This window comes from Peromyscus californicus, unplaced genomic scaffold, assembly GCF_007827085.1.
Source record: "Peromyscus californicus insignis strain IS unplaced genomic scaffold, ASM782708v3 Scaffold_4__1_contigs__length_199733344, whole genome shotgun sequence".
NCBI lineage: Eukaryota > Metazoa > Chordata > Mammalia > Rodentia > Cricetidae > Peromyscus > Peromyscus californicus.
In genome coordinates this window covers 127,808,798-127,952,976 of record NW_026294562.1, presented here as the reverse complement: position 1 = coordinate 127,952,976, position 144,179 = coordinate 127,808,798, and the positions used below count along the sequence as shown (strand labels likewise).

Here is a 144,179-nt window from a genome sequence, read left to right as displayed (position 1 = left end):
TAAACCAACACTAGAGTCGGGGCAACCACAGAAAGATAGCTGGGTATTTAAGGTACCCACATCATCCGTGTGCAGGAAGCAGTAGCTATTCCTTCGTAACTGTGCATTTTTAGAGCCCTCAGAAGAGGACCACAGATGCTGTGTTGAGCAGGGAGGCCAGGCAAAGAGTGTGTTGTTCTTCGGCAGCTGCTTTCGGGTCCACCCCATGTTTTGAACCATGAGGAGAAGCAGAGGCATACTTAGATCTATAATGACTGTCCAGAGAGCAGCAAGTATCTCTACAAAAGGCTCAGACCCCCAGGCGGGGGTGAGGGTGGGGCGGCGGCTCTGCTTTCAACAACGTGGGCTGAAGCTGGGGCCAAAACAAGGGAGAAAGGGGCCACTGCCACCATGTGGCCATTCTCTCTTTGGTTGGGAAAATCGATCGATCGCTCCAAACTTTAAACAGCTTAAAGAAGTTGTCTCTCTTAATAGGAGACAAGACTGAGATGTTCTATCGATTAGCTCAAATGTCCGCTCTGAAATCCCCAAAGAGAAAAGCCTGGTGAATTACTCCCTCCTCCCAACGGAGGCAAAAGACTTTATGACCCTGGTGGAAACGCCAAGGCTCAGCACCAGCACCAGGGAGGAGAGATTAGTGGGTTTGGTTTAAATGTCTCTGAAGCGTCTTGTCTCCATCTGGTTTTGGTGGCAGGCTTCTGCCTGCCCTGGAGATTCCAAGTAGAATCCATTGGATTTCTGCAAGCCATCTTCAAACAGGAGACAGACAGGGTGAGCCTTAGTCCCTGATTCCTTCTGGAGTTTACTTGTGGCCAGGGGTCAACTTGGGGCAGGAGGATGTAGAGTCTCCTCTGCTGGTAAGAACAGAAGCTTCCTGTTAGAGTTCACTGTGACACGCTGGCTGGGCTGTAGAACGCAGAGTGGCTATTTCTGTCTCTTTTTCCAGCAGCTCGCTTGAGAGCATTTGCATTTGATGTCAGACCCTTCTGAAGAGTGAGCCTGACCTGGGTGCTCTGGATCAGACCTAAGTCTGGTGGGGCAGGAGAGCACAGAGGTGATTCTGACTTTCTGTGGGGAGCAGCAGGCATTGCTGGGAGGGATTTTATGAAGTATCTTTGACATTAGCCTTGGAGATTTGAGGTCTCCTGGGCTGTGGAGTGCCTTGGACCAGCCCCCTTATACTGTCCACTGGGAAGGTTTGCATGTGGAGCACATCTGAAGCTCCAGTCACTCCCAACATTTCGTTTTCATTGGGGAGCAACCAGTGACTAAACGCTGATGTGTCCATTGGATGAAACGTGGCATCTGCTAACGTTGGTTTGTTTCCTGTCTGGTAGTTGTCGGGGACAGCAGGTGGATGGGCCTCAGCTGTTAGCTCATTCTGGGCTGTGTGAAACTGGGTCAAATGTCAAAGTAGTGCATGTCCCAGGTGAGTCCAGCCCAAGGCTGAGTGTGTGGCTTAGTGTGTAGGGTACAGGCAGAACATTATCTGCAGATGCCCTTGGATAAGCAGTGTGCAAAGCAGTGTGGCCATATGTGGATGCCTCCTTTGTATGGCTTGTACTCATCTACAGCTTGCAGAAATGAGATCACTGCCCACCCCTATAACTATGAGCGACTCAGAAATGTCTCAGCAACACTTAGGACTAAAAACCATAAGATTCACTCCTGGAGATTCTATTTGTTCTTGATGTGGTTGGAAGCAATTACTGAGCCTTGGATCCTCAGTGTCCTCATCTGTCAAATGGGAAGAAGGGCGCCTGTTCTTTTCCTGGATGTAGTGTAGGTCAAACGTGGAGAATCTGTCAACCTGATTTTGAATGAGCTTCATCTACTAAAGTTCTAGGAACCAAAGAAGATGCTAAGAACCTGTTTGAGCAAAGTATGAAGGTCATGGTGTGGGGAGATGGCTAAGGTGTCACAGTGTGTGGGGAATGACTGCAGGAAGAGATGCCCAGGTCGGAGCAGTGCGGTGAGCCAGTGGCTGACCTGTGTGGGTCCTTCAGGGCTTCCTGGTAGCTCTATAGGCAGGAGGTGAGTGACTATTGAGACAGGCGGAGTCTGCAGTTATAATCACTTGGGTGCTGGGATGAACGGTTCCAAGTGATCTGGCATACGAGACGGCAGCCTTGGAGACCTGGCTCAGGAGCTCAGCTGGAGCAGTGCGGGTTCATTCAGGAGACAGGAAGTCACGGAATCACTGGACCAAGTAGGAATTGTCCTAAAGAATGATTGTGATGAACAGGCCACTGAGATGAAAGGGAACTCAACCTTGTCCCCAGGGCTGAGGAGAGTCAAACTGGAAACTGCTTAGGACCTTGCTGGATAAGCGGTGTTTTGCCTCTTGGACAGCAGTGGTAGTTTTGGTTTGGTTCAGACTGATCAGGAGTTTGTGGAACAACTGACTACCCTCTGAAGTACAAATGGGGAACATACATCAATGGCCGAAGGTGCAGAGGAAGTCTAGGTGCTGATGGGGCAGGAGAACTTCAGAGCAAGGGACCTGCACACGGGATTTCCTTAGTGTGGTAGTTTGAATGTGATTGGCCTCAATAAGCTCATAGGGAGTGGCACTATTAGGAGGTATGGCCTTGTTAGAGTAGGTGTGGCCTTGTTGGAGGGAGTGTGTCACTGTGGGGATGGGCTTTGAGGCCTCCTATGCTCAGGATACCACCCAGTGTGGACACAGACTCCTTCTGCTGTCTGTAGATCAAGATGTAGAACTCTCAGCTCCTTCTCCAGCATCGTGTCTGCCTGCATGCTGCCATGTTTCTCAATGATGATAACAGACTAAACTTCTGAACATGTAAGCCACCTCAAATAAATGTTTTCCTTTATATGAGTTGCTGTGGTCGTGGTGTCTCTTCACAGCAATAGAAACCCTAACGGAGACACTTGCCGTGAAGAGAGGGCTATAGAACAGCTGTTGGCGGGCCAAGTCTGCAAGGTCACAGATGGATTTCAGCAGGGTGAGAAGGCGGCCAGTGCCAGTAAGAACAGCAGACCCGCTTCCTCCTGCCATGTCTCTTCAGTGCCTTCTGCTGAGAAAGCTAACCTCATAGATCCTGTGAGAGTGGCATCCTGCATGGCCAAGGTCCCTGTTATTACTCTACTAGCTCCTGATGGGATTTTTTTGGGGTGGTGGTGGTGTTGGTAAATTACAAATGAAATAATTTTTTGAAAATGACAACCTATGTCTTTCAGGTGAAATTAATTTTATTACATTCTGTAAGTAATTTTAGAAAAATATCCCGATGTCACATATGTGCACGTAAACACAGGTGAATAAATTGGACAGCAAAAACATTTGCAAGATTAATGGAGAAAACCAGACCATGGAAAATTATGATTCTGATATCATTAAAATCTCAGCATGTATACACAACAAAAATACATAGGAAAATAGAGAGAAATGGTGGAAGAGATTTTTCTCTACTGGTATCATGAATAATTTTTTAAACGAACTTATCTGTGATTTGCAATTTCCTACTATAGGCTTGGATTACTTGTGTGAAGAAAGGAGGGAAGGAAGGAATGAATGAGGAGAGGAGAGGGAAGGAAGGAGGAAGTACAAAGGTCAGCATTGATAGCATCTAGATCAGTGTTTCTCAACCTGTGGGTCGCGACCCCCTTGGGGGTCACGGAAGACCATTGGAAAACAGATATTTACATTATGATTCATAACAGCAGCAAAATTACAGTTACGAAGGAGCAACAAAAATAACTTCATGGTTGGGGGTCACCAAAACATGAGGGACTATATTAAAGGGTCGCAGCATTAGCAAGGCCGAGAACCACCAATCGAGGATCAAGAGTCACCGGAGAAACAAGTCTCTTGGCATGCATGTAAGGCTTGTCTAGGTTGTGTTAACTGAGGCGCGAAAACCCACTCTGAATACAGGCCACGCGGGTGCGAGGACTGGGGTCCTGGGCTATGGAGTACATGGAAAGGAGAAAGAGCTGAGAAAGAAAGCATTCATCTTGCTCTGCTCATGACAATAGATGCTGTGTGACCACCTGTTTCAGGTTCCTGCCACCACACCTCCCTGCCATGATGAACTGCCCCCTCAAAGTGTGAGCCGAAACAAAGCTTTCCTGGCTGCTTAAGTTGCTTTTGTGGTGCATTTGGACCCAACAGTATGTAAAGTAACTAATACAGAAGAGGAGAAAAGAAGGGGGGGGTGAGGAAGGAAGGAGGGGAAAAAGAGGGGGAGGAGGGAGGGAGGAATGAGTTGGTTGGTAGTACAGAATTGCAGCTTGATAGGAGGGGTGAGTTCTGGAGTCGTTTGCACAATGGGGTGACAATGCAGTTAACAACAATGAAATGCATAAGTGCGTATTTTTAAAGAGTGAGAACAGAAGATGTTGAATAGTTACCACAAAGAAACGACAAATGTTTAAGGTGACAACTGTGCTAATTACCCTCTTAGATGATTGCACAGTGTACACATGAATCAACGTGTCACACCGATTCCCATACGTTTGTATGATGCACATGTCAATCACAAATAAAAGAAAACTTAAAGAAAGGGTGAAGGGGAGCGGGGGCACCCAGAGCTAATCCCAGGGGTGGTAAACCAAGTAAAGATGCTGGGACTGGTCAGCAAAGCAGAGTGTCTGGTGAGCCTTATTCCATTCTCATTGCTTTAAGGGGCGGAGTGGAAGCTGCTTTGCTCGCCCTGTGAGACCCTATCAGTGCACCCTCCGGAGCTCATGTTTGTTTCCAAGCTGCTTTTCAGTCATTCCTAAGGCTGCAGGCTACTCTGCCAAGCTTCCTGGCTCGGTGGTGGCGGGGTGGAGGGCGGTCGGAGCCTGACTTGTTTGGTGGAGCTAAGCAGGTTAGACCTTTATTAGAGAAAAGTCTCTACCTGAAGAAAGGGTTCTGCTTAGAGCCAAGAAACTAGGCCATGCCTAAGATCAGTGACCTACATTCCTTGTTCCCTGCTATAGGAACCGAAGATGAAATGGTAGTGGCTGTCTCAAATGCAGGCGTTCATCAAAGGCTGGAGAGGCAGAGAAAGGAAGGAAGAAAGGGAGGCAGGGAGTGATGATGGGCTGCCGCTCTACCATCAAGCCAGGGATAGTTGATAATGAGTATCCCGACTGTGCATTTATTTTCCTGGAAGACCAGTGTTGGCTCAGTGCTGGCTTCTATAGTAGGTTAAAAAAAAAATACACTCCTGTTCTGGGGCCTGTTAGAAAAACGACAGCTTTCTTTGTCATCTGCCAGCCACTCACAAAGACAGATCCCAGTGTCACACGCTGGACACCAGCATTCTGCTTTCCGCTAGAGACTTCTGAGAAAACGTTTGCTTAATCTCATTGATCTGGCTCTTTAGACCAGACCCTGCGGAGCGACTGAGGTTAATAGGCTCTTGGGGCCTGAATTCCCATGAATCTTGGTGTGGCCGGAAGGGGCTGTCCAGAAGAACAAAACAACGTTGATGTGTGCTGCTCACTTGCCACCCACAGCTCCTTCACCTCGAGGCTGGAGGGTCAGGCCAACATTTGGTGGATGACAATGACATAGACATCTCCCAGGCCTGAGTCACTTCATTCATCTTCGATTCACAGTAGAGTTCTTTGTCATTGTTCAAGTGCACAGGCCTAGAGGTCGGTGAACCCACAGCTAAATCGTTGTGCCTCGTGTTTCCTGATGTCTGGTTCGCTCCTAATTCAGCTTCGTTGAGCTTTGCCGTTTCCTATGTCAGCAGATCAAATGTTTACGCTGCAGAAGTCAGTCAACATGCACACGTGTTTAAGTGTTGATGCCGGGTCCTCACCTCTCGGCTTTGGCATCATGTAAGAGGACAGCATCAGAAGAGGAGTACAGTTGTCCTTTGGGGTTCCAGAATGAAGACCACATGGAACAGAAACTCCCTACCTCTGAGCAGAGTTGGTGACATATGACCCTTACTGTAGTGAGGGAGACCAGCTCCCACTTTTCCCCCCAGGGTACTCTTGAGGAGGGAGAAGTGAGAAAAATTTAGATAGAAATAAAGAGGAGAAAGACAGTTGGAAACACAGGATAGCCTTGGGAGGGCCTGGGTCAAAACCCACCAGCCCCTTCTGTCTCTACTAAAGGGCTTTTAAAGGAATGCCAAGGGGTGGAGCAAATGACCTCCCCCCAGCACAGCCAAGTGCAGACCATTCCAAACACCTGGTAACCACTCACGTGGTCAAGTCATCCCCTAATGCAGCCCTGCTGTGTAAAGCAAGCTCAGCTCTCACTAAGAAACCTCTGTGGGCCCCCACACTCTAGCCAATGAGATTTGGAGGAAACTCATAGGCTTATTTCTGACTTGTGCAGCATCATGTCCACTCCTTGGAGTAAGTTATAGTTTTTGTAAATTGACTAAAAAAAAAAAAAAGAAAAGAAAAGAAACATGTGAATACCTAACACAGGGTATTCTTGCTGTTAGAGTTATGTATAACTCGGATATAGCACTTGCTGCCACCCTGGTCACATGGTCTATCAGTGACTTTCCATGCCACCGTAATCAAAATGTGGACAGAAATCACTTAAGGGAGATAAGGCTTATTTTAGTGCATGGTTTCAGAGGGATTTCAGATCATCATGGTGGGGGAAGGTAGGACAGGTGTGTGATGGGAGCTCCTCCCTTGTGGCTGCAGTATAACTCTGTCCTCTGGATGTGACATGGTTGTCACTGTTTCGTAATCAGAGCAGCAGCGATTCCTCACACAAGGCCCTTGCAGATGATGGGAAGGAAAGGGCGTCCGCGCCTCACCTGAGGTTTCAGCTCCGCCTCTTCCTCCTGCCCCAGTGGTATTGGGGATAAGTATGCGAGAGTTCATGAGAGGCAGAAGGTTGAGTGGGGAGGAACTCTAGTGACACAGCTTTTGTGACTTGTCACCCATGTTGAGGTGGGTCTTTTGGGTGCTGGAGTTGCTGAGAGCCCCTGGTGCTCTCAGGAGAATCCCTCGCCAGATTCATTGATTCACTAAGCTGGACTCCAACAGAATTGTTTCTTTGGCTTGCGGATGTCTGAACAGGAGTCAATAGGCATCTCTGTGTTTTTCCCCAGGGAAAGTCATGCAGTGGTGGTAGACCAGGAAGCATCGAGAGTGGGGGTGGGGGTGGGGCTGAGGATAGAGCCATCCTTCAATGATCTTCCCCTAGGACCTTCTGCTAGCCGGGTCTAAACCCTATGAGCACCAAACCCTCAAAACACAAGCCTTGAGTGGGGGACTTTCCGGATTCAAACCACGGCACATAGCCTTCTCCTCTGTGTCCCAATATCCGCTGACCTTTCTCTTAACAGAACTTTGTCATTGAATATATGCCCACTTGGAAAACCCGGGATGACCTTGGGACTCCTAATTTAGCAACTAAAAAGCCCTTTCTCCAAAATATAGTAACATCCATAGACCCCCATCTAGGTAGGCATACCTTCCGGAGGCCACCATTGAACTCTGCTAAGTCTGTAGGAGGTATTATTATGCCCATTTAAATGACAACAAACTGAGTTTCCATGGGACTTGCTGTAGGTCAGACAATGGCAGACACTAGGAATTACGTCTAGGTCTTACTCCTAACCCTGGGATTTAATATAACCCTGTATGTGTGTGTGTGTGTGTGTGTGTGTGTGTGTGTGTGTGTGTGTATGTGTGATGGTGTTGGTTAATGCTGGTAGCAGACTTGACAGAGTCTTCAGTCACCTAGGACACGGCTCTCTGGGCCTACCTGTGAGAGATTATCTTGATTATGTTATTTGATGTGAGAGGATCCATCTTAAATGTGGGCAGGACTACTCCCTGGGCAGGGAATCCTGTACTGCCTATAGCAGAAAAAGCAAACAGAATACTAGCATGCATGCACTCATTGCATTCTGACTGTGAACCTACTGTGAGCAGTTGCTTCGATCTGCTGCTGCCTTGACCTCCCCACAGTGATGGATTGTATGCTGAGTTGTGAGCTAAAAATCAGCCTTAAATTGCTTTTTTTTAGTGTATTTCATCACAGCAACAGGAAAAGAACCTAAGACAATACGTGTATGCACGGCCCCACATCCATTCATATTCACATATATTCAAGTAAATGTTCATTTTCTTCATTGTTGCTTAAAAGGTTTCTGGAAACCCCTTGCTTCTAAACCGCTTCATAAGCCATGCTGGAAACGTCTGCCTGTTTGCATTATTATCACAATTTGAATACATGTGGTTTTAGGCACTTTTATTTTCATATGATGTAGCTCCAAGATTAAATTCTGCTTACAATAAACAGGCCGCAGCAGCGTCTGATGGATCGCAGCCGATGGCTCCCTCAAAGGACTAATTGCTCAAGATTAAATTAAACTGGTAAAACGGAGCCAAAGGCTTTGATATCTAATAGAGAGGTCTAGGTAGAGATGAGGAAATGGGAAATGCCCATTACAAGGCAGGTGGGCTCTGTGTTAGCTCCTCTGCTGTGTTCCAGGGTGTCAGCAAGGTGTGAAGGTATGGCTCATTCGCTACACATACAGGAGTAGAGACCATGTGTGCACATGTACAGAATAGATCTTTCTTTTTTTGCACCAGATTCATCGTGAGACACCATACAGTGTTGGACACATCTCCAACAGTGCCCCCTGCCCCCCTAGGGTGAGGTCCTGATGGAGAAATAATGGCTGACCCAAAGGTGCAGAACAGAACCGCTGTGCTTGGAGGTCCCCACCTCTGAAGTGACTGCGAGACAATCATGGCTTTGTCTGAATCCTGTGTTATTGACTGTGATAGCCTCCTGCCTGATGAATGTGGTACCTTCTGCTGTGTGTGCAAGGAGCTCTTCCTAGATGATTGTGTTCAGTTCTCACAACAATGCTGTGAGGAAGGTATTCTTATTGTTTCCATGTTATAGAGGAGGACTCCGAGGTACAGACGAGTTAGGTAGTGTTTCCAAGAGCACACGGTAGGTAAAATGGCATCATTCTACACAGAATCCTGTCCTTTGTTTGGAGTGCTACAGAGAGAAGGGAGTTCGAGTTCTGATCAGCTGGTTGTGTCTGCAGAGGGCTCGGGCAAGATCAGAGGTAGTGTGTGTACTCTGTTAACCCGTGCCGCTCTATTTAGGTTGAATGGCAGTGGAGTGTTCTAAGTTGGTTTTGCGGTTGTTGCCAGCCCACGGAGCGAAAACCAGGGTATGTGATACAAATGACGAGGAGGGGTGCCTGGGTTGGGTGGTTGACGGTATCTCTTGCCATCCCCACGTTCATTGCTGGAAAAGCCTGGCTGCTGTTCTGTTAAGGGTGAGCTTTAACTTGTCCCAAATTAAAGGCTGCAGAGTCATGACTAATTGGTTTCGATCTAATGGGATTTTGCCACTATCTATCGTCTCTCTCTATAAATGCTATTTCCTAATGAAGGCATTCTGCGACGTGAGGCTTGGGAGGAAAGGCAGGCGATCAATAGCTTAGCCCAGTTGTTGGATTTCCAGTTTCTCCCTAGCTCCTGGTTGCATTACTGTCCCCAATCTGTGGCGTCTTCCCCGAAACTGCCTTTGTTTTATTCTAAGTGTCCCAGGAAGCTGCGATTCTTCTGGTTGTCATGGTTCCCGAGGGAATTGTGTAGTAAGTGGAGGCTTGGGGAAGGCCCCAGGATAGGATAGGTTCAGTGGCCTGGAAGTGGGTTCCTTGATGGGCGTATGGCTAGGGTTGCTTTGAGGTTTGGTGGTTCCTGAAGCCACGCTCCTGGTAACTCAAAAGTGTCCCCACTGTGCCACCCTCAAGGTTCTGAGTACTTGTCAAAGCACACAGGGCCCTTCCCAAGGCTTGTCTAGGCCTCTGCGTCTTCATAAAGCACCATCCATCTTTCCTTTCTTCCTTGGTTCCCTTTCAAGCATCAAAGATCTGGATCTCGTTTGCTCTCCATGGAAACCATAAACTCTTCCTTGGGGAGTTTTCCATTTCTAAGCATCTCCTGTGAGTCGGGCTGGCTGGGGAAGTTCATATTCATGTTTATACTCATTTTAATTCTCTCAGTGGATCTCACGCTATTTTAAAGACGAAGGAAACCAAAGCCAGAAGATGAAGTAATAATGTTGGTATTTTCCTCAGTGTGAGAAAGTAGATTCAGCTGAGGCCTGTCTGAGGTCCTACCTGTGGGATGTCTGTGGAGGCCCAAAGTACTCAGGGTCAGAGAATCTGAGTTTGCTTTACCCAGGAGGGCTACACAAGAGGATGATTTGACCACGGGCGTGGTTACCAGGTGTTTGGAAGGGTCTGCACTTGGCTGTATCTAGCAGCAGGGAGGTCTTTTGCCTTGTCCCTTGGCATTCTTATAAAAAGCCCTTTTGAATAAAGTTCTGGGCCGTTGGGTATTGACCCAGGTCCTCCCGAAGCTATCCTGTGTTTCTGTCTTTCTTCTCGTCAACTAGGTCTATCTTTCTACCTGTTATTTTCTTATCCCTCTCTTCTCAAGAGTACCCTGGAAAAGGTGGGGGCATGTTCCCCACAGATGTCCTCATCTGACCCGTGATTCTCATTTTCTTCTCCTCCTTTCCCGCACAAAGGCTGCCTTTGGCAGGTTATATTATCTTCTACTCTTGCTGATTTTTCCATCAGTTCCGCTCCTCCCCGGCAGTGCCGCCTCTTTCAAATACAAGGCCAGTCAGACTCCTCTCTTGGTACAAACTGCTTGCGTGTGCCTGTTGCTCTCCGGGTGGACGCTGAGTGTCTCCTCTTGACCTGCTCCCCTCTGTTCCCTGTGGTCTCTAACGCATGCCCAGGTACGGGCATGCTTGTGTCTGCAGGCACCACTGACAGCCCCGGGACTCCTTTGATCCTCTTTTACCATCACATCTTCACCTTTAGAAGCTCTCCTTCCTAAAACAAACGTGTTTCTTCTCATCCTCAACTGTTTTGTCAGTCACTTCTCTGGGAAGCCATGGGTCATCTTTCATGGGACAACCCTACTGGCAGAACAGTGACCTATCTCTTCCCTGGGTCCAGCACTGCCCAGTCGCCTGCTTACCCATCACCTGCCTGTGGGGAATCCCTGCAAGCTCTGCTGTTAGCAGAGAAATGAACTGGGAGAGGCAAGGATCAGTACAGTTTAGCTGGGCTGGTTCAAACGTCTGGAGTCTGACCTGGGGCAATTTATTTATTTTTTTTTTACATATTTCAACACAGGACAAGTTTGGAAAAAAGTTTCCTCATGACAGTTATCACAAGAAAGCTTAAGGCATGGCTGCATCAAAACTCCTTTGCAAAGTTCATGTCTTTTGCAAAGTACCTGTGACCTCTTCTACAAGAATGGGCTCTCCTGACTGAGAAACAGTGCCCAGGATGGATGAAGACTGGCTCCACAGAATAGACAAGATCACCCTGCTATTAGACAACATTCACTCCCAGCCTTCTGCATGGAAAACAGGCGCACACATCCCTTCCATTGAAGACAAAAGCCTGCATGTTTAACAATTCAGGTTTCTGTTGTGTGATATTTTGCTTTTGTTCTGACAAATAAAGCTTGCCTGGAGATCAGAGGGTGGAGCTAGCTGTTAGTTAACCACAGAGCCAGGTGGGTGGTGGCAGTGCACGCCTTTAATCCCAGCACAGTCGGGAGGTGGAGACAGGGACATAAGGCAGGTGGAGACAGGATCTTGGCCCCCCCTTTTTGGTCTGAGGACTTGGAGAGGTAAGAAGTTACTGGTGGCTCCTCCTTCGCTTCCCTGATCTTTCAGGTTATTAGCCTGATATTTGACTCTGGGTTTTTATTGGTAAGACTAATTCGGATCATGCTTCAGGTTTCTCTATTGCTGTCTGTAAGCACTGGGGCCTCATGTCCTTTTACACCTGTCCACTTCAAATAGACACATCCTGGGTATCAGCACCCAGAATCATCTGCCCAGATGGTCCAGCTTCTTCCTAGACCTAAAAAAAAAATGGGCTGTGCTCTCTAAGGACAGAGGGACATCCAACTGGAGGCCACATTAAAGAGGACAGGTATTGTGTGTGAATGGGGCCTGAGCTTACAGATACAAGCATGCATAGGGCTTGTCTCGAAGTGTCTCATCAAGCCTGAGGGGAAATGAAGGCTTTCAACTGGGGCTCAAAGCACCCCTTCCCAGGCTACTGTGAATATACAGTGTCCACTCACCACCATACTTTCTTTTCTTTCCTAAGAAGAGGTTGCTGGAGCCCTTCATGCTCAGCTACACTGGGAGATTCTCCACGTTAGACCAGAGATGAGAGTCAAGGCCAAGGGCTTTGTTTTGTTAAAGGAGTTAAATCTGGAACGGTCCTAGTGGGTGGGGTGGTGGGATGGGGTGGGAGTGGGTGAGGCAGGGGGTGGTGGGGATGGGGGATAGGGGTGGGTGGGCCAGTTTGCAAGGCCAAAGGTGGTGCCTTTGACTTCTTGTCAACTTTGGAAAAAGACCTGTAAGTTGAGGTTCAAAAGGCTATGGCCAAATTCCAACCCTTGCCAGGCCCTGCTGGTGAGCGCCATACCCTGGAAAGACGTGTCTTTACTGGCTCAGCCTGCATCTCACGGCAGAAGCAAGGCTATCCCAGTCAGCACGGTTCAAGAGGAACAATGACAACTCGGGTCTTCAGGAGTAAGACAAATGGGGACCTGATCCATGAAAAGATGTTTTCTTAGAAGAGAGGACGCAAGGGGCAAGGTAATTATCCTGAAATCAGTGTTATATATAATTCAGCTTGTGAACACTCTGCAAACAACTGGTCACAGAGCCCGAGATGCCCTCGAGATTGAAAGAAGAAAGCCTCAGAAAACTGTGCCCTGTGGGATTTAGATTTTGCTTAAAAGTGATTAACAAAGATATGTGTGTTTATCTGCCTATGTCTGTCTGTCTGTTTGACTGTCATCCACCTGTCTATCCCTCGCATCCCTATCACTTATCATCTATATCTGTCATCTGTCTTTATACCTGTGTACTAGCTGTAATATTTTGGAGGAAGACAGTTTTTAACACTCAGCCTTTTAGTTTGTAAAAATGAATTTTGTTTAATCTCTAGATTCACACTCACCACCACCACCACCACCACCACCACTACCACCACCACCACCACCCCCTTTTTATGAAGAACACCTGAATCTTGCCACTCTGGGGCACTTAGTTCATTTCTGAGCTAAACTTTGATCTTTGGGGAATGGTCAGTGAACTGAAGGGTCCCCTTGGTGCTCTCTTATAAGGGGGCACCTGGCTGTGGGGGTTGTGTGTGGTGTACTGGTGGGAAGGGGTGAGCTGCTGTCTGGTTGGAGAGTTTCTCTGCAGCCTTAGTACTTCTCCTGGGCTGGGTGAGAGAGGCAGCTGCCTCCTGCTGCAGATGAAAGGGCAATCGTGTCCATCCCTAGGCAGAGCACACAGGTGTCCTTGGGCCATGTTGGCTCTTGCTGGTTGCTGGTTCCTGGGTGCAAATCCCTTTCAGAAGCACAGACTCAGCTCTATTTAGCCCCAGTGTTGAGTGTAGACATCGTAGGTCCTTTCTGCGCCATTGCTAATCACTAATGCTCTAAGTCTGATCAAATAATGCCAGGCCCCTTTCCATGGCCCATACACTCAGGGATGGGGATGAGTGGTGGTCAGATAGTCAGCCTTCTCATGCTTACTGGAGAAGGGTGCACTCATGTAAGACTCCTGCGGTCCGCGGCTGAGATTAGGCGGAGGCATGCCCACCCGTATTGAGTCATGTAGTCACAGAGGAGCAAGGGAAGATGTGTGATTCCCAGCCTTCTTTTCAATCAGTGGCCCCCACCATCATTGCATACGTATCATTGTACTGCATGGATTTTTCCTGGTACACTCAGGGCATCTAGGTTGTTTACTTTGCTTTCTTTATAGATGTTACAAACAATGCTCCTTGCATGTTCTTGTAAATGTCTCCCAGGGGCTCACGTGGAAGAATCTCTCTAGGGTTGTTGTATAGTAAAGAATTTATTTTCCCAGTTTCAGAAAAAAAAACCCTGGAAACTCCCTAGTGCTAGGAATATCTTTGTCATGCTAATTCGGTGACTCCTGTGGTCCCTGATTTCAGGTGGGGGCTCCCATCCAGCTGGGATGGGAGTTCAGCTGCCTGAACTCTTGGGGCAGGAGAGGGCTAAAGATGTCATTCATGCACATTGCCAGGACTTATTGATCATGTTTGTGCAATGGAACTCCACTAAAAACCTCTGGTCGATGAAGCTCCGTGGGGCTTCCTAGTTGGGACAATAAACTCTGGCTCAGAGAGAGGGCACTGAGGTTCTGAACCCAGGACCACCCAGCTCATTTTATGACCACCCCTCACTGTGAGTGTTAAGTCTGACATATACACTAGGCTCTGGAAGTCATTCTAACAAATTATCAAAGCGGGGGGCGGGGGGGGGGGGTTGAAGAATCCACACTTCTAGCCAGTTGGTCGGAAGTGCCAGTGGTTTCTGGATAGGGTCCTGGGATGGACTTTGCCCGTATCCCGTGGGCCTCTGCACTAACTTTGGCTGGGTAACGTTGGGGTTGTACTGCCATAGATCCAATTGCAGCACTCTGCTCTGAAATAGCGCAAGCGCGTATATCTAGGAGGGGAATTGCTGCCAGGAGGGTTCTTAGAACATCTACCCGATTCACAGGCCATCAGTGCAGTCTTGGGCCACTTCTGGCCTTTGACAAATGGTGGCTCTTCTGATTTATACTGGTTTGGTGGTTTTATTGATTTCCCACTGCGGTTTTTATTTCAATTTCCATATTTCCTAAAGAGGTTGAATAGTTTTTCATGTTTCTTGACTGTTCAGGTTTCTTCTATAAAGTGCTCGTTCACATGTTTTATGTTTCTTTATGAAGTTGTCTTTGTTACAAGTAGTTGATAGTATTTTCTGTGTTGGCTCTGCACTTTCATTTTGATGTCTTTGGAAGAATTTTAGTACACTAGCAATTAGTCATTTCTTTCTGATTTTAGTTCTTAAATTTTCCCTGTTTAAACGTTTAATCTCCCCGTGATTTATTGTTATGCATGACGTATGGGCCTAACTTCACCACCTTCCACATTAACAATTGCTCCAGTGCACTCTATTATTGATCAGTCCTTCTTTGCTATGGGAATGCTATAAATCAGTTTTCAGTTTTCGGAGGAGGAGAGTTTGTTTCTGGCTGTGGACTCTATCTCACTGTGGATCTATCTCAGCTTGGGTCTGTCTCAGTGTGGGTCTGTCTCACTGTGGACCTATCTCAGCTAGGGTCTGTCTCAGTGTGGGTCTGTCTCACTGTGGGTTTAATATCACTGTGGGTCTGTCTCACTGTGGGTCTGTCTCACTGTGGGTTTAATATCACTGTGGGTCTATCTCACTGTGGGTCTATCTCACTGTGGGTCTGTCTCACTGTGGGTTTAATATCACTGTGGGTCTATCTCACTGTGGGTCTGTCTCAGTGTGGGTCTGTCTCACTGTGGGTTTAATATCACTGTGGGTCTGTCTCACTGTGGGTCTGTCTCACTGTGGGTTTAATATCACTGTGGGTCTATCTCACTGTGGGTCTATCTCACTGTGGGTCTGTCTCAGTGTGGGTCTGTCTCACTGTGGGTCTGTCTCAGTGTGGGTCTGTCTCAGTGTGGGTCTGTCTCAGTGTGGGTCTGTCTCAGTGTGGGTCTGTCTCAGTGTGGGTCTGTCTCACTGTGGGTCTGTCTCACTGTGGGTTTAATATCACTGTGGGTCTATCTCACTCTGGGTCTGTATCACTGTGGGTCTGTCTCAGTGTGGGTCTGTCTCACTGTGGGTCTGTCTCACTGTGGGTCTGTCTCACTGTGGGTCTGTCTCACTGTGGGTCTGTCTCACTGTGGTCTGTCTCACTGTGGGTCTGTCTCACTGTGGGTCTGTCTCACTGTGGGTCTGTCTCACTGTGGGTCTGTATCACTGTGGGTCTATCTCACTGTGGGTCTGTATCACTGTGGGTCTATCTCACTGTGGGTCTGTCTCACTGTGGGTCTGTCTCAGTGTGGGTCTGTCTCAGTGTGGGTCTGTCTCACTGTGGGTCTGTCTCACTGTGGGTCTGTCTCAGTGTGGGTCTGTCTCACTGTGGGTCTGTCTCACTGTGGGTCTATCTCAGTGTGGGTCTGTCTCAGTGTGGGTCTGTCTCAGTGTGGGTCTGTCTCAGTGTGGGTCTGTCTCAGTGTGGGTCTGTCTCACTGTGGGTCTGTATCACTGTGGGTCTATCTCAGTGTGGGTCTGTCTCACTGTGGGTCTGTCTCACTGTGGGTCTGTCTCACTAGTCTATTTGTCATTTTGAGCCAATGATATAGAGAAATTGGAGTCTGCTCTTAGGATTTGGTCTCATTAGTTAAAAAAAAATTAAGAATGGACTCAATTGGAAGCTTGAGGACAATTTTATTAAAGTTTAAAATACACCCTGGGTGGTTGGGCAAGTGTGCCATAAATCTCGACAGCTGCCTGGTAGAGAGAAGGAAAACGCCGTGTTGTTTGAGTTATGGGCATGGAGGACCATGATATGGTGGAAGGCAGCCACATGGTGAATGGGGGCTTTAGAGAAAGAGTGAAGACGGAGAGGGAGAGGGAGAGAGAGAGAGAGAGAGAGGGAGAGAGAGGAGAAAGGGAGGGAGAGGGAGAGAGAGAGAGAGAGAGAGAGAGAGAGAGAGAGAGAGAGAGAGAGAGAGAGAGAGAGGAGAAGGGGAAAGCTGTATCTTTCTGAATTAGGACTCAGAAGGGTGGGCAGACCCAGCTGAACCTCATAATGGCTCAGCTTATGGACTGCACTTGGGGGCGGGGGTGGCGAGTCTAGAAAGGAAAAGTACAGGATTTCATCAGTGAAATAATTATTCTGTCTAACTCTTTAACATGGCTTAAGGTGAACCTGCCTTCCTAGCGAGGTGGTCTTGGCTTCCTGAAGGGAGGTTATTGACCTTGTCCATCTGGAATGTCAGGTGTCCACTCTGGTTGAGATTCTAGTCTTTCGACCAGAAGGGGTTTTCTCTTAATGGGCTGATGCTGCTGTTCCAACTTCTCCTTTCAGAAGAGGTAACCCTCAAATCATTCAGGAACTAGGTGAGGACTCAGGGGCCCCCAACACTTCTGCCATCTCAAGCCTCTGGCATGGATGAGGGTACCAAGAGGGCCAGGGACATTCTGGCTTTTAGCCAAGAAAGGAATGGATGCTAATTTGCCTGGCTGGTTTCTCCCTCCTGTTCTCATCACCGGAGCAGTGCTGCCTTTATCGCCCTGAGCTCAAGCTGCCAGAGAGAAGCAGCATCCGCACCAGACATCCTCCAAAGGCTCGGTAACTCGCTGGAGTTTCAGTGCTCATGGGGAGTGTCGTAGGTCCCTGGTGAGATCTCCTGGGCTATCTTAGACCCTGCCTAAGCTATTCATTTGCCAGTCCACCTCTGGTTTGACTTCTGGGTCATTAGATAACAGACCAGGCCCATGGTAGAGGTTCCCCTTCCTTTCTGTAACCACCTACCTGATGTGTCCACTGATGTATTAGAAATGTGTTTTGATTTATGATTTTCCTTGTTCTTTTACTATAGAGACTTCATGAAACTGTTACTATGCTAGAACATGGATTTAGGAGAATGTACATCTGTGTCCTGGACCATGGTTACTCATATTTGGCTCTAGAATAAATCATCTCTTATTCCTTTTAAAATGAGAGCTGTTTTTTTAAATATATCATCAGATCTATTTGGTGTTTGCTAAGACAAACTACATCAAATCATTTAAATCTCTTGATTAATCTTGGACCTTTATTCTTCTGAATGTGCATCATAGAATCAGTGGGGCAAGTTCTGTTGAAATCATTCGTGGAATTCTGGTTAGGATTTTATTAAATCTGAAAGGGAATTTTGGGATAGCCAATTATTATTTGATATTAATTGGTACTATCAATCCATGAATATGGTATGACTCTCCATCCACTTGGGTATTCCTTAATAACTTTCAAGGTGGATTTTGCAGCTTTCATTCAATTTACTCATACTTCACACTGGTCTTCATTATTGTAAATCATACATTGTTGTAAATTATATCATTTTGCCAACAATGGACATCCAGAATTCATCTTTGTCTCACAAATAAAACTATAATAAACATTTCTAAATATACTCAATTATAAGGCCTGCCTAAGAATGTATTTGGAGTGGCATTATGGCCTCATGGGACATGCATATTCTAATTCTGCTTCCCCATTGGCCCTTTATAGGGACTCTACTAGCAGCCTGAGGTTATTTTTAATTTGTTTCCCTTGGCTTCTTTTGAGCTCCTATTTTTGAACTTACTAGTTTCTGGATTTTTTTCCCTCTAATAAAGTACATGCTCATACCTTTTGTTCATTTTTTTTCTCTACTTTTTCTAGTTGATGCTCACAAACTGTTGTATGTTCTAGATATTCTTGTCTTGATTTTAGTTATTACATGTATATCCTCCTAAACTGTCTTCTTCCTTTAAGTTTGTCTTTGATATGCTAAATTTAACACTGTCTTTGCTCGGGTTTGTTTCTGTTGCTGCGATCAAACACTATGACCAAAGCAACTTGGGGAGAAAGGGTTTATTTGGCTCACAATCACTGTTCATATAAGGAAGTCATGACAGGAACTCAAGCAGGGCAGGAACCTGGAGGCAGGAGCTGATGCAGAGGCCATGGAGGGGTGCTGCTTACTCCCTTGATCTCCATGGCTTGTTCATCCTGCTTTCTTATAGAACCCAGGACCACCAGCCCAGGGATGGCCCCACCCACAATGGGGTAGTCCCTTCCATATATATATATATATTTTTTCAGAGCTGAGGACTGATCCCAGGGCCTTGTGTTTGCTAGGCAAGCGCTCTACCACTGAGCTAAATCCCCAACCCTGCCCTTCCCTATAAATCACTAACTAAGAAAATGCCTTACAGGCTTGCCTATAGCCCCATCTTATGAAGGCATTTTCTTAATTGAGGGTCCTTCCTCTCAAATGACTCTAGCTTATGTCAAGTTGACATAAAACTATCCAGCACAAACACAATCACTTTAAGGGTATCAGTTTTAGTCTTCATTTGCCTTTGCTTTATGTTTCTGAAAATTACCTTACAATATCCTTCTTCGCTTCATTAAGATCACAACCGTACTGACTTGCACTTAGGGGATTAGTTATATATTTATGTTATATTTCACATTTAGGTCTTTGATGCCTCAGAAGTTTTCTTCCTGCATACAGAGGTAGGTTTACTTGCCAGTTAGTTTGTGTTGTCATGTAAGAAGCTGCACAGAACTTGTGTCTAGTGTGTGGGTGTGTAACTGTGTGTGTTGCTTAGACCTACAGCTTTCACTCTGTGCCCTCCATTCTCTTCCAATTAGTTTGCTTCCAATACAGAAAATGCTTACCAATATGTTAATATGGCTTTGCAGGTTATCTTATTATCTGTTAGGAAAGACCCTTTCTTTACTTTTAAAAGGTGATTTGCCTGTCCACGAGTCTCTGTTCTTCCACATATATTTAAAATTTATTTATTACTTTTAAACATTAAGTTGATTGAGTTTCTATAGAAGTTCAAAAGAATTTTGATATCATTAGATTTATACACTAGTTTGGGTAGAACATATGTATGGATAATGTTAAGTAATGCTGCTCAGGAAAATGAAATGTCACATGTCTGCATTCATTTCAATATTTTAAAGTAGTCTTTATTGGATTAAAAGGTTTCTTCATAGATATTGTCTGTATCCTTGGTACAGCATTTCTTTAGGTTCTTTAATTTTTTAAAATCATTCATTATTATTATTGTATATTGTTAATTAGTGCGTATGTGTGTCATAGTGCTCCTATGGAGGTCAGTGGACAGCTTGTAGAAATCATTCTCTTCTTCTACCACGTGGGTCCTGGGGAATCAAATCAGGTCATCAGGCCTATTAGTGATAAGTGCCATTATCCAGTCAGCAGTCTTGGCCCTCTGGGTTCATTTTCATTTCATTGATTTGAGGGGTTGTGTCTTATTCCATATGTGTCTAGAAAAGTCATGCCACACACTGGTGAGTTTTGTAGATAAAACCTTTTTGCTGATCCCTTTACATGGGTATGTTTTATTTCTTTTAAACAAATACCTAGGATTATTTGATTGGTTTCTGCGTTATATAGAAAATGTGTTTAACTGAAACCACACTGCCAGTACATTTTCTGAAATGACTAAAACCACTTTGTACCAGCAACTCATGAGAGCTCAGGCTGTCCTATATCTTTGTCAGCACTTGGGATTGTCCATCTTTTTAAGTTTAGCCATTGAAATGGGGATGTAGCATTGCTGATACTTATTTTCAATTTCACTTACTGGGGTTTTCATTTGTAGAAGTTTTATTCCCACCTTTTCAAATCCACACAGTCATTTTAAGTCAAGTTTGCACCTTCTCCATCTCTCCTTTATCTTCTCTTCCTTTGGAGGCCCATTTGTTTCTAGTAGATCTCATTTTTAGAGCAGTTTTAGCGTCACAGTAGAAGTGAGTGAAGTTGCAGAGGTCTCCTATATGCCTGTCTCATTGCCTCCTCACTGCTGACACCCTGTACCAGAGAAGAGCATTTGTTACGGTCGCCTACAGTGATGCATCAGGGTCACCCACTGTCACAGCTCACAGTCTTGGTACTGTCCATTAGGTAGGCTCTGACAAATATATAACAGACCTGCCAACCATTATAGTGCAACACAGAGTACTGCCTATCCATCCCCTTCTCAAAATTGTAGGCCCACCATTCTATACTGCCTATAATTCTTCCTTTCCCAGAGTGCTTTGGAGTTGGAATCTTGCAGTATATAGCCTTTTCAGACTGTCTTCTTTCATTCAGCGGTATGTATATTAGCTTTCTCTCCTTTAAAAAAAACAAACACGAAGTGTGGCTGCCGAGATGGCTCCATTGGTAAATGCTTGCCACATAAACGTGAAGATCTGAGTTCAAACCCAAGCACCCACTTAAAAAGCTCAGCATAGTGGTATGTGTCTGTAACCCCAGTGCTGGGCTCAGCAGATACAGCAGGGCCCCTGGATCTTGTCGCGTGGCTGCCAACAGTGAGGGCTGCCGTGAGGAGACCTTGTCTCAAAAAGTAAAGTACGGAGTGGTAAGGGAAGACACCCCAAGTTGACCTCTGGCCTCCGAACAGTTTACCCCAAGCACATGAATGCATGCATCTATGTACATGCATACACAGGAATATGCACAGACACACACACGCACAAAAGACGGAAGAAAAGGAGAAACCACGAAATGGACTTCATATGTGGTGTGTGCTCACCCGCTAGCAAAGGTGTTTTCAACTCTCCTTTTCTATTTTCTCAGCTGCTCTGGTTCCCGATTCCTTGTTGACTGTGAGATTATTATTTGGACATTTATCTAAAGGAATGCTTTGAAGGTTGGCTTGAAGATGACTTCCTTCAGATAAAGAAGGTGTGATTTGCTGTCAGTGTCCTGAAGAATTACCACCCCAGGACTATTTGAACTGAATTCTCACCTTGAGGTTTTTAAAGTCAACCACACAGTCTGAATTCAGCCTGTGAACGTGAATGACTCTAACTGGAGACTACAAACTCCCGGGGGACTGTTTTCTCTCTTCTACTCATCACAAAGTAGTTAAGTCAAACAAAGTTTTCCTTGCAGTCCTTGGAGAAGTGGGTTTGCAGTCTTGCAGCGGATGTGGTGTTTAAGATCCTAGCTTTTGCTTGAGGTGGGGTGGGGGTGGGGGATCTCTTGCTATACTCTCAGCCCTGAAGGAGCCCCTGAGGTTTGCTGTCTCCTCTCTGGAATAGCAGAAGAATGTAAAATTGGACAAGGAATCACCATTCTGTACTGCAAACACTATCTTAAATAAAACTCCCATTAGTGTCACAAATGTAACTACATTGGAAAGTAAGAGAAAACAAGGGCTTTGGAGCTGAGGCCAATCCCTGCAGACTCCACCTGAAGACGAAGCTGAGTCAACCTTTAAGTCTCACAAATTTCTTTCTACATTAAGATTCACTGATCATTTCCTCATTCTAGAACAGTCGCTGTGTTTGGGTAGCTCATGGAGGTCAGCTAGCAACACATTTAATTTATATAGCTATAGATATTCCACCTGAAGATACAGCTCAGTAAAGTGCTCGCCCAGCACGCACAAGGGTCTGGGTTCACACTCCAGCAACACACACACACACACACACACACACACACACACACACACACAACCCCACCAACTCAGGCACAGATATTGCTAGCATGTGTAAGAAGCACAGCAGAAATGAATACACTGCAAATCAGATGTGAACAAGCACCGGGGAGTGTCAGTCATTCCCGGTGCTGACAGAGATGGAGTGTGCTCTCGGGGGAGCGATGCTCTGTGAGCATTCTTGCTTGCTTGCTTGCCGTCTGCTCTAGTCCATTTTGCATTGTGGTAACAATATACCCAAGGCTGTGCTTCATAAAGAAAACAAGTTTATTCGTCTCACAGTTCTGGAGGCAACGAAATGAAAGATCAGGTGCCTGCCACTGGTAAGGACTTTGTGCCTTATAACCTTGCGTGGATGGGAGTTATTACAAGATGTGAGTGTATATGATAGGAAGGAGAGAGAGAGAGAGAGAGAGAGAGAGAGAGAGAGAGAGAGAGAGAGAGAAGACTAATTAGTGTTATAACAACCTGCTCTTGTGGTAACCAATTCAGTCCTTTGAGACCTAACCCACCCTTATGAGATGGGCATTAATCTTTCCAAGGGTGATGCTTCCCCATGATTTAAACATCTCCTAATAGGCTCACCTATTAAAGGTCCCAACCCCTCTCAGTATCGTTATCTTGAGGACTAAGTCTCCAGCACATGAGCCTTTAGGGAATGAAATGTATCCACACCACAGCACTGTCTTAGGAACTCATTAAGATAAGTTACTAGGTGCAGAATCATGGGGGAAATGTGGGCTGATTTTCAATTTGGAGAGGTATTACTGAATTTTTCCTCAGTTACTCTCTCATCAGCAGAGTGTGGGAGTTCCCTTTCCTGAATACCCAGCCAACACTGGTTATAATTAATTTTTAAAAAAATCTTTGCTCATCTGCTAGCTGAAATATTGTTTTAATTTCCACTTGTGTTATTACTAGTGAGGTTGAACATTCTTTCCAATTTGTTTTTCTTCTCTAACTTCTTTGTGCATGCTCTTTGCAAATTCTTCCATTAGGGTAGATCCTCCCCTGCCCCCTGTTCCCTTTGATTTGCAAGAGCTATTTTTACGTTATAGACCTCTGTCCATGGTTGATGGCAGATCAGTGTCCTGCTTGAGAGCTCAGTGTTATTCTGGATGAAGTTACCGGAACTTGGTCATTGTTCCATTGTCTCTGTGTTCAGTGCCCTCTTTTTCCCTTGCTTCACCTACACCCCTCCAGGGATGGTTTCGAGAGGCGGTGTTGGAAGAAGTCCAGAGGACTGGATGACTTGGCAGAATGAAGTATCCAGGAAGCCTGGGTGTACCAGGCTTTCTCTGGGGCCAACAACCAGCTCCCAAATCAAGACATGGAGACTTTTGATTAGTTATAGATGCTCTCAGCCTTAGCTTAGCTCTTGTTTTAATCTGTTCCTCTTTATCTATGTTTGCCTCCGGGCTTTTTACCTTTCCTTGCTTCCTCCCTCCCTCCCTTCCTCTCTCCCTCCCTCCCTCTCTCTGTCTCTCTCTGTCTCTCTGTCTCTGTCTCTCTGTCTCTCTCTGTCTCTGTCTCTGTCTCTGTCTCTCTCTCTCTCTTTCTGATGTCCCACTTTTGCTGCTTCTCCTGGCTGGCTGGCTGGCACTGCCTGGCTTCTGGTTCGAGGTGTGTCCCTCTCTTTCTTCTTCTTCGTTCTCTTCCTTCTTCTCTCCTTTTCCTAGATTTCTCCTCCTACTTATTTATTGTCTCTGCCCACCAGCCCCACCTATCCTTTTACCGCCTAGCTATTGACCATTCAGATTTTTTTTATTAGACCAATCAGGTGCCTTAGGCAGGCAAGGTGAAACAGATGCAACACATCTTTACGCAATTAAATAAATGAAGCATAAACAAAAGTAACACGCCTTTACACAGCTAAAGTAACAATCTGCAGCACCCAGGAATCTTATGAGAAGAGTTAGCTGGTGTTTGGGAGGACGAATGGGAGAGGTGCTCAGGGGCCACTGCTTTGCTTTGCAGGGAGGGGGAGAGAGACGTACTGATTATTTTCTTAAAAGGAATGTCCCTTTGAGTCTCATTCACCTTCTTTATCCTTCTTGGGAACTCTTTATTGAATCAGGTTAGCTAAGGTTTCACCCAGAGTTGTATTCCCTTGACAATTTTCTCTGCATTCCATTGGATTAAAAAAAAAAAAAAAAACACAAGAGGCTCATGTGACTGACTGTTCCCCGAGACAGGTCATGTGACTGACTGTTCCCCGAGACAGGTCATGTGACTGACTGTTCCCCGAGACAGGTCATGTGACTGACTGTTCCCGGAGACAGGTCATGTGACTGACTGTTCCCGAGACAGGTCATGTGACTGACTGTTCCCCGAGACAGGTCATGTGACTGACTGTTCCCCGAGACAGGTCATGTGACTGACTGTTCACCGAGACAGGTCCATGAGGGGCAGGTTGCAAATGTTTTACCTAATTTGCTTTTATTTTAGTAAGTATATGACCTTAGGCCATCTAGGAATTTTCTTCCTTCCTTCCTTCCTCCCTTCCTTCCTTCCTTGTAGCTAGAGTTTTCCTGCCTGGCCCACAGTCGGGACAAATCTTTGTCACCCGCCAGTCCCACAGCCGCTCAGACCCAACCAAGTAAACACAGAGACTTATATTGATTACAAACTGTATGGCCGTGGCAGGCTTCTTGCTAACTGTTCTTACAGCTTAAATTAATCCATTTCCATAAATCTATACCTTGCCACATAAGTGCTGTGGGATGGTCTGAAGTGCTGTGGGATGGTCTGTATGTCAAATGTGTTGCTGATTGGTCAATAAATAAATCACTGATTGGCCCGTGGCCAGGCAGGAAGTATAGGCGGGACAAGGAGGGAACAGGAAGCTGGGTGAGGGAGACACTGCCAGCCGCCACCATGACAAGCCGCATGTGAAGATGCCGGTAAGCCACGAGCCATGTGGCAAGGTATAGATTTATGGAAATGGATTAATTTAAGCTGTAAGAACAGTTAGCAAGAAGCCTGCCATGGCCATACAGTTTGTAAGCAATAAAAGTCTCTGTGTTTACTTGGTCGGGTCTGAGAGGCTGTGGGGCTGGTGGGTGACAAAGATTTGTCCTGACTGTGGGCAAGGCAGGAAAACTCTAGCTACAAATGGCGTCCAATGTGGTGGCAAGAGTTTCCATCTAAAAACTGAGAAAAAAGATTCTAAAACGGAGCTAAAAACAGCTTCCCAATTGTCTCTCTCAAATGAGCGGCAGCTGCCGGTTTGAGCTACTGGTGGGTTCCTAGCGTGCATGCTCGACCTACAGTATGGTGGGAATGAGGCCTCTGCAAGTGGCACATTAAGCTGTGTGGTGGATTTAGCCTTTGCTAGTACAAAACAAAAAACCAAAAAAACAAAAAAAGAGATTTCTGGACTACACACTGCTTGGATAAAAGCATAGACCCAGGATAGCTCCCAGAGCTGGTGGTAAACTACTGCCATGTTGGGAAGCTGAGGTGGGCGGAGCCAGCAGCCACAGCTGCTGCAGATTCACAATAAGACAGATTCAGATGTAATAGTTTACAATGTGTGTAAAAGATACGTAGGCTTGAAAGAGACAAAAAAGATGATATATAAAGTTATATAAACAAATACATAGTTTAAAAAAAGTCTTTAAAGAGACAGTAAAATTAATATAAAAAATAAGCCACATAAAGATGGCTACCACACAGAGAATCTGGATTATGTTCTCTTTGATATTCGAAACTGAAGAAAAACATTTGATTGCAAAAGCTGTTGAGTTATGTCAAAATGTATATTTTAAAGGTACCTTGACTTCAAAATTTGGATGTAAGGATATGTTGCTTTGGAAAGGAGGCTCTGCTTTTGTTTTCACAGAAAGCCAGAGGCTATGGATTTGTTCCAGATTAAGATACATCAGGTTTGACCAGCCAAGACCCCCTGAAAGGTCTCTGATGACACCATGGCCCAGATGATCCAACATCCAGAACCGTTTCAAGGCAACTGGCTCAGACGATACACCCTCATGGACTACTCCATAACCCTAAAATATTTCTTTGTGTCCCCATAAGATACAGCACCCCCCCTCCAGCAGGAAGTAGTAAGAGAAGCTACGCCCAAATTCCCAAATATACCAAGCTGACTTTGGAGATGTGTAAAGGTTAAAACCTTCCTTTTTAAGAAAAGAAAAGGGGAAGTGCTGTGGGATGGTCTATATGTCAAATGTGTTGCTGATTGGTCAATGAATAAATTACTGATTGGTCAGTGGCCAGGCAGGAAGTATAGGCGGGACTAACAGAGAGGAGAATGGAGAGAACAGGAAGCTGGGTGAGGGAGACACTGCCAGCCGCCATCAGGACAAGGAAGATGTAAAGTACCGGTAAGCCACAAGCCACGTGGCAAGGTATAGATTAATAGAAATGGATTAATTTAAGATGTAAGAACAGTTAGCAAGAAGCCTGCCACGGCCATACAGTTTGTAACCAATATAAGTCTCTGTGTTTACTTGGTCAGGTCTGAGTGGCTGTGGGACTGGCAGGTGAGAGAGATTTGTCCTGACTGTGGGCCAGGCAGGAAAACTCTAGCAACACTTCCTTCCTTCCTTCCTTCCTTCCTTCCTTCCTTCCTTCCTTCCTTCCTTCCTTCCTTTCCCTCCCTCCCTCCTCTCTCTCTCTCTCTCTCTCTCTCTCTCTCTTTCTTTCTTTCTCTCTTTCCCTTTGGTTTTCCAAGACAGGGTTTCTTCTGTATAGCCCTGGCTGTCCTGGAACTCACTCTGTAGACCAGGCTGGCCTTGAATTCAGAGATCTGCCTGCCTCTGCCTCCTGAGTGCTGGGATTAAAGGTGTGAGTCACCACTGCCTGGTTGAAAATGTTTTTGAGCTTTAACTATCTGAAAATAGTTCTTACTATGTTTTTACAGGTTAGCTTGCACTTGTCTGCCAATAGCAGAACTCACAACACAGAGGCACTTAGACCCTCACCAAATGTGTTAGTTCACAAAAAAAGATGTCAACTGGCCAATGGGCCAAAGTCTTGGATGCTTCCATGTTTCAGATTAGCGACATCTGAAAGCCGATGCTATTTGTGGTTAGAGGCTGCCTGCCAGTGATGGTCATACTTCGTTCTCCCTTGCTCATGCTCAGAGGCAAAGGAGGGAGAGAGAGATGTCTTATTTGACTTGTGACTGTTAAGAAAAATTTCTGCCAAGTTCCCATCATACATCTCACATGTCTCAAAGGGTGCAAGCATCTTACCTATGAAACCATTTCAGCAAATAGGAGAGTGTTTCTATACTCAGATTTTGTCAGTGATCTTTGGAGAGTGGTCCTAGGCTATCAATACCAGTCCTTTGAGATGAACTCAGAGCCATGTCTCAAACATACTCATCAGAAACACTGTATGAATTACTTTGTGTGTCACTGTGATAGAACACCTGACAGAAACAATGCAGGGAAGGAAAGATTGATTCCAGTTCATGGATCAGGGGATACAGTCCATCATGGGCAGGAAATACATAGCCATGGGTAGTTCTCAGCTGGTGTAGCAGTAGCATGAGGTGTCTGGTTACCTTGCTGTTGGCCTTAGAAGGCCAGGGTGGTCTATAACCCATAAGGTCTGTTCTCCAGAGACCTATTTATTCTAATTAAGTCCCACCTCCTAAAGGTTCCACAGTCTCCCAAAACAGGACTACCACCTGGGGACCATTTGTTTGAACACATAAATCTGTGGGGGACATTTTACATAGAAATCATAACAGGGGCTCCATAGCTACTTTTGATGATCAGCATATTGAGATATATTGGCTTCCCAGAAGAACTGGGTCACTGCATGTCCCTGGAGTCACATGGGGTACTGAAGGGAGTAATGCCCTCCTGAACAAAACTGAGGTTCGGTTGGGAGAGAAAGAGCTACCACCAATGCCCACTGTATGAATCAAATTGTGCCTAATTCTCAGCCCAGTCCACTTTAACCCCTTAAACTGTAAAATTATATATCTAAGTGTACACTTTTTTAATCATAGAAGAACATAGGTAGGAGACCTGGGGAGGTAGTTCGGTCAGTAAATCACTATCTTGCAGGCACAAGGACCTGATTCTAATCCTCAGGACTCATGTAAAAAAGTTGGGTGTGGGAGTGTACATTTATGAACCCAACACTGGGCAGGCTGAGCTGGGTAGGACCTGCCATCTAGCCAGCCTATCTTACACATTGAATTTTAGGCCAGTAAGAGACTTCCGCCTCACAGGAGGCACCTGAGTGATGACATCCAAGGTAGTTCTTTGGCCTTCACACTGATATGTACACACACACACACACACACACACACACACACACACACACACACACACACGTTGGGTGGGGGCATGGAGGCTTAAGTGGACACACAGTGCCCATGATTCTATACTTGTTTTTGTGTTTAATATGCCAGGGAGATCGTTTATATCAGCACCTACAAATCTTACTCTTTGTAACAGCTATTCCTTTTTATGAACATTACACTGTTTCTTCAATTGCTCTCCTGTTCATGGACCTTTACACCATTCTACTCTTTTGTTAACAACGCTGCAATGACCATCTGTTTCCACTGATGTTTGTGTGAAGGAAGATATGTAGAAGTGGAATTTCCAGTTTAAAGAATGATCATTTAAAAATGATTGCTCGGTGTGGTGGCATATGCCTGTAGTTCTAACACTCAGGAGGCAGAGACAGGCAGATCACTGTGAGTTTGAAGGCAGCCTGATCTACATAGTGAGTTCCAGGAAGGCAGGCCTACACAGTGAGACTGTCTGAAAAAAAAACCAAAACAACAAAATTGATAGATATTTGCAAATTGTGACCCAGTATAACGGCACCAGTTTACTGTCTGGCCATGAATATATGAATGTTCCTGTTTCTTCATAGGCCCACCCCATTGGCTTTCAGTGCTATACCATACTTCTAGACCTTTGCATATATGATAAACAAAACTATAATTATTTGAAGGCATGCCTATTTATTTGTTACTGAAATACACATCTCCTTATTTGTGGAGGAAGTTGGCCATTTTTCATATTTAAATTTTTTTTTCTTTTTCTAGGGACTGGTCACACATATTTATATTTATGGGCTTTTCTTGAAGATTTCTGGCTTTAGCATCATGCAAAGAAACATTTTCTCAGCACCAGTGTGTCAAGGTAACTTTCTAACTGGATAGAAGTTACATCCGCATCTCTGAAGCAACAGCGGCCAAGGTGACTCCATCTGCAACCATGTAGCCTGTTCACAACTTTTCAGGTATGCATTTCTTGGATACACAGTGGTCCAGGTGTGTGTCTTTCCCATCCACATACCTGTTTAAAAAGCTTGTTTATCCTTCCCTGGAGCAATTAAGGATGGCTTCCTTTCTGAGAGTTTGGTGGAGGGCGAGGTTCTTGACAGTTCCAGGCTGCCCCAGGTTCTGGTGGGATCCCCTGCTGGACCCCCACTCTCTCCTTGATGTTTTTTGTCTCTTAGGCCTAGCACCTAGTTGATCCTCGGAAGGCAGCTTTCAAATACCAGCTCCGCTGGGTCTTGTTAAAATGCTTTATCAATGGCCATCTTTCTCAGTAGGGGTGACCTTTGTCTCAGCTTTGCTGTCACTACCTGACTTGGGTAACCTCCAAAGGCAGGTTGCCATGGCAATTCGCATTCAGCCCAACCAAATCTGGCTTCTGTATCTTATTAAATGTTCCCTAAAAAGGAAATCACACCCTTTGTGGAAGAGGAGGGCCATTCACAAGGAGCAATAATGTTCAGCGGCCCTGTCCTCCTCCTGGCTCCCACTCTGGGGCCGGTCTGTCCTTTGCCTGGAGTTGACTGGTTGCCCCTCTTGATTCCTTCTTCCTAATCTCAGTTGTCATGGTAAGTACTTAGATTTTAGGGGGTAAGAGAATGGGAGGGTGTGGCTATGGCAAATGTCAATCAGCCGTTCAAAAGACACTTTTACAGTTCCAATCCAGTAGCACTAACAAGCGTCAGGATCAGGTGCATAATGAGGCCGTGTTAGAGACACTAATTGGAGGGGTCTTCTTTTCTTCTCCATCTTCATTTTGATGTGATGTTTTCCATTTTCTCAGAATGCAGTTTTCACAGTGACTCTCATTAAATCCGAGCAGATAATCTCCATCAGACTACTGCTCCTTGGCCTGGAAGGGGAGTGGGAGGACCCAGCGGTTGCTGGTAACTTCCATGAGATTGTTTTGTGTTTATCCCTGGCTAGAATAGAGGGGAAGGTGAGAAACATCCTGCACCCACAGAGCCTGCAGAAGGGACTGGGCTCTCAGTCTGCCAGCAACAGCCAGTCTAGGGAAAAGGGAACACTGGATATCAGAGATAAGGTCACTTGTGGAATGGGTGGGTGCCTCCACAAATCTCTGGGCATGTCAGTGGCCTTGACCTCTGTAGGCAGAGATCCCAAGTCTGCTTTGAATGGAGGGGAGGTCTGACCTTCAGGCTGTCACACAGAGAAAAGGAGTATGGGGCGGGTAGGGAAGAGGTTTTGCTAGGTAGAGGGGCCTCTGATGCTTACCCAAGTGACCCAGAACATGCCACTCTTGCAGAGTGAAGCAGCCACTGGTTAAGAAGAATGAGAAGTGTGTCCAAGTGCTCATCTCAGGTTGTCACTCCTCTCCTGACCCCTCTCTCTTCAACTCCACAGATCCTGGACACTTTGAGGACCATTGTGTTAGGTCAGAAACAACACATCCCTGGGAATATGAGTATGGCAGCTAAGTCTCTCCTCAGAGAAGAGGGAGGGTGAGGGGGTTGCTCCTTGGCTTTGCTTGCCTTGGCAGGGACAAAATAAGGGGGCAGGGTGGGGCTGTTGGTTGTAAAGACACAAGTAGCTGGGTTCTCTGAGCTCTTAGCTCTCACTGTGTGCTGGACACTTCACGAAGGGTTTTACATAAACGAGCAATTCATACAAACCTCCCTCTCCAGTCCCCATGGACATATATTAGTTACTTTTCTCATTGTGATGATGAAATACCCCACAAAAGCAGCTTAAGAGAAGAAAGATACTTGTGGTTCCTTGTTTCAAAAGGGATTCAGCCAACTAGGGCAGGAAGGCATACCAGCAGGGGCTTATGGTTGTTGGTCACATTGTGTCCATAGTCAGGAAGGAGAGAGAGAGAGAGAGAGAGAGAGAGAGAGAGAGAGAGAGAGAGAACACTGATGTTCATCTGATACCCTCCTTTGTATTCAGTCTAGGACCCCTGCTCATGGGAATGGTACCGCCCACATCCATGATGGGTCATTCCTTTTCAGTTAACCTCTCTGGAAATGCCACCTTAGACATGCCTGTAGATGTATCTATCCTCTAGGTGAATCTAAATCAGTCAAATTGACAGTGAAGACTGGCCATCACAAGGCATCTCTTCACGTACACAGACCAGAGGGACCTTCTGAGCAGTGTGGATCATACTGCTAGATTCTGAGTCACAGCTGCCATCTGAACCTAGACTGCCCCCCAAACCCACTCTCTGCACGACTCTGGCCAGCTTCCCCCTTCTCTCCGGGGCCCTGCGAGGTGGTTCTCCTGTATGAGTTTTTAACACTCACACCTGGGAGGTCACGACTGAAACAGAAAAATGCCTTATCAGTGACAGCAGCCATACTCCAACTCCCCAAGTTGACAGAGGGACCCCAAGCGCCTTGGAGTGCCTGTCCTGTGTATGTGGAGAGGAAGGTACCAGGGGCAAGGATTCGGGGTTTCTCAGAAGACAGGTGGCTAAACACTCAGAGAAGGGCAGCACTACTATGCAATGTGTGTGTGTGTGTGTGTGTGTGTGTGTGTGTGTGTGTGTGTGTGTGTGTGTGTGTGTATGTGCATGCAGGTACAAATGCATGTACATGGACATTCATGTCCCCTTTCCAACTCTCATTTTGCATACTAGGGTGGGGCCCTGGCTATCCCTACCATGACCATAACTTCCTTGTTTACAGCTGGCCTAAGCTTGGACCACCTTCCTGAAACTGAGTGGAAGTCAGTTCATCACCTGGGCTGCTGGGTCCTCTAGTGTGGCACCAGGTTTTTAAGAGATGTGAACAGTCTAAATCCCTGATAACTCCTGCTATGGCTGCTGCATGCCCGAGGTCATCCCGATCCTGCAGCGGCCATGAACGGTTTCAACCCACAGCACCTGGCAAAGCTTGCCTGGCTCTGACTGCATTTTCAGGAGGGCCAGGAATCCCAGGCAGCTAGCAGCTTAGAAAAGATTTGGTTTTATTTTAGTATGTGTGTTTATGTGCATGCCTGGGTTGATGGTTGGCTTCAAGGACAAGATGGTATCCCCACTACTACACACTGGCATCATGTAGTCCCTATGATTGGGCACATCCCTGAGGAGGTGGAAGAATTCTGCACTGACTCAGTTGGACTTTTATATTCTTACAGTGAAATGATGGCCTCACACTGAAATAAACTTGACTTCTGATGCAATGAGGCAATCTTTGGGACTGGCACAGGACATCGAGGACTATGATTCATGCCTGCTGCACATATTACAATAAAGTCCTTTTCTTCAGGAGGTGGAGCCCTGGGCTTATTTGTAAATTGGACATTGGAGAAGTGGGGAGAAGCTTGTCTTAGCTAGGGATTTGGGGGAGGGTACAGACTTGGATGGGGCAGGGGCAGAGTGTGACCAGAAGAAACAAGTATCAGAGGATACTGTTTGGCCTCTCATCCCTGGAAGGGTAAGCAGACCATGGTCAGTGTCTCAGCATAGGGTAAATTGCCACAGATGTGGGCTTTCTGAAGCAAATTTTCTTTTAAAAGAAAGAGATGGCTCTGAGCGTGGGCAGCCAGGCCCTCTTGCTGGGATCAGCCTGGTACTGTATCTCCTACATCACATTGCTTCTTTACTGTTACATCTATGCCTAAGAGACTCGCCCACATTGGCACTTGCTGGGTCAGTCACTGACAAATTACTCCTCCATGGAGAACTGTGACACACGTGATCTGATACAGGGGAACCTGAAATAAATTGTGCTAAGCCTCATACCGAGTGACAAAATGAAGAAAGAACACACACACACACACACACACACACACACACACACACACACACACACACACAGAGTTTTCTAGCCAAGAATATAAGAATATCCCTGGTTCACTTTCCCAAGGAATCCAGTTCATTCTTTGTTTTTCCTTTTGGAATTTCTGAGGCAGGGTCTCACTGTGCAGCTCAGGCTAGCTTCAAACTTGTCATCCTCCTGCCTCAGCCTCCTGCGTGCTGGGTTACAGGCCTGCACCATCATGCTCAGCTCTCATGGCTTGTTCACTATTCCATGCGTGTGCACATGTTTATGTTCACGTCATGCAGAGGTTGGTGTCAGGTGTCTCCCCACCTTAATTGCTCTCCACCTCGTGTTTTTGAGAGACGGTTTCTCATTCAGTGTGGGACTTGTTGATTCGTCTAGCCTGGTGGGTCTCAACCTTCCTGATGCTGTGACTCTTTAATACAGTTCCTCGTGTTGTGGTGACCCTCAACCATAATATTATTTCATTGCTACTTCATAACTGTAATCTACTGTTACGAATCATAATGTAAATTCTGATATGCAGGATATCTGATTCGTGACCCTCAAAGGGTCACAGGCTGAGAACCACTGATTTAGACTGGCTTGCTGGCGAATACCAGTAATAACCTTGACTTCACCCTCACCCCTCAGTGCTAGAATTACAGACTTGTACCACCTTGCCCACCTTTAAGTAATTTCTGAGTTGTATGTCCGGCGGTCTGAACTGACGTCCGCATGCTCATGTGACAAGCACTTACTGACTGAGCCATTTCTCCGGCCCCTCTGGTTTATTATTTTACTCAGAATGGACACTGGAATGCTAACTCATCCTTCAACACCCTTCTACTTTCCCACCCCATCTAGAAAGCAGCACACAAAAAGCTTTCCACGACCTCCTTCAAATTCAGCAGTAAGTGAGGCACAACCGCCTTACATACACCATGTGGTCTGCCGTGGAAGAAAGACCATGCCCGACCAAAGGTTCCAATAGCACTGCCTCTTAGAAGTGATGCAGGCCTGAAGCTCCCTTCCACTCCTGGATGCTATGCTTGATTTAACATGTGCCCTTATGAAGGTAATTTTTAACAGCAGGCACGGTGGCTTTCCAAAACAGCTCTGCTGTCCCATAAGAAGCTGAGGAATAGGTGGCCGTGACTGAGTCTACCGGAATCTTTTCAGATGCAAGGTGAACATGGTTCTAAAACAGTGGCTTTCTGGTAATGATGGTAGGAGTCCTGAACTTCCTCAGAGTCTTAAGTGTTTGTTTTCAGGAGGAGGAATCCTGGAGATCGCGGCCCCTTCACAGGGAGGGCTTCTGTTTGCCAGTTTCATTGGTGGAAACAGGTTGCTGAAGTAGGTCTCAACACCATGCAAGTAAACAACCAGTGACGGAACCTAAGGAGCAGCAGCATCCGCCCTTCGGAGAAGATTGGCAGGTTGGGGTGCTGTGTAATCTGGCCTGGTGTGGGGTTTTAGGACATCGGTATACTGGTCTGAGTCCTACCACAAGCCATTAGGGATGCAGTGTGAAGACCATCTTCTTGAGAAGTTCTGGTCCTGTTGGGACCAATGACATTGGGTTTGGGGTGGAGTCCCATCCTTTGCTTTGAGTAAGACTGGGGTAACTGTTTTCTGCTGGCCCATATGGGCTCACTAGTAAATCTCACAACAGCCCAGCCTGTCCTGAGGAGGAATGAGGCAGTTCTGGTGGGTGTGCACCAGGGAAACTGAGCCATCTTTTCCTTTCGATCCCAGCATGGGCTTTGGGGCAGGCTCATCAGAGTTTACATCCTGCCTAGCTCTGTGATTTTTGACGACTTTGAATTTCAGCATCTTCTTCCATAAAGTGGAGTGCATGGTGCTGAGTTCCTAAGGACATTGCAAGAATGGAATCGGACACTTCAAATGTAGATCTGGGTCTCACTGCATTCAATTACCACAGCTGCCATGCTCATCACCACTCATTAGCGAGTGTAGTTATGTTCACAGTGTAGTTCAGTGGCCTGTTAAGTTGGCGCTGCACATGGCCTTTCAGTGAAATGTGTTATATGGAAGCACAGTGCTGTCACTCAAAGATGAACTCCCAGCTCACTCCCTCACTGCATTCGGGAAGGGTAAGATCTGTGGATGACGAGGGGTCCTTGGAGGTTTATGGTTTTCTGCTAGGGCATGAACTGGTTTCCCACTCACAAGAGGGCTCCATTAGGTAAATTTAAAAAAAGAACACTTTCTTGGGTTTCCTCTCCCACCATTGATGGGGTGGGGCATGAAGGAGTGAGCAGCTGTGCCTGGTGTTATGAATCTCTTGAAGTCTGGCCCATTAGAGAAGCCAAAGTGCCTAGTGGATTTCCTGGGAGAATGGTTCCAAACAACTTAACAGAGAGTGGCTTGAAAGAAGTGGGAAAAAGGCATTTTGTTCTCTGAAGGAGCTATCGGATGCTCAGTCCAAACACCCCCATAACTAATTCATTACTTTACACCACACAGACATCTTTTAAATTAGGCAGAATACAGATGAGTCTTGTTTTGTGCCATTAATTTCAATGGTTTTACACAATATTTGAATCACTGGCTTTTCTTTTCCTTTGGAGGCAGACCAAATCAGGCTGAATCTACTTGCATTAAAAGCCATTCATGAGACCCAGCCAGCTCCGTCTTGCAGATGGGATACCATATGTTTTGGCTCAACCCCCATATGGAACAGCAATATGCAATCCAGGGATAGAAAGCTCTGTTTCTTCCCATTCACATTCACGGTCACCTCTAACCCACAAGCTCTTTCCATTCTGCACAGAAGTAGGCACATTCATCCAGAAAGGAGCCAGAAATATGCTGAACACTGGAAGGGGTGGGTTTGGTTTTCTCTTGCCCTTTTATACTCAAAGACATCCATTTGTCCTAGTTGGGGCTTCCATGATATGGCACTTGGAAAGATTCTATTTTCATGTTTCCAGGATAGGTTAGGCCTTTTTGCGTGAAAGCACAATACATAGAATTTTGCAAACATCAGGAGACCCTAGAAATAGTGAATTATGGGTCTGGTCCATGCAAAAGCATTTGTATGTAATCTAACGTTTCCTGGGAGGAGTTTAGGGTGGGATAAAGGGACTGTTCTCCAGGAGAGAGGAGTCAAATAGAATCTGGGCTTCACTGACAACCAGAAAAAGGCTTCAGGTTTTGGAGAGTCTTCTAGGGAAAGGTGGACCAAAGGTTATTGAGAAGCAAGGGTTCCTTTTCCCATGTGTCCAGGATGAGGTGGCGAAAGAGTGCTCAACTGAGAGTCTGGCCTTTTTTCCATTATTAAATAGCTTTGTGACCTTGAACAAATGTCAGTGTGACATTCCTCACATATAAAGGGATTCGAATGACCTGGCGATGGCTACAGATCCTATCTCTCATCCCATCATATGCTGTACGACACCATTGAGGGATGCTCAGTGGTCAGGGTGGTGGCATGAATTAGATGCTGATCCGACAGTGGGTATGCTTACTACTTATTTAGGTTGAGATGTCCCACTCTGCAACAGCATTTGGTAACTGTGATTCAGTTTGTTCACGTGAACCTGTGCGCTATTACTAACTCAGGAAGCAGACCTCAGCTCTCTGGCATGCTGGTACACCACAAAAGCCTCTGCAGGCACCTCATATCCACCTGCCTGTGGCAATGAAGTTTTACTTCCTCGCAAGGGAACAGTTAGCAGTAGCCGCAGACCACTGGATGTCACGGAAACTCGGATGCTTCATACCTGGAATTTTGATTTTGATGTGATTGCAAACCAGAGGGAAGGGAACAGACGACAGAATTTCACCTTGTTTTGGACTGCCAAGATGAAGTCCCCATCTTCTCGGTATTTATGTCTCAATAAGCTCCAATTGTGACTCTGGAGTTACCAGATGTCTGTGATCTGGGACCCTGGAGACTGAGTTCCAGTAAATCTAGACCTCCAAGATTATCTGAGCCGTGTTGAATGAGTTTCCAAGCAGCTACCCGTGTAGTTATCTATGACTGGAGGTTGCAAGGGGATGCTCTGAGTCTCTTTTAGCTGAGATGCCAAAATACAAGGACAAAAGAACAACTGTGAGCTCTCACACTCCACACTCGGAAACCAAACTTCGGTGCAGAACTTGCACAGCCTGGCCTAACACTAGGGTCCTGACTCTTAGCCTACCAGCTCTCTGTTGGGTATAAAGAGATTGAGTTTAGAAATTCAAGAGACAACGGATATGTTGGTAGGCAGGTTTGTGTGTGGTGTGATTCCCCCCTCAGCCCCATCCACACACTGTAGGGAACAGGAGGCCGGAGTTGGAGGTACAGCAATCATGCTGGGTTCTGAGCCATATCTGGGTTTGGCAGAGGTTCTCCGGCACCAGGGTTCAGAGAACTGGGGGTGCTGGAAGGCAATGCTATGAAATTCCCCATGACTCAAATGGACCCAAGGAAGAGAATTGACCTGGAGATGTCTTGGAAGGGAGTTTGGCCAAGAGGTACTGGTGGAAAAGTAATGAGCCCCTATGGAAAGTGTCTAGAGGGCTAGCTCTGGGTCCTCAGGGCTTACACTGGAGCCGTAAGTGATCAGCCAGAGCAGCCATCTGCCACACCTGGGCTTGGGGGAGGCTATGGAGAGCAGGGAGAGAGGGACTTAGGAGAGAGGAATGCTGAGTCTCCCTTCTCTCTCTCCACTTCCTCACAGGAGGCTTGCTTGTTTGTGGTGTGAGGGTTGAAACCCAGAGGCGCTCACATGCTGGCCAATGCTTCACCACCAAGCTCCAACCCTAGCGACTCGAAAGCAGTGAGGATATGAAAGGACACCTCTAAATTTATTCACCTTTGGGAACTGATTCTTTTTTAATTGCAGAATAGCCTTCTATGGTAGTACTAGTTAATCATTTGCCTGCCCGCTCCCCTATTGATTAAGACGTGAATTGTTTTCCAGCTTCGGGCTATTAGGATCAGAGCTGCTAAATACGCACATTCGAACGTTCTAGTGCTAGTTCATCGTCGGAACACGTGTTTCCTTTCCCTTGATTAGGTACCCTGGAGGGCTCTGCGTGTAACTGTGTGTCTCACCGATCAGTGCAAAGGCTAAGATGTTTCACCCTGCCTGGTCCCATCTCAGTGCACACGCTGACAGAGTGAGCTCCGCTTGGTTATTCTCGACTGTGTTCTGTTTATTTTCTGGAAAACTTATTTGTGGAGAGTCTTTTTTTTATTCCAGACAAGAATGAAAGTGCCTTGCTTTGGAGAATATTTACTTAGGCTGTTGCTGGAGGCAGGGGCGTGGAGGGGACTGCCAGCCTGGGATCACTTTCAACTTCACTGTGGCTGGATGTTTCTTTCGGACACTATCCAGGTGGTGCACATCTGGGCTAAACATCTTACAAAGGTCAGCCGTGGTCACAGCGGTTCAAAGAGGGCTTTCAGATTTTTATCTGTCTTTGCTTCGCTGAGTGTCGGGGCCTCTCTCTGCAGACCCTGGGCTTGAGGGCAAGGTCGAGTAGGTTTCCTTCTGCCTTTCCCTGATCCTGCTGGTGTGACCTTAGTCTGCACATGAAAACCGAAGCTCGGTTTCACTTAGCATGACAAACAGCGTCAGGGGTGAAGGCAACTTGAATTCACCTCCCTCTCTTTCTGCCTTTACTTCTGCCTGCCAGTTTAGCTCTCCCCCCCCCCCAGTGCTTTTGTTGAGGCGTTTGGGGGGGACATTCACTGCTCTCTCAACAGTGCTTGCACGAAGGTGTTTCTAGTGTTTTATTGAGATTTTTAGTGATTTTTGTGGAGCGTTGGTTCACATCACTGCTGGAATACGCACACACAGCAGATACGTGGGATGCTGTCCTCTGAGTGCAACAACCGTGACGACCTTCACCTCAGCAGCCCTGACTGCAAACACCCTCAGGATCAGCCTGATGTTCCCATAGAAGGAGGGGGTGGAGGCTGTTAGACCCTCGCCTGAGAGGTCAGCCACTTCTTCTTACACCTCCAGTCCTGGTTGTATCTAGTTCCACCCAAGCAGTGTGTGATCTAGTGCCAGAGTATAAAGCATGTGGAAGGCTAACTGAAGGGGATACTCTATCCATACAGCTGTGGGTGCTGGGGCGAAAGTTCCCAATGTGGTTGCTTCTTCAGGACATCCGTGCTCCTCTAAGTGACCCTCACCCACGCTGTGAGAGTGAGCCTCCTGTAAGTGACCCTCACCCACGCTGTGGGAGTGAGCCTCCTCTAAGTGACCCCTCATCCACGCTGTGGGAGTGAGCCTCCTTTTGGTTCACGAAGCTAGACTTGGATGGATCTGTTTGTTTGGTCTGTCATAGGTGCCCCGATTGGAGCGAATAAACATTTGTCCGCACATCCCAGAAAAGTTCACACAAGAGAAGAAGTATGTGTTAATCCCTTTGGTGAGCCTTTGTTAAAGTATAAAACTTTCTTCTAGTCTCAAAATGATATTGAGTTATGTATCTCATAACTTTCATTTGCCTTCAGTTTTCTCCAAAGACAATGGAGATAATTATTTGGATGACTGGCCACTTGTATCAAGCCTCCAATTTTCCGGTTTCATGTCCTTTTCCCCTCATTTTGATCTTTTTGCTTTATTTTCTGGGAGAATTTCTCAATGCCTGTTTCACTGAATTTTTATTTTTTGCAATCATATTTTAAATTCTAAGAGCTGTTCTCCCCGCCCCATGAATCTCTGGATAGTTCTCTCTCATGTAGCATGCGTGGTCTGGTTTCTAGAGTGAAATGTCTCCTGCCTCAGTGGTTTGGTTTCTCTGGCTGGGTCACTGGCCCCACAAGCTGCCGTTTGCTGCTAGTCTCCTCTGTGCGTAGGAAAGGATCCCTCCGATGCTGGGATCTTCAAATGTTCATATTTTATACTAGGGACCAATGTGGTGATTGAGACCTGTGTGTGTGTGTGTGTGTGTGTGTGTGTGTGTGTGTGTGTGTGTGCGCGCGCGCGCGTGTGTGTGTGTATGTGTGTGCATGTGTTTTTGTGTATGTGTCTATGTGTGCATGTGTGTAGATGTGGACATGTATGAATGGGTGTGTGTGTGTGTGTGTGTGTGTCCTAGTTTGCTTTTTCATGGTAAAGACCGTGGGTAAAAGCAATTTGTGGAAGAAACAGTTTATTTGGCTTACATATCACAATCACAGTCCCTCAACAAGGGAAGCCAAGGTAGGCACCTGGAGGCAGGGCAGGGACCTGGAAGCAGGAACTGATCATGGAGGAAGACTGCTCCATGGCTTGTTCTCCATGGCTTGATCTCCATGGCCTGCTCCCCATGGCTTGATCTCCATGGCTTGCTCCCCATGGCTTGCTCAGCCTGCTTTCTTATACAACCCAGGACCACCTGCCCAGGAATGATACCACAGTGACTAACTTCCACATCAATCACTAATCAAGAAAATGCCCCCCAGACGTGCCCATAGGCCAGTCTGATGGAGGCAACGACTTAGTCCTGTTGAGGCTAGTTTGTGTCTCGTTGACAAAAAGCCACCAGCCCGCTGTGTGTATATATGTGTATTTTTGACCTAATCAAGAGAATGGAGGCTGAAGTTTTGCAATTGTCCTTCATGCAACATAATTTCTCATATAACATATCCAGTGACTAAACTCTGTTCACCCTCAGGGGCTTTTGGGTCCACGGAGTTTCCATCATCATGGCTGTTTTATTTGGATCATACAGTCTCTCTGGGCCCTCGGTTGTGGAACAGGGTTCCAGATGATTGGTGGATCTTCCATGCTTCAGTCTTGGGTGACATCTCTCCCACTTACAGCTGGTTATGGTGCATGTGCTGGAAGGGGAGGGAGAGCAGAAGGAATGCTTGTCAATCCAAGACATCTTTGCCATAAGCTCTGGACCATAGGCTTTGTGTCTTTTGTGGTTTGAATAAGAATGCCCCCATAGGCTCATATATTTGAATGTGTAAGGAGTGGCACTATTTGAAAGGATTAGGAGGTGTAGCCTTATTGGAGTGGGTGTGGCCTTGTTGGAAGAGGTGTGTCACTGGGGGTGGGCTTTGAGATTTCCAAAGCCCATGCCAGGCCCTGTGTCTCTCTTCCTTCTGCCTGTGAATCTGGAGGCAGAACCCTTAGCTGTCACATCTGCCTGAATGCAGCCGTGCCCCCCACCATGAGGATACTAAACTAAACCTCTGAAACTGTAAGTAAGCCCCAGTTAAATGCTTTCTTTTTATAAGAGTTGCCAAGGTCATGGAGTCTCTTCACAGCAATAGAACACTGACTAAGACAATGTCCACCCACCCGTCTGGTTCTAAAGCTGGTAGCTTCCTGTGGCTTTCCTCGTCAGCTGGCCAGTCTCAGAAGGAGTCTCTTCTCATCTCTTAGCTAGAGACGGAATCCAGGCAGTCAATGCTCTGGAAGCTAAGATGGGGAAGGAGGCCAAAGTTGGGGGTGATGGGAAGTATTCCAGTATGTAGTATACATGCGGGCACTGGGTACCTTGTTACTGATGGTGTCCCTGCTCCTGGGGTCTAGAGTTCTTTGTTTTTACCCTCTCCAGAGTTCTGAACATGAGAAGACATCCTCCAGTTTTCCAGAGGGGAGGCGGTCTGACGATCGAATTGTTCCTTTAAAGTTCTTAAACTGGTTTTCTCATTCTCAGCCTCCTCTTCACTCCCACATTCACGAGCACCTGGTAGCATCTTTCCTGGTGCCAGCTCCAGTGTTCACAAGTCAGTGCTCACTCCTCTATGTGCTTCTTAACTTCCAAATGCCTCTTCCTGTTTCCTCTCCCATTCCTTATGTGCCATTGGATTTGTGCCACTTAAAAACCATTGTAATGGGGTTCCTGGGGGTGGGGAGCAGGGGTGAATGGATGCTTGCCGACCTTTTCTTTCTCTTTCTTTAGACAGAGACTTTATTCCCACAGTGTTGAAAGTGTCTTATTGAATTACCATACTTGGACTCTTACATACATATCATCACTCCAAGCTGTTTTTAGTGGAATCTGGGATACTTTTGCCCAACTATCATTTGGGAGAAGAAAAAGGACATTGTAATTCACCTTGTGTGTTTTTTCTTTGGCAAACATGGTAAACACATTTGTTAGCTTAGGGCTTTTTTTTTTTTTTTTGTATGTGGCAGATTATGAGTAGTTCAAGGAAGCTTGGTAGAGCAGAACCATTGAGTGTCCAGAACAAAGCTTGATCCACCAAACATACCCTCAGGACCAGAGACTGTTCTGTTATGGACCTTCAGACCACGGCTTCTAGAAGAGGCAGTGTCTCTTATTGTTTCGTGAGTTTATGTAATATCTAGTTAAAACATGCGGGATTATAAAAGACTCAACATCCGGAAACACACTGTAGCTTAGGTATTATTTTGCTAGGAGAATAGGACAGAATGAAGGAAGACTTGGGGGGCCTCAGGGGTACTCTTGGACAGTTTGTTGAGGTTGTAGCCTGAAGTAGGCTTTTATAGTTTTTTTTTTTTGTCTCTGGTGTAAATGGACCACTGTTTTTGTATCTTCTAAAGGGAAGGGAAACAGAATGCTCTGTGCTTGGGCTTTGAGACCTTGATACAGTGTTCAGAAGGGTAGTCAGCCTTAGTTACCCAATACCCCCTCTCCTTTTCTTTCTGTCCTTCTGCAGGTCTGGGGATTGAATCCAGAGTTTCATGCATGCAAAGCAAGCACCCTATTGACTAGGTCATATTTCCAGTCCCTCTAATTTATTAATAATTAAGTTCTTAGGCACCTTGGGCCTATCCCCCACACACATTTACAAGTGAACATTTGACAATATCCCATCCCCATGTGAGCTCAGTCTTGGTGGCAGTTTCCCAGTGCCATGAAGAGGAACCATGGGCTAGAATTTCTTCCCCTCTATACCATCAGACCAGTTTCTTTCCTCTAGCACAACTAGGAGCTAAAGATTGGAGTCTGGCTTGCGATTTCCATGCGACACATGATGTTAGTTTCAGAGTGGAAGTCATACAACTCTCAAAATTCTCTGTCAGGATTAGCAAAGACCATTACTGAGACAAAAGCAGATAGCGCTCCTCTTTGTGACCCAGCTCCTAAAGGCTACATGATGCATGTTGCATGATCCCTCCCATGATGCATGCTCTTTAAAACTGTCCTGCTTTCAAAGGCACCATTTGGTCTATGGAGAAGTGTGGCCTGGTCTCTCATGTGGGAGAAACCCCAGGGGTGCACTGTGTTAGTACCCGTGTTGGGAGAGAGAAGGTTAAAAGCATAAGCAAACGTTGCCCCTTTACTCCTCTAGCATCTTCCCATCATTCCTGATGACTACTATGCAAACTCACTGACTTCTCTCGGGTCCTTTAATCCTGCTGCTAGGCAGCATGTTTCCCCTCAGTCTTCCCCCTTTTCCGTGTGTGTTCATACATGTGCACGTTCAGATGTGTGCTTGTGTGTGTATGTATATGTATATAGGGTTACACATGTGCAAGTGTGCACATGCACGTGGAAGATGAAGGACGGACTCAGGTGTTGTTTCTCAGGAGCCATTCACCCCTCTTACTAGCCTGGAGCTCACTGAGTATGGTAGGCTGGCCAGTTTCCACCCCACATGCTGAAATCACAAGCATGAGTCACCACACCTGGTTTTTTTTTTCCCCTTGAGCGAGGTGGTGTTAGGGATTGAACTGGAGACCCCACATTTAGGAGCTAAGTACTTTACCTATAGAACTCTCTCTCCTGCCCCTCATTCCTTTAAAATTTTTTATTTAAATGTTTAATTATGTGTACATTTGTGTGTCTGCAACATCTGGGCAAGTGCCTACAAAGGCCGAAGAGGGCCCTAGAGCTGCAATTACAGGCAGTTGTGAGTGGCTGGACAGGGTGCAGGGAATTGAACTTGGGTCCTCTAGAAGAGCAATAAGAGTTCTTCACCACGGAGCCATCCTCAAGCTACACTTACGTTTAACTGGACCATGTTGCATTTGCTCCCGTCATGTGTCTCTTACTTTAAGAGAGGAAGCTCTCACTCAGAAGCCTGTCACACACCATTCATCTCCACTGTCAAGGAGAATTAGAGTTGTGCCCTTGTTCTTATGAGACACCACATATCCTAGAGACTCCAGCTATCTCGGTGTGATCATGACTGACGACATGAGGCAGTGGGTCCTGCTCCACAGGTCAGAGGAAGGTCAGTTTACCCTCCCTCCAAGCCAGAAGAGGAGATGAATGGTACTGTTAATCCTCCAGACATCTATGAGGCCACGGCTTTCCTCCGCAGACACTCTTCCCTGTCCAGTTTGCCTCCCACTAGGCATGGGTGAGACACATTCATCATTTAACAAAGACCATGGCAAATCTGCTCTCTTTGGCAGTCACTTCTGGACATCTGTGGACGTTTCTAGAAGGCTGAGACTAACACATCTCTATCTCCTACATGACCTTATAAAGACTTAGCTTTAGCTAGGAGAGCCAGAGGAGGGAAGGAGGGGAAGCGATGGGCATCGGGTGAAGAGGTAAGATTACACACCTTCCTCATTTCTTTTCAGCACTGGACAAGGGATTCTTGACAGCAGAATGATCCTGAGTAGAATAAATTGAAAAAAAGGAAAGTATAATCCAAACAGAAAAAAAAAACTCTTAATATGAATGCACATGAGAAAAAGTGATTGAAATAGGGATCGTCCTCTGCGCTAGACTAACACACACACAAATTATAGCTACAATGAAATGATAGATCTTTACTGTGTACTGGATAAACATCTTGACCCTCCTGAATGAATGTTACCTGAACCCTATTCAACTAGCCTTTTTGGACTTTGATAAATTGTATGGTTTTCCTCCCCCTTGTCTGCAGAGGAGGGTGGAGACCCTCTTCCTGTGCGGATTCTGAGGCACTCCTTGGAGGGGGTCTTAGACCCTATCCTGTATAGAAAGCCTGTAATTTTTCTATGTTCATCATTGTGATTGTCTGTGTGCTTCTGCCTATGAGCCCCGCCGTTACTGTGTTCTTTTATGCAGGTTTAGGGAAAACACAAAGCTTTATTTGAGACACAGCCTGTTGTCTTATTTTTTTACAAGATCAGTTCAATAAGGGAATAGCTATGGAGGGACTTCATGTAGTGACAGGAAAGTGTCTCTTCCGTTGTCTGTTGATGGCCGCTTGAATAGGGATAGAGAGACTCGACGTCTATGTGAAGTGCTTCGGGGTAGTTTCTCATGTCTGAGCTGTCACTTTCCTCGAGATTTGAAGTCCTTCCTCTGCACTAACACTGGTTAAAGATGAAGGAACGGGGAGGTGGGACCCAGGGTATTCCTATCCTTGGGCTGCCCAGGAAGAAAATGCTTTGGTGATACCTGAGATGAGCCAAAGAAAGACCTGCCATCTCTGGCCCACTGTGCTGCACATGGAAGAGAAGTTTCCAGAGAAGACGCAAGTTAGGACAGGAAACGTCAAATAAAGTGGAGGGGGAGCAGACCGTGGTGACCTGATGTCTGAAGACTAGCTATACTGAGGCGGCGGCTAAGGAACGGGAAAGAGTGGGTTCAGAGCTCAGAAAGACTAGAGGACTACCTGAGACAGACAGAGGAACTTGTTGCTGGGCTGGGCCTGACTTTTTGTGTGTCTTTTATTCATGACCTTGGATTCCCATGCCAGACTGCAGGCGTCCACTTAAGGTTTTAATCTTTCTCTAACTTCAACTCTCTACTGTTGGGTAGAGTTGATGAGATAATCTGTTGTTTTGAAGGAATCATACACGCTAGGATAAGTAACAAACATGCATCATAACTCTTTAAGGGATTTTCAAAAGTATAATGCTGTCTCTACTTCTGTGTGGTCATAATTTTGTCTGTCATGTGGTTAGAATAAAAAAAAAATTCTTAGATGAACCTGGAAAGTGAGTCCTGATCAATGAGGACTAGAAAAAAGGATGGGAATGGAGGGAGCCACAGAGCACAGCCACAGGCAAGGGGATCCAAGAGCAAGGGTGCCCAATGATTGTGGAGAATGCAGCCAAAGTCTCCCTGAGCAGGCCCCACCCACCCTGTACCAGTTACTACGGTTAGGAAAAGTGCAGGGTCCTTCTTAGAAATGTATGGAGCACCTGTTCCTTTCCCCTCCAGGTTTCCCTGTCTGTACAGTTGACTCCCATGAGAAGACCAAATAACTTGCATCTTCCAGGAGGAGAGCAAGAAGAACTGATGTGTGCATCAAGAATGATGCAGCTGACAGACTACACAGTCCTGGAAAGCTGCCTGAAAGACAGGCCTGGAGACTGATGCCTCAGGAAGAGCTGCAAGCAAACCGAGGAAGGGAAGGGAATGTGCAGCATTACAGCTGCTCTGGTTATTCCTGGAGGAAAGGTGTGTTAGGAGGAGGACAAGGGCAGGAGAGAGGTTCAGAGGAAAATGTGGTGATCTCATGCATGTGACATAAGTACCTGTCTGTCTTTCCATTTTGGAATAACTGAGATCATTCTCCACAGATCAAAGGTCATATGAATCCAGTGCTGTGACCTCAGCTGGAGCATCAGGAAGATCAGTAGGAGAGACTATATAGGTGGTAGCGGGGCTAACTCCCTTGGTGGCTTTTGAAAATGGGTAGGGATTAGCTTCAGTGTGATAGTTGGCTGCTTGATTGATTTTCTTGTCCATTACTGCTGCTATGGAGGATAGAGCCTTCCCAAAGGGAGCAGGCTGGAGAGTCAAGGTCCAACAAGCAAGGTTCCACTTCGTCTTCCAGGCCTAGCACATCTGCCATCTCTTCCCTGAATCCCTCACTGAATATTCCTAGTTGCTTAGACTGACATTTCCTTTTTATTTTGTTCTGCCATTCTTTGTGTATCATGGTTCTCCCATTAGATTCAAGCCTTTCTGAGGCTGGAGCTATGTGTTGATGCTCCTCAAAGATAGCCTTAGTTCATTGCTGCCTTTCATTGAGGTCTGCAAAGTTGGATGAACCAAAGTCAATATTCTGGAGCACATAGAGACCCCACCTTTCCCTGTGTGGTTCACCAATATTAGTGGTTAGTCCAGAGTCCCATATCTGGAAGGGTACCAGATTGTAGGGGTGTGGTGTGGAGATCAGATTGCCACAGCCTTCTCTCTTCCTTCATGGACCATGTGTCTCCAGAGGAGAGGAGAGCTGTCTTCAAGGGTACACGGAGTCAATCCTTTCCTTGGGCATTCTCCCTCTCTGGCTCTCTCCCCAATGTCTCGGTCAGTGCTGCACATGTATCTGCTTTTCCTGTCATATACACCTCACCTACTGCAGCTACCAGACTGTGACCCTTGCAAAAGCTAGGACCCAATGTTATATGCCATGCCATCCAGTGGCCATCTACTTCCTTGAATGAATGGCTAAAGAGATTCCTATCTGGAACAGTTCTGTCCTATTAAAACTTACACATTGAACTATTTCAGTACAGTTGGATCAGGAGGTAGGGCCATTGGAAGGTAATTACATCACAAGAGTATAGCTTTTCTAATGAGATTAGTGTCTTTATAAAATGACACATGAAATCCAGTTTTTCTCAATTTTCTCTCTGTTATGTAAGGTTATAATTGAGTGGTATGTTAGTCAGCTTTCCACTGCTATGGCAAAAGACTTGAGGTAAATCAACTTTGAGGAGAAAAGGCCTATTTTTGGCTTATGATTTCAAGGTTTCAGAACATAGCTGGCTTAGTTGCTTTGCAGCCTACTGCGAGGCAGAACCTTGTGATGTTGGGAGAATATGTTAGAGGAAGGACCATTTCACAGGGGCCAGTAAGCTAGAAGAGAAAGAGAGGAAGAGGCTGGGGAAAAGATCCATCCTTCAAGGGCATACCCTAATGCCCTACTTCCTCTAATTAGACCCCATCACCTAAAGTTTCCACCATCTCTCAATAGCCCACATCTTAGTTACTTTTCTATTGCTGTGACCAAACACCATGACCTAGACAACTTATAAATAATAATGATAATAGTAATAAAAAAAATCTAATTTAAGGGTTCACAGTTTCAGAGGGCTAGTGTCCGTGGCCATCATGGTGCATAGCATGGCAAAAGGCAAGCAGGCATCGTGCTGGAGCAGTAGCTCAGAGCTTACGTCTGATCCACAAGCAGAAGGCAGAGAGAGAGAAAGAGAGACAGAGAGAGACAGAGAGACAGAGAGACAGAGACAGAGAGAGAGTCAGAGACAGAGACATTAATTGGGAATGGTGTGGGCTTTTGACACACACATCTAACAAGGTCATACCTCCTAATCCTTCTCAAATAGTTTCACCAATGGGGTCCAAGTATTCAAATATAAATATATGAGCCTATGGGGGCCATTTTTGTTCAAACCACCACAGACCATTAAGCCCCAAATCCACAAACAATTAACCCATTCCCCAGGCCAGTCTTCATGATCCAGAAGCCTCACCACTGAATCGTGCTGTACCAGAGACCAAGCCTTCACTATACAAGCTTTTAGGGGGCATTTAAGTTCCAAACACAACAGATAACCATCTACAAACAACAGGTGCTGGATCTGCTTGTGTCCTGACTTGAGGCTTTCTAGTCTCTGGAACCTCGAGGAGTCAGTGTTGTTCCAGGTGTTAAGCCTGGACATTTGCTTTATTTGTATATTTGTTTTAACACACCCGAACTGACTGAAACAGAGAGGAAGGCATGAGTGGGTTTCAGCTGCCAGGCATATCAGGGAGGCAGAGATCAGCACACAAAGTAACATGTCTTGTTATGACATCTTCATATGTACGTGCCATTATGTACTATTATACTGTATTCTTTTCTGTATCCTCCACCTATGTAACCTGTGATCTCTGACCCTCTGATTTCTTCCTTCTTCCCTCTCCCTCCCTCCCTCCCTCCCTCCCTCCCTCCCTCCCTCCCTTCCTCCCTTCCTCCCTCCCTCCCTCCCTTCTTTCCTTCCTTCCTTCAGATATTCTTCCCATTCACTGTCTTATCACATGCATTCCTAGGAGGAAATTTCAAACGGAGTTTGATCCCCACTCTGCCACTTACTAATCATATGACAAATCACATGCCTTGACCGTCATTCATGCAATGAAGTTAAATAGAATGACCTCAGAGGGCTGGTGGGGGAAAGAGCCAAACCAGTCCAAGTGTCTGTCACAGTCAGTGAGAGCGCTGAAGGGTCACAACGCCATTTGGGAAAAAATGAACCCTTTCTCGACCGCCAGGGGTGCTGCTGTGAGATGAGAGCTGTCATCTGATAGAGTACGGTGGTCCTAACCACAGCTGTCAGGAGATGGTGATGGATAATTACGTCTACTTTGTTCCCGCATGGCAACTGAGGCTCAGGGAGCCCATCTTTTGAGATTCCAGGAACCTGGGCAGACTCCATTCATCCACTTTATTCTTCCTTCACCACTGTGCAAACGCTGCATGTCAAGCCCTCCTCTCTGGCCTCAGCCACAGTGGAGAGGACAGGCAGGTGGATTTGGGGGAGCACAGAGCACCACTCTCTCCTGTGACCTGAGAGAGGAGTGGGGGGTGTGTGCGGGATGTGTGTGTGTGTGTGTGTGTGTGTGTGTGTGTGTGTGTAGAAGTGAGTTCTCGTGTATGTAATGCCTTCAGTGGGTCCTATGGCTTGAATGTGTGCTCCATAGTTTGTATGTTGGAACCTAGTTCCTAGAGAAGCAGTACTGGGAAGTGAGGTCTAGTAAGCGGTCATTATACCACACTGTGTCCTTTGTGAGGGTGAATGTCGATACAATGGAAGTGGGTGAGTTATACAAAAAAATATTTTTGTTATGAAAACAGCCCCAACTGTTCTTGTCTGCTGACATCTTTTTGCCCTTCCATCCTCTGCTGAGGACAACATGACAGAAGGGTCCTTTCTAGACTCTTGAATACTTGCACCTTCGGCTTCCTAGGCTCCAGAACTATAGGGGCTAAAAAAAAAAAAAAAACAAAAAAATCTCTTCTTTATACATCTAGTCTCAGGTACTCTGTGATAGCAGCATGAAAGTGGTTGAGATTATGAATGAAGAATGAAGGGGTCCTGCTCTGGTACAGTTCCCAAACTGATTGAGCTAGGCAGATTTTCTTATTTTCACTTGACTGATAAGGTAGCAGAACCAGAAGGGAGAGGCTGCACCCACCCTTGACCCTCATGAGATCCCCCACTTTCCACGGTGCTGCGAAGGAGGGCTGGAGAAGACCCCTTCCTTGCTGGGATCTGGCCTGGGAAATATCTAGTTTTGAGGCATGCTATTGGAGCAAGAGTCCTGATAGGGACATCGGCCTATTTTCCCTGTTACCTGACTCCTGTCGTGCTGGTTCTGGGGCTTGTTTCCAGGCTGGTGGGATCAGAGAATACTTCCACATATCCCTACTCTGCAGCTTGCCTGCCCCTTCCTCATCTTATGCCCAGACCCTGAGCCAAATGGCCATTGTCCATGGAGGAAGACGGGAAGATGATGCTCAACTTCCAGCCAAGCTCAAAAGGCAGCAGCTGCAGCCACAATGCAGCTAGAGTCTGTCACTGATACTGTACTAATGAGCATCTCTACTTGGTGGGTCTGGCTCAGCAGCCAGGAGTAGGAGGGGCTGGAAGCTGAGCCTGGGTTGGGAACAGGACTTTGGGAACCAGCTGTATCACTCCATGGCCAAGGCTAATGCAGCCCTGGGGCCCTGGTGAAGCTTAGGGGCTTCCTGCACCACTCTGGGATAATGAGAACTTGGATTTAAACTATAGTCCAGCCTCTTCCTAGGGTGTGGGTCTTGTCAGTGGAACTGGAAAAAGAACAAGATACATAAAAGAGGTCGTTCTGAGAAATCATAGTTAGCCTACGGGTCACATCATCTAGTCAGCACACAATAACGGTCACCCACTCCTGGTCCCTGGCTGTTCCTTCAGTTTCCAGTCACCCTCCAGCACTCCTCTGTGTGCCTCAGATACTATTTGAGGCAGACATGCACTGGTTATCAGTCCTGACACACTGTCAGAAGACGCTTCTCTTTCTGTGCCTCTCTTAGCGCTCTCCTAATTGAATCATCTGTACACACACGAGCTACCCAGAACATCCGCTATGGGTCAAGGATGTGTCCATGCAAAACAAGCAAGAGGAAAGCCTCTTCCTTCTCCAGGCATTTCCATCACAGAAACACTACAGAGGAACTCTCCGGTGCCCCCTCCCATGGTTCAAACACCCAAACATCCCTTCTGCCTCCTAGCTTGCTGAGGGCTATATAAAGTATTTGGCACCCCAGTAGGGCCCTGGATATCAGAATAGATGATGGTGGCAGTGCTGGAGCCAGGATCCTGCCTAGAAAACACTTTAACACACATTGCTGTACGTGTGTGTTCTGAATCTATACCCATTGCACTAGTGGGAAGAACCAAAGCAGAACAGAGCCTAGGGGGTGGGGACTGAGTGGTAGAGTCCCATCTTCCTCTCCTTCTGGTATAGATTCATGTAATGACCAGATGTTTGAGAGGTGATATAATTACGTGGCCTTCGATGGCTGTGGGTGGGCTGATGTGAACAGTGTTGGCAGGTGGTGTGAACAGTGTTGGCAGATGGTGTGAATGGGGTTGGCGTTGTTCTCAGACTATGCGCTCCTGCTCATGAACTTTGGCATCTTGGACACATTTTTCTGAGACCTTGGTAATCCAATCCAATTACAGCACACAGAGCTGTTGACATGGTTGAATATTGTAGGAAGTTCTATGATTTGGGTCTTAAATGTCCCCAAGGCCCAGGTATTAAAGGCTCGGTTAGCAGCCTATGGCACTTTGGGGAGGTGGTAGAACCTTCAGGAGATGGGGCTTAGTGGGAGGGAGTTAGGTCATTGGGGGTGTGCTCTTGAATGGATGTGGAATGCTAGCTCTGCCCCTGCTACTGTCCACCGCGAATGAGTGGTTTTCCTCTGCCATGTCTCACAGTGTTCTTTTTTTTGTTAGGCCCAACAATGATTTGGTCAGGTTTCCATAGACTGAAACTGGAAATTGTGAGCCCAAATAAACTTTTGGGGTTTTTGTTTGTTTGTTTGGTGTGCATATATATATAAGCTCATGTTTGTGTGCTTGCACATGTGTGTGAGGGTACACACGCATTGTGTACAAATATATGTGGGGGCCAGAAGAGAACCTTAGGTGTCATTCTTTAGGCACCGTGCCCTTTCTTTCTTTTTTTTTTTTTTGGAGACAGGATCTTCATTGGCCCAGAGCTGGCTGATTAGGCTAGGATGGTTGGCTAGTGAGCTTTTGGGGTTCACTCATTGCTGTCCCTCCAGTATAGGCATTACAAGTACATACCACATACCTGTTTTTTTTTTTTTTTTTTATCATGGATCCTGACAATCAGACTCTGGTCCTGTGTCTGCAAGGAAAGCAATTTAGCCACTTAATGACTGTTCAGCCCAACTTTTGGTGTTTTGTGAGAAAGTGGGAGTAATTACTTCTCCTCTTGGGGGAAGTTCTGGCATGTTTCTAAAAGTAGGTGTGGTGGGTTGAAAGGAGGTGTGGCTTTGTAGGAGTAGGTGTGGCCTTGTTGGAGGAAGTATGTCACCATGGGGGTGGGCTTTGAGGTCTTCTCTGCTCAAGCTATGCTCAGAGTAGCACACAGACTGCTTCTTTTGCCTTCAGAGAAAGATGCAGAATTCTCAACTCCTTCTCCAGCCCCATGTCTGCCTGCACGCTGCCACTAAACCTCTGAACTATAAGCCAGCCCCAGTATTCCTTTATAAGAGTTGCAGTGGTCATGGTGTCTCTTTGCAACCATAGAAACCCTGACTAAGACGTAGGCTTCCTTTCCCCCTATTCCAAGGATCAGTTGGGTCCATATCTTTTTTCAAAGAACTTTCACATCAATATTTCACATTTTGCTTTTGTGTAATTTTGTTCATACAACAGGAGTCTGTGAAGCACTCACTATGTGCCAAGCATAGTTCTAGCAGCTAGAGATACCTCAGTGAACATGCCAGTCAAGACCCCTGTCCTCACAGGGAGGCAGGCAACATGTCAGTCCTCTCTTCCCACTGTAAGCACATGTTAGCTCACGCAGCAGGGGCTGGAGGGATGGCTCAGTGGTTCAGATAACTGGCTGCTCTTCTGAAGGACCTAGGCTTAATTTGTAGCACCCAAATTGTAACTCATAACCATCTGTAACTCCACCTCTTCTGTCCTCCTCAGGCACCAGGCACATACAAGCTGCACAGACATACATGAAGACAAAATACCCATACACATTAAAAAAAAAAAAAATCCAAGCATCATCAAATGACCACACAAAATACAGTCGAACCTGAAACCAACAAAGGAAAACCTCAGTAACAAGAAATAAAGGAAGGACCTCAAGCCAGGATCCAAGGGGATGCCATAGAAGAGGTCACAAGAGTTCAGGAAGTGGCTCTGGGTAGTGGTTCCTGGTGAGAGTCAGGGAGCACCTGAGTGCTCCATGGAACCTTCTAGAAATGTTCAAACCACAGCTTAGGGCCTGAGGGGAGAAAACCTCATTTGTGAGAAATTCAATGCTTGCCTGCGGCTCTTGAGAGCCCGGGGAATGGTTACCCCGGAGACAGAGACATTAGCTACTATGTCAGAGGGTGGCCACTTCCACATTCAGGAAACAGACCTATATGACCCCTCTCCATACACACCCCAGGACATTTGAGAAGAGTTGCAGGCAATAAACAAGGGAACAATTGACTTATAATTGTCCTATTTTATGTTTAGTTGTTGTTTATTTCTTATTATGTGTAATTTATAAATTAATGTTTATCATAGGTTGACATGTATAGAAAAACCAGTGCACTTGGGCTTTGATACTCGCTGTGATTTCAGGAGGTATTGGCATGTGTCTCATGGGGATATAGGTAGAATTTCTGTAGTTTTTGAAGGCCACCTACTAGGACAATATGATATGTAATTGAACGGGATTAGCTGAGAAGGACCAGGACTCCCCAGCATGTGACATCCAATTAAAGACGAGGAGGAGGCCAAAGGTGGAGATGAATCAGCTTTCCAAGCAGAGAGAATAGCAGCCACAAAAGCCCTGAGACCAGAACAATTCAGAAAAGTTACAGGAAAATAAAGGCTAGGTGTCCAGAATGGTAAGTCAGAGGTAGGAGAGCTTAAGAGTTGTGGTACAGGGCTTGAGATTTTCTTCCCAGGATGGAAGAGAGCCTGGTAGGCATGACCAGGGCAAGGGCATGATTGGGTGTTGCTGGAAGGTTGACCATCAGAGCTTTGCTCCACGGCACTGGGCTTTCCTACTGTTCCTCAACCCATTTCTGTATCTAGCCTGTTCTTGATTTGTATTTTCACAATAATGCCACAAAGGAGTCATGTCTTCCCTAACTCGCAGGGGCCTAATCCTGATGACCAGTGAGCCCTTCACCAACTGTTCAGCAGCCTCACTGTTACAACCTTGTCTAAGCAAATGGAGCCACACTGGAGGATGTTTTCTTGCACCAGCCTTGACTCACCTCAGTTTGTTGTCTGAGACCCTTCATGCCTCTGTGTGACTGGCATACTAAGGCTAATTTTCCTACTTCCTGGGTCTTCGTTTTCCAACAATTGCCTGAGAACTGACGGCTCCTAGCTGGTCCGGCATCAGCTCCGTAGAAGCCTCTTTATTATTTGAAGCTGTCTTCTTGGATAGAACATTTGGACCTTTCTTGACAGTTCTTGGAGGCCCCTTTGGAAGGCCCATTTCCCTGCTAGTCTTCTTGCATGGGAAAGTGTAATGGCTCAGGAAATGGCGGGGAAGATGGGACAGGCCACAAAGGCCCTTTAGTGTCCTGGTTGGGTGATTCTCCTGGGCTTTGGTCAAAGGCAACTGGAATGACTAGACAGACCCTGCCTAGGGGCTGTATATGCACCATGTGTGAAGAAGATTCCCCCACCACCTGGACTGCTGAGAATGAAAACCCAACTATTTCTATAATGCCCAAAGGCAACCTATACTGACGCTAGATGGTAACCATGGAAACCTCCCATTGTTGTGAGCAGCCCACCACCAGAACAGAAGTCATTTGTTCTTTGCCTCCATGAGGGATGGTATTAAGTGCTTTGCCTCCCCCTTTCCTCACTGCCGTCTCACAATACCTGGGTTAGGGTTCAGGAACCCAAGAATAAGAGCTGACACTCAGCCAGGGGATGGTTTCACTGGAGACAGAACCATTAGCGATTACCTCAGAGGGTGGCCACTTCCACATTCAGGAAACAGACCTATATGACCCCTCTCCACACCCTTCCCCAGAATGTTTGAGAAGAGTAGCAGGAGAAGGGAGGTGAAAGTATGGGGATGGAGATGGCAAAGATGATATCCAGAGGGCTGGTGAGAGATGGTGGGTGGGGTGGGGTGTTCGTGTCATTGGAGATGCTGTTAAGGTCATTTATGAGGTAGCATTCATGTCTGGAGTCCCATCTGACTGGCATCAATAAACGTCTCTGTTCCATTCTGGAAGGAAAGCCTTAATTAGGCATGAAGACATTCATCAAACAGCGGCCTCTTAGAGCCACTGCTTTCTCTGCCATCTGGATGGATGGTTTCCCACCCTGCAACAACAGCGCTGGGAATGATGAATGAGGTCCCACGTCTCAACCCCCCAGGGTCTGAGAAAACCCAAATGGTGTCTGTCCTCCCCAGAAACAGTGAAAATCTGCCCGTGTTGATGGGCATATGTGCTGGAGTTCATACTAAGGTTTGCCCTAGGAAGATGCAATAGTGACCTGGGGCAGCCAAGTCCACATCTAGCTAAAGTCAATTTTTAGTTTTACAACGAATGCTCCAACCATAGGGATTTATAGAAAAAGCCCTAGAGGGAGGGTAGAACTCTGTTGAAAATTCCATGTAGGCCTTTGCCTCAGTTTAATGACCTATTTACTTTGCTTAGGTCCAACCCACATGACTTTTTGGAAGGTTCTTGTGACATGATAGATGCAAAATGGTTTTGTTCACTATTAAAGGCCTCTGTAGACATCCAGGATTTAATCCAACAAACATTTATTGAGCAACCCTTGTGTGCTATGCACCACGCCTAGTGCTGTGATGGATACAGATGAATAAAATGGTGCCTGCCCTTGGCAAGCTTACAGTCTAAGAACAGACAGAGGACAAGTGCACAAGTAGCTATAATACAAGGCAGAATATGGTAAGTGCCATGAGAAAGGTAGAAATAAAGTGCTGCGGTGGTTCCGTGAAGGGAGAGATCCCAGCAATGGTGGATCAGGGAGGGCTTCATGGAGGATGTGGTCTCTGCATGGGCCTTGGAAGAAACTCAAGAGTGATCCAGAAGATGAGAATTGTAAGGCCAAAGGCACAGAGCCGGGAAACATGGCACCTTTTCCACTAACAACAACTCTTCTGGATTAGCCAGTGCAGGGTATGAAGGGACCTGATTGGGTGCCCTGTAATGTTAGGATAAAGATGGGCACATTTTTTTGTGGGCCAGGGGAATCTTATCAAGGTTTTTGAAGAACTGGAGGTACAGACCATTGTGCATGCTTAGGGAGGTCTGGGAGAGAGACCACTACTAAGGAATCCATGGGTCAAGCAGAGGTGCGGTTGGGACTAGTTGGGAAGAGTAATGAGGGAATGTATGGAAGCGTCAGTGGTCACCGTAGGGTCCCAGATGATGTTCAAAGACTCACTGGTGTTCCAATGGGAAAACAAAGGATCGTGCAGGGAAGATGGATGGTCTACTTAGCTTCAGATGTGTTGAGTTCCAAATGTCAGAGCAGGTAGAGTATGTTTAACAAGCAGCCCGTCATCCTGGGGCCAGAGCATCCAGTGGTGCTAGGAGGCTAAGGGGAGTGGAAGGTGTTCTTTGGGTGGTGGTAGCTAGATCTGAAGGAAGGCACAGAACTGCTGATGCACCGTGCAGGGGCCTGTGGGGAGGATCTTACTGGAAGGAACGGCTACTTTGCAGTACAGGGAGAAGAGAGGGAAAAATAGGCAGATCTTCCTTGGCTCCCTTTTCAACTCAAGGTAGGAGTGCCAATAAATAACTCATAAATACATAAATAAATATATAAATAAATGGTCATGGAGGTTGGGATAGGAGGGGTAAAATGTTAAGAACACAGTATCTTGCCCAGGACAATTCACGTAGAGCTGTGCAGTGAGAGAGGCCTTTCGAGTTAGCACATGGAGGGCACTGAGACGCTGGTCCCGGGAATGGGCTAGGAGGGGCCGCTAAGGTGTGGTCGAGGGGATTGGTGGCTACAGGGACAGTTGAGCCTGCCAAGGTCTGGTAGTGGAGGAATCCAGTGAAGAGGCTATAGGAATCAGGGTGAATGCAAGGGGGCCAGTGAAGAAATGGGAGATATGAGAGGAAGGACGTCCTGGTCAGAGGAGGAGCCTCACTTACTCAGAAATGGGAGAATGGAGGGTAAGTGGGAGGCAGAGGCCAAGAGTTTCTGAGGGAAGGTATCATGGCAAATGCCTAGTTTTTTCTTTTTCTTTTTTTCTTTCTTTTTTCTTTTTTTTTTTTTTTTTTTTTGGTGACGGCAGAGGCTAAGGTTGGAGTCATTGGGAGCTCAAAGTAAATGGAGGTCTGGCAGGCTTAGGAGGGTGGACTGAGGAGGTGACTGATAGCCAAAAGTAGTGGGGACCGGCTGAGGCTGATGGGACGCTATGGTTGACTATGGTGGCCGCAATCAGGTTAAGAGTGCAGGCTGTGCCTCCTGGGGGCCAGCCAAGGTCAGCCAGCCCAGGTGAATGGAAGCCAGCCCAGGGAGTTCTCAGTAGGCAGTAAAGGACACTTGACTGGAGAAGAAGGAGGAGAGGGAAAGCCAAGGCTCACAGACTCTTGCTGCTATATGCCCAGATCATTTAGATAGCCTAGGGCCTGCTGAGTTAGGAAAAGGGCATATATGGGCAGTCCTGGGGTTGCTGACTTTTTCCAATCCGGTTACAGCCTGACCAAGTCCAGTTCGACAACTGGCCCTCTAACTCCTCTGCAGAGAGAGAGGATGCTGGGTGGAGTTCAGGGTCACCTCCAGAACCTGACTTCTGGGCCTTCTTCATGATTCCACATGGACTACGCCGACATCCAAGGGCTTTACTAATGCAAGGCCCTGCTGGTGACTTTACCTATTCCTCCAGGGCGCTGCAAACTTCAGAAATTAAATGTCTTCTAGAGCCTTTGAGATCCTTAAGATGAAAGGCTCTGGAGACATGTAAAATATGATACTAATTATTTCCACTGCTCACAAGGAGGCTGAACCACTCAGTTCCCAGGGAGGCTGTTAGGGCTGTTGCTTTTTTAAATATTCATTTTATGATGCAAATCCCAAACCACACGCTTCAGATTGTAACAAGAATAAAGAGAGAAACATGGAGATGTACGATCCTCATCCTGACTTGGGGCCAGAAGAACCGTACACAGGGTTAATGGTGCTAGGGTGTCCCCCCATTGTCTCTGCTCACTTCCCATCAGCCGTTAGTTGAGAGCAAATGTTGTTCTGAATGGCTGTTGATTAATTACGTCAGGCCTCATATGCTTGGGAGCAGATCTTGATTACTTTTCTTAACTCTATTCACCTTCAAGATAATAGTTTTTTTTCTTATCTTTCAAATATGTTTTAAAAAACCATTATTTATCAGGCAAGGGACTGCATCTAACAAATCAAGCTGGATAAGGCTTTGCTGCGTGTGACCTGTAAGTCCAACCCCTACGTTATTGGCATTGAGCCCAGATTTCCCTTGGAGATTATGTCCAGTGTTCGGAACTGTGTTTAGCTTTGGGCTTCTACAAGAAAAACAAGTCTTAAGTGTGAATCTTCATAGAGGGGGGAAAAGGTTTTGCAAAAACTCTGCAGTCATTGCTTGTGTGAGGGTGGGGTGGGGGGTCAGCAGGTGTGTAGAGTGGACATTGGAACCTTTCCCAGAAGAGCTGAAAATCTCCACGGTGTGGAGCTTGGTGTGGGCAGGGATGACTGTTAAGATGCGGGAAGTGACAAGAAGGTGATGCTGACAGAGCAGTCTGGCTGCAGGGGACCCTCAGAGTGCAGGGTGCAGAAAGCAAACAGAGCGTGACCATAGCGACCCAGAACCGGGTGCTCCACAGTCTTCAGGAGTACGGGTCTGAGGCTCTGTGAGGTGCCTAGAAAGGCGATGGTATACGTTGTGAACAGGATGATCCCTATGGTGACTGCGCCCTTTCGAGCATTCGCTGTGTCTTTCTGGTGGTAGACAGGACAGTAGAGTTCCCTCATGTGACATTCTTAGAAGATGAGATGAAGGCTAACCTGGAAGTTGACGCCCCAGGATCACTTCCTCCTCGGTAGGCCTCCGTTGCTGTAAAGCACACCCAACAAAATAACCATATTTTGGACACTCTTTTGTCCTTTTCTGAGGTGGAGCAAACCCCTAGATGGTCTCAAGTTTCTAAAACCATGATTTACAGCACTGTACCTCTTTAGGACCATCTGCTGCTCCCCACTACTAAGCTCTGGACGGCACTTGTCCAGTCAGACTATGGGGCTGTCCATTGAGTTTCCTCCAGCCTCTCTCCAGAGCTGTGAAGGCCTGGCTGGGACGCAGGTGCTACCCATGGGAACGTCAAGTTGCACTCTCAAGTTCATGAACAAGGTCCTCAGCTCTGTTGTGACCTCTGATGTTTGGTCTCCTTGTGCCTCGTTGCCCAGCGGAACTCTCCAAGTCTCTCTTCCATGAACTGTACCTCTTTAGACTGGTTCACACTGTCCTTTCTGAGTCTGGGCTACCCAGAATCCACATCACTCAGAGGTTCGGGGAAGCTGACAATAGGCGGCTCTCCATTCATCCACGAGCCCAGAGATCTGTCCAACCCAGGAGGCGGGTTGTCATTCAAAGTCATGGGACTGGCTTCTTTGCATGTCAAGTCCTTCTGCCCCCAAAGATGGACTGAGTCTCCATCTGGTCCAGGTGGGTTCTCCACACCTTCTTCCTGTGGCTTATCTGCCTAATGCTAGATGAACACCACACAGTTATAAATACTCAGGTCAATATATATATGCAGGTATAGATATATATATTCTGGTCACTGTTTTACACTTTAACAAAGAAAACCACTAGCCTGCTTGTTCTATTGTTTGTGCCACCCCGACTCCCATCTGCCTGTGGTGTAGCTGGCAGGAAAGTGAGCCATTGAGTCCCATGCGCTGCCATCCTTACGTAGCCCCGTCACACTGGCCGACAGTCAGTTTCAATGCCCCCTGCTCATGCAGGCTCTTGAGGGCCTTGAATTCCAAGGGCATGGTGTGGGGGCTGGCCTGGGAGGTATAGCCATACTTGAGGCTGTCATAATAGTGGTACTTGACAGGGTTCTGATTCTGATCCAGTGGAAAAGGCCAGAAGCCATAGAGGTAGATCTGATTGCAGAAGCGTGTGGCCAGGGTATACATCAAGAGGCCAGTAGTTGGTCTTTTTATGTGGACTTTGTTGGTCAGCCAATATCTGGATAAGGAAAAAAAAAGAAGTTAAAAAAAAAATAAGGCCTGGGAAGTCGGCTCAGTTGAAATGCCTGCCTTGCAAGCATGAGAACCTGTTTGGATCCCTCAGTATCCATGTAAAAGCAGGGCATGGTGGAGTATACCTGTAACCCGATTGTGCAGGGGCATAATGCACGCATGTGTGCACTCATTCACGAATGCACGCATATGCACACACATATGCATCCACTAACAATATACATTATAAACCAACAGATGCAGAAACAATGAGGAAATGTGTTTGTGAATACTTTCCAAGAAGAAAGTAATTCTATTCTGCCCAGCAGCCCACCTCCTGCCACCCCAAGGACCAGTCAAGTCACGGACCCTAGACTTCCTTCTCAGAAGACTGACAGCGACCACTGATTAAGCATGTGGACTACACCTTGAGTTGGTGCTTTCCTGTACATGAGTCTATGAGGTCTGGGGCACCAAGGTAAAAACTGGCACCCCAAGGTCACATGTGGGAAGGGGTGGTACCTTGTCTTGCATTTAGACCCACTGGCAACTAAAGCAGGGTTAGCAGCTTTCTGTAATGGACTGGGTGATAAACACTTGGATTTGCAACCATACGGCTTCAATTATGACTATGTAACTACACTGAAGTTAGAGCATGAGTCACCAGCAACATACATGGATATGTCCAGGCTTGGCCCTGACCCCTCCTAAAGCATGTTTGTCTGCATAGTGCTCATCGCCTTATGGATAGTTCTATTAGTCTTCTCCACTTAAGCATGTCATACAGGTAGACTTCTTTCCTACCAGTGTTCTAGAAGCCCCCACCCTCTGAGGCAGCTGACCTTACCTGACCATGTGTGTAACTTCTCTGCAGAGCCAAGGGCTCTGGGCTACGAGGCTGGATTCTGTCTACACATTTCTTCCAAAGATCTGTCACTCGATCTTACTAGCCATCTTGAATAGGGAGTCAGTGTTTTCTGCCTTTGGGACTCTGTCAATGAGTGATGGGAGGTAACATGGAGAAAGGCAGAGAGCAGGGCATTAGATGAAGCATCCCAGGTGAATGGAGTACTGTGCGTCTCTGTGTACCTTAGTCAGAACCAGAGCACAGAAGGGGTCATCTGCACTCTGGGAAAGGAACCATGCCCGGAGGATGGACGTATGTAACTCAGATGATTCAGTTGTCGGCTATCTGTGTCTTTGAGAAACTCGCCTCTCTCTGATGGACCTCATTTTTCCCACTGATGTATTGTCCAGGTTCCAACATTCCGAGAGAATCGAGAAAATTCTCTACATGTGAGAACACTTGCTGTCATCCTTGCTTCCTGCTGTGGATCCAGAGCTCACTCTGAGCGGCCCCCACCTCTTCATTTGTAGTTAAAGCTCTGCTTGCCCCTGGCTGAATGGCTTTAATAGATAGCCAGGCTTCTGTTCCAAAGCAAAGGCAGAATAGCTGACCCCTGGGCCGGCCAAATGTGTCTCTAAACCAGACCCAGACCACAATTTCCTGTCTTTAAACAAAAACTTCCATGGGACTGCATCCCACAGGCTTGCCCCTCTTCCACTGAAGTGAAGGCCCCTGCAGTTTCTGATGGCCCCTCAAATGAGCCAATTAAATTCATGCTGTAAGTGGAAGGGCACCAGAACAAAACATTTACTTATTGTCGAAGGATAAGACTATTTTTGTGTGTGTTTGTGTTCTTCACAGTGATTTTAGCTGGTATGGAGGGGTGGAGAGGGAAAGGATTCCTAGAAGCCCCCCAAGCCCGTTTATGCTCAATGGCTCCTTCTGCAGCTCAGAAAAGAAACCCAAAAGATTCCAGAGTCATCTCTGGAGGATTTCCTTGCTTCTTTGTTTAGAGGAAGCATTAGCTTCTGGAGCACATGCGGTCACAGATACCTAGAAACCCGAATAATTACAGTAAAGTAGGCAATATTTTCAAGGTTTGCTAAATAAAAGGTATTTTGAGGACCCCCACAACCTACCTCTCCAACAGAACTATTTGTCTGGTATGATCTGAATGTCACTTTGGACCTTGAGATAAGAGGCAGTGGACCCAGATGGTCACAACGAGGCTTGTGATTATCCTGGGTACAGTGGGAGCTGGGTGGTCCCTTGGACAACCATGGCTGTTCGGTAAGTCTGTCACTTGGAGATCCCCATCCTTGTGGCTCTTCCTATTTTAGGCTGTATGAACCCAGAAACTTGTGAGCAACTGATTTTCCAACAGGGAATCAAATGGCGGGACAAAGAGAGCCGTGCGGTGGCTCTGGTAACTGCTGACACAACACAGTTGAAAGCCATCATGAAGCAAGTCTGTGGACACAGTGCAGACCTGCCCTTTCTTCTCCATACAGCTGAAATGTCTATGGTGATGGTCGACCATTGTCCTCCAACTCCCTCTCACAGCCTCCTGGGCATCTCTCAGAAACCTCTCCCTGTTCCTCATGCCATCTAAATTTCACGGCAGATACTCTGCAAGACCTTCCCTGGCTATACTTCCAGCCTCGGCTTTCCCTCACTGCACCAGCCTTCCCAGTATGAATGGCCACGGCTCCCCTCCAAGGCCCTATGCTGTCTCATAGTGCTTCCCCCATCAAGATTCTGTTGCTCTTTTGTTCTGGTCTTTGGCCTGTACCCGAGGTCACCTGTGTAATGGTTTCTTTCCCAGGCTGCTGAAGTCTCTTGGGACCACAGTGCACATGCGTGCCTTTCCTTATACTCTGGGTTCTCTGTGGGTCATCTGTCTTGCTCACTGCCTCTGTGCTGAGCAGCCAGGACTACTGAAGAAGTGTATTATCACTCAGGAGGAGGGAGGGCTGATTTCAGATCGGGGGGGGGGGGTGTATGTTTAGTCTTTCCTCTCCTTAGACTGAGATTCCACAGGGCTGTGGCCTACTTTCTGTGGGTTAGGTAGGGGCAAGGGTTGGAGTGCCACTTGTCCGAAAGAAAATATACTGGGAATGTGAGGGGCAGCCTATGTGTAGTCAGTCCTACTGGGGTCCAGGATGGGTTAACTGGGGTCCCTCAGTGGCTGGAAATTTCTTTCCTCTGGTCACAGGGATGCCTGGGTAGATCGAACACAGAAGCAGTATGTCTGCCTTTTGTGTCTGCTCTGCTCTGCTCCCCATAATGCAAATGGGCCTGGAACTCTAAGGGGGGGGGTTCCTCCCTAGTCTTCCTGAGCAGGAGGAGGGATGAGCCAGGTTGAATCCACATAGAACCCACACTGCATGGCTCTGGACATGGCTAGTTCTGAATTGATGTGATGAGTTACATCAGCCAGCCTTACTGTAGATGAGAGAACTCCATGGGGACCATGATGCTGGAGACCCTAAGCCAAGTGGGGAATTATGCCACTATCCCAAGAATCCACAGGATACCAGAACTACTTACTGCAGTTGCTTGGGTGTCTCTGAAAGGCTGTGTTCTGTGATGAGGTTTCCTTCCAACTGCCCCACGTTGCAATACTATTCTGAGCTCTCTAGAAGAATTACATGCTGTGAAAGGTCCATTTTGTGACCCTTCTCCTTCCTCAACTGTGATGACTGTTCTTGGTTGTCAACTTGACTACATCTGGAATTAACTAAAACCCTAAAACGGGGCACATCTGTGAGGGATTTTTGCTTACTTTGAAGCAGAAAGATCCACTTCTAATCTGGATCTTTGAGGTAGGAAGATACACCTTTAAGTCAGATCTTTGATGTGGGAAGAAATACCTTGAATATAGATTTTTTTCAAGTGGGAAGACCCACCTCCATTTTGAGTCATGCAATCTTCTGGAAGCCTATATAAGGACATGGAAGAAGGTCAGTTTTACTCTTTGCCTATTTGTTTTTACTTTGCTAATAAGTCCACTCCTTCACTGGCATTAGAACCTACTTCCTCAGGATTCTGGCATATATTGAAGACTAGCTGAGGCATCCAGTGTCATTAACTACTAGATTTTTGGACCTTCCATTCATAGACAGTCACTGTTTGATTAGCTGGACCACAGCCTGTAAGTCATTATAATAATAAATACCCCCTACATATATTCATTCTATAAGTTGTGTTACTCTAGAGAACATGACTAATACACCAACCATCCTACCCACATTCCACAGCCACTCCCCTCCCACTGTATCTCAACTGAGGTCTGGTCCTGACTTCAGTAGCTCTCTCTCAGTACCCTACCCCTCACCCAGGGTTTCACATAGTGGCCATACCACAGACTGAGGCACTAGACAGGCCTCAAGGATTAGGCAAGCTCTTACTTGGTGAGGGGTTGAACTGGGGCTCCCCTTGTCAGGTCTTCTGATGCCATATCCATGTTCTTTGTCCTTTGTGGTCTAGCCCTGACAGTACATGGGTGGCCAGGAAGGTGGCTGGTGCTAGGATGTGGGTCTGCCCATGGGGCTGTCTATTTATTCACCACCTAACAGGAAGGAAGCATGGTGATGGCCTAAGGATGCTTGATGCTGAGGTTGGGGCTCCTTGGCCACCATGGCACTCTCTGTGCACATGGCTATGAGGAGGGCTTGGGAGGGCCCTGGGGACAAAGGCAGGGAGACTGTAAAGAGATGACTCCCAATGGGACTGCAAATGGGTATAAAGGGACTTTTGGTGGTGACAAAAGTCTTTAAAGCAGGGTTGTGCTGATGATGTTCACATCACAGATTCACAACTGTATGTTTACAACTCATCAAACTGTAGTTAGAATATGTGAATTAGTAGGTGTTAATTATACTTCACTAAAGGTTTTTATGTTGTTGTATTTTTTTTTTTTTTGTTTTGTTTTTAAAAGATAACTTCCAAAAGGACAGCCAGTGATGGCAGGTCCTCCCATACATCCTGGGGAATGTTCATCTCCCTAACGGACACACATTCAATAATGGAGAGCTTGCCCTTTGCTAAGCTTGCCTCTTACACTTCAGTCCTGGTGCACAGTTTCTTAATTGAGTTGTCCACTGTGACACCAGGAGCTTGAGGAGATGCCTAGGGCCCACTCCCAGGAGCCTGCACACTGAGATTCCTACAATGTGCTCCATTAACTCCTGCTCTGACTAGGAGGTGGAGCTAGAGAAAGAGCCCAAATGTGGGTTACATTTGGAAGGGAGAGGGGGACAGAGGACATGTAAGGACAGATGAGAACTCAGCCAGCTCAGCTGAGTAAAATGGGGTAAACTGAGAGTTGGGTTGTGTACAAAGAAACCCGGTGTCCAGCTTCAGTGTTGTCACAGAAAGGGGGGCAGTGGTGACAGTGGCATCCCCAGGAATGACCAGTTTCATTGTTGCTCTGAAGGCTGACGCTAAGATTTTCCGATTTTTTTTTTTAAAGTACTAGACATTGGATTTTTTTTTTGTATAAATTCTCCAAATTTTAAAAAGTTGTTAACTAATTAAAATGTTTTTTAGAACATTAAGGGTATTCAGTGGTAGAGCACTTGCCCAGTAAGCATGAGGTTCTGGGTTTAATTCCCAACACTATCAAAAATTTATTTCTTTAAAATTATCACTTGAGAACTTGTTGGGTGGGTCAGACAGAATTGGTCTGTGATTAGCATACCAGCCTCTTGAATTGAACTCATCTTTCTCTTTCAGCGAACAGAAGAGGCAGATGTAGTGGACCAGGGAGATTTTCCTGAGCAAGATTCATATGCATATGATTAGACAGAGTTTGGATACAAGAATGTGTGTTTTGAAATCTTGGTCTCTAGGGCACTTTTCACCCTGTGGCGATTTCGTAGGGGTCAGGGTTAGGGTGACATGGCCGGAGCTAGAACTAGTGTTAGCCAGAGACCTTTGAGTGGCCCCGGACATCATCCAGGGACACGCGAGCCACTGGTGGTGTCCTGCGCGTGGATTTCCTGATGTTCACTCCCTGAGCTATCACTGCCAGACGCCATCCTAGGGATTTGTACTTTGTTTACTGTCTGATGGTAGGGCCTTAGCAGGGGAAGGCTTTCAGAAATGGATTTCTTTTTAGGCCAGTAGTGCTGTGCCCAGAAGGGGGGAGTTTAATCAATGGGACAGCCAAGGAGCTAGCAGGGGAGGGTGACACACAAATGCTGGGGTCTCCCCACCCCATACCTTTCTCCACCTCCTCCCTGGCTGAACTCTCTTTTTCTCCTTTCCCCAAATTAAGCACGTGCGCAGCAGCCCACCTTCCTGGAAACATCCTCTGTTCCCTTTGTTCCTCTAGCTCCTCCCTGGCTCAACCTGTTAATCACACTACCTGATCACCACGAGCTTTCCCCCTACTCCTTTTAGGTGCTTAGCAACTGGGGCCATGGCTTACATTCCTTTGTAGGATTCAAACATCCAGCTCCCTGCATGCTGTACCTGAGGCCCTAGGCAGAGACAATAGTACTTCTCCAAGCCTCAGTGTGTTTCCCAACAGCCATGTGATTAAGATGAATCGTATCACCAGTTCTACAACAAGAGGGGCTTCTTCTACTTTCTCTTCCCCTGATCTGGAGATGGGTTGGCTAAAACAGGATGCATCAGGGATCTCCAAACCATTGGATGGAAGAGAGCCCTGAACAACTCCCAAAACATTTGATAAGAGTGAGACCCCTGAACAACTCCCAAAACATTTGATAAGAGTGAGACACAAACATCTACTGGGTCAAACCACTGGGACTCCAGGCTTTATCACTGCAGCAGGTCCAGGCATGGTGGTCCTGAGGTCTGCTGTGTGCCAAACACCTTCTACTCAAACTGAAAAGTGGGGAGATGTGGGGAAGAAAAAAAGGAGAAGCTGGCAGTGCAGAGCTTTGGAACCGTGGACAGTGGGGACAGGGACAGAACTCGCAGCTCTTCAGATCTAGTGCCAGATTTTCCACCTAGGATCACTAATTGGGAAAGGTGTTAATAGCCCACAAGGTTCCAGACTAAATCGGAAGTGTGATGGCTCTTGGTGGAGGGACCTGCTTGCTCCCGGCTCTGCCTCCAGGGTAAACAAGAACTCCTGAGCCATGTCTGACAGGGACACGGCCTCCATTTAATGAGCAGCTTGTAATAGAAGCTGACTGTGTTATGTAGGAACAGATCATTCTAGATTTCCTTTCTGTCTCTTCAGTCGCTCTGGCCAATTTAGAGACTGTGTGCGTGGCTGACTCGTGAATGATTCCTTTCCTTGGGATAACAGCTGGGTGTTAAAACACAAACTAATTAATTTTGCCTTCCCAAATGAGGTTAGCTGGGTGCATCCAGAGAGTTGTATTGACAATGCACCTTTAATATCCTAGTCTTGAGATTTTAATTAGAAGGCAAAGTAATCTCAAAGACGGCAGTAATTATTTTTCAAATTGGCCACCCCAATGACTGTGACAGTTAAGCACTGTGTTTTATGAGCATGGACAGCAATCAATGAGGATTGCCAAAATCTTTAATCTTTAAAGTGCTTCGTTCCTTCGCCCTGGAGTCTTGGCTATACTACATGGTGAGAATAGTGGCAGCCACTGGTTAGTGGCTGTCCCCCAGATGGGACGAAGAGCACTTTCTCCAAGAAGCTAGTAACACTGTGGGACAGAGCTTGTAATGTCCTTGTGGGGGAGGGATGTCTCACAGAGAGACATAAAGGGTACTTGGTGATGCTCTGTACAAGACTGGCAGCAGAACATGGAAGGAAACTCACCAGTAGCTAGGCTACTGCTTTCCCATCTTCTGCATCAGCACCCTCAGCCAATCCGAAGGTTCCACAGTCCATTGCTGTCCTTTCCTTGGCTGAGGTCTCTGCTACATCCTGATTTATCTCAGGATTAATCTGCCCATTTTGCATGACAGGTAAGTTCTGGTTTTTATCTTAGAATCTGGTGCTGCTGTTGTCAAGAGTTGGTAAAGAGCTCAGTGGGTAAAGTGCCTGCTTTGTAAACATAAGGACCTGAGCTTGACCCTCCCAAAGCTGGGGGCGGGGGCAGGGGCGGGGGTGGGGGTGGGAGTGGGGGCGGGGGTAGCCTAATCTTTGAGTCTTGGGTTCCGTGCTGAAATATTCTCAAAAAACCAAGATGGTTGGCACCCCAGGAAAGGCACCCAAGGTTGACTTCTAGCCTTCACATACACACATAAGGATGCATACTTACACACACATGCACATACCAACACAATACACACACACACACACACACACACACACACACACACACACACACACACACACGTTACTGAAGCCATGGGAACGAGGGAGGCGTCTGGTCTCTAGGTGTCTAGGTCTCTAGGCTTACCTACACCAATGTTCTACCTAAGCTCAAATAGACCTCAACTATAACCAAGCTACCAAAAGTTTCAGTGATCCTAGGAGTACACTGAACAAAAGCAATAGCCCCAGCCAGGCTGGATGTACCAGAGATCTGGGCCTGCAGACCTTCCTCATCACTGCTTTGGACGAGCAACTGCCACTGCAGGATCTTGGTTTTCTCCAAAGCCCCTTCCTTTGTTTTTGGTCAGCCACTCTTGAATGTTCTCAGTTGCTACCCCATTTCCTGTTGAGGCCTTTAGAACCTCGTGGGATGGCTTTGGTCCTAAGTGCTGATTCCCCTATCACAATACCTACCATGTTACACTTTAATTATTTGTTTGCCTATTATTTCCTCCCTGCTCTTCTAAATTCTGTAAGGAAGTTGATTGACTTCCTGTTTCTTTGTAACCCTAGATCCTAGGGGAAGGCATGCATGAAGTGCATACTTCACAAATCTCCAGTGATGACTGGCAAAGCTGAGCTCATGGCTCACTGTTGGGGCGCTGCCAGGAGAGGTGTGTGGGCTCACTCAGCTTTATCCAACCCATCCAGGAGGACCAGGACTGTGCACGTGACGGACTAACACCCATGGAGACAGCATGTGGCCTCAACAAAGGAGTAAGAAACACAATGCTGGTTATTTGAGGGGCTCCCTGGGCTACAGAGTGAGCGCCTTGGGTGTTGAGAGACTTGTTTTTCAGGCTTAAGTGTCATTCATGACTCTAAATGGCCAGGAGGGTTCCAGACAATTTGTTGGGAGCTTAAACCTTGTGGTCAGATTCCATAGTTTAAATTCCACATAGAGACAAACAGATTTTATCCAACCTTGCCCATAATCAAAGGAATCCAGTTTCAAACAATAATCAGATGCCAGTTTTCACTGGATCAGTAAAGACCACAAATGTTGATAGTACATACTTTGGAGAGGTTATGGGAAAGCAGGTATTTTCAATAATTGCAGGTGAAAGTAAATTGGTACCTGCCTCTAGGGAGGACAATTTGGCAATATCCATAAAAATCAACAAGGCATGTATCCATCTCCCTTTTCAGCAAAGACACTTCTAAAGAGCGAGCCCACAGATTCATGCGTGCTTGCAGACAGAAACCATCTTAAGTGATGGATGGGTCCCTGATCACTGCAGCAAAGTCTGGGAACAATGCCTCTGCCTATGCAGGTGACGAGCCAGATGTACCGCGGATGGCCTGGCAGCTTTGAGAGACCATGAGGTGGTGTGCATCCATATGGAATAATCTTCGGAGCTTAGAAAGGTGTGAGGGAACACAAATTCCCCGTGTGTAAAAAGAGGCACAGACAGAGAGAGACAGCATCACTGTGCCTCCTGGAGGAGGAGGAGAGAGGAGGAGCTTAGCTTCCCTTTCACCTAAACTTCTCTCATATAATTTGGATTTTTCTTTTCTTTTTTTTTTTTTTTTTGGTTTTTTGAGACAGGGTTTCTCTCTGTAGCTTTGCGCCTTTCCTGGGACTCACTTGGTAGCCCAGGCTGGCCTCGAACTCACAGAGATCCACCTGGCTCTGCCTCCCGAGTGCTGGGTTTTACTACGTGCACTGTGATTTAACACACACACACACACACACACACACACACACACACACCATTAAACATACATAAGCGGGTGAGAGCGCTCAGTTGGTAAAGTGCTTAGCATGGAGATCCCTGGGGTTTGCTGGTCAACCAGTCTAGTTTAATTGGTGACCTTCACATTCCAGCAAGAGACTGGGTATTGGGAAAAAAACGTAGTTGGCTCTTGAGGAATGACATTTCTGGCACACACACACACACAGACACACACACGCATGTACACACAACTACCACCATCACTACCACCACACAAGGACATACATGTACACAAATCACTACCACCACACAAGCACATATATGTACACAAATAAATAAATGCCCAATACTACAGACACTCTTTCTTTTCTATAGAATGTACTTCCAGAAAGGTAACTCTAGTTCCTTGACTAGGGTTACTACTGGAACAAACTGGGGCCAGCGAAGAGAAGGATGTGGACCGGTGATGCACACTCTGGCCTGGAGTGGCAAGCCTGGGGAAGCTCCCCTGCTGGTGCTGAGCTGTCCCTTGTTCTCCACACCTTCTATCTTCTCACCCAGCCTGCTCTCTGGCCTTCAGGCTTCTGTTCATGGTGACAGGTGGCAGGGCCCCCTCCACTGATTGCCCCTTCTAAGCCCCGGCAGGAAGGGACCTGACTCAGTGCCATCCCAAGACCAGGCGCAGCATTCCTGGTACTTAATTTGGCGCCAATTCACAGTGTCTGCTCAGGGCCAGCAGGCTGCTGCCCTGCTCAAGGGGTGGCCCTCTCTGTGGGTCACAGCCTCCCCCATTCTTGTAATTGAATTAGAACCATTCACTACCAGCTGCTGACTAGCTTCCCACTTACTATGCCACACTTTACTGCCTGGCTGTCCATCCACTCTGCTACTCTCCTCCCTGGCCAACAGCCAGCCAGGGCACTGGGCCACTCTGTTGGCTGGCAAAGCCTTTGGGAGAGCTGCTCATGGCGAGTCCTTGTTGGCACTCGAGGCTGAGCTCCGCCAGCTGCGGCCTTTGCACAGGGCTCTCTGCTTCTTGCAATGCTCAGGTCACTACCTCAGCTGGGCTGGAAGCCGCTGAGTGCACCGATTCACTGAATCGAAGAATTCTGGAGTGGGGTATAACCAGTAGGGGTTGAATTGTATTCCTCAAGTTCATTGGTTGAAGTCTGCTCTATCTAGCTCTCAATACCTTGGTATGTGACCTTATTTGAGGATAAGATCTCATAGAAGTCTCCAAATTAAAATTAGTCATTAGGATGGGCTTTAATCCACGATATCTTACATCCTTGTGAATGAGAACATTCTTGCCATGTGAGTGTGAAGACAGCCATCCACAGACAAAGAAGAGAGACTAAGATAGGTGTTTTATAGCCCTCATAGGGGACCAACCCTGCCTACATTTTAACTTTTGGGTGCCCAGCCTCTAGAGCCGTGAGACAATCCCTTTCTACAGTTTAACCATATCAGGATGGTACTTGACTCAGGCAGCCCTCGCTGAACAATGTACCACTCTGTGTGAATTTCACGGATTCCCCTCTTCACAGTAAGGGAATTCACTCTGCCCAGACATTTCAAAAGATGCTGAATTCATCACGTCCTGAAGGAGCCACCTTGTTGCTGAGGCTCTCAGGTGCTGGGATGTTCTTACCATTGGCCAGATGGCTTCCTCTCTAAACCCCTTTCCTTCCCCTATCCAGCAACCTCACAGGCTCAATCTAGTAGTCCCTCAAGGGCTCTATTTCACCAGCCTAAAGCACCCTGGGAGCTTTTAAGCGTCTGATGAGAGCCGCTGACTGAAGATGTTCTCATGCTCCCTACTGCCTTCTCTCCCCAAATGTTTCAAGTCCTCAGTTTTTCTGACACTGTGGTCTTTTTCCAGTTGGTTACCCCCAAAGCAGATGTGACTCTTCAAGTGGGATCTGGCCAAGCAGAGTAACAAGGCGATCTCTGACCCCCCCCCAACACCTAAAAGGTGTCCAAACATCCTCAGCTGTGCCTTAAGAGCATGGGAACCTTTGGGGTAGTCACCTGTCCACTCAGCTTCAAGCCACCATTGTTCCCAGCCTAAATGCAGAGTTTTGAATTTATCAGAATTCTCACTTTCCTCCTTAGATTGACTTACGTTTTACTCTGAGACTCTGAATATTGGGACTTCCACTAAAATCATCTCACTCATGAATTTGCTAAGTGAACCAACAGTGACCCCATTTCAGCCACTGGCAAAATGGAGACAGGGTCTGAGTCTTGTGGCAGGGTCACAGAGGTCTCAATAAGGTCCACATAAACGTGTGCTGAATCAGAATCCTTGAAGGTGGTGGTCATTAGAGAATGGTTGGTGAGTCTGTTGTGGATATGAGGATGTGGTGGTGGGATATATAGAGACATCTCAGTCTTATTTAGGCAAAGTCTAATTCAAGCTGCTCTCTCCTCATCTGGAAGAGCAGGACAATTTACTCAACATCTCTGAGTCTTAGTTTCCTTATAGGTAAAAGGGGAACTAAACTCGTATTTTACCTACGAGGCTGTTCCAGAAGAAAGCTAACATTCTCCTGATTGTCAATCAGGCCACGGCTCTTTACGTTGCCATGCAAGGCCTCATCACCACAGCTGACTTACACCCTGTGTAAATAAAATGACTACACAGATCTCAGTGAACCTGCCTGCTCTTGCCTTCAATCAGGGACCCCAGGACAGCATGCCCTGCTCTTTTCTTGTGAGCTCTCCTACTTGCAAAGTTTCTTCCCACCCTCTGTTATGAATCCTTGGGTGGATAACCTTCTTAAACTCAGGCTCACTGGTACCTGTAGTTTTCCCATGTTTAAAAAAAGTCAGAGCCGGCCGGGCGGTGGTGGCGCACGCCTTTAATCCCAGCACTCAGGAGGCAGAGCCAGGTGGATCTCTGTGAGTTCGAGGCCAGCCTGGACTACCAAGTGAGTTCCAGGAAAGGCGCAAAGCTACACAGAGAAACCCTGTCTCGAAAAACAAAACAAAAAAAAAAAAGTCAGAGCCAAGATGACTACCTCCGCTGTCCTTCCAGTGCAGCTCAGTTTAGAAGAGGCCATGGCCAGCTGCTCAGACGACCAGACTGCTGTGTCAGCTGGTCTTTATGTGTTGATGGCAACGGTTCTCAAGTTTATGCCATGCACCGGAATCAGGCGGAAGACCTGTTCAAACAGACTGCGGGACATTTTCCTAAGCCTTGTGGTTCTGTACGTCTGGGGCGGTCTGAGGATCTGCATTTATAACAAACACCCAGGTGATGCTGATGTTGCTCACACCCAGGGTCCATGTAGAGAGCCACTGGCTTAGGGCAGCAAATGGAAGCACAGGTAAGGTAGCAGAGATCATCCCACTTTTGTGCAGGTCATAGATCCACCCCTACCTTCTTTGCAGAGAAAACAGGAGCTGAGGATTTGCTTTACCTCTGTATTTTGTTTTTATCTATCTATCTATCTATCTACCTATCTATCTATCTATCTATCTATCTATCTATCTATCTATTTATTTATTGGTAGTGCTGGGGGTCGAACCCAGAGTTTCATGTATACAAAGCAAGAGAACTACATTCCCAGCCTACCTTTGTCTCTTGTAGCTTCAGTACCATCTGCCTCTATTTTGTTGTTGTTGTTTGCCTGAAAGATAAGGCAGCTTTTGGTGCTGTTATTGTTTTTCCTACTATTTCTATGAGCTCAAGCCCATTTTGGCTTTGGTAGTCTTGGCATTATTCTTCTAGAGTCCCTTCACCATTTCCTGGCCATGTGCACTAGAAGTAAACAGAAGCTGACAAGGAGCCACAGAAGAGTCCCGAATCTGTCCCTTACCAGGCGGCCTTTGAAAATGAGTTACTCTATGAGGCTTAGTTTTTCTATCTTTAAAATGGGGATAATGGGACTAAGTCTAGCCTTGTGATTACATGGGATAAGGCTCAGCATGGTATCTGGCCCATAAGCAATAGCTATGATATCCACGTGCCTCGTACTTCCCCATTTTTCATTTCTGTTCCTCCACACAGCATTCAGAATGATTAACCGTTGGCATCTAAGCATGTCTGCTTCTCTTCAGAAGAATATTTCACATGCATGCAAAGAAATAGCCAAGCAGATCAGGGAAGACAAACCCATCTGGTCCAGGGATGAGAAAGTTTTAAGAAGATCATGTCCCACTAGGTGCTGATGTGTGTTGAGATTCTGAAGTGTTCTGACAGTTCATCTTGTCCTGCCTGTTGGGAAAGCTGCCCCAGGCCCTGGATAACCACTGTGCTAATATAGAGTCTACACTAGGGTGATACTTGTAGGCCCACTGAACTTCTCTGGCCCCTGCAGATCTGGACATGAAGAGGCCCAAGTCCCCACTGCATCTGCTACCCTGGGAGTCAGATGTCACGGCTCTACTCTTGATTGTGCCACTTAATGGCTGAGTCACCTTGTATGGATCCCTGGACTTTGCTGAGCATTAATGAGCAGAGATACTAGTATGCCGCAAAAGTCGCCTCTCCTTGGAGGTCCTCACCAGCAGAGTGCAAGAGTTCCAGATTCTCCAAGTCCTCACAGGCACTAGTCTTCTGGTCACTTTATTAGTTTATTTGATGAGAGTTATGCTCCTAGGAGTGACGTGGTGCCCGCTGTGGTTTTGTGCTCTCTGCAGTCATCGGTGATGCTGAATGGCTCATCATATGCTAATTATCCATTTGGGTATCTTCTTTGGAGAAATGTGTATTCAAATCCTTCTCCTATTGTTTGAATTGGGTTGTCTGTGCTTCTGCTGTTAAGCTGTAGGAGTTCTTCACAGGTCCTGGATGTTGGTCCCTCACCAAACATACGACTTGTAAGTGTTTCTGCCTATGCTACGGGTTTCCTTTTTCACTTCTCTGACAGATCCTCCTTTATACATAGTGGGCCCCCTGCCATCTTCGCTACCACCCCATTGGGCATTTCTCTCACGATTTCACTCTGCGCCCCTTGCAAACCTGTTCCTTCATTTTCAGTGACCACCGGGTAAGGCCAGAGATGGAGGCGAGTTCTTGCCCGGGGACAGGCTGGCTGCCCACCTTCTCACTGGACTCAGTACTCCACAAGATGGAGGGGTCTGTGTAAGAAAATCCATCCCAAGGCACCTCTTTCTTTACCTCCTCTCCTGGCTCAAAGCTTGAGGTGGGGCAGCCCACCTGTTGTTCCTGCAGTATTCCCTCCTGGAGTGCTTGCAAAGAGAGCCGCCTTCTTCCCAGGATCAACAGCCTGTTTGTTTAAAGGGCTCATTACGGCTGCTTAATGCTATTTTGACAGATGAAAGTGAGTCAATTATGGCTAAAAATAGCTCTGGCTGCAGAGGTTTCTTCCAGATGGCTGCCTGCACCCCATCCAAAGGACTTTTGCTCTTATTGTCAAAGGGCAGCTCTCTGCCCTCGGCTGTCTCCTTGAATCTCCAGATCAACTCAGGAGGGGCCTCCTTCCAGGAATAAATGCCCTTCAAGGCGTGGGGCCTAAGCCCTGGAGAGCAAGGTTGCTCCGACAGACCCACTCTGGCAGAATGAAGGGAAAAGACGCTGCAGAGGTTCTCTTGTGTCCTTCTGGAACAGGGACCACTCTGTCTCACCAGCCAGGGTATGACCCAATGTGGTTGCCCTGGTAGTTTCTTTCTTTAGATCTGTCTTGGGGCCAGTGTATTCCCTGGGATAACACATACCAAAATATGTCCAACTTTGATCATAAGCATGAATGTCTTAGAGTCACCTTTTTTCATGAGTCCTATGTGGGTGACTCAGATGGTTTCCCAGGTTTTACATCGAGGCTCCACCAAACAGTATTCCCATGTTCCTCAGTGGCAAGGAATCAGTACTGGGGAGCTTCCACTGTCTTTGGAGTAAGGCTGTGATTGGCCCCTTGGTTGGGTGGACAGCTGGGTAGGTCAGTGGGTGATGCGTATTTTTAGCAGACATATCAAATTTATGTCTAAGGAAGTACTCAGTTCCTCAGTACCTGCTCTCACCCCACCACCCAGGCTTCTGCAGGCTCTTGTATGCCAGAATATAGTACCACCATCCACCCATTTGCTTAAGCTCTAATCCCAAAAGGATGTGAAAAGAGACGCATTCAATACCATCTGTCCCCAACATTCTATCACCAGCCACCGTCTAAATGTAACTGTGTGGTACACCTTTGCCCACAACCATCCAGCCAAGCTATTCCTGAATTTCGATGAACATCAATTGGAAAGAACACAGTTACCATTTTTTTCCGCAATCCTAAATTTTGGAGTGATTTCTTACCCTGTAATAGATAACTGGAACCAAGTGAGTGAGTACTTAACATCCAGCTCTGCTGGCTGTTGTGACCCAGGGTGTGACCCCAGGCAGTTTCCTGGCCCAAATCCCTGGGGGTGGGCCTGTGCCTGGTCTCACAGTGGGGAAGGAGTAAGCAGGAAGTTAGGAATTACCAGGTTGGCTGAGCTGTTGAAAAGCCCAACTGGATCAATGTGGACTTAATCAACTATTTCCTTCCTTCCTTCCTTCCTTCCTTCCTTCCTTCCTTCCTTCCTTCCTTCCTTCCTTCCTTCCTTCCTTCCTTCCTTCCTTCCTTCCTTCCTTTATATTGTTTTGAGACAGGGTCTCATGTAGCCCATGCTGGCCTTGAACTCACTATGTTGCTGAGGATGACCTTGAACTTCTGATCCTTCTGCCTCCACCACCTGAGCTTTCAGCCACCATGCCCTGGTTGTGCAATGCTGGGGACTGGACCCAGGGCTTAGTGCAAGAGTCAAGGATGATGGCGACGGTGGTGTTGCCAATGGTATCTGTATTAGAGGTTGTGCTGACATTACTCCATTTAGTCCTTACACCTCAGCAATGTTACCCTTCCCACCCCTGCCTACTGATGAGGAAGTGAAAGTCTACGGAGCTGAAGGTGAAGTCAAAGCCATTTGTTCCTGGTGGAAATCACCTACCTGAGATGGCGGATATGTGACGTATCAGTCGCCATCTTCCTTCCCAAGTCCATGTCATCTGTTCCCACTGAGCCTCGATATAACCTCCAATTACTTACTTTCTTTCTTTTTTTTTTTTTTTTTTTTTTGGTTTTTCGAGACAGGGTTTCGCGCCTTTCCTGGATCTCGGTTTGTAGACCAGGCTGGCCTTGAACTCACGAAGATCTGCCTGCCTCTGCCTCCTGAGTGCTGAGATTAAAGGCGTGCGCCACCACCGCCCGGCCCCAATTACTTTCTTAAGAGCACAGTAAGTAGGCAGCTCACCTGGATGAAACCGGTTTGCCAACCACCCTCCTTGCTGATGGAGGTTCAGAAAGGCCAGGCAGTTCTCTAAGAGCCTTCAGCTTAATGGGTGTGGAGATGGAAGTGCCTCTGAGAGGCAGCCCTGCTTACCACCCGCATCCAACCCTTAGCCACGGTGGCGCACTCACCCTCGGACTGCGTGCAGCAGGCGCAGGGAAGGGTAAGCTGTGCGTACGTTGACGTGGTGCTTCAGGATGAGAGCGTTGACCCACTCCACACGTTCTTTGCCACCCCGGGCCATGAAGGCAGGTATCCACAGGATGCTCCCATTGAGGCCGTGCAGCCGCTGCAGCAGCTTCTCCCGCCACGTGGCATTCACCAGGTCCTCAAAGGCCCGCTGGATGACTGACGGGTTCATAGTCACTAGATCTGTCTTGAGGCCCACGTCCCGGGCGTACTCCTGAACTGGAGCCAGGTTGCACCTGAGGGATAAAAGGCAACATGGTCCTTCTTACGTTGAACTTTACCCTGTCCTCTGCCTCTTCTTGCTTCTTTCTCTTCCTCCGCCCAGGTGCATCATGGGTACTTTGCGTCCCAAGTATTTTCTCCCTCCCTTCCTGCCTTGAGCGTTTACTGAGCCCCCTGTACATCCTTAAACACAAAATGCCACTCTCCTGGAGGCCAGTATCTAAAAGAGGAACAACAGTGCTATCCCTCAGCCCCACAATGGGGTTGCCTTTAGCAGGGGTGCCCTGGACCGTTAGAGTGAGGGCTCAGAAGACAGATTTCCAGGTTCGATACTCAGATCGGACACCCTCTACCTGTGTGATCCTGGACAGCTTTCTCAGCCTCTCTCTGCTTCCTGAGAGCTCCCATTACTTTGGCTGTGGTGGAGACCACAGGGACACGGTTACTCAGAATGCCACGGGACCATAATGAGAGCATAGCCAATGTTAACTGCTGTTATCTTTGTACGAGGTAGAAGGACGATCAGGTGTCAGAGCAGGGAGAGAAACATGAAGGATAGGTGAGCAAAAGAGCACTGGTGGACAGCTACAGAAAAAGAGCTTGTCTCCGGTTTGTAAAGTCAGGAGAATCCCACAGAGACTAGTTAAAAATAGGCTTCCCCAGGTCCTGATTCAGCAGGCCTCAGAGCTTAAGAATTTATATGTATATATGTATATTCATGTGCATACATATACTTTCTAAAAATCTCTTCCTCCTTGAGTTCCAAGCAACTTAAAAAAAACAACACCACCATGCCATGGAATTTTAGGCACAAGAAATTTGCCTAAGGGCAGCGACTGTGAAACCGCATAGGTGTTTGGAGGAGGCGTGCGAATTGGTTTGACTAACAGGTATTATGTAGATGAGACAGGGAACAAGAGGGAAGCCGGATGAGATATCAGAGGTTGGCTGTGCCAGGACTTGGCTCTGAAGGCAGTAGGCAGCAGGGAGCCATTTGAAGGGTCTTGAGGGAAAGAGCAAACAGGTAGATCTGTACACTGCATTCTCTTTCTGAACCAATCAGCCTGCCTATTCACTGAAGGACTGCCTTGGGTCCCTTCCTCAAGGGTCTGAGGGTGTTTGAGGGCCCCTAAGACTGAGTCTGTAGCCAGGAAGTACTGTCTTCCCTGGAGAACTGGGTGGTAAGGAAAATCTCTGCATCAGTGGGAATAAATGGAGAACTCGGAGCAAGTGTGTTCAGTATGGAGGCTAACTACGTGTAAGTGAGGTGCCAGGTGCCATCATTCATTGTGTACCACAGACACCATCTGCCCCTGCCTTTAAGCAGCAACTTTTCTTCTGTGGCTGGGGAAGAAAGCCAGTTGAGTGGATAGCACGCTGGTATCCTGAGCCCTGGACTACACTGCCCACATGGCTAGTATTCCCGCCCGCCCCCCCCCCCCCCCAGGTCAGCTTATGAACCTGTATTTACTGCAAACCTATATACATGACCCCATTTTACTGACAGAAGAAGAAAGTCCTCAGCTGCCAATTAACTTGCCCAAAGCCTCTGAGCTAAGAAGGAGACCATTAGGATTCAGAAACTTCAGGGCCTCCCCAAACACCTCTTGTCTCCATCCCTTGCCCCAGCCTCGCTACCTTTTCAAATGTCCCTGCTCCAGGCCACAGACAGTGGGATGTACTAGCAGCAAAGTGGCCTGTCTGGTGCTGCTGTTATCTCCCTGTTACTCCAAGGCCAGCTAAACCAGTCTTCCAATACTTTCCTGAGTGTTGGGTCTCTTTGTGGACTGACTTCCTAGCCCTGGGAACAGAGCCCGGGGAATTTGATCATGCCAGGCTCACTGGAGACCACCACTAACTGTAACAGGGCAAAGAAAACACAGGTTTAGTCAGCCTGTAGCAGATTTGAGGGCTGGTCAGGGGGTAGGGAACACACTAATTGATTCCTATCATGAGGATCTGAAAGGCCTCCACTGGAAGGGACATCAGGGTATTTGTGTCCTCTGAGGGCAGGACCATTCACAGCAGGGGCTTCATACCTACATAGGGTTGGGGTGGGAGTGTGGGGTCTGTGAGGTTTAAGCTTGTCCAATGGTGTGTCTTCAGACATTGCTGCTAGGCGTGTGTGTGTGTGTGTGTGTGTGTGTGTGTGTGTGTGTGTGTGTGTGTGTGTGTGTAGGGGGCAGCTGAGCCATGGGTGGACTCTGGAAATGTTCCTTTCCACTGACACAGAATACATGAATTTTTTCATTTAAGGGGGAACAGCTCTTTCTGACTTTGGTTCTGGTGGATATAGGCTCTCTTGTTCAAAGAGAATTCTAGGTGAAGGAGCTGCATTGCTGCCTGGCTTCTGGCAGGGAGGGAGCTGGCTCCTTCCAGAAATAACTGTATCCACAGGTACATGTAGAGTAAGCCTCAAGAAGAGGGGGCAGTCATGGCTTCGAAGCCAGGCTGCCAGCTCTTACAGCCTAACCCTGACTGTAGCTAGTCACCTGGATCTTGGCCATCCATTCCTCAGTTTCCTCACTGAAAAGAATAGTGCTGAGAGGTAAATAAATTCATAGATGTATATAGGCTAACACCAAATGCCATGAGCATGCTATTAATAACATGCTGAGGGCACAGCACTGAAGGGACTATGCTGATGGTAATCTGTGTGTGTGTGTGTGTGTGTGTGTGTGTGTGTGTGTGTGTGTGTGTGTGTGTGTATGTGTGCGTGTGTGTGTTGCTCAGAAGAATGAAGCTGGGGATGGCATCTCTCCTCATCCTGGCATTGTAGTCTTGTGTCATCCTCTTGGGCCTAGCTGCCCCAGCCATCTCAGTTCCCAGAAGCCAGTGGGCAGCCAGCATCTGCTCAATATAGCCTCCTGGACTGGTTCTTGCTTCCCCATCCATCCTGTTGTGGTCTGCTCTCCCTTGTGGAGGTGCTGCACATTGCAGGCTCATTGTGTGCCCTGTGTGCTGTGACCTACTAGGACTCCTGGGGTCCTATTCTCCAGTAGTTTCCTGAGGAGGTGGCAATGCCCTCGTGTGTCCCTCACATGGAGTGGGGCAGAAACATAAACGAGGAAGACTAATTTTGCAGACTTTGAGAAATGGAGGCAGGCAGCCATGAAGACGGTTTTAGCGTTTGGCATTGGAGTACAGGCCTGTGGGGCCCTCTTGTGTGCTCGGCACACCTTGGCCAGGAGATCAAGACACAGACACAAAAAGCTACTGTCATTTCAGGAGCTCTCTGTCTGGGGGTGAGGTAGTGCAGTGGAGACACAGTGTTTATAGAGAATGAATACTCAGTGTACCATTATGTGGGGACACAGGGCATGCCCACATACCTAACATTCATGACATCATGTTCTTTTGATTGTATGTATGAGTATAAGTGTGCTTGTGGATATGGGGGTCAGCAGAGCATGCTATAGCCTAGCCTCTCTAAGTGTATCTTGCACACCTCCCTTGAGGTCTTGTGGGAAATCCAGAGTCTTGGGCTCACTTCATAGCTGATGCCTCTGTATTTCAATAAGCCAGCAGATATGTATCCACATTAAAGTGTGGAGAAAGCTGGGTTAGCATCTGGAAAGGCTTCATCATGTGAGGACAGAATCAGCCAACGCAACCCAAACAGGAAGGGGAGTGATCTATTCCAAGTCACGTGACAAATGACCATTAGCATCAAGACTGAGTTTCAGAACCCCCACTGGGAACTGTGGGCTGACCCTGACCATGGCTTCTAGAAATTCTTTTTTCATTCAGCCTGGGACCCTAGTTCATAGGCTAATGAGCATATTCAGAGTGAATCTTTGCTCCTCAGGAGTGGGGCTTAGTGTGGCATGGGAAACTGACTGGTGGAACTCATTACTCATAACTTGCATATCCTGCAAGAGTTATGCCAGGTCAGAAAGACTTCCTCACTGCTGCCTGCACCCTGGAGGGAAGCTGAGCCTGGGAGGAGGCTTTGCCCTGTGCCCTCCACTTTAACAGCCACGATCCTACCCCTCGCCCCTCTCGCTCCCAAACAATCAAGTTCCCACACATTTCCCTTTCTTTTCCTCCCCCGGACCCTCTCTTTAGACTGGCGGGCTTGGAAATGTAGGGACAGAGCTATTGACTCTGCCAGGCACAGAGAGACCTGGTCAAGGGGAACAAAAAGGATGTAACTGGTACCCAGGCTATTGTCACACCTCCAGTCTCAGGGGATGCAGGAGTAATTATACCCATCTCTTCCCATGTCCTCAGGTTCAGGGAACTCCATGGTCATGATGCTCCCAAAGCCCCAGAATGAGATTCTCTTTACACAAGGGCAGTCCTAGCGGAAATGTGAGATGTGACACACATTTCTGCCAGAGCTGGGAGCGCTTTGGGATGAAACTTGAGGCACAGTGTGTCTTACTTTTGTCCAGGAGACAGCAATGCCTTGTTTCTGAGTTTGTATGGCTCGAGGGTTAGGTGTCAGGGCCATGGGTAACTGTCACAATGTCCCCAGTGATGACAAAACAAGAGCTGATATCACAGACAAAATGACTGTTGAGTTTCTCAATCACTCTTCATTTCCTAGGTTTTGACTCCAGGATACTAAAGTTACAGGTGGAATACCACCTTCTGGAATAATGGGAAGACTTTTACAGCCCTGGCACAGGAACTACCCATCCAGATTTTCTTAATCCCCTTTGTACCAGGCTCTGTCTAGTGTTCAGAGAACAAGCTCTTTCTGTAAGGGGCCAGGAAGTAAATATTTCCAGCTTTGCAGGCTGCATGTGCTCTGTGCTGCTTTAGCAAAAACATCCCAGCTTTGCCCAGAAAGCTATTAATAGTGGGAGGGTGGGCCTGAGTGGCTGTGTTATAATAAAGTTTTATTTATAAAATATACCAAGGGCCATATAGTCTGCCCACTTCTGTACTCTCTCTCTGGTTCCCAACCTTAGATATAATCTAGAATCACCTGGGCTCTCTGGGTCACACAATACCCCTGTCCTGTCCCCGAGGTGACTTAATTGATTAGAGGTACATTCTGATTGGAGGTAAGGATCCCTGTGATGACTAATCTTCATTGTTAACCTGATTGGATTTGGAATCCCCTAGGGGATACACCTTTGGATATGCCTTTGAGCAACTTTCCAGAGAGGTTTGACCAAAGAAGGAAGCCCCGCCCCGAGTGTTGTTGTACTGTCCCCTGGGCTGAGTTTCCAGGCTGAATAAGAAGGGGAGAAATGTGCCGAGCACAAGCATTTATCTCTGTTTCTTAACTGCAGACGCACTGCTCACCAGCTGCCTCATCCTCTTGCTGCTGCGCCTTCTCCGTCATGCTGGACCCTCAAACCATGGCCGTAAACAAGCCACTCCTCCCTTAACTGGCTTTTGTCAGATGTTTGGGTGCAGCCATGAGATAAAAACTAATGCTGCCCCGAAGCAATTATGACAAGCAATGAAGGTGGAGAACAGGATGCACCCGACTCATGCGCCTTGTTCCAGTCACCCGACTTCCACAGGCCTGCCACTCAGGTGGTGGGTTACCTGATGACGAAGCTGTGCGTGTCAATCTCCTGCCCACAGCCGCTGTTCAGTAAGACACCCGAGTTGCCCACGATGGCACAAGTCTGGAAATGCTTGTTCTTCAGGGGGGAGGTTCTGGGGAGGAGTTCATAGAGGTTCTGGGACACATTCATTGTGCTGTCTCGATCAAAGATGTAATGAATAATGTCTCCAGGCTTCAGGGTCCCCTTAAGGACGGAAATATCCTTCTCCGCATCCAAGAACTTTAAAATCTGCTTCCTGTGAAAACCAAATGAAGAAAGTCTCCATGAGGATAGATTCTCTTTGCTGGCTCACATGTTCTACTCCGTGTCACCCTGCAAGGATGCTACCACCCAGCAAACGGGTGAGCACACCCAGAGCTGGAATGCCCTCAGGGATGCTCTCTAGGCTGTGCAGATGGAAAGGCACTGCCCTCCCCACCACACACATCAAACTGCCTGTCTTAGGAGAACTACCATCTAACTGCGGAATCTAAAAAAAGGAGTTAGAGTAATGTGTGCCCTCATTCCCCATTGGCCTCTGCTTTTCCAGGAAGGCTTCTTCAGGCATGGTGACATGGGGGTGTGGCGGGGACGTAGATGGGACTGTGGAAGCGAGATGGGACATGACTACTTCCACTTGTAAGGTCCTGTGAGTGTCGCCTCCCAGCCTGTGCACTGGCCCATTCTGCAGCCTGCCTCTTATTCCTCTAGTTGTTGTTTAGTGGGGTTTGTGAATCGTGACATCTCCTTAGTCCTACAGAGACGTGTTCCTCTGGGTCTGTTCAGAACCAAGTGATCAAGATCCAGTTCTCTAGGTTCCAGGGTAAGTTAGATTTAGAGGGGGAGTTCTAGAACAGCACAGGGAAAGGATGGAAGACACCGGAATAGGTGTCTTCATGAAATCGCCAGGAGAATGTACCCCAAACACAGCCTCTCCTTAGGAGCCTAAGCACCAGCTTGGAGCTCTACTTATGGAGACCTAAGGACTTTAACAAGGATGACCCACAGCATACTAACACGGAAGGGAGAGCTCTCATGGCCTAGAACACAGGATAGAGAACTACGAACTAAGGAACCCTGGAAGCAGGGTAAATAGTCTCCCCAGAGATGAGCCCCCAACTGGTTATCCAATGCCAGTGGTCAGCCCCGAACTCTTACACACGCATAAGTAACATACAGACTGAGCAGGTTGTGTTTATAGATTTGGGAATATATACATACATATATACACACACACACACACACACATATATATACACATACATACATACATATATACATAATATGTAGACACACACACACATATGTAACAACAATGCCATGAGTTTGAAATGGCGGCAGATACATGAGGGAGGCTAGAGGGAGAAAAGGGAAGGGGAAAATGATGTCATTATATTTTAATTGAATTTTAAAAAGAACTGCCTAAGGAGCCAGCTAGAGAGCCAGCTGAGTCGGTAAAGCGCTTGTCACGCAAGCTTGAGGGCATGTCTCCTCTCAGGAACCCACATTTAAAAAAACCAAGCACAGTGGCATGTGCCTGTCATTCGGGTGCTGGGGAGGTGAAGACACACGGATCCCTGGGGCTCAGTGGCTGGCCAGTCTAGCCTACGCAGCAGGTTCCAGGCTAGTGAGAGACTGTCTCAAAAACTGATGTGGACAGCTCGTGAGGAACAATGCCAGAGGTTGACCTCTGCCCTCTGCAAGCCCATGCCTACATATGCACATGCACCCACAGATGACAGACACACGAAATGCCTAAGCCATCTTAAGCCATCATTTTTAAGACGTGGCGGTGATTGCAGTCATATAGAGAAAGGAGCTGGGTGCTCGGGTCAGCTGATCTAATTGTATCTCCTGCAGCAAGCCCCCGTTGAGAACCGAGCCAGGGAGGCTTGTCTTCCATCCACAGAATGCTCACATGGCTTGCAAATGTGTGACCCTTCCCAGATGTGCACATGACAACATTGCGTCTTGAGCCTGCCGAGCTTAAAAGGTGTACACTCTGAGGCAAGTCCCAGGAGGCTGCATGTCTGCATACTTGGAAACTAGGCAGAATTTAGAAGCTGTGGCTGACACCTGAGAAAACATGATTCTGTCGGGGCCTGGGTCAAATGATTAATGTATGTCTAGGTTTGGGATGTTCTGAGACAGCCAAGGGGCGGCCAGAACCCTGTGGCATGGCACACTCCATCCACTAGTTCCTACACTGCACATTAGTGACCGGAGTCTCCAGTTACTGAGCAGGAGTTACCACCTTGGCTGAGCGCTTCTTACTTCTTAGGAGGAAACAAAAGCGTTTTATTTACTCCACTTCACTAAAGATTATACAACTTGACACGCTAATATACTTTGGAAATTGCTAATATCCCTTGCAATTACTTACCCCAAAGTATTTAAAAGCAAAGAGAGCCCCCAGAAAGCTCATAAATAAGTACCTCTGTGAGGGAATTAATTTCTAACTAATTATGAGAAATTACAATCAATTATTAAATATCATTCCAAATCACTCACAGAATCTTTTATTGTGAATAATTTCGGCAACTAATTGAGTGGAGGGAAATTCCTTTTCCCTCTGGGTGGAGGCATATTGTTCCTTCGACAGTAGCTGGTGTCTGCAGGCTCCTTATGGAAGCAATGCTGTCCTCTTCTTCACAAATAGGTAGGGGGTGTGTGTGTGTGTGTGTGTGTGTGTGTGTGTGTGTGTGTGTGTGTATGTGTGCATACCCATGTGAGTGTGTGCACCCATGTGTGTGAGTGTGCCTGTGTGTGTGCACATGCATGATGTGTGGTCTCTCTATTCCCCACCTTCTTTTCAGAGTTCCTACAGAAGAGAGCCAGAAGGAGCTGAAGTGGGTGGGTACTGGCAGTAGGATTTTATCCTCAGGGATACTACACTGGGGAATATGGAATATGGTGGCCACCCAAAATATATGGTCAACTCTGAATCCCCGGACCCTGTGAATGTGATTTTACTCAGAAACAGTATCTTGGCAGATGGGATTAAGGATCTTGAGATGAGATCATCTTGGATTCCTTGTGGACTCTAAGTCCAGTGACAGTGTCCTGTGAGAGATGGAGGATGAGGTTACAATGATTCAGATGAGGGAACAGAATAGATAGCTGTCCGGGTGATACAGCTACTGGGACACCTGGGGCCCCCAGAAGCCAGCAGAAGCAGTAAGGAGGGTTCTCCTGGAGCTGCTGGGACAGCACTCAGAACTCTGGCTTCTAGAACCATCTGTGGAGAATAACTGCTTGGCTTTAACCTCAGGTTGGTGGGGTCTGCTGCTGTCTAGCAGTCTTGTCAGCTCCATGGTGCCCCAGAGGAAAGGGCATGGCTGTCGGGACAGTGTAACAAGGATGGGTCTCACTTAGGTGGTCCCAAAAGAGGTGCTGAGAAAGATGGCCTGGTGACAGTTCCTCCAGGTGGGCTCTCAGTCACCGGGCTCCCGGATGTCAATGCTTTTTAGTCCTACACCCTTTTTCTCTCCCCATGAAGCATCTAGAACTACGGGGTAGAGTCACTCACTGGAGGCAACTCCGTGCTTTGCGCTATATTGTATGTGGCTCTTCACCTTTCCTTCACCGTACTGATGGCCTGGGGAAATCATCAAGCCTTTCTTCACATGGTCCTGGCTGCCTCATTCCCATCCCGCATTCCCTATCTTCTGTTCAATGCTCTTTCAGCTTTGGTTACAAATACTATATTCATGCAGGATGTGGCATGGCACTCCTGGTAAACTCCGACTTATCCTTCAAAACATATTGTTATAAGCCAGCCTTTTCCTGGTAACCCTCTTGGACCCCTTAGGAGATGAATGACTCCCTTCAGTACAATCTTCTCAGCTTCACCTATTTGCAAGACATAGTAACGTCTGGTGTGAACATCCTACTGTGTTGCCCTGTCTTTGCTTATTTTTGTGTCTTTCTGCCTAACGTGTCTATTTATGCCAGTAGCCTGGGCCACAGCTCAATGCCTGGAAATGAGCGTCTGATCTATCTGTCATGACTGCATCTGCGCCCGAAGTCCCAAGTGAGGAAGTTATCATTTCTCTCCATGTCTACCACCCAAGGATGACTGCTGTCTGAGAGTGCCAAGGCCAGGACAAAAACTTCTCTGACTTAGACAGATGACTCTTGGTGGTTGACCAGATGTCGGGTCAGTTCTGTGTCTCTCAGCTATGGTTCTGCATTTTCATGGGGGTGGCGGTAGGAAGACAGACAGCTTTCATTCTACAAGGGCCATGGGAGGCGGCAGACAAGGTGAAGGACTGTCACAGAATGGGGACAGAGGTACCAGGTAACGACAAACAAGAAGCAACTCTTCATGCCAGAGAAAGATGCCTGTGGCCTGCACTGCCCAGAAGCAGAGCTCCAGACTTGAACTGAGGATGGGAAAGAAAGCCCGGCCTGCCTCTCTTTCTTTTCCTATAGGTGATGGCCGATAGATACCTGATCCTCAGGGAGAGCGTCTGGTTGTGTCTCCATTTGGATGAAGCTGGCTGGATGCTGTGCTTAATGCTTTCATTACTTCTATCAACAACAGCTGGCAGTGAAGAACCATTTATTACAACTTCAGCTCTGGAAGGGGGAAAAAAAAGACGAAGGTAGACATGATCTGTGAGTCTGCCCATGACAAGTCTAATAGTTTTGTTTTTGCACGGGCTGGGATGTAAACTTCACGAGAGCAAAATTGCAGTTATTACCTGAGAAGGGAAGTCTATTTATCTTCTAGAACGCACGAACTCTCTCCCTCAGGAATAGCCTGAAGACATTGGTTCTTAGAAGCAGGAAGTGGGGGCCTACAACCGCTCTTCCCCCCTCCCATCTCTGAGCTTTCGGGGGAACCTGCAGTCTCTGCCAGGACAGTACAGCTTCCCTTCTCAGCTACAGAGAGGCAAGTCCACAAGGGAAAAGTGCAAATTATTACATGATGGCCCGCAAACTTAGAGACAGCTGAACCTCACGCAGGACAACGTCCTTGTAGCCTGGGGCGTCATCCTCCTCCCCTCATTCCTAATTCTTTCTTGTTTTTAAAACCTTTTTAAATTACATGTGTGTGTGTGTGTGTGTGTGTGTGTGTGTGTGTGTGTGTGGTGTGTATGTGTGTGTGGTATGTGTATGTGTGTGTGTATGTGTGTGTGTGGTGTATGTGTGATGTGTGTGTGTGGTGTGTGTATATGTATGTGTGGTGTGTGTGTGTGTGAGTGTGGTGTGTGTGTGATGTGTGTGTGATGTATGTGTGTGGTGTGTGTGTGTGGTGTGTGTGTGTGTGTGATGTGTAGTGTGTGGTATGTGGTGTGTGTGTGTGTGATGTGTGTGTGTGTGTGGTGTGTGTGTGTGATGGGTGTGTGTGTGGTGTGTGTGTATGTGTGTGTGTGTGGTGTGGTTGGTGTGTGTGTGTGTGTGTGTGTGTGTGTGTGTGTGTGTGTAGGTCAGAGGACAACTTTCAGGAGTCCATTCTCTTTTTCCACCATGTGGGTTCTGGGGATTGAATCGAGACTGTCAGTCTTTGTGGAGTGTCTCTTTGATCACTGTACCATCTCATTGGACCCTCCATCCCCTGCCCTTTTTTTGCTCATAGAAAAAATACCTACTATGATTGAGTTATTAGTGTTGTATCTATCTGCCTGTCTTACCAGACTTCAACTGTGGGATTTTGCTCACTCATGTCTCCATTTCATAACGGTTTAACATAGCAGGTGTCCAATAAATAACCACTTGTTGAATTTGACATTGAAATTGGTCCTGAGAAGCCTGGCATGGAGGAAGGAGCTGGCTGGTTTTGTATTCCTGAGGCAGATCACTATGCTAGATATAAAACATCTTCCTGTCCCACTCAGGGACAACAGGCACGGGAGGACTTTTGAACTCATATACTTGAAATCTATGCAAGTAGGTTTCTAAGAAACCAGGCTACATTGATAGCTTTGAAGGCAGTCTAGAAGCCAGCCTGCCTCCTGCCAACGCACACAGATACATGTGGGTCACGTCCCAAGTTCCTTTTGTCTAGCCAGCAGCACATTCTCCCGGTTAGAATGATAAGTGGGTTTGTAATGCTGAATTCTAGAGCTTTTGAGGGTTCAAACCAAACACCTCTGTCTTCTACATTTATCTTGGAACAGCCAAGTTCAGCAAGATGAAATCCTGTTAGCGAAGCCTGAACTCAATACTCTGTTTTGCTTTATGCAGGCAGAGAAGAAATTCTTCTTAGGGGTCTATCCTGTATGGCACACTCACCCCGTCTGCTCACCTCCATCCCTCCACATTCCTTACTCCTCTGGTTCTCAGCACTTGTCTTGTACCTTTGCAGAGGATAGACCATGTAGCTATGCAGAGGCTAGACCATGAAAGGGTTCAGAGTGGGCTAATGTACTTTATCTAGCACGCAGGCTTAAGGGAACGTATGGAAGAAAATAGAAAGCCCAAACGTTGAAATTTTTATGGTTTCATAGAAGGAAGAGGATGCATTACGGAGGTATTTCACAAACTGGGCATCTGTGGGAAATCACCTTACCTCTCCAATCTAGTTATTTACAGAAAGAAGGGATCTACCAGGAACACGCCAGGCTCTGAAGATCTAGAGTTCTTAAAGGATAGCTGTGTTTCCTACCACCTCCCAGGGTTCCAGCTGGTCTAGCTGCATCCCCTCTGGTACTTCTCTCTCTCTCTCTCTCTCTCTCTCTCTCTCTCTCTCTCTCTCTCTCTCTCTCTCGGTGTGTGTGTGTGTGTAGGTCAAAGGAGGATGACAGATGTCTTCCTCAATTATTCTCATTATTATTATTATTATTATTATTATTATTATTTTAGTTTTTCAAGACAGGGTTTCTCTGTAGCTTTGGAGCCTGTCCTAGAACTTGTTTTGTAGATCAGACTGACCTTGAACTCACAAAAACATCTGCCTGCCTCTGCCCCCGATTGCTGGGATTAAAGGCATATGCCACCACCGCCTGGCCTATCTTATTTTTTGAGACAGTGTCTCTCCCTGAACCTGGAGTTCCCCAGTTCATCTGGACTGTCTAGCCAGCTGCTCCAGACACCCACCTGTCTCTGCTTCCCAAGTGCTAGGATTCCAGGTGCACAGCTCTGTAACTGGCTTGAATTTTATTGTTCTTTAATGTGGGTTCTTCAGATGGAACACATCTTCTCATGCTTGTGCAGCAGCAGACATTCTCCCCACCGAGTTATCCTCCCAGCCCTGGTACTTACTGCCTACTTATGCGTGGCTAGAGGCAAGAACAGTAAACTCAGGACTGTGAGTACAGCTGTCACATCCTAAGACCTCCAATATTCACTAACTTACATTAGTAGGGGTGAGTGACAGAAATATTTTACTGTTTGGGATGGAGTATGGTCTTCCGAAAAGCATCATGGCTGGCATCTCATAGTTTTAGGTGGATTTGGTCCCTGGTGATGCTCCCCAGAAACTGGGCATTTTGCATGGCATCAGGCACACTCAGGAAGAAAGCATCTGCAGAGCTATGGACTCATGGAGGCTTGCAGTGGGGGCCTGCTCAGAAGTCTCTAGGTGGGGTCTCTAGGCTCCTCTTGGGCACAAGGTGTTCAAAGAAGTGAAGAATCCAGGCACTGATAATGGTAACATGTCATTCTGGCCCTAGTTCCTAGCTATCAGGGAGATCATGCAGAGACATCCTTGGTGCTGGGCTTCAACCCTGGCTCTGTGACTATCTGGCTAGGGGCATGGGAAGGTCCCTTTAGGCTTCTGGCCTTTGCCTTCATGTCTGTACAATAAAGGGGACAGCTTAGCTATCCTCAGGGACAGCCTCTATTTACATGTTTCATATGTTCTGTGCTATGCAAGCCCAGCTGGACTACTGAGGGAGATTAGTTCTCTTCTGTGAATGTGGCCTTCAGGTGTCAGGACCCTTCTCTCATCTCCCAAACACTGCAGGTACATTTTGGGATTAAGTTGCTTCATCTTTCAACTCTTGAACTTTGCCGTCAGTCACCAATCTTTGATGCTATCAATACGTCCAGTGACAGCAGCAAGCATCCACTGAACATCTCGATCATCTCAGAAGCTAGAGCCTTATATTCAGTAGTTCAAAGTTGCTGCTTTATCAATGTAATCGAACGGGTTACTAAGACCCAGACGGTGAATGTATTTCCCCGAAGTCCTACCTAGAAAACTCAGGGTTGAACCCAGGGCAGCCCTGCCTGGTTTCCAAGACTCTGCTCAGGTCTCAGACTCAATCTGACAGTGCCTCCTCAAGTTACCATGGAGACCTGGGCCTTGGGGGCAGGATCACCTTTCTCCAAAAGGGGGCATCTTCCCACAGTAGGACAGAGAGAAGTCTTGGACACGTGACTTTCTTTATTTCTGCCGTATTTGCATTTTAGTCAAAAGATACCCTTCATTTGAAGTGCCGCATGGTTGAGGCCATTAGAGCTGTAGACGCAATGATGTCAAGGGTAGAGGGAACGGTTTCTCAAGCCAGTTAGGCAAGGTCAAGATCAAGGTCATACTCTACAGGTTGGGTATGCTCAAAACCTAAAAAAACATGGAGCGTAAACCACAAAACCGAATGCTGTGGCATCTGGATGTTGTGGACCTCTCACTCCCAGCAGTATCAAAAGAGGACAATGAGGAAGTAAAACAATAACTTGAGTTTGAACAATAGCCTTTGTTCGTGTCAAGGGGCTTGCTTCTTACCTCCCTGCTCCTTAAGCTTGGGCTTTGAGACAGAGGTCAGAGCTATGGTGGACTCATCATTTGGTGGAGAACGGAGAATTAGAAGCAAGAGGTGTCTGCAGCGAGTCTGGCTTTGTTGCCTTGCAAAAGCACCTGCCCAGTTCCCTGCACCAATCTCTGCACTAGCCAGGGACTGTCCCAAAGGCTTCCAGTCCCACAATGTAAGAGTGCTCTTTCAGAATTTAGAGTGCACATCCACTAATTAGAGTTAACATTACTTAGTTGACTTCCTACGTATTTTCAGATGTCTCAGCAAAGTTCTTGAATGCTTTCTCCTCATCTGAACCTCCCAGACAAGCCATCAACTACAACAAAATTGGATTAAAGCCCTAGCTTGCTCCAGGGGCTCCACTACTCAGCAAAAATGCAGGTTACAGGAAAGTTGGTGTTAGCTCAAGCCCTACAAAGTGGGCGGGCTCTTTTCCAGAAGGTAACTTTTACCCACCTGTGTTTCCCATCTCTACAGCCTCTCTAGCCCCATGGACTGTTTCATGTCATCTCCCACTGACAGCTCCCCCTCAAAAGTGATTAAGGAAATGCAAAACCAAAGTGAAATGAAACAGATCTATTTGCTAAGTAAGAAGAGCACCACCCAGCAAAGAGGAGAGGCAGATTAATAGGTGCCTTACAGCAAAAACAAATGAACACAAAATCTAATTTACAAACCTATTAGATTTGCTATGTAAGCTGTTCACAGCTGATCTGATTGTACCTCTGCCTCCAGAATTCCTGCAAGACAAAGGAAATGCATTATTTATCAGTGCAGCTCTTCCTTGCAAAGCCCTCTTCAATCACCAGGAGACCCCAGAGCTCACCTGGGGGACCACAGGAAGATGACAACATCTGATTCTGGACTTTCAATAATGGGCCATGTCTTGGTCTTAGGCACAGCCCAGGAATTTTATGGGGATTTGGGTCTCTCAGATCCTCCCATCTCCCAACTGGATACTTCAAATTGAGACACCCATTTGAGATTGGTAATAGACTGCTTTGGAAACATCTCCCTTGGCTAATCCACACGACGATGTGATTCAGTCCAACATGGCATTTGCACCAGCATAACTCAGGTCATTCGCTCTCATCTCTTGCTTTCATTCATGGGTAGTGAGAGGTTGTTCCTCACATTCACTCTGAATTGAAGACACCAGAAATTCAACAGAGGCAAGAAGATACAACCAGTAGTACCCCTAACCAAATGTGGCAACAACTTATTTTCTAGTGGCAGGATGCATACTGTTAACAGTGTTACTGTGTAGGGTGGAGGGAACAGGAGGCATGTGGGCAATGAATGAGATCCTTTGTTCTGGAGAACAGGCTCTTGCAAAGCTCAAGACTTCAGTCCCTTTCCTATTCAGCTGACAGATTCGGTTGTTTGGCCATGCAGCATCATCCTATTTTGCTATTTCATTGACTGGGTAAAGCATGAATGTGTGCCCTTGGCTCCCCACTTTGTACCTGTGCTGTAGAAAAGTCATACGTAAGACTTAACTATTTTTTTCATTAACGGCCACCCCCCCCCCTGATTTATAGGCTATGTGATTAAGAAGGTATTTTGAATTTTACTTATATTTTAAAGTTCTGCTGAGCCCTTCAGAGAAAGAGTTAGTATACAGCAAAGAAACAATTAATATCCCCAGGGAAGCCATGCATTTGGGGAAACTGTGTCATTAAAGGAGAATTCTTTGGGAAGCAGTTATGGCAAAACAGCACACTGGATTTATACAGATATCACCATATGTGCATCTGCACATATATACACACATGCATATATATGTATGTATTTTTCTGATCTGTTGAAATGCAGTTTCAATGTTACTTACTGACAGTCAATAGTCTCCTCCTTCATAGCCAGATAATTGGAGGTGGTAAGAGGGCCTTTAGGATTTCTCCACCATCAAGTTTTGCCCCTCCAAGCCTAGTTCTTTATGACACAGAGTAACATCATACTTACTCTCATTTAATGTCTAGTATTTAATTAATTAATTTGGTTTTATAGTCTTTCCATTTTACTTGGAAGGCAGAACTCCTGACCTTCTGACTGGTATCTGGTGACATATCACAGGTCCCAGTTCTGAACCACAGCCCAGTTGATCCCAGGGGCTTCATTTGGTATGGTGTCCATTCACACCCCTCACTCAGACCCCAGCCATCAAAGCAGCTCTCCACTTGGGAGGGAAGAGCTGTTGGGCTAGATAGTAAGTCAAACATGGTATTTAAAAGTGCAGTAGTAGTTCAAGACTAACAAAAGATTAATGAAACAAAAGAGATTGTCTAGAAATACTGCATGTATAAGAGTTGATACATGATTTTTAAAAGCATTATCAAAGGGAAATTAAGTAAATGGTTTGGAATAGTTGGCTAACAATCTTGAAAGAAATAATTTGAGTACCTTACTCTGGATAGCAAAATGAACTTCAAGTGAGTTTAACTAGTTGTCCTAATTTGCATGGTGTTGCTGTGATAAAACATTGACCCAAACCAACTAAGGTGGGAAAAGGGATTTATTTCTTCTCACAGCTCCCAGGTAAGTTGAGGAAAGTCGAGGCAGGAACTGAAGCAGAGGCCGTGGAGGAATTCTGCCTACTAGCTTGCTGGCTTGCTTTCTGTAGCTTACTCAGCCTGCTTTCTTATATAACCCAGGACCACCTACCTGTCCAGGGGTAGCACTATGCACAATGAACTGGGCTCTCCTGTCAATCATTAATCAAGAGATGTACCACAACCTTGCCCACAGGTCATCTGATGGAGGGTCTTCTCAATGATGTCCCCTCTTTCCTGGTGACTCTAGTTTGTATTAAATTGGCAAAAACACTAACCAGCATGCTAATGCTCCCCAAACCAGTAATTCTTAAATCTCTATAACCAATTTCCTTTATCATCTATGAATACTATCATTTATTTAAACTTTAAAATAGACTCATCTTTAAAAATGTCCTAAGCAAGACCATCCAAGAAACAGAGATATGATGTCATAGCCACGTACTTATTTACAAAAACCACAAAACCATCACAAGGAAAGTATTTATCCGAGGAATCCCTCAAATCATCCCACACCACCATGGGGAATAGTGGGGATATTTGCATATCCCTCTGGGAAAGACCAGATAAAAGAGGAAAATGCTTAGAAGAAAATGCTAGCATGAAGTTGGGAGAGTGTGTGCAGGTGGGGTCTACCAGGAGTCGGAGCAGGGAGCAGAGTGCTGGTGAACATGATCTGAATATATTGTATCCACATATAAAAGTACCAGCTTATAAATAAAAAGTTAAAGAAATACAAGAAATGGGTTTAAAAAATGGCAACATATTTATGAAGTGTTTGACGAGGGCCCGGGAGTGTATGTGAAGGGTAAGAAGAGATAACAGATTCTGGAGAATGCTCCGCCTTCATCAGAATCTAAAATGCTGCTTATTCAAAAGGCAAACCCAGCTCATGGGGGCTTCCACGAAACTTACAGGGGCTCCAGGTGAGGAGAATGCTGCATCTAATTTAACTTTGAAAAATCATTCATTCAACAAAATTTTTTGAGTAACATTGTAGCTAGGTTGCTGGCAAAGCTGAACACACAGTTCCTGTCCTCATGAAGAACAGTTTCAGAGACACCACAAGGATTCTTCTTCTTTTTCCCGCTTTTCTTCTTAAGTTACCAGTTTACCACTGACTTCATATACATACATATATACACATAAAAACAGAAATGATTCTTTGTGTTCATGGGTCCTACATCTGTGGGTTCAACCAATTTAGGATAAAAAGACACCTTAAAAATTTTATGTTAGTTGGGTGATGGTGGCACACATCTTTAATCCCAGCACTTGAGGGGCAGAGGCAAGTGGATCTGAGTTCAAGACCAGCCTGGTCTACACAGTGAGTTCTAGGACAGCCAGGGCTGTTACACAGAGAAACCCTGTCTCAAAAAACCGAAAAATTGTTTTTTTGTGTCTACTGAAGCTGAACAGACATTTTTCTTGTTGGTACCCAAACAGTACACCAAAGCACTTATATCGTATTAGAAATTAGCAGTAATGAGTCCAAAGTATACGAAAGGATGTACATAGGTCATAGGCAAATACTGTACCACTTTATATAAAGGACTCGAGCACTTGTGGAATTTGGTATCTGTGGGAGAGTCCTACAGTCAATTACCCACAATTACTGAAGACTAAGTGTATCCATCATGTCCATTGTGATGCCTTAATATATGTATATATTATGAAATGACTAAGATAATTCATATACCTATTACCTCTTATAGTTGTCTTTTTTTGTTGTGAGAACATAGAAGATCAACCTAATAGCAATTTTCAAGTATACATTATTGTTGTTGTTATTATAATTATTTGAGCAAAGTCTTGCCATGTTACCCAGGTGGGCTTGGATTTGTGATCCTTCTGCATCAGCCTCCTGAGTAGCTGGGACTATAGGTGTGAGACATTGTGCTTGACTAAATACGGTATTAGCTGTAGCTACTGTGCTACAAAATAGAACTTTAAAACTGCCTAACTGACCTTTGTGCCTTTAGACCAACATCTCCTTCCTCTGTCCCCAGCCCCCGACTGAAAGGTTTAAAGGGATCAATACTTGACCAACACCAGCTCCAAGTCTTTCTCCTTTTCTGCCTCAGGCCAGGTCCCAGAGAACATGGAATCCTTCAGACTTTACCGTCAAATACGTACACTAACTCAGGGCTCTCTATTGTTGACATGCTTGACATTCAGTCAGGACATCTCTTTGTCAGTGAGGCTAGAAGGGGGCCACTATCTCTATGTTATAGTATCCTGGGCTTTTTTTTTTTTTTTTTTTTTTGAGACAGAGTTTCACTATGTAGCCTTGGTTGTCCTGGGACTCATTATCTAGACCACAGATGTCCTATGTCTGCCTCAGTCTCTTCTGGGATTAAAGGTATGCACCACCAAACCCATCTGCACCCCTGACTTCTGTCTACTGCATTCTAACAGTAGACTTCTTCCTCATCTCAAAGGTGTGACCATCAAAAATGTCTCCGCCAATTACCAGCATCCCCTGGAATGTGGTGCAGGGGCTTGCTGCTGGTCTAGAACCTGTGTTGTGACTATCATTTCAGGTTAGTGCCTCCCAGCACACTCAGTCAAGCAGATCATTCTTACCACACTTCCACGCTAACCCCCAAGCCCCACACCTGGCCCTCCCTCAGAACTACCTGGGATTTCCATTCTCAGCCACTCTTTCCTTCTCCTTCGGGAGCAGCTGCTTTTCCCCCAGCATCTTTTCCCAATCCGTCAGCTCACAATCTGACCCCTCCTCTGACAGCTGAGAGGCCAAGGTCTGAGTTTTTGCTCTAGCTTCCACTTCCTTGCCTGGTCCCACTGCAGTGTGTGTCCCTTAAGGATGAACAGTGACCTTGTATTTTATTTTCCATATTCTGATGTTTGGACATTTGGGTCTTGCTGTCTGCAGATATCATCCCTCCTAGGGTTAACTAAACCTACAGATAATCAAGGCTCTCATGGGCATGTGCCCTTCAAGCATGTCAACCAATCATGACATAGTCCACATGCCACCACCTCATTGATGGAGTTCCCACTAGAGGTCATTATTCCTTTGCACAATAGCCCTAAGACCAGATATGAGAACACCAGGACCATAGTCTATACTTCACAGCCCACAGAAATTACTCAAACTAGCCCACTCACCATCCTTACCCATTGCCTTCTTACAGAAGCCACACTAAAGGCTCTTGCAATCTGTTTCTCTCACTCTGCTCCTGACCTGCCCTAGTCTCTTTTGTGTGCCCATCACGGTATGACATGTGTGCCCTCTCTCTGGGGGACTATTAACATGACAAGCTAAATAGGGTGAGGCCCTGTCCTGTTCAGGTCTGTAGCTCATAGAGTGCCTTGCCCCGGAGCTTAGTGAACTAAGTTAGACTTCAGTTCTGCACACCTGATCCTACACCTTCATTACACCCATTCAAGACACTGTGTTGCACAATCTCTAGGGCAGGGTGTCACTCACAGGGAGTCTGAAGGTATTCGGCTTTAGAAAGAAGCACACAGACCAATGAAGGGTTTGTTTTTGTTTCCTTTAAGATTACATTTTGCCTCAAACATTATTAAAATAAACTAATGCTTGCTTAGTGAAGGGAGAGAACGTGATGATCGGGTGAAAAATTTGCTAAAAATCAATCACAAAGTGAATTAGAAAACTACAGATGCTTAGACTACCAAAATCATTATCATCTTCATCATCAACAACACCACCCTCTCGAAAGCACTTTGCATACCATAAAGCCTCATAACCGAGCCCTAATATCAGCAATAACAAGTGTCCGTTTGATCTTTCTACAATATTCTCAGCTAGAATGTTGACAAAGTTTGGCCACTTGAAAGTTTTACAGTTTAGAAAGTGTGTTCTCCCCGAGCAGAGTACACAGTAACTAGACAAGAAAGAGATGGCCTGTTAACCAAACACAACAAAACCACATGCAGTTGGATCCATTCTGGGGAAAACAACTAGTAAACACACAAAAAGGAATTTCTGCTCAGCTTCTGCATCAGAACCCAATTATTTTACAATATTTATTTTTGAGACAGGGTCTCACACAGTCTAGGCTAGCCTTAAACTCACTATGTAGCCCAGGTTATCTTGAACTCTTCATCCTCTAGCTTCTGCCTCTAGAGTGCTGGGATTATAGGTGTGCCCCACACACCCATTTCTGTAGTGCTAGTGATGGAACCCAGGGCTTCATGCACGTTAGCAAATACTCTGCCCACTGAGCCGCAACCCCAGCCTGCAATTTATTAAATCGTGTTAACTGTTTTTTTTTTTCAATAGACAAATCACAAATGTATACGTTAGTGAGGTACAATGTGCTATTCTGATATGTGAACATCAGGCTCCGTTGTTTATCCTCAAGGTCATGCCCAGTGTCTATCTGTGTTAGAATTTCCCACATTTGCAGTTCCTCACCAGAGAGCTGGGCTCGGAAAATGAACTTTCAGGCCCTGACAGCTTTAATTAAGAGTCTGGACCTAACTTAAACAGTTGATTAATCTTGAGAGTAGAAGATTAAACTGAAGAGCGATTCATGAATTTGTAGCTGCTTCACATTGTTGGGAGGATACTGAATGCCTTTTTCTAATTCAGACATAAAACCTACTGAGCTCCTACCTACTGACTCCTAGGGGTACACTAAGATATGGTCCTATGAGCATATGATAAGGAAAGAGGTGAGGGAGGGGACAATTTGTAATTAGTCACATGAGCAGACCTGGGGTTCCTACTGAGGGTCAAGCAAGGGTTTTGATTTAAAGATGCCCTTTCCTCTGAATACCTAAAACTTACCATACTGAAAAATTTCAGCAACAGCATAAGGACATTGAAGCCCTAATGATGGTATCACCCATCACGATCCTCACAACATCTCCTCCCAAAGAGAAACTACATTCAATAAACAATCCTCCTCACCATTCTCATAACTTTGATTCCATGGTCCATCTTTAACACCTTTATGGATCTGCCTATTCGAGATATTTCAGGTGGATAGATCCATACAACACGTGGCTTCCTTGACTTCATGTCATGTTTTCAAAGTTTGTCCACCAACCAGTGTGCCAGGGAGATCTGATATTTGACGATTGAGTTCTGAGAGGCAGAACATCACAAAGATGCTCTTTGTAGGGGACAGCCCCACCCTCCATGTTGGGGTCCAGAGTTAAACACCTGTGGTTTGAACAGGAGCAGAGGTCTCCCCTGATGACCTGCATGTGATGGCTCAGGGGCACCACTGCCCAGAATTTTTTGAATTAGTTGCCAAAAATTAGCTGCCTGTCTCTGTCTTCTGAAAGGCTGGATATCCTTGCTCAGATGAGCAAGGGACCCCAGACTGATTCAGTACAGGTCCTAAACATAAAGTTAGCAACCATAATTCCATTGCTTACTCTGAATGGGAGGTGGTTCGTGAGTGCTTGCCTGGAGTTTTTGTAGTTTGGTTTGGGATGGTATCTTAGTTAGTGTTTCTATTCCTGTGAAGAAACACCATGACCATGATAACTCATAAAAGGAGAACATTCAATTGAAGTGGTGGCTTACAGTTTCAGAGGGTTAGTCCATTGTCATCATGGCAGGAAGCATGCAGGCGTGCAGGCAGAAATGGTGCTGGAGGAGCTGCACAGGCAACAGGAAGTAGACTGTCTCACTGGGCACGGTTTGTGCACATATGAGACCTAAAACCTGCCTCCACAGTGACACACTTCCTTAATGAGACCACATCTACTCCAACAAGGCTACAACTCCTAATAGTGCCACTCCCTTTGGGAGGCATTTTCTTTCAAACCACTCTCAATGGTCACATCAAGAAGAATGCTTCCACACATGAGGGGAGACTTTGCTCTAAGTATTCCATCCCAGTAATCCCAGCCCAAGGCATCTTCAGTGATCACCATTGGAGAATCCTTTATGAAGGACTTGTATCTGTCTGCAAGCTAGACTACAGTGATGTAACTGCTGGGATCATCAGGAGACAAGAAGTTCAAGGTCATCTGTCCCAAACTCCAAGATGTGGAAGCTCTCGTGTCTTTGCCCTTTACTACCTTAAAAATGGGACTGAGGAGATAGATCAGTGGGTAAAGCTCTTGGCACACAGCCATAAGGATCTGAGTTCAGATCCCCAGAACACACATAGAGCCAGATGCAGTACTGCACATCTGCAATCCCAGGGTTCCTGCTGAGAGATAGGAGGTAGAGACTGGAGGATGCCCAGAGCTTGCAGGCCAACTAGCCCAGCATAGGGAGCAGTGAACAAGGCACTCTGTCTCAAACAAGATGGAAGGCAAGGACCAACACCTGAGATGGCCCTTTGACCTTCACAGGTGGGCTGTGGTACAGGAGTGGCTTGACCCACGCTGTAGTTGGCTTTTCCAATCACATTCCAAGTCACCTCCAAGGTTTTATATCCTCTAGGGTATGAGTCAGTTAAGTTTTCCTTTAAAAAGCCAGACAGTAAGTATTTTAGACTTTATGAGCCAAGAGGAAAAATTAAAGATATGCATACCCTTCAGAAATAAGAGAGAAAAATTTTCCACAAATGTTTTATTGATGACATTAGAAAATATAATAATCCAGTAGAATGTTTTTTACTCAAAAGATTCATCAGTCTGCTAATGAGAAGAATTTAATTGAGGGGGGGCAGGATGGCTAAGGTTATGCTTAACTAAAAGTTACTGTTCCTGCCATTATTATGGGTATGTATGAATATTATGAATGTATGCCATATTCTCCTACACTCTTTCCCTGATTCTCTGAGGTCCTTTATTTTTCCTCTGTGAACTCATGTGCCACCTAAGTCTTTCTTCTGGAACTTAGGCTCTGCCCTTACAGTAGTGGGGAACTTTTCCTATGGGGAAGCAGGCTAAGAGAACAAGCTCTGAGATAAAATTCCAAGTGTCTGATTTCTCCATAAACTAGTCAGTAGCTGTTTGATCTTAGATTACCACTTGGCCTATCTAGAAACTTCTATGTGCTTCCATGTCTGTAGTTGAGTAATAGTATCTGGTGTGGTTGTTGAAAAGGTTACATGATCTAAGGCAAAGATCCAAAAAACACAGAGCACACTGCAAACCACTGACCATGAATGTCGTTCTTTTGACAGCTTTCCATTCTTAACCTAAGGACCACGTGGTGGTTTGAATAAGAATGGCCCCATAGCCTTGTCTATTTGAATACTTAGTCATCAGGGGGTGGCACTACTTTGGAAGGATTAGGAAATGTGGCCTTGTTGGAGTAGGTGTGACCTTGTTAGAAGAAGTGTGACAGTGAGGATGGGCTTTGAAGTTTGAAAAGCCTAAGCCAGGCCCAGTGGCTTTCTCTTTTCCTACTGCTTGAAGATCCAGATGTAGAACTCTCAGCTGTGTCTCCAGCACCAAATCTGCCTATGTGCTGCCACAATGCTAATAGACTAAACCTCTGAAACTGTAAGCAAGCCCCAATTAAATGATTTCTTTTATAAGAGTTGCCTTGTTTATGGTGTCTCGTCACAGCAATAGAACAGTGACTAAGACAGAAATTGGTACCAGAGAGCTGGCCAGATTTGAGCTGCTTACTATAGAATGTTGGTGACTCCTATTTTAGGATGCAAGATGCTCCTTGTAGTCTAGGAGACATCATAGCTACATTTCTCCTTGAGGACTTCCTTATGCTTATAAGTGGCATTCACAGGTCTAACGTGGGTTCTGAACTCCAGCAAGGCCAGCTCATCACCAGTGTGGAGCCATCACGATCACACTAGAGTTGGCTGGTGGTCACTTCAGGATGTGGAGCGACAGCATGAGACATTCCTCCTAACAGCTTGAATTTCACAGGAAGCGACACAATTTGTTCTTGGTGTTGCCCTGCGGATGGGCAGTTTCTCTCCTTATTGGTTCCCAGGCCAGGCCTAACAGCTGCACAATGTGCTGCCCAGGATTTGAGCCTCCTTTTCTATACAGCAGGCCTTATTCTTGTAGTGGAGTGCTTAAACCCCGTAGACACGGAGGCTCCACAGGACACAGAAAAGTTGGCGATGTGCGTAGGTGTCAACCTTGACGGTGCTGAGTTGGTAACAGTTGAGGTCTCCAGCCCCAGGCTTCCGAGGGTGTAGCTGAAGCCAAAGGTTACCCAGCTCGGCAGGATGGCTGTCTTCTGTGCCCTTGAGCTCTCTCTGTTTCTCAGCACTTCCCTTGGCATCCCGTCTTCTATTTTAAATGCTGGCTTGATCTCATTTATACATTTGCTTTGATTTCCGCCAACTTTTTTCTTGTCAGTTTCCCTTGCTGTACAAAAAGGTACTATCTCACTCTTGGCTCTCCCCTCTGCCTAAGTTAAGAAAACATCCCTGAGAACCTAGAGCTTTGATTACGTTCCAGCCTATTTCCCTAGACTTTATATAAAAGTACTTATAGGTATCTGCACATCAAAATGCAAGTAAACAAGCCTCTTGGATGCCAGCATGTCACACCAGGCTTATTCCGGATCCTTCCTCTTCCTTACCTCTAACCAGGGGGAGACAGTGTGATTTATCACTCCAGCCAGAATGCTCTCAGAGTGAACGAAAGCGAGGACCTGAGAAGATGCATGAACTGGGGTTACCAATTCATGTCGCACTTGACCTCCAAATCATTAAAAGATACATATATTATACACAACTAACTAAAATAATGCTGCATCCTAAAGTCCTTCCAGTTCGCAGACCCAGATAACAAGGCATTTAAAACCCAAAAGTGTATGCATCTATGCTAATAAATGAGCTGGATCTGGTGAAAAGCGAGTGGAAAAGGCTTATAAAAAACTTGCCGGGCGGTGGTGGCGCACACCTTTAATCCCAGCACTCGGGAGGCAGAGCCAGGCGGATCTCTGTGAGTTCAAGGCCAGCCTGGGCTACCAAGTGAGTTCCAGGAAAGGCGAAAAGCTACACAGAGAAACCCTGTCTCGAAAAACCAAAAAAAAAAAAAAAAAAAAAAAAAAACCATTTTATTTTTACTTACCTGTATGTGTGCTAGCATGCACATGAACATGTGGGTGTCTGCTCAGGCCAAAGGAGGGCATTGGATCCCCAAGAGCTGGAGTGACAGGCTGTGAGTCACCTACTGTGGGTGCTGGGAACCAAACTCTGGTCCTCTGGTTCTCTATATAAATGCTCTAAACCAGTGGACCCTCTCTCTAGCCCCAAGGGCTTTTAAGTGTCAGGTATTGTTGAGGTTTGACTATGAAGTCTCTTTCATAGGTTCATGTGTCCTATCATGTGGTCCCAAACCGTTATGGAAGGTGTGAAACCTTTTGGAGGATGTGGGTCACTGGAAGGAAGGCCTTGAAGTTTTACACTCTGCTTACTGTTTGGCTACAGGGAAGGCAATGTGACCAGCTGCCTCCTGCTCCTGCTCCCAAGCATTCCCCACCACGAAGGGTCGTAGCCCTCTAACTGTGAGTCAAAACAAACCCTACCTTCCTCAAGTTTCTTTTGTTGTATATTTAGTCACAGCAACAAGAACAACCAACACAATGTTCACAGCTACAAAGCCTTTTCTGAGTTCATACATTCCCATTCTCTACAGGTCAGGGCCTTCCAACCTGCATTGCTGTTCCAGCCTCTTTGCAGCAAGGTGCTGTCTACACTCAGTTCCCAGTGCCCCCACCATAGACCATGGCCAAACATGGGTCTGGAGTCCTGCTCATGCCAGTATTTCCATAGGAAGCATACTTCCCGCATACCCAGTGTGTTCTAGGAAGGGCTGGGGAAGGAAGAGATGAGTCAAAACAGTTGCAGGTATCCTTCTCCTCCAGAGAAGGCTCAGCTTCCTGGAGCAGGACTTGGGGAGGAAGGATGGAGAACTCAGACATACTCCCATGTTCTTCCACCTGCATCCACCAGGCATGCTCCGGGTCTAGGGCTCTGTGTTAGCTCTGCCTTCACCCTGTGGTGTTTGCTCCAGGGAGATCCCCATGGAACACTTCCCCCTTTTCAAATCTTTGTGCAAATGTCATCTGTGTAGCCAGGCCTTTCCTGACCGTCATTTAAAATAGCATCTACTTTCCCCCTGTATTCTCCCTGCGGTTCTCCTCACTCTCCATTACTTTAATCTTTTAATCACTACACTCACTTATTAAAGGTACCGTCTTTCACTACAGCGTTAGCTCCATGATGGAGGCATGCTTGCCTTAATATTGCCACCCTCAGTGGGGTTGGGTACATTGCCTCCAGGGTTCAATTAATATTCGTTAATAGAAGGACTCAACCTCTCACCTTTCTCGTGTTACAACAGAGGAACCCGCTGTCTCCTTATCCAAAGCCAGTGCCTCTACCTGTGTTCTGGATCAAATCCCTTCTGCCTTGAGGCTCTCTATCCACCGTGTCTTCTCTGTTCCATGAACTCAACAATTCCCATGAGCTGCATAATTTGATCTGTATCATGGAGGTGTTGTAAGCCAGGCTCAGTTCCACAAATCTTCCCTTACTTCACTGTCGCCTTACTAGAGCCCTCGAGGGAGGAACGAACATCCAACAGAAGAGGAAGTGGAGGTACAGAGAAGGTGAAAATGTGATCAGAGCCACACAGGAAGTGATGACCTTGGGATCTGAACTCAGAAAACTGGTAGAAGAGCCCAGCCCTGAATTACCACCCATACTTCAGGCTCGCTCACACCCACCCACTGTCACTTAGATATATATTCACTGAACCTTGCCTTAATCTTCAGTAGCTCTTAATTCCATGCTCCCCTCAGCCAATTCTATATTTCTTCCCATCACTTTGCAAATGTTCTCAGTCTCCTCTATATTAGCCGTCTCCTCCTCTCTACCAGTACTCTCTTTGTCCCACTCTGCTCTGCCTTGTTTCTATTAGAGAATTCTTGTAGGACCACCTTGCAACAGCTTTTCTCAGTCATTATCTGTCTCAGTGTGCATTTTATTGCAGTGACAAACACCATAATCCAAGGCAACTTGGGGAGGAAAGCAATTGCTTGGCTCTTAGTTACTAGTCCACCATGAAGGAAGTCAGGGCAGGAACTCAAGGCAGGAACCTGGAGGCAGGAACTGAAGCAGAGGCCATGGAAGAGTCCTGCTTACTGACTTGTTCCCCCTGGCTTGCTCTCATATACAACCCAGGACCACCTACCCAGGGGTGGCACCACCCATAGTGGGCGGGGCTCTTGCACATCAATCATTAATCATGAAAATGCCCCGTAGAAGCTGATGGAGACAGCTCAGTTGAGCTTCCTCTTCCCAGGTGACTCTAGCTTGTGTCAAGTTGACAAAAACTGACCAGCGTGCCATCTGACTCAGCCTCCAGCAGTACTTGCCAGTGGGAGCTACTTCTCTCTTCCAGGATAGAATATTGTGGGTTTCCTGGGTGTAGTCCTAACCCTCTGTCTGGTTCACTGGGTAGCCCTGAACAGACCTTCTCTCCCTTAGAAGACACATGAAAAATGTCATCCATAGGCATCCTGGAGGAAGCTTGCTGTCAGGAAGAGATTATTGCAAGTAAAGGGGTGCTTTTGAGTTCACGGGACGTCTTCATCAGTCCTTCTGGTTCAGAGATGTGGTGTTTTAGATTGTTTCCTTTCAACGACTTAAGGTTCTATCTCCAATGGTGTAAAATCCCTCCTTGATACTTCTTGGTGCCCAGGCAGATGATGTCTAAATTCTTAAAATTTCAGTTTTTCTTTATATTCACACCCAAGCAGATTTTGCTGAGAATTACCTATCATTTTTTTCTGTCTTTTTTTTTTTTTTCCCAGAGCTGAGGACCGAACCCAGGACCTTGCGCTTGCTAGGCAAGCGCTCTACCACTGAGCTAAAGCCCCAACCCCTCATTTTTTTTCTACAAAATTTAGATCTTCAGCATTTCCAAATACAAAAACATTGTCAAAAGAGTGTATAGGTATGCATATTCTTCCTTCCAGAATAAGTGGTCTCCTTCCCACTACCAAAGTTCACTCACTCCCCAAGAGCCATGTCTTCATTATTCCGAGTGACAGTTCTTGTCCCACTTAGCCATGTAGACAAAATGCTGCCTAGAAGGATATGAAGATTCCAAAAGCCATTAAAAATAGTCATGGTTTCATGTGTGGAGTCTTACCGTATGCCAGACACAGTACTGGAAATATGGTACATTCACTTTCTTATTTCTCACTGTTTTAAGAGTTAGGCTGTCCAAGGCTCAAAAAGTCTCCAGGATTTGCCCAGGATCACCCAGTGAATAACCCCAGAGCATGGGGTTTCAGGAGGTCACTCATGTGAGGCCAGATTTCATGTATCTGTGAGAAGGTGTCTTGTACCTCCCCTTTATTGGCTGCAGGCAAGAATTGAGTGTGCAGTCACAGGTGTGCCAGTGAATTCAGAGGAAGCAAAGGTTATTCCACAAACAGTCCTGGAATAGCTGAGCAGACAGTTCAGGAAAATATTCAAGTCAGACTTTCTACTTGCATCACTCTGAGCAGATAAAGTGTGGTCCAGTCATTGGAGGCTGTGCTTGGAAACGGTTTGCTATGAAAACATACTCGTCTATGACCCAGGCACTTTGCGTCCATTATTGACAGTCCTTCTGCTTCAGACTCTGCCTTAACCTTGGCTGCCATTCCCCTCTCTTTTATTGTGGAAGAAATGCGCTACTGCAGAACCCTAGCCAGAGAGTTGGTAACCCTGAAAACTCATTTCATTCATGTCGTAGGGTGTGGATAAACCCAGGCTCTTTAGAGAGGAGCAGAGCGCCCGTCCGACGTGCCACACTTTGCTCTTGAACCTGCCTGGCGGCGACTTGAAAGGCCTCCGTGTTCAACCAGGCTTTCTTCTTTTTCTTTTGTTCCTTTATTGATGGCCTTGCATTCAGACGAAGGAGCGTTCCCTATTAATGTCAGCTGCTGCCTTTTCATGACAGAATTTCTAGAGGACACACGGGAAGGGAAGACTTTGAAGGTGCTTTTCTTCTGGGTGTTTGATGCGTCTCCTTCTGACCCTGCCTGGTCCTCGGACAATGGCCGTTCCGGCTCTCTCAGCAGCAATGCTGGTCACCTCTCAGGAAGCCTCACTGTTAGATGGAAGGAGGTACGGTGGGACCACTGGATAGGGGCCTGGAGCTCTAGCTTCCCATGGGTTCTGTTCTTACAGCCCTGAATCTTTCTTGGTCTTGATATCCTCTTTGTAAGTCGGGTCTTGTAGGGTTCAAATAGAAGCCCATGTGAACGTTTGATGCAGTGTTATTGAAGGAGATGGCCACCATCCTTCAGAACAGAATAAACCAGCTATTGCTTTCTGAGCCTAAGAAGTCTCTTAGGACAACTGTGTTTCCACTGTGCAACCCATTAGGGTACCATTGGAAGCCATGAAGGAAGGAAAAGACGGAGTTAGCTGTAGCACAACCATGCTTTCTAATGCTCCATGGCCTCCTCAGATGTGGATCTGGGGTCTATCCCAAAGGAGGGCTGCTGGAGATTATTTTCATGCATTTTCTTTTCTTCACATAGGAGACACATCTGAATGCCACATGCCCATAGTTCATGGGACTGTGCAGGACAGAACCCTTGTGTAGGGAGGCCTGCTCCCTCTTTGAGCAGGTACAGACACGTGTTGGCCACAAGCCAAGTGTAATGGCTGGTGCTGTCAACTCAGTGGAATCTAGAATGGCCTGGTGAAGGGCCTTTGGTTGTGCCTGTGCGGGGCTATCTTGAAGTGAGAAGACGGGGAGTGGTATCATTCCCTGACTGGGATTCTGGACTGTATAAATGGAGAAAGGGGACTGAGTGAAGTTTGCATCCATCGGTCTCCTTTGACTACCAGGGTAATGTGATCAACTGTCTGAAACTCCTGTGGCCTTGATTTCCCAGTCGTGGTAGACAGCACCTTCAATGTGAGCCGAAACAAACTCCTCCCCGAAGTTACTTTTGTAAGAGAATTTAACCACAGCCATGGAGAAAAAGAAATGAAGATATCAAGTCTTTGTTGTCTGCACTGCCCATGAACCAGGTGAGACTCTGATGCATCTCAGGGACCAGCTTCATCTTGTGGCAACACTTCCTCTGGTTTTCCCAGGAAACTTCTTTCCCCCTCATTTATTTCCAGTCCTGCCTTGATATTAGGGTTGCTGAGCCTTAGCATGACCCATGTACTAACCTCCAACTTTCCTCTGTCTGCCTCTAGGCAACTGCACTCTGCTGTCTGACTTGTTGATCATCATGGCAGGCGTGACAGTCACCGGAAGCCTCACTGGGGGTAGTACTTCTAGGTCAAAGCTGGAACAGCTACGCACTGCACATGGCTGCTTAACCTATCCATGCCTTACATCTAACCTATCCACACCTTACATCTAACCTATCCATACCTTACATCTAACCTATTCATGCCTTCTTACAGCTAATAGACCTCTCCCGCAGGGAAGGACAACCCCCGCCTAGTTCATTCAAAAACAGGGCAGTGTCTACAGCTCCCCCATCTCTCCCCATAGTGCTTCCCCTTCCAAGTTCCATCACCTTTGGATTTTAGCTCACCCCTAAATGACAGGAGCTGCTAGTGCCCCCATCATTGTGACATGCACCGCTCCCAGGTCCACAGCCTGCCATGTCCTTCCCAGGGAGGGCATGATTTCTATACTGCAGAGCTCAGCAGCCTCTCTGCCTCCTGTAAACTCCTCAGGACTCCTTCATGGGTACCACTAGCTTTCAACATCAGATTTCTTACTACAAGATCCTTTCTGAGCTACCCCTCTGCCCTGGTCTTCTACTTTCCATGCCTTCTAACTCTGCCAGGCAATGCAAGAGTGTCCTGGAATGTGTGAGTTGGATCACAAGGTTGTACCTTTGAATATCAAGTTCTCTCCCAGGAATGCCTTGGTCTATTTGTGTGTGTGTGTGTGTGTGTGTGTGTGTGTGTGTGTGTGTGTGTGTGTGTGTGTACTGAATTTAACATTTATAAATGGCCAGCTTCAGATCATAACTAGTCTAAATATGCATTTGGGGACTTGTATTATGTTGAACCTTCTTTTTTTTTTTCTTATGGTAGGATCTCTTGTAGCCCGGGTTACTTCAGGTTTTCCAAGGCTCTGGGAGGTACTGGGTTTGAAGAAGCCTTCTGCCTTAGGGTCCTCCTGACTACTCCCGACTGCCTTGTGGGAAGTCACCAGCATGCTCCAAGTAGAAAGCAGGAACTCCAGCCATGTTGGTTTAGAGACCAGAAAGCAGCTTTACACAAGAAATGTCACTGTAGCTCACAACAGGTAGGGGTTGGATGGGAATAGCTCAGAAAGGACAGGAGCCTCCAAGGTTATGACCAAGTGGATGTTAGTAGCATGTGTCTGAGTGAGGACTTCATTTTGACAATTAAGAAGAGAAAAAAAAAATCCACAGAGCTACTACAGCCCAAGCCATTGCTATGGGTGGGCTTCCTTACAAATTCTATCTCCATGGACTGCCGGACCTTTACTTTGGATGCTTCCAGCACCTTCTGGCAGGAAGCTCGGTTCAATTTTAAACACCCACACTGAGAGTGACCAAGATGTAACAAACAGCTACATACACACACACACACACACACACACACACACACACACACACACACCCCTTACTTTCCCTGTTGCCCTGAGAATTAGTCAGCTCAGATCCCATGGTTTGTTGGGGAAGAGACAGGCACAGACACTGGGTAGGGACCTTTTAGGCCCCAGGGCTTGCTTGGGCTGGTGATTCTGGAGAGCATCACGGGGACTCAAGGTGTTGTTGAACATTTTACATGAAGGAGCTGCCTCAGAACTTCATTCTCTTCTCACATCTCCTGTCATTGATTACTGTAGGGAATTTCAGAAAAGATGGTTGGGGTGAAGCCGAGGAGGTGGGGAGCCCGCCGTTCTTTGGGTCTGGTATCATCCAGAGGCAAAGAGAACTCTCATCACATCAACTTCTCCACTTGACCACATCACACTGCAATTGGGTGGAGGTTTTTAGTCCTGTTTTCTTGAACAGATTGTGTACTCTTTGGAGACATCTGGTCATAAGAGGGGCTTGACACAGGCACACTGGGACCCAACAGTGCTTTCTACAAATGAAGGGAGAGGGGACAGAGACTCCTATTTCTTGGCTGGGGGGATGGGAACCTGCCTGTTTTTTCAACAAAAGTGCCTTTGATATGATAATGTGAAAGTAAGAGTTTGCAGAAAACCCCCATATATCCACAAGTCAACCATCCATCCATCCATCCATCCATCCATCATCCATCCATCCATCATCCATCCATCCAGCTAGCCATCCAACCATCAATCCATCCATCCATCCATCCATCCATCCATCCATCCGTCCATCATCTATCCATCCATCATCCATCCATCCAGCTAGCCATCCAACCAACTATCCATCCATCCATCTATCCATCCATCCAGCTAGCCATCCATCCATCTATCCATCCATCCAACCAGTTAGACAACCAACTAACTAGCCAGCCAGCCAACCAACCAACCAACCAACCAACTAAAAACCTCACAAGTTTGGTGTGATTCCTAGTGCCACCTTTAGTAGAGAACGCAAGTCCACATTTTTTTTTCCCATTCCTTGAAACAGGTACCACCAGCTTGTCATGTACTGCTCTTACACTTTTGTTTTTATTATTGTTGTTCTTATTAAAACTCTGAGGTGAGAAGGTCATAGCCAAGTTTCTCTGTTTTACTTTTTTTGTTGTTCCAATTAGTATGAATTCCATATAGTACCTATATGACAGGCATTGGGGAAGGCTCTATGGTCATGGTGAGCATGCATGTATAGAGTGTCTAGTTTCAAGGTACACACACACACACACACACACACACTCAAGCAAACATCCTCCTGGCCCTAGGCATGGAACTGTAATTACCTACCCATGTCTTGGGTGCTACTGAGAACACACATAAGAAGCAGGAATGGGGACACTTCAGTTAAGTGTGTGTTTAGTAGTGGACTTGGAGGGGATGTTTTCTACAGGACTAGGAGAACCAGACTCAAAATGCACCCTGGGAAAGAGTCAGAGAAAAGGAATCGCAAAGGTTATTACCTAAAAGCACAGTCCAGCCTCGTGGCTTAGTACATTCCAGTCTTCCCTTCTGTAGGCCATGTGGTGTTTCTGTGCCCTTCTCACACCAGGACAAGGTCACTGCATCCTCATCCCCGTCCCCTCCCCCTGTCCCCTCTCCCTCTCTGCTGTTTAGTTCCATTTCACTTCAAGGTTGTGGCTCCAGCATGGAGCCTCTTTTGCTTTCTTTCTCTTCCCTCATGACTTCATGTTTAGACTTTGAAAACAATGTATCTGTGTGTGTGTGTGTGTGTGTGTGTGTGTGTGTGTGTGTGTGTGTGTGTGTACAGAGGACAGGCAGGGTGTTGCTTCTTGACTTCCACCTTTACTCAGGGACTTCTACTGCTCACCACTGCCTGCAGCATGCTAACGGCCTTCCAAGATCCCAGGGCCACCCCCCCCCCCCCATTACACAGTAGGAGGAGCTGGGGCTGCAGCCTCCTGCTGCCAAGCCTCCCTCCTGTGATGTTCTAGTTTCATTCTGTTGCTATGATATGATAAGCACCATGACCAAAGGCACCATGAGCAGGAAAGGGTTTATTTGCCTTACACTTCTGGGACACAGTCCATCACTGAGGGAAGTCAGGACAGGAACTCAAAGTAGACGCATGGAGGAACGCTACTTGCTGGTTAACTTTCTGGCTCACTCACAGGCTCATACGTAGTTAGCTTTTTTTTTTTTTTTTTTTTTTTTTTTTTTTACACAGCCTAGGCTCACCTGCTTGAGGAATGATGTGAGTGACAGTGGGCCTGGCCCTCCTATATTAATTAACAATCAACGCCACCCCTCCCCCCACCCAGACATGCTCACATGTAGCTCGAATCCTAACTGGTCTTAATGATAAAAACCTGGAGCCAGATATTGGGGTAAATGCTGAAAGATCAGAGAAAAAGGAACAAGCCCCTCACCTCTTACTTCGCCAACTCCTCAGCCTGAAAGAGGCCGAGCTCCTGTCTCGGCCCCTCCTTATCACTTCCCGGTTTCCTCCTCCCAAGTGCTAGGATTAAAGGTGTGTGCCACCACTGCCTGGCCTCTATGGTTAACTAGTGGCTAGCTCTGCCCTCTGATCTCCAGGCAAGCTTTATTTGTTAGAGCACAAATAAAATTTCACCACACCCCAGAGGCCAATCTAAGCTAAAAGCAATTCCTTGATCAAGGCGTTCCTCTCAGATCAAGACCTTCCACTCAGATAACCCTAGGCTATGTCAAGTTGACAACCGGATCTAAGTAGGACATATGAGTTCTGAGGATTTGAACTCAGGTCCTTACACTTGCCTGGCAAGGGCTTTACTCACTGAACCTTCTCCTCAGCCTGGCTTCTTTGGAAATCCACTTTTTATTTGTAGAATATCTTCTGTCTCCTGCTTTCTCCTTCCTTTTCAAACTGCTGGCGAATCTGTTGTCTGTAGAATCTCCTTCCACCCCACCACTCTAAGCAAAGTGGTCTCTCAAAGTCTCCACGCTCGATGATGAGCAAGCCCAAGGGCCCTGAGCACCCTCATCTTTAAGGGGTGCACACACTGGCAGCATGCTTCCCTTGCTCTCTTGGCCTCTCCTCACTTCATTGGCTACCTTTTCTTCCCATGGCCTCTGCCTCCTGGCTTCTGCTCTGACTCTCCAAGTGAAGCCAAAGACCAAGGCTCACTCCTGGAGCCTTTGCTACTCCAGAGACTCATCTACACTAGTGGCTTTTTATCACCGCCTCATGCAAAATTGCTTTAGTCTCAGCCCTGCCTGCTCTCCAAAACGCAAACCAATCAGCCCCTGGCTCTCACCACTTAGGGGACTATGGACAAGTTATTCACATCTTATGCTTTTTGTACCTCTACTAATAAGGGGGTGGCCGCTCATGTCCCTCTTCGCTCTAATAACAGGTGAACTGATTTGTTTGTCTGCTTGTTTCACTAGAACAAGTGCCATTGGCTCTGTTCTAGTCCACCCATCTTCACTACCACACAGATGGAGACCTCTGTCTAAAATGATCAGGAGTGAAACCAAACCCACCAACGAGCCATACAGAACAACGTCCTCTCTCCATGCCTGAGCCACCCCAGGCTCAGTCATGACTGACAGTCCCTGGGGAAGCTGCAGAGCGATCAGGTTTTTTTTTTTTGTGGGGGGGGAGGGACCATTCTCTAACCCTTCCTGTCTCTGCATGGAAACCACCCCAGGGTAGACCCTCCTCGCTGCAACTCCCATTGGTAGTATGGGTGGTCCTCTCGGCTCCTTTGCTTTCCCTGCCCCCTAGTAAACTGCTCTTTGCTGGCACAGTCGTTCGTTGTTGGAAGCACGTCAGGGTTCTATGAGAATCCTTTGAAACATGTGGATCCTGTGCCTGTCATTTGAAGGGGTTCAGGGTTCACAGAGTACCTAAGATCTACTACAGATCCCCTAGGACTTCTGGTTCCTCAGCCAAAGCATCTCACTTCCTTCGAACCAAACTGTCTTTATAGAATCATTTATTTATTTTAACACAGGAACATTCACCTTCAAGGTCAGTGGTTACAACTAGGTTGATGGCAGACCACAGACACGGGCCCTTTGTCAGCAATGATGAGTTTTCCTGATCGCCAAATGAAGAAGGCTTCCCAGATCACCAGATTTAGCTATGTGTCGTGGGAGCTTTTCTGCATCTAGCTACACACACCCATGTACTTTGCTGAATTGTGGTAAGTTGACCATTATTTATCAAGAACGCTAATCCTACTGTAATATCATGTTTTCTCCAGTGACACTGAGTGGTAGGGGGAATAGGAGTTGATGAACCCCCAGCTTGCAAATCTTTGAAGATGTTTCTCTGAGATGAAAAAGTGTCACATGCAATAGTTGGTACAGGGTAGACATGGTAGCCAGTTTGACTTTCTTTTTCCTTACCTTTCCATGTGGAGCAGGTAGGAGGTGAAAATCGATCAGAATCTATTTGCTGCACCATTCCAGCCTTCAGGGTAAAACATTTGGAAGCACAACAAAGGACCTAGCTACCTCCAGTGAGTCTAAACCCTATTCCAGGGAAAGTCTCTGTGGTAGTCACCCAATTTTGAGGATCCGGAACCAGGAAAGACTCATGACTTTATCTAGTCAGTGTTGTACAGATAGGGAAACTGAGGCCCTGAGAAGCAAGGGCCTGCCACTGAGGCAGCCTGCAAGTCTACAGCCAGAATCCAGAACTCTAAAGGCTCCTCTCCAGACACATGCCTCTTTATCATACAAAAACTCTGCTCAACCAGACCACAGTTCCCTTAAGCACCTCATCTGGGATGTGTCCATCTCTGCACTAGCATCTAGCACAGACCTTATAAGTACCTGGGTGCAGTGGGTCATGTGCATAGTACACACACAACTGTGTGATGATGCCTCAAAGTTTGTGGAACTGTCACAGAAAGCAGGTACCGGGGAGTTGACCCAACGCTTTCATCCAGGAATAACGTGAGTGCCCTGTGAGGCTGCTGTGTGCACACCTGATCAGAAATAGATTCTTTTCTTTTCTTTTCTTTTCTTTTTTTTCCCCCAGAAGACAGGCTAGGGGTACATTGTCCTCACTGGTTTCTCTGAGACACTGCATTTGAAAAATAGTCACTGGACATTTACAGAGCCATGTGCTGGGTACACAGAGACAAGCTAGCACAGATATGTATTCCTTCCCTCGTGGAAAACGATCTAGTGGGAGATGAAAGAATAAAAATAGACCACCCCTCATGCAGATGGAGCGAGGCTAATCCCTGCCTGCTTCTAAGAAAATAAAAACAACAGTGCACAATGAGACTCAGATGAAGTCTAAAAAATCTAAAACCCAACACGCTTTATTCTATTTTATCTCAATAGATCTCAACTCCCAAATATCTGAGCTTCAAAAGGCAAGATTAGATACCATTAAGCCAGCCTGGCCAGCATTGATTTAAAAACTCTCTTCTATGCTTCAGGATTGAGGAGGTTGTGGACCTCTGTTAATCTTCTTGTTATCAGCTGGATCTCAGCCTGCCAGGAGCCAGCCTGATTCCCAATTCTGGCCACATCCCTCCAATCTTCTGGTTTCTGTATATGACGGCCATGTGGAACCAGGAAGCAGCCAGTTAGGAATACTAACTTCATCTGTGGGCTGATCTTTCTTCCTGGAATTGGGAGTGAGTAGGTTTACTATAGTAATAAGACAGGATTCAACCTGTGTCCTAATTGGCTTTGTTGTGTTGTGAACAAAATACCTAACAAACAAAGAAGAAAAGATGTATTTTGCTCACACTCTCTGAGGGTTCAGTCCACAGCTTGGCCCCAGTGCTTGTGCAGAACATCCTGGTAGTGGGAGCAGGAAGTGCAGAGCCTCTTCCCTTCAGGGTGGACAGGAAGCAGAGAGTGAGGAAGGGACTGGGCACTGGGTAGACCCATCGAAGGCATGCCTCCAGGTCGACTGTACCTCCTAAGGTTCCTAATACCTCCCCAAATAGTGCCACTAGCTGAGGACCATATAATTAACACACGAGTCTGCTGGGGGCATCTCACGTTCAAATAGTAACTGTGGGTTTCATGTCAGATGATTGCAGAGCTCCACGCAATACCTTGCAGGTTTCCTTTTCATTGGCAACAGAAAGAGGTATTTAAAGGATCCCAGAATGTATTTGACAGGGCCTTTCTGGGCCTCCCTTGGGGAATTAGCTTCCTCTCCATTCTTTCTCTGCCTTCCCCATTCTTTCCTGGGTTTTCCAAACAAGACATATTCTCCAGCAGGCACCGGATAAGAAGCTGGAAGGTCAACAAAGCACAAATCTGAAATGGTCCTGTCTCTCGGTGAGCTACTATGCAGCAGCCGTGAAAATGCCATACAATAGATATGAAGTGGCACCCAAGAGAGGCAGGGCATTCCAGAAGAATGTGAACTGGCATTGGCCTGGTAGTGTTGCAGAGACAGGGAGGTCCGCTTGGACCTAACTCATCCTAACCTTCCTCTTGTCCAGATGGGACTGCCTCGGAGGGTGATGGTGGTTGGAGCTTACATGAGTGTACCCATGAGCACGTGCACACACAAACACACACACACACACACACACACACACACACACACACACACACACACACACACACCACTATTTAAATTACCTGCATGACTGTTTCCTGGGAAGAGTCTTCCACTCGGTACTAGACAACTTCCCAAGTACAGTGAATGGATCATTTCCGTAATAAGGAGTCTTTCTGGAGTATTAACTCACTCTGTATAGACGTTCCTCAAGGAGTTGTTTTGGCTTTGCCACCTTTGGGGTGGATAATGCCATGGGAAGAAATCAGATGGCACGTCACACATCAACCACAACATTTTCTGGGTCTACCCTCATGTATTTTGCTAACTCAACTTCATTGACTTAACACTTGTCTTTAAGTTGACTCAAAAACTTAAATGAATTTATCACAAAAGACATCTTTATATCACTACCATAAATAGACTACCAATATCCCTTTCCCTAAATAGAAGGTAATAGCAAGAATAAATACAATTAAATTCTTGGCTGCCGTCCTGCTCAGGGGCTCTCTTTATCAGGAAGAGCAGATGGGTTTTAAAAGGCTCCCCTATACTTAGCCTCCATCACCCCTAGAGGCCTCCCCTCTCCATTCCTGACAGTGGTGTTTGGAACTAGACTACAGGCTGGGCAGGCCACCAAATCTGCCGAGGAACCCCCAGACCTCTGGAAGAACTATTATTGCATGTGCCAACTGCGAAGCAAGGCCATTTGCCATTTGAATGATGACAGCCAACCAGCTCACTAGAGGGCTCAGTGAAGCTGAGGAGTGCTTTGCTGTCCAGCTTCTCCAGAAATTTCCATCTGGTACTGCAGGCCTAGGTCAAGGCTGTGTCTAGACGCACTGGAGCCTCTTTAGAGTCCTATGCCAGGCCAACCTTCGGCAAAGATTCCTTCTGGCTTTACCTCATGGCCCAGGAACACAGCCAGCTAGACTGAAAAATTTCAGGTCCCTTTTCTGGCTTTATGAAGCAATTACTGTATTCGGGTTTCAGTTACCGTCCATCAGATTGCTCTTGCAGGGTGTGTGTGTGTGTGTGTGTGTGTGTGTGTGTGTGTGTGTGTGTCCGCCATAGCACACCTATGGAGGTCAGAGGACAACCTTGGTCATTGGTCTTCACTTTCAACCATATTTGAGCTGGTCTTTTTGTTGTTTGCTAATACGTACCCCTGGCCTGCGAGTTTCTGGAGATTCTCCTGTCTCTGTCTCCCATCTCGCTGTAGCAGAATTGGGATCAGAGATGTGTGCTACTGCACCTAGCTTTACATAGGTCCTGGGGATTCGAACTCAGGTCCTCGAGCTTGTGTGATGAGCAGTTTGCCCATCTCCCCAGTACCTCTTGCAGTGTTTTTACAATAAATGTGTCAACTACATAAAGAACTCTTCATATAAATATGGGCATCCCACTTGTGCCCGTAATGAGTTTTTTTTTTTTTTAACCATCCATTGGAGAGTCACCGGCACATCAGTAGGGCAACCCTGTTTTGGGCAGAGATCTATAGACAAATTCTCCCTGGTGAGTAGGGCCAGGGTCACTACAGAAGGCAGGGAGGACAGTTACACTCCATGCATCCTTTAGTGACAGGGACACATCTGCAGAAATGCATCATTAAGGGATGTTGTGTGAATGCCACCAAGTGTCCTTGCAAACACAGGTGGTGCAGCCCTCCATCTGCCGACTATAGGCTCCGACCTGTTGCTCCTAGGACCAAACCCCAGGTTTCTATACGGTGTACCACAGACAACTTCACTCAGTGGTATGCATTTGTTTATCCAGACATAGGAAAGGCACATTATTTTTCAACTCCATTACAATCTTAGGGAGCCACTTGGGCACATGCAGTTTGGGGTTGAGCAAAACATCATTATGTGGTATGTGACTATGTTCCCACCAGCAGGGTATGCGTGCATATCACCTGGGGCCTTCGTATAAGGTGGACACAGACTTAGCAGGCCTGAGATTCAGCATGTCTTCCAGACCTCCAGATGATGTCCAGACTTGGTCATCTAAGGACCACACTTCGAGGAAAGACCCTAGCCCAGTGTCTCTCAATTCCTCAGAGGACCTAGTGGTGACAGGATCTTTTGGAACTGTCCAAGATGCAAATTCTCAGGCCTTAGGACCTCTGGAATGGGGCTCAGCGAGTTGGTTTGGACAAGCCTTTGAAGATGCTCTTTCAAGTTTGAGGGACATTTTATGGACTTCCTATCTCCCAGAAACCATATCAACTGCAGATCCCCATTTTCTTGCGGGTACTGCATGGTGTGAGCCTGACAGGAAAGAGACCACGGGACTCCAATGTTCCTAGTCTTGTGGTTGTCAAATCAGTAGATGAGAGGGCTGAGGCTTGTTGAGTTCACTCTTGAGTCAAAAGGGGGGCAGTTTCAAGACTCCCCCTGCACAAGATAGAACAAGGGAGAGAAGGAATCTGGACAGGGTGTTGGAAGGGGTCTGAGCAGCCTTGGGCTCCCTGCATCCTCTACCATTGCACTGTGCCTCCCATGAACTGGAGTGTTTAGGGGACCCTAGGGACCCCCTCCACTGAATTTAGACAGGCAGGTAAGCCAGCAAGTATTGACACAATGGCCACACAGAAAAGCATGTGCTTGTACTTCCCATTCAGCAAGTCTATTGAAACACACTCATGATCAGCAATGTTGTGCATTTTCTAATTCCCTGTTTCTGCCACTCCCTCTCTCCCCCCCATTATCGTCTCCCTCCCATGCTTCTTGGCATCATCTTACTTTCTAAATAAAATAGTACTCTCATTGATGTTGCTTTGTTAAAACCACCCCGTGCTCTTAAAATAAACCAACACGCCTGAGCACCTGCCAGGCATTCTTTCATTTGTGTGTGTGTGTGTATGTGTGTTTTCAAAAACTGTAGTAAAACACGTGAGACATCTTATCATTTTAAACTTGTTTAAACTTGTTCAGTGGTGTTTCGTCCAATTCTGATTCCTGTGTGATCTTTGCCACCATCCCTCTATAGAACTCTTTTCATCTTGCAAAACAGAAACTTTACATTCGTTAAACAGTAACTCCTACCTCTCCCCTCGCCGACCGTGGCAACCACCATCCTGTTGAGAATCTGGCTGGTCTAGGAGGCTCCTGTAGGAGGGATCAAGTACCGGCTGTCTTTTTGTGACTGCATTATTTCACTTATTTAATGGCATCAAGGTTCATCTATGTCGAATGGAGCATGTGTTAGAAGTCTATCCATTTTTAAGGCTGAGTGTATTTCATTATACACGTGAAACACATTTTGGCCATCCATTCATCTGTCAATGGATATGATCTGCTCCTACCTTTTGCCTATTGTGACCGACGCTTCTGTGAACAGTGGTATTATTGTACAACTATCTGTTTGAGTCTTGGCTTTCCATTTTTATAAAGTTTTGGGTGATTTTATTTATTTTTCTTTTATGTGTTTGAGTGTTTTGTTTGCATAGATGTCTGTGTACCACATGTGTGTTAACCCACAGAGATCAGAAAAGGGAATCGGCTCTTCTAGAACTGGAGGTGGAGATGGCTGTAAGCTGCCATGTGGGTGCTGGGACTCGAACCCGAGTCCTCTGAAAGAACAGCCAGTAGTCTTAAACACTGAGCCATCTCTCCAACCCCTCTTTTCTTTTGTTTTATGTCTACCCGTAAGTGAGATTGCTAGATTGGCTAGCATGGACTCTGTGTTAGGGTTTTGGGAGGGACCGTCCTGCTTTCCACGGTGGCAGCAGCATTTTATATTCTGTGTTTGTAGTTTGCATGATCATGAGGAGACTGTGGGTTAGGAAACTGAGGTTCAGAAAAGGGGGACACTTGCTTGAGGGCACATAGGTAATAAGTGTTTCACCAGAGCTTAGCATTTCCACCACCCAATAATAGCTCCTTGTTGGTATAAAGGTGGAGCCTGGTGAACTGAATCATGGGAAGTGAGTACAGCTCCAGCGAGAACCTAGTGTAGAAGTAAGGCTCTGGGTGGCATCAGGAAGAGATTTATATGAAGACCTAAGTCCTCAGTCTGCCACAGTTGACAGCATGGGTAGGCTGTGGAAAGGGCTGTAAGCCATGGCTGTAAGCCACACCCATCTAGAATCTTTTTGGGAGGCCTTCTGTAAGCATGTCCAGACACAGACAACATGACTGCAGTTCCTCTCACTTTTCTTCTTGCTTCTCATAGATAAACGTTTTGCTTAGGACATTAGCTTGGACATCTTGCACAGTTCACTTGATGTCAAGTCCTGGGAATGCACTTAGAGAGCCTCTGTGACGTAAAGAAACAGCAAGCCAAAGCCACCTGCCCAGGCAAGCTCACTCTCTCCAGACACCATATGCCTCTGCCTCTATTATTTAAACTGTCCTGGCACAGATCATGAAAGAAGGTGTGAGCTACCCCAGGTATCGCTCCCCCAAGTGAGGCCAACACTCTTAGTCTAGAAACTAGAGATTAGGAAACCTAACAGCAACTACTCAGGTCTTACTGGGCAGTGTCCAGGTGTGTCTGCCCTTTCCCCAGCCTCGGCTGAACCGCCAGACCCCAGTGAAGTCACCACGGTGCTAGACCACAGATCGTCCCCAAGTCTGTCCTACAGCCTCAGAAGTTTCCAGTATCGTTTTACAAACCTGCACTGTGGCACAGAAAATGGAACAGAGTGTAGGAGGTCCAGTGCAAGATTAGAAGGGTGGTATAAAAATCTTCGGTACCAAAAGGTAGCTAGGAGCAGTGAGCCTAGGCCAGGGCCGGAAAAACACAGCTCCTCTTCTACTTGCTGTGCGGTCACAGAAAGTCCTGGGACCTCTCTGAGCCTTTACTACTTACTGCAGATGGGCAAACAGTACAACTGGGGTACTTAGTGAGGCTACCAAAGTGAGCTCTCAGAGGTGTCAGGCCCTGGAAATGGGGCTCCCTGGGATGAGCCATCTCCCTGCTGAAACCCAGCCTTTCCCCATGACCTATCGGTCCTTCTTTCCTTACCAGGCTTCACGGGCCTGGGGCAGCTGGCAGTGTGAGCCTTTCTGTTCTTCTCCAGAAGAAAATTCCTCCAGGCCTTCATCATGTGCCTTGTTTCCTCTTCCCTCAGTGAGTCAATCAGTCTCCCTCTTCCCCTCCCTCCCTCCTCCCCTAACAAACACCTTCCTGAGCCATTCCGATGGGAGCAGCTTGGAGCAGAAGGCTGCTGCCCCCCCCCCCCCCCATTCTGTGTGGATCATTTCAGCTGTCATGGCCTATTATGTCCTGGGCTCCAGCACACCACCCCTGAAAGCCCCACCCCCAGCATCGCTGCATCTGCATAGTCCTCGCTCACACAGACCTTGCTGTTTTGGAGACAAGAGTATGCCCATTTCCTTACTGGATGCCACTTAATGCATCACTTTTGCAAAGTTCTTGTCCTCTGGGGCCTGGGTTCAGATCTCGCTTCTGCACTTTGCTAGCTGTGTGACTCTGGATGAATTACTTGACGACTCTGTGCCTCAGTCTCCTCACCTGTGCAATGGGGATAATAATGCCATCAACCTTATCAGATTGCTGTGAGGCTTAGATATCTAGCACCCACAAAATGACTTTGTCCTTACTGTCTATTGGCACCTTTCCCTGGAGAAAAAAAAAAACAAAAACCTGTGCGTGGAGGGAGGCTGCATCTTCCAGTGTGGTTCCCACCCTGAACCTTTAGGAACCAGATCCCAGAATATAAGATTTTAAAAGTTGGTAACACCAAAAACAAAACAAAAACAAACAAACAAAAACTGCGCTTGGCAGGCATTGGTTCCCAATATGTTTGGCCAAAGAGGAGGCTTACTGGGCCATCTACCAAGACTTTCTTCAAAGGGTGTTCGTCTCAGTAGCAATGGCAAGGGCAGCTGGTAACTGGAAACTGCCTAACTCTTCTGGTGAGCTTTCTCTTCCTTTTTTTGTTTTTTCCTTTTACATCCTTTGTCCTTTCTACACATCAGCATTTGGGGGGACCACTGGTCAGGGGGTGTCAACGGGATTGCCAAGCTATGAATTAAGAAGCTACAGGAGCAGAAATTGTATCTCTGAAGCATGGGGGCGGGGGAGCTGGGGAGTAGAGCAAAAGGCTGGGTTCCTTCTACAATAGCAAGAAAGCACAGGGAAATCCCCTTGACAGAGTGGAGAGCCTCCCTCTTGCAATGCAGATTTACAACTCACACAGCAAGCAAGGCATGATGCAGGATTTTCCAGGGAAACAAATCAGCTCCCCCAAGTGCTCGCGAGTGTGTCAGGAGGAAAGCAGCTGCCTGTGTGTAGTGCAGACGCGCTCTGCTCTCCTCGGCAGAAGCCATTCTCTCTAGCTACTGTGAAGTAGGTGACAGCTGAAGCTGAGCAAATTCAGGGACAAACAGGTCCCGTCAGGACACTGGACAGCCTCCTGGCTGGGTGATGAATTGCGGGCAACTGGGGAGAATTTAAAACCAGCCCAGCTGCCACCTAAGAGAGTGACTAATCTCAACGCTTAAGGATGAGACTAGCACAGCAGAGATACCAAGACCTAGACAGGCAGGAAGGCAGCCACTGGGGACGTCACTCTGGCTGACCTCTAGGGAGGGACCTGTCTCCATCACTCCCTCCCCCCAAGAAGGAGACAGTCACAGCTACAGGCTCACTGGGCTGTGGAGTTCCTGCTATCCTGCCATCTGCCTGTCTAACTCAGTTTTGCTCCAGGCAGCTGTGAGATCTGATCCTCCTGAGCTTATCTAGATCCGTGCAGCATCCCCAGCCTTGATGGGTCATCACAATCCCCTCGTTCGACAGCATTTCAAAAATAAAAGCACTACTTTCAAGTACCCATAAAGAACATTTGGAGATAGTACACACGGGGCAGGACCTTGCATTCCTATGTGGGCCGTGTGTCAAAGATGTCCCTTTCAGTGTCCTTCCCAGGCTGTACCCTTCATGCAGCACATGGCAGAAACGCCATGGCTTTCTCATCAAGTGGGGGTGTTTAACTGTTGGTTGAACAGTGGTGATATTTTGAGACAGAGAGACTAAGACCTGACTTTGCCCTAAGCCTGAGTTTGTACATTCAAAAGATACTTCACATGCTTCATTATCTACCAGGTATTTCCAACTTGGGGCCCTGGACCACATGCACCCCAGAATAGCTATGAATGCAGCTCATGACAAACTAGTACACTAACTAAAAACATTACGATTTAAAAAAAAAAAAAAAAAAACTTGTTTTGGTAACTTGATCAAGTGGGGGATCACCCTCGATCTTGAGGGTGAACTTGTATATGGCAATGCCATTTTGTAACGTCAAAAGGTCGGGAATTTCTGGACCATAATTCTCAGAAGGAGCTGGGGCCATGGGATAAATCAAACACAACTGTGAACTCTGTCTTCATAGGGTGCTGACATGATGGGGTACTCAAGGTTCATATGGGATGAGCAACTAAGGCAGAGAGAGAGGAGAGAGAGAGAGAGAGAGAGAGAGAGAGAGAGAGAGAGAGAGAGAGAGAGAGAGAGAGCAGGTGCTGGGACTGTGATGCAAAGGAGGTAGTGGCAGAGCAGTGGGGAGAAAGGGACCTGGGAAGCGGGCAGGGAGAGCAGGAAGGTTAATGTGTACCGGCAGTCCCAGAACGGAGGACTGACATGTGCAGAGGTATAGAAACATGCCATCATAGAACAATGTAGAAACTTGAGAGCAATACAGAACAGAACAAGTAGAGCCACAGAAGGATGAAAGAGAGGCCGTGGCCAGGTTATGTCCACCTCTGTGCACTCTCTACTTAAAGAAGTGAGAGCCTTTCTAGAATCCTACTCTTTATGTCAAGTATTTATAATTTTCATTTTTTGCCATTCCCAGTTTGTAAAACCTGAACAGTTTTAAAACCTAGCAACTCGGCACTACAAGGGGAAAGAGGCCTTGTGCATTGAATTGGTTTCCAAGACGGAGGATATCTATTTACAATTTAAATTTGATGCTAGAACAGTTGGCATCAAGGACTCGGAGCAAGGGAGTTAAAACCAGAACGTCTTTCTCTTCTATTTTATCTTTTAATTGTGTTTATGCTTGGGTGAACTATACTAGGATGGAGGAGGAAAAAAAAAAAAAAGAACTCCTCCCCCAATGAAAAGGACCACCTTGAATAAACACAAACTCTCCTCACAGAGCTAAGGATGTAACTGCCCAAGGCCTTGTTCTTCTGCACCCACCCAGACCCCTCCTCTAAAAAGTGTATTTCACCTTAGCCTTCCCTGGATGGCAGGGGTCATTGCCTGCTCACAGAGGCAGCCACAGTGATGAACAGAGCTAGCCCTGCCTCCTCGGTTACTTTCCCAGACATGATTGGACGTTTAATAGGGTACTAGGACCCTGGCATGATGTACTAGATGGCATCAACTCTGACCACTCGGATATCCATTCTAACACATCAGTGCCAGAGATGGATCGGTTGCTAAATATCTTCACAATCACCCCTGCTCTGGATGCGTGGATACAATCAGGGAAGTCTGATTCAGTTGCCATTGGAGTCTAGTTTCCAAGAGATTGAGAGAACTATCACCTCCAGAAGATTTAGCCCACAGTCTGCCTGACCTCTGGCCTATGCAGACCTAAGGTCAAGTACTAAGTGTTTCATTACTAGCAAATTAACTCACAACTTCAGTTTCCTTCTTGATAAACTAGGGGAGCAGCACTACCCAGGAAATGGGTAGAGTGATGGGTCAGTGAACTGATGCTTCAAGGTAGTCAGCATGGGCCTGGTACACAGTAGCTCAATGAACAGTCATTATTGGTGCCACTGGTTGCTTGGCATTGGGGTACCACGAGGATAGAATATGTTAATGTCTTGGACAACTAAGAATAGCTCTCAGCTCACGAGTACTCAGTTCATGCTAAGCATCATTATCATCCCCCTTAGGGCCAAGAGTGGGATTATTGAGATCACCAGCTACTCATTCATCTTTTAAACAGAGTTCTATAGTGCTCTTATGATTATAACGGTCATCTGTTGACTATAGTATTGGATGACAAAGGTGGAGATCTGTGTAAGGCTGCCTTACGTGGAAGCAATCAGGGTACAGCTTAGATATTTTATATTACATCAAGCTAAGCATAACTAATAACACAGGGAGGTGTTTCTAGAGGAGGAGCCCTCTGTGGCCTGAGGACCTCCACCTTGCCTAAGGATGTTGTGTGCCTACCTGCGCCGGACTGGGAAAATTCATACTTCCTGAATGACTTCTGTGGGCCAGTTGTGAGGACAATGTGGTAGATATAACAACCATGAGCCTAGGTGACAACCAGAATGACTCAGTTTACCTAGTAGGTGTGTCAAAGCTGCAACCCACAGGCACCATGCACACCCAAGGAGCTATGAATGTAGTCCAAGACAAAATTGTAAACTTATTTAAAATACCCTAAGTTTTTATTTTGCAAGTTCTTTTTGGTAACTAGACAGCATATTGTAGACTTTGCAGATGATAATGTCATGTCACGCTATCTAAAGGTTGAACATGCCTGATACAACACGGGCCAACTCTTGTTAAAGCTCAGGAGGTGTTCAGGGTAGGTATGTGGCTGCTTCACGAAAGCCCCACTCAATTGCTGACTGAGAACTTGAATGTACTCCTTGCTCTCAGGCAGGCCTCCTCAGGTGCTTTGCAGAGAATTTGTCTTTTTATGTGTTTTCCTTTTTCGTACAGTCCCAGCTGAATGAGAACAAGAGTGTCAGGAATGGAACTTTGAAGAGACTCCCTCAGAAAAAGAGATGTCTCTCAGATAAGGCCTCTAAAAGAGAGCTTTACCCCTGGTAAGTTAGGACCATGGAGGCCACCAACCTGAAATCTCATTTTCTAACAAAGAATTGAAGATTTTGGAAAAATGGGTTTCCGGGCTGTGTGTGTGTGAGATTTACTTGCTTCTTTCACTGTTTATCCCTTAATCCTTGGAAAACCTATCCCTAATGTCCTTCTGTCTGTCTTTCTTGCCTAACCACCAGATTTCAGGATCCCACTGTCTACTGCCTTCCAGAACACCTTCCCCTTTTTTTTTTTTGACAGGACCACAGTTCTCTCTGTGGGTGATTCGTTATCCTTTCTAGCACAGGTAGCAAGAACTGGTATAAGAGCACTGTGGTCCTGAGTAGGATTCCAGACCATCCTGAAAAGCACAGGGCGAGGGAGACAGAGTGCTCTTGACACCCCTCCCTCCCAGCCTCTGTGCTGGGTCATTTAGCCACACCAAGCCCTTGCTATTCACATCTGAGGTGTTTCCAAGGACTAATGACTGTTAAAACCTCACTCCTTAGCTGAAAGATGGACGAGTGGGATTCCCAGGCTCCCTACCCCAGATTGTTCTTTCCTTCTCCATGCAAAGGCAATGTAAGTCTACCCCCCCTGCCCCCCCGCCACCCTGTATTAAACATAGACGGGGCTGGCTGCAAATGGAACTAGGCTATTGATACCAATCACGTGGCAGAGACAGCACAGGCCCAAGGTAACTACATCAAACCAGGAGAAAGTGGTGATGACTGACCAAGCCCCATCAGCCAGAGTGCCCAGAGAAGGTGTGACGACCCATGTCAGTGTGGGCTGGGTGACAATTTTCTTCCTAGGATCAGTCCAGGTAAGGGGGCAGAAGAAAAAGAATCGGGATCCCAGGTGAGACATGTCACAGAGACCATGCTCACAGCATCCAGCTCCGAGTTTTCAATACACACTCTATAGGTCAATGCCCCTCTGGAAACTCCTGATTGCCTGCTGGAAGAATTTGACTGTGGAAAGCAGAGGCTTCAAAATGCCTTTGGCAGGAGAGGGAGACACTATGTGTAACTGAGCTTCTCATTACATTTTAAAAATTAAAAGTCCCTGGCCAATAGAAGATGCCCAGTAAAAAAGTACAGCAAATGGATGAGCAAGGGTGCTTGCTCATGGAAGCAGCAGCAGCAACGTGTTTTTATAACTGAACAAGTGGGCATCTGGAGTCCTTCCTTTTCTCACTGTCAAAGGTCACCCTGTGATCTGGGCCAGGCAGAAACCCGGGAGCGCAGGAGGCCCGTCTTTCCGTCACTGTGTCTTTCATCGTCCCAGAATGTGACTTCACCAATTTCTGTTGCGACCTGTGGTTCTCTGACCACACACCAGGAGAGCAGCTATGGAAAAGTAGCCTGTTCCTGTCTGTGTGTAGGAGCTGGCAGCACATAGTGTATTGACTGAACAGTTGTGAAAGTTCTCGGAGTTCTTGGGGAAACCGAGGATGAGGAGAATGACGCAGACAGGGGCTCTTGAAGCATAATGGAGTCCACAGGGTGAATTTTGAGTTACAGAGAGGGGCAGTGTCAGAGTGAAAGCAAAAAGCAGGAAGAGACACCTGCCTACAGGTTAGGGTCCCTACGGCTTCAGCATCTTGGATTCTGGACGCTCTCTGTTTTGGAGGGGCCTGACAGCATGGCGCATCCTCTGTTCTTGTGGATAATGAAGTTGGACAAAGGAGGGGCGCACGCAGCACGGGACGCTTGTATACCTGGCTTCTCACAAATCCCACAGAGGGTCAGATTCACCCCCGGCCCTTTCTGAGACCTCACCCTTTTCCTGGAAGCGGTGGCTACCTTAGAGCCCTGCTGCCTACATGCCCACGCTTTGGAGGCTCCGGACGGGGGTCGGGTTCCGCATGCAGAAGTCTGTAGGGCCGGGCGCCAGCCTCAGCCCATGGGACACCTTGATGGTACGTCAGGCTCCTTTAGAGGGCGTATTCCAAGAAGTCCCGAACCCGGAGCAGCTCGAGGTTGTGGTCCCGCCCACCTCTGAAGAGATGGGGACTAGCTGAGATCGCGCGCTCCTGGGAACCCTGAAACCCACCGGGCGGCGTAGGAGACTTTCAGGCAGGGTCTCTGGCGCTCTGTGCCTACTGTGAACACACAGCAACCTAGGGTCGCCTGGGGCGTCGCTGAACATTCAAAGCCAGCAGAGAGCCCGGGTCTCCAGCCCCGCGCGCCACACCTTGAGTAGTGCTAACCCCCTACGCCGGGATCCTGGGCTGGCCGGCGGGAGGCGTGAGTGCGTACCCGTGTGTGTAGAGCACATTCCCCTTCCTCGGAGTCGGTGCAGAGTCTCCCTTACTCAGCTCCCGCCAGGGGATTCCCCTCCCCCAGCTCAGAGATCCCCGCGCGCCCCCTGCCCACTTTGCCAAGGCGAGAAAGCGGCCGAGCCGGAGACAAAGAAACTCCTGCCTCCCTCCACTCTCCGTCCTTCTACCCGCCCGAGACACTCCCCGGCGCCCTCCCTCGACCCCGGCGACACCGCGCGCGCACACGCCAGGGGAAGGGACCGGGGGACAGGGAGCAGGGTGGGTGAGTCCGCTTTCCCCACGCCGCGCGGTTACAGCCGCCCGTACACTCCGCCCGGGGACACCCCTCGGCAGCCGCGCCCCCCATCATCCACTCCCCAAAGCGTCCCGAGCCCCTGACACTGCCATCCCCAGCCCAAACCGCCCGCACCATCCCTCCAGCGGAGCGACAGGGGGGCGCGGCGCACACAAAGCGGATGGGGAGCGCGGAGCCCGCGGGGAGGAAGAGATCCCGCCGGGGCTCGCGGCACCGGCCCGGGGCGGCTATTTACCCGATTTCTTCTTCGATCTCCGAGATGTCTGCGAAGATGAGGAAGACCACAAGCAGCGTGAGCGCGGCCAGCATCCAGCTCCGGAACTGCAGCTGCATGGTGGGGTCGGCGCCCTCCGGGACCCGCGCGCGGGCCGGGGCGAGGAGCTGGGGCTGGAGGAGCCTCCGCGCTCCGCGCGCAGCGGGGCACACACCCTGCACTCTGGGCGAGTCCGGGCCGGCGGCGGCCGAGGCGACAGCGGCAGCGACAGACAGGGGTTGCTCAGGCGCGGCGAGCCCGCTCGCTCTCTCTCTCTCTCTCCTGCCCGCCCCTCCCCTCTCCTCCCTCCTCCTCTTCTCCCCTCCCTTCCCCCCGCCCCGCACCGGGCTCCCGGCGCAGTTTGACAGCTTTGCTCCGCGCCTCGCCTGGCCTCCTCCCACTAACTCCAGCGGCCAGCCAGCTGCCTTGGCGGTTCCCACCCGGGAGGGCTCAGGGAGCCCGCCACTCCCGGCCTAGGCAGGCTGGGCTTGGGCTATCGAAAGCGACCCGGAGAGTGAGCTGAGCCCGGGGGGGGGGGGGGGGGGGGCAACTCGGAGCACCGGGGCTGGCTGGCAAACGCCCTCCGTCGCCTTCTCTTTGTCCAGCGCCCTCGCTTCCTCTCAAAGTTTTCCCGACACAAAGACTGACACCTGGGGACGGTCTCCAGCGCGCGGCGAGGAGGCGGTTTCCTCTGGGCTGTTTCAGCAGTTGGCGAATTGAGAGGGGAAGTGGAAGAGAGGAGGGAAGAAGAAATGGCTAAGACAGGCCCAACTTCAGCAGAGATGCTCATGGCAATTTGTGGGCGAGGTACTCAGCCTGCAAAACACCACCTCCTCTATGGCGCGGTCATCTCTGTCCATTTATAGACCCAAGCCTGGGAGCCTGGAGGTCCCGAGTTGTTTGATGTCATGGCTAGAACCCTCGGATCCCGGTGTAGTACCTGTTCTACCTCCAACAGCAGGCATAGTGCGCACATTGTGGCTGATGCCGCACGGGCTTCATCTCCCTAGCTCTTGCTCTTTTCTGGTCTAATCAATAACCCCCTGGAGTCCTATCATGATCAAAAGGCCTTCTAGAAAAATGCGGTTCCCACAAAGGAAGATGCCCCTTCCCCCACCCTATACCGGACGGTTTCCCTGATTCAGACACTTCAGCTGGTGTTACATTAAGTGAGAAGGACCCACTCATTAAGTTTTACTAGAATTAGATTACACACACACACACACACACACACACACACACACACACACACACACACACGGCCCTGGCAGCAGTTGTCTTTTCCTCAGAGAAGGGTTGTGCCCCTTCCACAGTACTTCATTGCTTTCCCGCCCCCCTGGCCATCATCATGCACGTCTGTTTCCTTTACAATAAGTCCCTAAGAGTAGCACACTTTTTTTTTCAGCAGTGACTTTCTGATGCTGAGCACCATGTTGAAATCACTCTCTTTGTCCATTACAAACAGGGACAAGACATCAGAAGAGGGAATCTCAGAGCTGAGGAGGTGGCACAGTCAGCAACCAGCTTAGTGCACATGAAGCATCTGACCTGACTTTGGATACCCAGCACCCAAATGCACAGCTATACCAAATAAGAGTGATGTGCATCTCTAACTCCAGTGCCGAGGGGTAAGGGCAGAAACAGGCAGGTCCCTGGGGCTTGCTGGTCAGCCAGTATAGCGGACTTGGCAAGCTCCAGGTTCAGTGAGAGACTGTCTCAAAAACTAAGGTAGAGCATTACTGAGGAAGACAGCCAGCATCAACCTTTGGACTCCAGACACACATACATGCATGTGTGTGTGCACTTACAATACATTGTACGCACATGAACACGAACAATCCAATACACACACACACACACACACACACACACACACACACACATTCACACCTACTTTTTCTTTCCTGTCAGCATGACCATTGATGTGGTCTAATTTTCTAAGTGCCGTTTTCTTCTTGGGATTTGATGGGTCATTCAGGAGGTGTGTGTTCTCGGTAACATCTTGTTTTTCTCCATTTGCTTCGTCCACTCAGCAGTGTTTATTGAGCAGCTATCTTGTGCCAGATTCTGTGCTAGAGACCAGAGATAACAGAGTCATATCATTTCCAGCCCTCTAGTAGCCCTCTGTTCAGAAGGAAGGCCGACATTCCAGTGTCTGATTATGGCATAGGATATGAGCTACAGTGGAGTTGTGATCTCCTACTTGTAATTGATCAATAAGATCACTGCAAAGAGCAAAAAGAAACCAGCTTGGCCTCTGTCTCCCCTGCTCTGTGCCTTTCCTCCAGCTATACCTTTTGTTTCTCTCTCTCTCTCTCTCTCTCTCTCTCTCTCTCTCTCTCTCTCTCTCTCTGTATACACATGTATGTATGTGGAGGTCTGAGGTTGGGAATCACCTCTGATGAATCTTCCATTTTATGTGATGAGGCAGGGTCTCCCAATCAAACCCCAAGGTCACCAATAGCGAGCCTTGCTAGCCAGCTTGTCCTGAGAATCCCTGACTCTGCTGTCCAAGGCTGCAATCATGGAAGGGCTCCTGTACCCCCTGGCATTTATGTGGGTTCTGAGGATCCCAACTCCAGTCCTCACACTTGCACAGTAAATGCCTTAACCGCTGAGCCATCTCTCCAGTCCCCAATGATACTCCTTATGGTGACAGAATGTCATGAAGTAGTACCATGATGCTCATCTCGTCAGTTCAGGTTGCCTCACTGCTTTAAATACTACTATAGTGTATTTAAATACTACTATAGTGTATTTAAATACTACTATGGTGTATTTAAATACTACTGTAGTGTACACTATAGTGACTCTGCTGTCCAAGACTGTAATCATGGAAGGGCTCCTATACCCCCTGGCATTTATGTGGGCTCTGAGGATCCCAACTCCAGTTCTCACACTTGCACAGTAAATGCCTTAACCGCTGAGCCATCTCTCCAGTCCCCAATGATACTCCTTATGGTGACAGAAGGTCATGAAGTAGTACCATGATGCTCATCTCGTCAGTTCAGGGAGCCTCACTGCTTTAAATACTACTATAGTGGAGGCTTTCCGTTTTCTGTTTGGTGACTCATGTTCTCATTCCAGGCTCAGCAGTGTTCTTTCTTTGCATACTCTAGAAAGGAACCATTCTGAGTGACCAGTAAGCCACAGAAACTTACACCAACACCATTCCTTATAGAGAAATTCATGTGCCCAGGCCCTTGGAGAAGGCTTCCAGGTAATGTCTACCAGAGAAAAAGAACTTAACAGTGTAGAGACTCTCCCCTTCCAATGAGGCATTGAGGTGGGATTTGGCTTAGAGTGTGGTAGGGACTCTTATGACCACTCACCATAGAATATTATTTAAGGCAACTTAGGCACTCTTCTTCAGCCAGTGGCCTTAACAGTGACCTGTGCATACCTACTGCCCTTGTTGTCTCTGAAACTCGAGTTCATTCCTGGAATTTGGAATGAGACTGATTAGATTGGAAGCAAGTGTAAATAGCTACTGTCTTAGTTAGGGTTTCTATTGCTGCGATGAAACACCATGACCAAAAGCAAGTTGGGGAGGAAAGGGTTTATTTGGCCTACACTTCCACATTGTAGTGTACCATTGAAGGAAGTCAGGACAGGAACTCAAACAGGGCAGGAACCTGGAGGCAGGAGTTGATGTAGAGGCCATGGAGGGGTGCTACTTACTGGCTTGCTTATCATGACTTGCTCAGCCTGCTTTCTTATAGAACCAAGGACCACCAGCTCAGGGATGGCCCTACCCACAATGGGCTGGGCCCTTCCCCCAATTAAGAAAATGCCCTACATCTGGATCTTACGGAGGCATTTTTCCCAGTTGAGGTTCCTGCCTTTCAACTGACTCTAGCTTGTGTCAAGCTGACATAAAACTAGCCAGCACAGTAACACAGGCACATGCTTGGTTTGACATGCCGATCGCTTCTCTCCTTCCATCTTGTTTAAGCAAGTCCCCTTTCCTGCATTGGATTTCTCAGGAAACCGGGATGTCCGACCACAATCATTTCTTTAGGCCAAGTCACTGAATGCTTGGGTTAAAATGCGGGACTTAATATGGGAGTGTCAGCAAATTAAAAGTCATTACCACTCATTAACATTTTAATTCGAATTAATAGAGTGTATTAGCTGTTCCAGCAACTCAAAGGGGCTCGGAAAGTTTGTATTCGTGAGGGAGAGCATAGGAGGAGGCCATGCACACAGCAGTCAGACGGTCCTTCTTTGTTACCCTTCAGGCTGAGGATTGGATTGTCCTTTGAGATGCCACTCACAAGAGGTGGAACTCACCCAGAGCTGGAGTTCATGAACCTTCTTCAACTTTACCGTCCCTTATCTAAGTAACCCCATCAATACAGTCAGCTATGCAGAATTGTCACTCAAACTACTACACTGATAATAATTTGCCAACACACTGCCTGGGGCGAAGGGACGTGTCAGATGGGGGCAGGAGTGTTCAGTAACACACTGACGTTCATGCGCACGTGTCACTCCAAGGCAGGCTGAGCAGTATTTCTCTTAGTTCTCTCAGACTCTGCCTTTCATACACATAGTGTCATCTCCATTTTGCACCAGACAAACTGAGGCTCAGAGATGCTAAACTACCTAAGTGGCTCAGTTGGTGGAGGGAATTCTGATTCAGATACTTCCGCCAGCCATGATCCCAGGAATGCCAAGGCTCCCCCAGAACTCTGGCAGTTCTAAATCTACTTGTATACAGCATTTCCTTCATTTGTATTGTATCTCCTTAGTTCTGCTGTGTAGGCGCGTGGGGAGCAAATCCATCTTCACTTCTGCATAGCCTCCATCATCGATGAGACAGTAACCATAAATCTCCAGTTTTGTCTTTCCACATGGAAAAGTCCTTTCAATCATTATAGAATAAATAGTGATTATCCCAAATTCGAACCTTGTACCTAACACCCTTGTAGCCACAAAACATCGATAGTCTTGCTTGTTCATTATCTCTGAAAGGGGGGGGGGGGAGAGAGAGAGAGAGAGAGAGAGAGAGAGAGAGAGAGAGAGAGAGAGAGAAAGAGAGAGAGAGAGGGGAGAATCGAGAGACGATAGCATGGGAGGGGCGTGGAAAGAGGCAAGATATCATAGTCTGGGTAGATTAATAAGCTATTGTGTTTCTGCACCTTCAATAACTGAAAGAGCCTGCCTTTTTGTTTGAAATTTACACTACATTTGAGTGTTCTCAAAAAAATGCCACGTTTCCTCCTTCCAAGTCAGAATCAGAGTGGTAACAATATGGAAAAGGGAAGGGGCACATTTGCATTCCATTTGTAACTTTCCTACATAGCAAAATTGTAGTTTAGCCAAGGAACGAAAAGAAATATACTCAGGCAATTGCTGCAAATGTTTCTGAAATTATCAGCAAGCGATGTGGGGCGAGTGTGGGACATGCTCCACAATGAGTTGGGAGGGAGAGACGTGTGTATGGGGGGGTGTTGTTGCATTCTTTTCCTTGGGATTTTGACAAGCCCTTCACTGGGGGTGAAAGACAGTTTAGAACAAAACTGTGAAGTCCAGGACCAGGTAGCAGAGAACAAAAGGGAATGTTCTCTCATGATTCCATAAAATGACCACTTCTGAGTCAGACCTCGCAGCCTGCCAGGCTTTGCCTGTAGTCCAGTGTGACATCCCCACTCTCAGGCATCCAGGGCTAGCCCATGCTGGCCACCCTTGGGTCCATCATGCGTATCTTCCCTTTGCCTCCATTTGAATGATGGATCTCTCATTCACAAAGCTGGGAGGAGTGTTTGTGGAAATCACGTTCTCCTCTCCATTCACAGACACGGTTTGTTTCATCACTGTTTTGTATCTGAAACTGTGCTGACAGCTGGGATGCAGTAACTGAGGCAGGTGGACATCTTCCCGATGAAGTCTCGTGGGCTTTTCCAGATCTCCAGGTGTTTCAAAGCTGAGAACACACTTCGGCTTGCTTGTCTCTAATCAAGTGCAGTATTAGTTTTCTCTCATATACACCAGTTTCTTTCATTTTTTTTTCATGCAATTTCAGTGAAATTAGAAACTTCCAAGGGATAAAGATGTTTATTACTTTCTGGTCCCGGACTGTGATGTACCATGGACAACCAATGTGGTGGTGGTGGTGTTTTTTTCAATCATGACCTTCTTCAAACTGTCATACCCATGCTGTTAAAATCATAGTTGGAAAGAGATATGAGTGGCAGGCATACCACGACAGAGCACTTCTACCATGCCTGAAAGAAATGAAAACACTCCAAGAACATAGAAAATAGTGAAGGGTGAAAAAATGAGAAAGTGATAGGTTCTAAGTGCTTACTGACTTTGTTTCTGGTATCATTTATGGAATTGAAGGTTTATATATTCCATGTATGCTAATATTTAATATTTTAACTTTTAATATGTTTTTATATTACATTTGTTTTTTATTATTATATGTAACTAACATATTACATTGTAAATGTAATAATACTTACTGTTACATTTCTATTACATGTGTGCATGCCACTGTGTACACATAGAGGTCAGAAGGCAATTTGGATGAGTTGCTTCTCTCCTTCCACCATGTGGGGCTTGGGGATTGAACCTAGATTTATCAGCCTTGGTAGCAGTTGCCTTTACCTGCTGAACTATCTTTTAGCCTCATACTTTGATTTTTTTTATGACTGCATGAAACAATGAGAGCAAGCTGTTTCTAGCATAATATTAGTTACCAGTGGCAACATGGAGTAGCCACAGTTCTGAAACTTGAAAAAGCATGCTTAATGAAATGCCATCTCTAACATAAACCCCAGAAGGGTTAATCCACAATGGTATGTCACCATTGACTGGAATGCTGACCTGCTAGCATGATAACACACAGCACTGTGTACCTGAGAGAGCTCCTAGGCTCCAAGGTGGTTTCCTCTATCCCTTTGGGAATTCCCTTTCCTGTGTCTCCTGCTCAAATAGCCTGTATGGTTGCCCATCAGCACTTGCCAGTTCTTACATTTTTCTTGACAACGCAGATGTAGGAGAGCTACAAAAAGATCTAGGGATGAATTAGTTTCCTTGCATGAGTGTTTGAATGCAATGAATAGTTCCCAAACTCTGTGCCATTCCTAACGGCAAGCCTTCTTTTCCATGGCTCATTTCATTCAATTTCCAGGTAATAAACTGGGGGAAGAGATAAGAAAGAAAGTTACTTCTGTCCAGAGAGCTTAAGTGACACAACTAGCTGCAAGGGAAGCAGGGCTGCAAGGGAAGCAGGGAACTCATGTTTATTCTGTGTTTCTATCTTAGCTGAGATTCTATCATGGAAGAAGGAATACACAGGTGGGGACAGCTAGTGTGGTTTGCCACAATGGGAGTATTAAAGACAAGTTTTACACTGTGCAATCTTATTATTCTTGCCTTCTGATTGCTCAAAGTCACATAAATAACTGAGCTGTTTGTGGAACTGGGCATCAGTGCTATATAGGTGTCTTCATATTTCTCATCATCCTTATTTTACTACTTTCACACAAAGGGATGGGTACAGTGAGCTGAAGCAATGCTTCTCAAGAAATTTGTGGGGAAGAAGCGGCTGTTTGTTTTAAAACTTTTAACCAATTGTCGAATGGTATGTGTCTTAAGACACACTGCCCACGCCTCTTCACCAGCAGGAGTAACTGATTTGGGGAAGAGTTTTGTGACTCTCTGCAGTGGCTTCCAAATGCTGCTCAATTTTCTTATTCATCTCAGAGTAGATGAGCAGTACACAGCTCCAGTGTAGATGAGTCATATATAGCTCACATAAGTGCTGGGCCCTGGGCCACACGTTGAATTGTTCTGGTTTGGACTTGATTCTGAGATCATGCCCATTAGGATTCAGAACGCTCTTTGTGTCTGCTCTGGGTCTAAGTTGCAGTTTTCTTGATGTTAAATGAAGAAGATAATAGTACTTAACTCATACGTTTCAGTGAGAATGAACTAAAATAATATATTCAAAGTGTGTATAAAGCTAGCATCAACTGAGTGACTACACAAAGAGCTATATGTATTATTTAGTACAACACAAAATACAAAGGATATGTTTATACATGTATATATGAGTACATAATATCTATTGCATATGTAATATATGTGTAACAGTAGGTATCTCTAGGCAGTGAAATTTGGGATGATCTTGATTTTCCTTCAAACTATTTTCTGCCTTAAAAAATTTTCTTCAATGTTCACAATTTACTCTGTAATCAGAAAAAAGCCATTAAAATTTGTTGCGCCTATTTTCTCTGCACTGATATTTTTTTGGCAGGGTTTAATATTCTTTCTCAATAATCCAATATAAACACACATATTTAGTAAAATTGGTTTTGCAAACAATTTCCAACCTTTCTTTGCTATTTTGTAAGCATCTACCTAGACTTCACAGTGTAATTTCCAAGGGAGGAAAACATGGTCCACAAGACTTTCTTCCACTCAAATGACCAGTTCTGGAGGGTGCTTCAAGGTTCCTCCTGCTGTGTCCTCTTCTCGGCCAGTGCGGCTGTCATCCAACTCAGATTTTCCTGCTGCTGGCTCAGCAGGAGAGTGGGCCCTATTCAAGGAGCCTGGGTTTCCTCACTGCCTACCACCGCTTAGACTCCACCTTGGTGGTAGTGCAGGGAAGAATCAGGAGCCTCTACTTTTCAGTTCTTCCCCAGCAATGCCCTTCTTGAGGCCTCCAAGTCATCTTGGAGCCATTGCTGTTTTTGAGAAGAATGGCTCTCATGGTGTATACAGCTTTGAGACTACCATTCATTTAGAATAACTTAAAAAAAATGACTAGGAGAAAATTTGTTGAGATAAAAAGAAAGACAACAGTTTTTAGTTTTCCCAGATAGCTTGTTGGAGATGTATAAAAAGTCCAAATTGTCTGAGCCTTTCCAAATTCTAAGAGGACAATATGGCTACTTAACTTTATTATTACTAACATGCTTGGGAAGACTATTTTATGATCTGGTAGTGTCACATGCTCTTCTGTTTCAAATATTCTTTAGAGGACATTGGAATCCTATGCATCACCAAAGCTTAGAGTAAATGTTTACTAACAGGGAGATAATTTTGGCAAATCTGAGTGATTACAGAGCTTTGTGGCTGTGTGTCAGCCTTTATGTCAACATGTTATTGCTAATAGCTATGATTTATTTACTCCCAAGTCCTTGGTCAGGAGCAGCGCCTCCAGTTATAGCCTTGGTCCAGTGAAGAACATGCAGTCTGTTTCTGGAAATTCACCATGATGACAAGAGAGCTCTGGGCTGTTCCTCTCTCCTGAAAGCAATTTAATACAATTTCCTGAGTGGCTCTGGGAGAAGCTGTGGCCTCAAGCCATTTAACATACCCGGGGTTAGCTTGGGCATGTCACAGCAGACCCCGTAGCATTTAAGTTACTAAAACACTGAGTTATAAAAACACATATTTTTTTTTCCCCAATATAACAGATCATGGGTCTTCAGGATGGGGAATTTCACTGCCTGGACCCCAAGGGCCCATACTCTAGAGACCTGTCCCCAAGGTGGCACTATTGGAAATCCTGTGGAATTTTAAGAGGTGAGACTTTGTGTGAAGTCCCTAGGTTATTTCGAAAGTGGCTGTGAAAGGGGTCATGGGACCCTGGTCCTTCTTACTCTAGCTCCTAATTTGTGATGTGAGTTTAGTATTGTTTCTGCTTCCCACTCCTGGCATTTAGTAGCTTGCCAGAGTCACAAAGCAAACAGGCAGGCCAGTATCTCTGGTGGAAACCTCCAAAATCAACAACTTAATAGCAGTTTTCTCTTTTTAAGTTCATCCCCTCGTAGCCCATTAGAACAGCTGGCTTGAGCCTTTGTTTTCTTCTGGAGGCGAAAGTTTGGGGGAGAGGTGTTAGATGTAGGAAAAGAATCTGTAGAGGGTTATCATATCTATTTAAATAAACAAGATTTTTGGCTGAACTCTAAATTTGATCAGAGCCATCCACTTACTGAAGTCCACTAATTCTTACAGATTGAGGTTCTTGGTTGTGTGGAGGGAGGTCTGAAGGAATGGAGGACCAGGGCTAGCTGGAGCACTTGGAGGACCTGATGGTAGATTCTTCCTTCTCCCTATTCATAGTTTCTATTTGGATCATTTAGGATCATAAGTTGCTTATCTGTGAGCTCAACCAAATGAATAGCAAAAAGATTGGAGAAAAATTTTTTTTACATGTACCAAACATGCACAGACTTTCCTTCCTTCTTGCTCTTCCCTGAATACCAAGTATCAAACCATTCACAGGACATTTGCATTGACATTACATTGTGTTAGGTTCTTGCCATCAAGAGAGGATTGAAAGAATAGGAGAGGATTTGTGTGTTGTGCCAATAGTACACTGTTTCCTATAAGGGACTTGAACATCCACTTGGCAACTATGGGGGTCCTGGAACCTATGTCTCCTGTATCTCAAAGGGAAACTATACTTACATTGCAGTTTTGGGTATGTGTATGTGTTCTGGAGGGGTGGGGGAGTATCCACACTTCATCTGTCATTTCCCGATGATGGTCCAGGTTTCCAGCGTCTTCTTCCTACCTTCTCAGCCCGATTAGTAACTTCCTGGCTCTCTTGTGTTTTTCCAAAGCTTTCATTTCCCCGTCCTGTGGCTCATTTCAAAGGCTGCTGTCTGCTAATGATCCAAGGCGTAGCGGAAGGGGCTGCAGTCTCCCTTCCTCCTTTACCTTCTGTTTGCCAGCCTGTGGGAGGGGTCTGCCTGCAGCCTGAGGGCCCTTCAGCCCACACCGCAGCTGGCCTCTGGCAGAGGTGTGCCAACAAAAGAAGAAAACAAAAGCTGAGCTGCAGTCATTTCAAGCTCCATTAGGGGCATGTGCTGGGCAAGGAAATCAATGGGAAAAATGAAGTTGGCAGGCAAATGACTTCTTTCCCTCTGTAGAATGGGATTGACCACAAATAATGATAGGGCAGAAATCACCAGGCAAGAAATTTTTTTTTTTTAAATCACATTCAACAATTAAAAAAAAATGTATTTCCAAAGCCTAAAGGGAAAGAAAATTGCCAACTTGTTTACTTTTATTCTTTGCATGAACAAGTATGAGCCAGGTCCCAGGATTGTAGCACACAGCTAGTCCCTGTGGATGGGAGCTGTGAATGAAACAGGAATTATCCTTCTGTGGCTACTGCAGCCCTTTGAAAGGATAAACTCTTAAGTATCAATAATATTGATATTCGTCCTAATGTGTGGCTAATCGAAGACCATTTTACAGCTTTGCTTCCAGAAGCCAGTCAAGAGAAGGGCTTCCTCGGGGACTTGTTAACTCCAAATTCATCCTGTCCTCTGACAAAACACAATAAAACAGGTATTTTGAGGGAAGATGCGGGCAGGAATGCAGTTGTGTTTTTCGTAAATAGTCTATGGAGAATCAATTCTTACCCTGTAACTCTGTTTTCATATAACTTGGGCACTTACAGGAAGGATTCCTTTCCTGTCACTTGGTTTCTTTGATGTGCCTAATCCTGTCTTTTTCAGTTTTTTCGTGGTAGCTTTTCTCGGCCTTTGTTGTCTCGCTGCGATGACTGGGAGCAGCCACCAGGTGGCACTGTGCGAGATGAGGGTCTTGGATCGCGGACAGGGAAATTGCAGGGTTTAGCTCCCATCCTGTAAATTCATGGCTAGGGAAGACTCCAGGAGAGAGTGGAACATGAGAAGATGAGGAGGAAGTGGATCCAGCTGCCTGGGAGGCAAGAATCTTGCGTTTTGTCTGTGGACTGATCTGTATGAAACTGACAGAAGCCACGTAGCTGGAATTGAGATAAAAAGTGGGCATATGGTCTGTGGAAATCAGTATTCAAGGCAAAGGAATCAAGGCGAGATGCTCATGGATTACCAAAGACTGGTTAGAGAGTCCCAGTAATCTCCACAGAGAAGTCCTTTCATTTATACTCCATCTAGCCTCAGTGAAGACATTAAATTTGAGCAGTTCTTTAAATAATCAATACCAAAATCAATAACAGATTGACACCTTGCACTGTCCCTGATGTGGGCAAGACTATAGTAACTATGCGGTTTTCTGGCTGTTTCAGTCTACAAGTTAAAAAAGTAGAATTGTCTCCCACTGGTATTGTTATCCTTTTTTTTTTGAATTAGGCCAAGACTCTTTTCCCTAACGCCCCCCACTCCACCCCATGGAAAGTATACACATAGCAAAGCCACTTCTCCAAGGGATGGCAGGAAGGGCAGCATTAATATGTCATTTGTATGCTCAAAGTCCACACACCAAACACTAGGTCATTATAAAATAATGAAATACCTTCCCCTGTGCGCCCAGTTCCAAGCCCAGAGATCAGGGGGTTAAGAAATAGAAACCATAGCACCCCAGGTTTTTGCAAGAAGAAAACTCTCCTGACTTAATTATGGGGTGTGCTTGTCACATGGTGCACAGATATAACTGTACCTAGTCCCTCATTAACTTGATGGATTCTCGTTGTCAGTCCTCCGGGGATTGTGGAGTTGAGCCCCTAAGTTCTGCGGCAAGGGTGGGTGTATTTATAAAAGCATCTTCATGACTCCCAGGCTCTGAAAGCCAAAGTACTCTGCTCAGGAAGCATGGAAGGAGAAAGTGAATATGGCACCAGGTAGCTGTCATCATCTTCTCTTACGTGTTTCATGATGCATGCTTTCAAGTCCCCCAGAGTGAGAACTGATGAAGCTGTGTGCTCTTTGTCCATCTTGGCATTCCTGCTGGCCCTTTGCTAGGACCTCTGGAGTGCAGACTGCTTGTGGGTCCCTGATGAGGCAGCCCGCTTCGCATAGGGAAAGTTTTTCTCTGTGTTCGAAGTCAATAACTCACTCTGGGTGTGGTGGTACATGCCTGTAATCCCAGATCTTGGGAGACTGAGGCACAGGAATCATGAGTTCAAGGCTGCTTTAAAATATCAGATAAAAATATGGCCAATAACTTAAATTCTCATCAACTATCTCTCAAGGATAATCATGAACCACAAATTTATAGTCCAAACTTGCTTATTGTTTATGTGTGGGTGCATGTTTATGTGCGTGCTCATGCATATGTGTGTATAGGCATGTAGTGGCCAGAGGGCAGATGTCATTTCTCAAGAACACCATCCAGTCTACCCAACTTTTGAGACAAGTTCTCTCATTGGTCTGGAGCGCTTCAAGTAGGCTATGCTAATCAACCAGATCCATCTGTCTTTACCTCCCAGTGCTGGGATTACAAGTGTGTGCCACAACACATCTTTATTTATTTATTTATTTATTTTTGCACAGGTTCTGTGGTCCCAGCTAAGCCCCTCATGTTCGCAAGGCAAGCACTAACCACTAAGCCATCTCCGGAACCCTCATAGCACAAGTTATAAACACACAGATGCTTTCATGGCAAGCAAAGTATGTAAAGATGCATTGGAATCTGAAGGCTTTCAGTGGGCCACAGACATCCCAGTTCTCAACAGCTTGGTATTTTACATTTGGTCTCGCTCACATACTTGAGATCTCTCTCTGGCTGACCCCTGGGGCATCTAACAAGTGGATCAGCATGACACACAAATGTCTGCACTCTGCTGGGGATAGGCACCCTTGCTCATAAAAGATTTAAAGTAAATGGGACAAATCCTCCATATTGTTCACACAAGTATAAATCTGGATGACTTCTGTAAAGGAAAATTTGTCAATATGGAAGAAATCTTGATATATGGGGGGAACCTATTCTATAGGGTGATTTGGTAGTTAGTGAGAACAGAATCAGCTAGAACTGTGAGGAAGCCTACCCTTCCTGCCCCTGTGGTGCATTCTTGGTGTGGTGCTTTCCCCGCTGAGAAAATGGGGACTCCTGACAATTTAGCTTATAAACAGAAATCAATTCAAGCATCTCACCCCATTGCTTGAAGTTCATCTAGATGATTCTGCTTTTCAGTTTACACAGGGAACAGATATTGGGGCAGCCAAGGGCTTTCTGAACACATCACCAACAGCACAGGAACTAGCCCCAGTTATCAACACATAGGCCCACATGAAACAAAAACGTCCCTGCCAAGCAAAGGAAACTGTCAGCAAGGCATGCAGCAGCCCACAGAGCAGGAGAAAATCTTACCAGCTACCCTTCAGATGGGAGGATAACAGGCAGAATTTACAAAGAATTGCAGAAATTGAATACCAAGGAAATAAAACTGCCAGTCAACAAATGGGCTAATGAATTGAAAAGACAGTTTTCAATAAAAAGAACAGAAACGGCCAATAGCTATTTTTAAAAGTGTCCGACATTCCTAGTCATTAGAGAAATGCAAATTAAAATTACTCCACGGCGCCTCCTTACCTATTTCAGAATGTCTATCATGAAAAGATCTGACAAATGTTGGAGAGGATGTGAAAAAGACCCCACTGTTGGTGGGGGTTCAAGTTAACACAGCCATTATGGAAACCAGTTTGGAAGTTCCTCAAAAAGTTAAAAGCAGTACATCCTAAGACCCAGCTATTTCACTCCCGGGCCTATACCCAGGACCTCCAGAGCACAGCAATATTTTCATCCCATGTTTATTTCTGCTTTATTCACTGTAGCAAAGAAATGGAGCCAACCTAGTTGCCCATAAACAGTTAAATGGATAATGAAAACATGATACTGTCTTTGTTTCTCTGTAGCTGTGGTAAACATCATGACCAAAAGTAACTTGGGGAGGAAAGGGTGTATTTGACTTCATCGTCAAGGGAAGCCAGGGCAGGAACCTGGAGGCAGGTACTGAAGCAGAGACTATGGAAGAGTGCTGCTTACTGGCTTGCTCTTCCTGGCTTATTCAGTTTGCTTTCTTACACACTGCAGGACCCCACGTCCAGGGGAGGCAATGCCCACTGTGGGCTGGGCCCTTCCAGATCAATCGTTAATCAAGAAAGTGCCCCACAGGCTTGCCTACCGACCAGTCTGATAA

The 144,179-nt window shown here is 46.7% G+C and overlaps 1 protein-coding gene and 2 long non-coding RNA genes across 4 annotated transcripts; 2 read left to right on the top strand and 1 right to left on the bottom strand.

Annotated features, from left to right (window-relative positions):
- The first annotated feature begins 29,805 nt into the window (after positions 1-29,805).
- Positions 29,806-32,609, top strand: LOC128094048 (uncharacterized). Its single transcript, XR_008212830.1, has 3 exons — positions 29,806-29,943; positions 30,642-30,770; positions 32,026-32,609. It is a non-coding gene; the product is annotated as an uncharacterized LOC128094048 (long non-coding RNA).
- A 7,786-nt stretch (positions 32,610-40,395) lies between these two features.
- On the bottom strand, positions 40,396-129,562 carry St8sia2 (ST8 alpha-N-acetyl-neuraminide alpha-2,8-sialyltransferase 2). Of its 2 annotated transcripts, none has more exons than XM_052712110.1 (6): positions 129,266-129,562; positions 92,821-92,883; positions 87,894-88,022; positions 83,440-83,697; positions 77,652-77,945; positions 40,396-40,897 (listed from the first exon to the last, which is right to left on the bottom strand). In XM_052712110.1, exons 1-6 carry the CDS (start codon positions 129,361-129,363, stop codon positions 40,711-40,713), a joined length of 1,029 nt encoding a protein of 342 aa, XP_052568070.1. In that variant the 5' UTR covers positions 129,364-129,562; the 3' UTR covers positions 40,396-40,710. The 2 variants fall into 2 exon arrangements, with proteins under 2 accessions (XP_052568070.1, XP_052568069.1); XM_052712109.1 differs by lacking the exon at positions 40,396-40,897 and adding an exon at positions 55,994-60,447.
- Positions 59,830-83,557, top strand: LOC128094049 (uncharacterized). The gene is made up of 3 exons (XR_008212831.1): positions 59,830-59,916; positions 60,699-60,918; positions 83,178-83,557. It is a non-coding gene; the product is annotated as an uncharacterized LOC128094049 (long non-coding RNA).
- Positions 129,563-144,179: the final 14,617 nt, after the last annotated feature.

What these genes read in the sequence shown, in the direction of transcription:
- St8sia2 (XM_052712109.1), bottom strand. Translation starts at nt 129,363, where the DNA reads ATGCAGCTGCAGTTCCGGAGCTGGATGCTGGCCGCGCTCACGCTGCTT. An exon ending in GAGATCGAAGAAGAAATCGG is followed by an intron (nt 92,884 to 129,265) that starts GTAAATAGCCGC and finishes TTTGTCTTGCAG; the next exon opens with GAATTCTGGAGGCAGAGGTA. An exon ending in ACGCTCTCCCTGAGGATCAG is followed by an intron (nt 83,698 to 87,893) that starts GTATCTATCGGC and finishes TGGTTTTCACAG; the next exon opens with GAAGCAGATTTTAAAGTTCT.